This window comes from Mytilus edulis, chromosome 5 (assembly GCF_963676685.1).
Source record: "Mytilus edulis chromosome 5, xbMytEdul2.2, whole genome shotgun sequence".
Classification (NCBI taxonomy): Eukaryota; Metazoa; Mollusca; class Bivalvia; order Mytilida; family Mytilidae; genus Mytilus; species Mytilus edulis.
This window is the reverse complement of record NC_092348.1, coordinates 49,317,562-49,461,740: the sequence shown is the minus strand read 5'-3', so window position 1 is coordinate 49,461,740 and position 144,179 is coordinate 49,317,562. Positions and strand designations below refer to the sequence as shown.

The 144,179-nt window shown below is 32.6% G+C and overlaps 5 protein-coding genes, 1 long non-coding RNA gene and 1 pseudogene across 7 annotated transcripts; 4 read left to right on the top strand and 3 right to left on the bottom strand.

The window, feature by feature from the left end:
• Positions 1-2,526, top strand: part of LOC139523856 (multiple epidermal growth factor-like domains protein 10) — a 9,343-nt pseudogene extending 6,817 nt beyond the window's left edge.
• Positions 2,527-4,702: 2,176 nt separating this feature from the next.
• On the top strand, positions 4,703-16,222 carry LOC139523855 (uncharacterized). Its single transcript, XR_011664701.1, has 2 exons — positions 4,703-4,971; positions 10,277-16,222. It is a non-coding gene; the product is annotated as an uncharacterized lncRNA (long non-coding RNA).
• A 16,960-nt stretch (positions 16,223-33,182) lies between these two features.
• Positions 33,183-47,948, bottom strand: LOC139523852 (uncharacterized). The gene is made up of 3 exons (XM_071318194.1): positions 47,836-47,948; positions 37,642-39,314; positions 33,183-34,157 (listed from the first exon to the last, which is right to left on the bottom strand). The coding sequence occupies exons 2-3, from the start codon at positions 39,282-39,284 to the stop codon at positions 33,212-33,214; spliced, it is 2,589 nt and encodes an 862-aa protein (XP_071174295.1). The 5' UTR covers positions 39,285-39,314; positions 47,836-47,948; the 3' UTR covers positions 33,183-33,211.
• Positions 47,949-51,510: 3,562 nt separating this feature from the next.
• On the bottom strand, positions 51,511-64,182 carry LOC139523854 (uncharacterized). Of its 2 annotated transcripts, XM_071318195.1 has the most exons (8): positions 63,914-64,059; positions 60,501-60,582; positions 58,928-58,946; positions 57,780-57,891; positions 56,742-56,898; positions 54,500-54,699; positions 52,859-53,007; positions 51,511-51,779 (listed from the first exon to the last, which is right to left on the bottom strand). In XM_071318195.1, exons 5-8 carry the CDS (start codon positions 56,875-56,877, stop codon positions 51,635-51,637), a joined length of 630 nt encoding a protein of 209 aa, XP_071174296.1. In that variant the 5' UTR covers positions 56,878-56,898; positions 57,780-57,891; positions 58,928-58,946; positions 60,501-60,582; positions 63,914-64,059; the 3' UTR covers positions 51,511-51,634. The 2 variants fall into 2 exon arrangements, with proteins under 2 accessions (XP_071174296.1, XP_071174297.1); XM_071318196.1 differs by lacking the exon at positions 58,928-58,946 and having other exon boundaries at positions 60,488-60,582; positions 63,914-64,182.
• A 7,816-nt stretch (positions 64,183-71,998) lies between these two features.
• LOC139525441 (zinc finger protein 462-like) lies at positions 71,999-98,845 on the bottom strand. The gene is made up of 5 exons (XM_071320773.1): positions 98,621-98,845; positions 89,317-89,383; positions 76,072-82,768; positions 75,505-75,519; positions 71,999-74,868 (listed from the first exon to the last, which is right to left on the bottom strand). The coding sequence occupies exons 3-5, from the start codon at positions 82,759-82,761 to the stop codon at positions 74,707-74,709; spliced, it is 6,867 nt and encodes a 2,288-aa protein (XP_071176874.1). The 5' UTR covers positions 82,762-82,768; positions 89,317-89,383; positions 98,621-98,845; the 3' UTR covers positions 71,999-74,706.
• Positions 98,846-107,849: 9,004 nt separating this feature from the next.
• Positions 107,850-140,397, top strand: LOC139525440 (dnaJ homolog subfamily A member 2-like). Its single transcript, XM_071320772.1, has 10 exons — positions 107,850-107,997; positions 125,712-125,771; positions 126,411-126,516; positions 127,262-127,397; positions 129,014-129,094; positions 129,546-129,679; positions 129,956-130,098; positions 131,109-131,307; positions 136,528-136,655; positions 137,519-140,397. Exons 1-10 carry the CDS (start codon positions 107,929-107,931, stop codon positions 137,705-137,707), a joined length of 1,245 nt encoding a protein of 414 aa, XP_071176873.1. The 5' UTR covers positions 107,850-107,928; the 3' UTR covers positions 137,708-140,397.
• LOC139522593 (zinc finger protein 862-like) lies at positions 133,590-135,566 on the top strand. Its single transcript, XM_071316058.1, has one exon. It carries the CDS (start codon positions 133,590-133,592, stop codon positions 135,564-135,566), a length of 1,977 nt encoding a protein of 658 aa, XP_071172159.1.
• Positions 140,398-144,179: the final 3,782 nt, after the last annotated feature.

The following is a 144,179-nucleotide window of genomic DNA, read 5'->3' as shown; positions in this document are numbered from 1 at the left end:
ATGTTAGCAGGATTCCGACATTGGAAGTGATACAGTATTTCCATGATAAACCATACATTTGATAATGCATTTTAGTAAATAATTGATAATTTACTAGTTGTTCAGGGTAAATCGGTTTCATGCATATAAGTTTTCTTACTTACACTACATAACTTTGGGGGGGGGGGGGGGGCAGCAAAGTGGTACGTAGTTTATTTTGAATAAGACTATCAAATATATCGGTAGAAACATGCTTCAAAATGATTACTATAAGTATGATTCGATTTTTTTCAGTAAGCATTCCGACAACGAATGTTGCCATTTCATTGTCAGTAGGTATAATGGTGCTTATCGTTATACTTTCTGTCCTGGTTATAATCTTACTGGCCACGCTGGTTCGTGTTTGGTGTATTCGAAAAAGGTATGCAAATTTTAGAAAGACTTCACTTGCATTTAGCATTTTTTTCTGTCACAAATTGAAGCAAGATTTTTCATTTTCATTAAAAGCAAGAGACTGATTATTTATTTTCACAACTATATTTATAATATTTGAAAACATACAATTTTTAAATTATTTGTTTATTATAGATAATACATGTTAAATCAAGTCATTATATGTACCATTTAATCAGAATTAATCATCATCCTCTGCAGAAATGAATCTTATATATTACAAACTGCATATCCATGTATTGCATACATACACAGTATGAAAGTTTGGTTGTATCTAGCCTGTTTAAAAAGTATTGTCAAACATGTTTTCGCCGAGCGGAGCGATGCAAAAATATTTTTTGAAGGGTTTTGAAGCCACTGAAGGCCCGAGAAGCTATAGAACAAATGATGCAACATCATGCTTTCTTGGTGTTCCCCAAACCCTTTCTTAATCTGAAAATGCAAGTTCTGTTTTTAATAATTTTTTGATAATATTTTGGTCTCAAAGCAAAATGAATAGATTCAGTGTAAGACTCAAGTTTCTAGGGACAACAATAAAAGACCAATATGCATGATAAAGCAAAAATGTAATTCACATAGTTAAGTCTGTGGCTTGGTTTTTTTAAACTCTTGATCAAGTTAATAACAAAATAACTAAATTACTAAATTACAAAAGAAATGCAACACTAACAGAATTTACAGAAGGGCAATCAATGAACAAAAGACAAATAAATAAGAAACACTGATCCCGAAAAATCAGGGGCTACGTTTGAGGGAGAACAGAACTTGCTTCTTGTAAGACAATCGCCGTGAACAAAATTTGATATGGAGACAAGCGTTTGATTTTGAAATTTCCTACATGAGGCATTTGCACCAATGTACTTACGGCCCTGTAATAAAATTGAGGTAAGTGTTCGAAAATGTACCTCAAGTTAAATGAAACCAATTTGCAGACATTTCAAGTATATTTGAATAATATTTATACTTTTATTATTAAAATATTTAAGAAAGTGTTTCCCGATTTTGTTTTGAAAAAGACATCTGGTGCCATCTCATACTTTTGATTAGACCTGTTGAGTTATTTATTTTCAATACATTGCAAGTCAGGTAATTTATTTTCAGACACCCACAGAACAAACCAATTATTTTTGTGATTATCAAGGCTGAGTTATTTCTTTTCAAAATCCTCCTAGCCCCCCCCCCCCCCCCCCCCCAGAATATCAAATGGTCGTCCCCTAACTCTGCCTGCTCTGTATGCAGTGCATTTGACCACCCACGGACAAGGCATAATTGATTCCTCATTGGTTTCATCTTGAGCTATAAGATGATGTAATACTGTCTTGGAATATATGTTTCTGAGCAGGTCATCTTTCTTTCAACAAAACAGAAAGGATGGCAATGTTAGTTGTTTTACAGCAACACATTTTTAGTTACCGGTGCGGTTAAATAGAAACAGACAAATAATTTGAAATAAACAGCTGGTGAGTTACCTACGGAGCCCCGCTAGGGACATGCAAAGAAAAAAATATATATTGTGCGCACAACTTAATTATATTGTGTGCACAAATTAATATATTGTGCGCACAACTTAAATATATTGTGCGCACAAAATAATATATTGTGCGCACAATTTAAATATATTGTGCGCACAATTTATTTAAGTTGTGCGCACAATATAATTTTTTTTCTTTGCATGTCCCTAGCGGGGCTCCGTAGGTTACCCGCGCATTTAAATTGAAATGGACAAATAATTTGGAATAACAGTTTGTGAAAAAAAATTGAAAGTACGAAATAATAACTATCATTTTAAGTTGGCCTTTTTTCTTATTACAGGAGTGACAGTGCAAATGTCGTCACATGAACAAATGTTGACGTTTGAAAGGAGAACCAAAAGCTAGCCAACTGTGTCAATACAAGTGGATATCTTAGCATCAGATTAAAAAAACTGTCCATTTGAGATGTATGACATATATGTTCGTGTTTAGGTTTCTAATTTGTTGAACCATATCGACATACAGAGAAACTATTATAATCGAATTTTTATCAATTCTTTATTGTACTCATACCATAATTTATTTACTGTTTTATATGTATTAAATGTACTAGTAAATCATACAGTACGTTATTATGTTAGTTTGTAAATTGAAGTACACTTCAACATTTTACACGTAAGTAGATTAAGTGCATAGTTCAAAAAGATGTATCTGTTTTTTAAATCTTCTTTTATTAATCGAAAGTCTTGCTTTCTCATATGTAACAATTGCACGAACTAAATCGGGAAGTTGATGAAGCCTTGGTAAATTTGGTTATCCAAAATAATGTTATGCTGAAATGATATTTAAACAAGTTTACAGGCATTTTATTACGGTTGTATTTTTACATCGAAGACATTTGAGAACCAATGTAAGTTCGTTAATCGTTGGAATTCAATCCAAAGCTTTACCCCCAGTGGAGTTTGATTATTTGATTGTTTTCCTACATACCATTTTTCGTCTAGACGAGTGTTACGTGATGTCATCGACGTCGGTTTGCAATGCAATCAGTTTAAGGTGTCAGACCACCAATTAAAAATCCCTATCTGTTCAACCAAATTTTGCAATTTTCACAGCTTTCTAAATATTTTACCTTAAGTTTAACTTCACAGAAACCAGGTATATCCTTAATTGTACATGTATCAGCTTTCTACATGCCAATTTTCACCATACCTTTAAAGCCTTCTAACAAAATAACTGACCATCAAACAGAGGTACTCAAAAACAAAAACCTGGTTTTCTGGAAATCTAAAATTAGTATACTATGGAGCGCATTAATCCTCAATTTTTAATGCAAACTCATAGACAATTAAATTTGGCTCAAAATGATCTAGATATATTTCTCTTTCACCAAAAGTTTCATTTCTGCAAATTTGTTGGTTAGTTTAAGTAAACAAGGACATCAAAAGCACTATTTTGTGTCAGAGTAGGGCTACTTTTACGTTCTAAATTGGAGGGAGTAATTGGTGGTCTGACACCTAAAATTGGACTACTGTGAGTAATAATTATTATTGATGGGAATAAATATCCAGCTTTTTATCACGTGAGCGTGTTCATTGTCAGTTGTCTGGTGTAATATACCATATTGATGACAAAACATTAAACATAAGACGATAAACCGTTCTGAAATTTCAAATAAAAAAACAACATGTATACAAGGTCAGACTTTTCTTTTATAATTTTGCATGTGTTCTATGGCAAAATATACTGATAGAATTAATTGTATTGTTTAAAGAATGTAACATTGTAACAGTTAACACTAATCTTGTCTAGTCATAATAAAGATAAGATAAGATAAGATAAATTTATTTTATTAAAGTGTCACGTATTGATCTTACACAATAGTAAAATATTTACACAAGTACAATCACATAAAAAAAAGATCAACACCCAGCCTAAAAAGACTTATGAGACACTGTTATATACATATAAAACAGCTCAATCACACAATGTAAAAAATAGAAATAATATAAAAGAAAAAAAACACCTTGCAAACCTGATAAATTAAACGGACTAATAAAAATTAGATTTTAAAGAAATGTAAGAATGTTAAATACACCTAGTTTAAAAATTGCGTCTAAAGACTAAAACAAAATTATGTGTAAAACTGCGATAAGAATAAAATATTTCTATATATTATTATTTAAAATTAATAAAAGTGATAGAAAAAAGAGAAAGTAAGTTGAATCATCAGTACATTTAAACCACTTTCAACAATTTTCAAAAAATATATTTAAAATGTTCTATCGACATATTACATGAAACTATTACAATACATATACTTTCATTATTTATGTACCAAAAATAAAGATCCGCTAAAGCTAAAAAAAAACAGTAAATTGATTTACATTATCACAAAACTATAAGAAACTATTGTGTTATTTTATTTTCTTTGTGAAGTCATCTCAGGTTTAATTACTTTTGCCTGCAGACAAATATTCAATAAATCTTTAAATAAAGATACCATACATCTACATTTAATCTGATTTAAGGTAATAATTTTGAAGTACAATTATAGGCATGTTCTCGCACTGACCAGTTAATGGTTTTGATTTAAATGATTCTAAATCTGAGACAAAATTATTTTCTGTTATGCCTGTTTAATGAAGTAAAAACAAAAATATTTGTACTACAGTGATGAAATCAAAACTTAATGTTCGCTATATTTGTTTCGTATCATATTTAATTTTTAAATGGCATTAAATGACTGAAGGACCACAATAAGGCGTAAAAACAGTTATTAATAACATAATTGTATCGCTTACTATATGTAATCATTGACTACATAAATTCATTCAAATGCAGGGATGAAAAAGAAATGTTTGTTAAATTAGATAAAAATCGAACAAATAAATTAACACCGATTGGATACTTACTAAGTCGATGATCATATAAAACACAGGATGTATCCATCAAAATCTTTCCGGATTGATTCATATTTCGTGGATTTACCCATTTAAATGGTCGATAAAGTACTTCATTGTATATCATTATAAACTTTTGATTGATAAAGGAAAAGTCGGTTGAGGTAAGTGAATATTCTTATCTCATTTCTATATCTTTGATAGTTTTATGTTTTGCTTAATCAGTTTGAGATTTGAACTAAATATCAATCACAGTGGAAATTTTTACCAATTTTGTTTAATACTTAAATTTAATATTTACAAACACTAATTGACGTCGAAGTCACATCGGTGTCCTGTCTAGTCATTGTGACATATTCATTTTTTTTTACATTTCCATGGTACATACGATTTTCGTAAGTATACTATGGAAATCAGTCTTTTTAATTTTCAGTATTAAGTTATGTTTTCCGTTGTTTTGTCTTTTGGTCCTTTTACGTTGTCACTTTATTGTCGGTTTATAAGTTTTAATGTCACTTTGGTATCTGTTGCCTGTCTTTAAGGAAACAAAGGTAATTGTATATAAATTTATGACATATAATTGCTACAAGATCTTAAGAAAACTGAAGCAAAAGAACAACACTTTTTCGGCATGTTTTTTTTTCCATCTCAAGTATATGTGTTTGTCATTGTTTATTCGTGTAGAGGTTTGTGCTGTTTTTGAATCCGGATCATTTATTTCACATTCCAATTTCTGATTTCCTTGTTTGTTTGTATAAGACTGGTTGGATATATCTGATAATTGCGGTAGCTGAAAAGGTAGATGTGAGTAATATTATCAAATATGTTTCTATATTGTAAACGTGTATGATGGAAACAATAGTAAAATGACAGTAAAAATACCCAACTCCGAGGAAAATTCATATCGGAAAGTCATTTATCAAATGGCAAAATCAAAATCTAAAACACATCAAACGAAAGGAAAACTACTTTCATATGTCTGACTTTGTACAGACATTCCCCCGGAAACGATCCAGGTAAATGTGTCCGTCATTATCGAAAATGTTTCTGTACTGTAAATTGAAGATTTTAAATTAAAAATTTACAGCACCTTTACTCTACATAAATGTATGAGTCAATGAAATGAAAACAAAATAAAACCATAACAAGACATTTTAAAGGTCAACAAATTGTTTCTATCGTATACAGCTGTCTACCCCACAAAAAATTGGGTCACGACAAGCTGTGAGTACATTTAACAGACATTATCACGTATTTGCAATAAAAAATAGTAATTTTTTAAGCACTAAAACACTATAATGGAAACACTAATAACATAATTAGCACATACTTACAACTTCTCGTCCAATCAAATTGCTTGAATTTGCCATCTAATTTTCATAGTTCATACGTTTTCCGTGTACTAAATAACTACGCATGAATGACCACAAGGGTAAGATTTCATTGTATTGTAATCAAGATATTAGAACAAAAATTGCTACTGGCTATTTTGAAATAAATGATGTGTTCCAAATTTAACAAAATAGTTTGTAATTAGTTTTCAAACAGATTTTTAACATCCTACTAATCAATCTTTTGATCTTAATTTTGTTTTGACAATTAAAAAAGTTTCTTTCATTTAAATAAAGAGTAATAACAATGGTGCTTTATACCTTAATTAAAGTACTCAATCTAAAATGTGTAATCCTTTATCTTCCATGCAATTACTTTGTACACAAAAAGAGTCAACCATGAATCTTTTGAAGGGAAATTATTAATAAAGCAATTTGATATATTTAGTCATAAATTGGTCGATAATTGGTTGCCTAATGTCCAGTGACAAATATGTCATGCATATAAACTATCCACTAGATTACCTATGGGTACATACCAGGGGCAGATCCAGCCATTTTTAATAGGTGTTTCAACCAAAGATGTGGGAGGGGGATCCAACTGTTTGTGATAGTTTTAGGTTTTATGTGAAATAAAAACAATGTTTTCAAGAATGTAAAGCTTTAACTGCAATTTAAGAATTGTCTGCTCTTGGTCAATTCATTTTGTCATCTTACCATGTAAATAAGTACATGTATAGTAAAACAACGCTTCGTTCATATCAATAAACATACTTACACCAGCAGCTACCTTCTTTACATTCTAAAGTCAAAGGCCTTTTGAAATCCCATTTTTACAATTATATTATAGTGAGTAGATTTACAAAACTACGTAAATGAGCTACATCCAGTCAGCCAAAACATATCAATAGACTAATTACAGGATTACGCAAGTTGTAAATATGTGCTAAATTGGATATTGTATAGAAAGGCATATACTATGAAAATAAGAGCTTGGGGCAAAGCCCCTCGCTCTAATTTTCATAGTATATACCTTTCTATACAATAACCGAGACTTATGGATACAAAAGCAGTAAGTGTTAACGTATCTGACGTGTTGCGGGCTAATTAGTATTTCCTCCCTGTCAATTATTGGAATGAATGTGGACCCTTTGGCTAAAACAGCTTTATTTTCACCTCAAAACTTACTCAGACAAACCTGAAAAACTTTCATTCCTCCAGAAGGTGCCAAATAAACTAAGTTGGGAAAGAGGTTTGAGAACTTCCACACAGGTAATAATTGAAGAGAGCTGTATTAATTGACATGGACAATAGAGGGACAATAGACATGATTTAAGTTGACAGTAATTGGTGATTTAAACTTTGTAACTGAGTGGACCATATCAAGCGAAACTCAACTGTTTGATTATTTTATCATCTTCTGCAGGAACGAAAAAAAGCACTGCAAAATCCAGTTAAGTTTTCAATTTTCTAAAAAATACAATGCATTTGAATTTTATTTATCTAGAGCATGGTATGCTTTAAAAAATTTCCAGATGCGCAGGTTTGTCTGTACTCAGAGTAAATTTTCAGGTGACACTGCGCCCATTTTAGCCATATGGCCCACGTGAACCTCAAGTGAGTACATAGGAGAACGAGTAACTAAATAGGTTCACACACGTAACTTAAATCTATTTTTGAATTTATATGTCTTCCTACATGACGTTTACATTTTCTGACGTCAAACATGCGAAGCAATGACTGTGGTTTTTAAATTTGATAGATGCTTTTTTCTGCTTTTGTGTTAAATATTTGTTGTATTGAGATTGTGACACAGTGATGACTGCTATACCCCTATTTTGACTATTTCACCTATTATGTCTGTTTTGTACACGCATTGTTGTAAATGAAATATAATGGAATTTGATGCGAGTGTCATTCAAGTGAGAGGTTTAGCGCTATAAAACCAGATTCGATCCACCATTTTCTACAATTGAAAATGCCTGTATATGACAGTCGGTGTCTAGTCGTTTGATGTGTTTTATCAATTGATTTTGCCATTTGATTAGAGACTTTCCGTTTTTTAATTTTTCTGATTTTACTTTTTGCATTAGACACCAAACACCAATATTAAATTATAGAAGCAAGCTTAAGTCTGTCCAAACCAAATAACATGTTTTACGTTGTGTTTTTGCGATAATAGTTTTTCTTGTATTGTTGTGGTATAAATCAGGGCGTTGATTCCTGCAAGGAAGTGTTCACATGTTGACCTCCAAGGATCTTCATAGCTCACTATACGGTATTGGGTTACCTCATTATTGACTTTTAAAAAAAGTAAAATCACAAAAATACTGAACTCGGAGGAAAATTCAAAACGGAAAGTCCCTTATCAAATGGCAAAATCAAAAGTTCAAACACATCAAACGAATGGATAACCAATCAATCTTTAGTGATAGTTGTCTCATTGATAATTCTATCACATATCATTTTTCTCATTTCAAATGACTTTATCTGCTGTTGTAGATATTATATACTTTAACAATCCAAAATATCAGGTGCAATAATTAACAGATTTTATACACTATGTTTTGAATATTTCTCAAAATCACGATCTTGGTGAATGTCGCTATTAAGGAGCATTCATACTTTTATTATTATTGTAATTATTTCAATTATATAAATATCATTTTGAATTTGATCATTGGCCGTGTAAAACCAGACTTTAAAACTAGTAACATGTTCTTTATCCACTAATACCGGGTAAACTAACATCTTTACCATATTAAATAAGAAGGGATGTATTGACAATAGGACAACATTACTATCCTCCAGAGACCGAATCACGTAAATGTACGCACCAATATAGGTCAACGTACGGCATTCATAATTGAGTAAAGCCCATACCGCGAGGCAAGCTAAAAAGGCAAAATGTTAAATTGTTGAAAAATTCCACGGCCTGATTTATGGACAAAACGATAAAAGAAAAACAAATATGGCAGACAGCTATCAACGACAACGTCCTGACTCGGGACAGATCGATTATACAGATACAAACACTAATGATTTTAAGATTTTTTTTCCATATTGAAAGAGTTCTGATTACGTAACTTTTCAACATTGATACGTGTTTTCAAACATCTGTTGTTAAAGTTTTTTTGACGATATAACGATTTTTGTTTTGTTTTACTCGTTTGTCGGGTTGGTTCTTGTGATTCAGTGATTGTCGTTGACTATACTGTTTATCATAATTCTTTTTCGTTTTTTGTTTCTGGAATCAGGCCGTTGGTTTTCTCGTATGAATTGTTCTGCTAAATTCCACGCCATTTAAGAATCTGGTTAATATTAAAATCTCATTGGCAATATTACCACACCAGTCCTATTGTTTTTGTATTCTAATTTTCTTTCTTGGTCTCATGTTGAGATTAAAGAAGTTTCTTTGATCCCATCGGTAGATTGGAGATAATGATTTGAACTATATAGTTATGTGTTTTTGTGTGGTAATTTTTTAAATTTTGTTTTTGGTTTTGTTCTTCGTAACCATCCAAACCTTTTTTCAATTGTTTTTATCTTTTTGTTCTCATGTTGCACTGTTACACCACCCATTCAGTTTCGAGGGTTGACATTTTGTTAGTATTAATCACCTGAATGGTATATAAATTTATTGTGTGTTTGATTGCTGTATTGAGAATCATTTTGTACAGTTCACAGTGTTTTATTGTTATTTTATTTTTGTATAAAAAGGAAATGTAAATTCATGACATAGCCTAGCCCGAAGAAAGTTTATAAACATGATTACTCCCGATGTGGCCGTCACAAGTATTAGTCCGTTGTTGTCGTTGGTTGCTGTAAGCATGACTGTTTTCCATTTATTGTTTTAAGAATATCGTTCGTTGGTTCTTTCTTTCCAACTTTTTCAAATTTGTTCATGCCTTTTATAGAATAAGGTACTATACTTTACGAGTTTTGTTCATTGTTGAAGAAGGTCCTACGATGACCTATGTTTGTTTACAATCTCATTGTTTGGTGTAGGGTGGATAGTTTTCTCATTGGATATCACAGCAAATCTCTTTGCTTTTATATTTCAATTTTTGTTTGAACGCACTGTATTGAAAAATATCTGAGATTGAGTTTACTTATAATCCATTTTTTTATTTTCCAGATATTTTTTTTCCTGGTCGGAAAGTGAAAATAACATAAAGATGGACATAGAAACAACAAATTATACACAAAGAAGGAAGCAAAACAATGGAAAGTAAACGCCATGAATAATCAGAAAGTGCCACAGAGGAAATAAACTAATGTAAAATAAACTTTGTCATTGAGAGAAAATGACATCTTACAGATAATGAAGCTAGATGAGTTAAGTAAATTTTCTCAATCTAAAGGAAACTCTGACACAATTAAGCTATTCTGTAAACGACTAGACAGAGCAAATAATATGTATACATAATGGTTATGCATAGCATTATTTTCATGTTGACATCTACAAAGTTCTGTATGATCACAAAAAGTCCGAAAATGGTTGTTCGTTGTTGTAGAGTTTTATAAAGAAGAACTGCAGAAAAAATCAATTATTAATGTCTGTGCAAAACGTGATTAAGGAATAATCATAATTGATAAAAAGTACTATAAGTCAGATGGAGTTTTCTAGTCTGAATTGTACTGACTGGTTGGAAATAGAGAATTCGAATCGAAGCTATTCAGCTGCTGATTTTAGCCATCAGGTCAACAAAAGAAACGTAGCCGCTGTAGTGTTTGTTGGCCTAATGATAGCCGTTGGTTTAGTAGGCAATATATTGGTGATCATAGTTTTTACCCTGAAATACAAAAAATCAACTTATCGTGTATATGTTTTATGTTTGGCTTTTTTAGATACATTAAACTGTTGTTTTACGCTTCCATTTGCAGTTACATATATTTTGTTTTCTCAAAATTTTCCAAGCGGAGCGTTATGCAAAATTGGGCATTTTGTTGGATTTTACATCGGTCTTGCATCGCCGTTTACTTTGATTTTAATTGCATTTGATAGATACAGAAATATTTGTCAGCCATTATGCTTGCAAATATCTGAAAAGAAGGCAAAAGTTTACTGCGTTATTGTTAACATTGCATCGCTGGCAATGTCCTGGCATGTTCCTGTTATATACGGAAATACAGAATATCAAGTTCCATATACACATTTAATCGTTACGCGTTGTTACAAAGAGGATAATTACATTGCACAGAAGATAACTTGGTGGCAGTATATAATATTGACAGCTATTTTAGTAATTGTTGCAGTTCTTCTTGCTGTTATTTATTTCATCATAATGATTCGTGTCCAACATAAATCAAAATATTTTACACAATTACAGACCACCAAAGGACGTGCAAAGTCTTCAACCGGAAATGGGCGTGTTTCATCTAATACAAGCGGAAGCAGAAATTCAGATGTCAGCAGAACGTCTTCCAATTTTTCAAATGGAGATGGAACGGGGGCATACGTCAGTAAAAGTATTCAAACAAGGAAGACGACGTTAACGTTCTTTATAATCACTACCGTGTATGTGCTTAGTTCCGTTATCCACCATGCACTAGCCATTGTACTGCACGTGGTTCCAAATTTAGAATGTAGAATGACATTTATTCAAGGTGCAGTATTCTGGACTTTCTTTTGGACAATTTTCATTAATAATATTGCAAACCCATTTATTTATGGTTTGTCTGACAATAGATTTCGTCAACATTTGAAAGCCTTTTTTCATAAGAAGAAAACAATCCCATTAGCATGGACAACACACCAACCGTTTCTCAAAACCAGAAATAGAGAAAAGAAATGAAAATCCTTGGAGAGAATATGAAACACTTGTAATATAGTTTGAGGATTTTAAAAGTATGTGAATTCGGCTTCACGTACTTATTCCTAGATAAAATATAGGCCTAGGTTATTTTCAGGCTCCAAGTTCAGATGAGACGTAATCGCACAGCTAATTGGAATTGATAGTGATTTAAGAGACAATAACTTGCCTTTTTGACATGCTCGAAAATAAAACGTGACCAGGAAGAGGCTGTTTGAATTTCTGCTGGCTGCCATGGGTAACATTGTTGTTTTACAATTTTTATGCTGAGTGTTGTGTAACGACGGACTTATATAAAGATTACAGTGTTGTTTGTGTATATTAAGCAACAATGCAAATGTAAGGTTTAACACATATAGTATATGTTGATAAGGAACTAAAAAGTGAACACTTGTCTTCAAATATAGAATAACAGACATTGTAAGATCTTTGCAAGTTTTGCAATAATTAATTCTTTATTTGCGAAACAAACAAAAACCATTTTTTGTCATGGCAAATACATGGTCAAAACAAACATAATTAAAACTCGATAATAATAGAATACGTGTTAAAGTCATATGAAACGAGTTACTTGTGACAAATAATTTTTATCCAATTCTTCCAATGCATGTATATATCATGAACGTAGTCTTCTGTGCACGATTTTATCATTTTTGGCAAATATATCGTATAATCGTGATATTTTTTTCTCTCTGTCTGTTATGATTTAACAAATATGGCAGCTCATTAAATGCCGTGTTTTGACTCTGAAGTTTACTGATTGTCACCTTATAGTAAACAATCAACAAAAAAGCATGGGTATTGAGCACCTGTTTAACATGTAAAAGCAGATAATAGTCTATTTTAGTGACAAGACAAGACAAGACAAAATATTTTATTTCCTCAGACACAAATGTGTACAAGAGGTCAAAACATAATAAAGTATACATTTAAAACGACAGCAGAGTATTGTACAATAATAGCACGTGATTTTTGTGACAGATCCATGAGTATTGCGATCATCGGATTTTTACGAGAGGGTTCACGCTAAGGTCACATTTCATACGGAAAATATGTCAGCGAATTGCTTCTTGGAAGCAAGCAATTAAAAAAAAGTAAACTTCTTCTAAATGTGTACAAATTTAATAATTTACTTCAGAAAAAAGTATATGTATATAAGTTTAATGATGAAAACTATCCATTTTATAATATAAAAAAAAACATATGCATCATTTTTTTTTTAATTTAAGGTTTCATATGACTTTAAAAACAGTTATTGGTCTCCGTCAGTTCTAACGACTCTTTGATAAAAGAAACAACTGTTTTAATATCATTTGGTGTTGATGGATTTAGTATGATCACGAGTTTATCAGTTATTTAAGTGTATCAAATTTGATATATTTTTGTATATAATATTTAAGAAAGATTTCTCTTTTATTTCTAACAATTCTACAGTTAAAGAAAAAATGGAATTCATCAACTAAGATGTTACATATGTCGCATTTTCTTATATTAGAGAAGATGAAAAAACATCTCCTTAAATTGTCAAGAATTCACAGAAAATTTATACCTCTACTAACAGGGTATGAAAAATACTCATAATGGCTTCTTATTTAAACAAAATTAGTTAATATTCTATATCCTCTTCAAACAACAATGTCCTTAAAAAAACTGTCATTGGGGTCGAATGTCTGAATAATATGATTTAAATATCAACTATAGTCAGACGTTTAACTAGTTGTACACATGTAAAATGAAAGACACACACAAAAAGAAAAGGTAAAATTTGTAATATCATATATAATGAATACCATTTTTTCTTTAACTTTAAAATTAATAAAAACAATACAAAAACCTTTTTAGAATATCATATCGAAAAATATGTCAATTTTGATACACTAATAACTGATTAACTCGCGACTATACTGAATCCATCAACACCCATTGATATGAAACCAGTCTTTTCTTTTTATTTGTGAAGAGTCATTAGAACTGAGAAAATGGCTCCAATAAATATTTTTTTACACGGATCAGATTATTGATGCTGTATTGCAATGACCAAACAATGGTTTGCGTTTGTTTTTCAATAAAGAATTATTTATAAACAGAATAACAACTTGATAAATTTCATGCGTCCGAAGCGCTTATCTGGATTTAGTTTCACCAGGTATGCGCAATACCGAATATTTTAAAGCCAAAGATGTATAAGAACCGAAATAGTTTTAAAACTCTATAACCAAAAAGAATTAAAGTACAAGTTCAAAACATAGTTATTATTATTCTTGTTTTATTTTAATTTCTTTACATATTTATTGATATCCTTGTTTCTTGTCACGATCCTAGTATTTAATTGTAATACGATATTGAATATAATTCAAAACTTTTTCCATTTTTAGATCAAATTATTTCGTGGAGGTGGTATTCACACAAATAGACATTGTTGTAAATTGCGTACTTCGTAACATTTGCTCATTTCTAGCTTTATCGAAGGAAAAGTTACACCCTGATTGCTCAATAGAAAGTTCTTGTCATTTGTTTTTGGGGTCAAACCAGAGCTATTATTATGTTATTGATAGCATATACATTTTTGACAAAAATTATTGTGAAAGATAAATTAATCTAGAGTTTACTTGGTTACATAATCGTAGTAACATTGATTTCTCCAATCCAACAGTAAATCCCATACTAAAAAGAGGCGTATATTTGGCTGTGCGGGATGTATACATACTCAACCACACGTAAAGTTGGAAAGGGAACGTTAAAATTAATGCCTAGTTTTGAGAGTTTCACTTAAGAACCATTGGGTTCCAAAATTCTTGTCAGCTCGAACATAACAATCTTATTCTTAAATTCAAATTTCCTAAAATTAATAACCCCCATGAAGTATTTGTCTGTGGACGTTAAGCAAATTATGATCGCTTACAATTAAAATTCTGTATTAACGAAATATTCATAAAATACAACATTGTTCATTTCATATTCTTTGATATCAGAATACTGAATTTTGTTTCTGTTGTACAATTCTTTTTTAATCATAACATGTAGATAATTTTTAGTGTCTTGTCATTAGCACCAAAAAAACCTGACGAAATGGAGCGTAAAACTTAATTTACTACACTTAGTCTTTTTAGTAGAACTGTTTAACATTGTGTTATATGTGAATACGAACTACTAATTTGTCAACTATTTGTAATGATATGTGTGGTGATTATGTACTGTTTCGATACGTGACTGAACTATGCTTTGTGTGGTGTACTGCCGTATCGAATTGTACTTTGCGTGAATTACTTCTGTATTGAGGGGTGCTTTGCGTGAAGCACTGCTGTTTTGAACGGTGCTTTAAAATTGTTGTAAATTACTGCTGTATTGAACGGTGTGTTTTTTGTGTGTGTGATCTACTGCCGTATTTAATGACGCCGTGTGTGAAATTTTCTATATTGAGTGGTGCTTAGAGTTAAGTTTTGCTGTTTTGAAAAGTGATTTGCGTAAATTACTGTTGTATTAAGCTGTGCTTTATGTGATTTACTGCCTATTAACCGGTCCTACCAGAGGAGTATTGATGTTTTTGAGTGTGCTTTACATGAAGAACTGTTGTATTGAAAGGTGTTTTATGTGATGTGCTGCTGTGTTGAATGGTGATGTGAGTGATTTACTAATGTGTTGAATGTTTTTTTGTGCGAACAGTGTTTTCTGTAAAGTACTGCTGTATTGAACTGTACTTCGTGTAAATTACTGCTGTATTGAACGGGTTTTTTTAATGATCAACTGTCGTATTGAATGGTGCCGTGGGTGATGTTCTGCTATATTGAGCAGTTCATACAAACTTCGGTGCAGTAATGCTGTCATGATGGAATTTTGTTTGATATAATGATGTTCTGAAAGATGCATTGTGTGATGTTTGGTTAAATTGGACTGTGGTGTGTGTTAAGTGCAGTTAATTTTATTTGTATGAACTGATGGGTTTTTTTTTAGATTTTTTATGCTTCATGTGATTGAGGGCGTAAGCACGAATGAGTTTGTCTAATTTACACCAAGATTTTATTGTCAATGCAGAATGATGCTTTTCAATAATTTAGGGGGGTGGCTTTCAATAATTTAGGGGGTGATGGCGTTCAATAATTTAGGGGGGATGGGTTTCAGCGATTTTATCATATTTTTTTAAAAGCATGATTAATGCATTGTATCCAATTTCGTTTAACGACATATTGGTGTAAGTGCAAATGTAATCGTTCGTTGTTTTAGCTTGTAGCTTGATGTAATGTAATAAAATAAAATATGAAAATGTTTTAGTTTATCTTATCATCCACTTACTAGTATATCTGCTGTTTTATTTATCATGACTTGAACATTTTTGGCCAAATCCGTATGTAAGAAATTGTCTTTAAAGCATATAAAAGGGAATGGATGGAGGTTCCTTCGAAATGAATTTAGTATTATTTAACTTTTTTTAAGCCACTTTTCTCTATTCGTTATACATGTTGCTGTTCATGATTCTCTATATTTTATATTTCAGCACCCCATTATTCTCTATTCTTTATTTATTTGACCTATTTTTCTCTATTTTTATTTGTTTCGCCCTGTGTTCTGCACATTTCGACATTTTTTCTCTATTCGGTAAACTCAAACTAGACCCTCGTGAAATTGACAAACAAACTTGGACAGACTATTTAAGTAGTTTTGGCATTTTGAGAATAAATTTGTTGAGGACAAATCGTTGATATATATATAAAAAAAAAAGAAGATGTGGAATTATTGCCAATGAGACAGCTCTCCACAAGAGACCAGAATGTCACAGAAATTAGTCATTATTTAATCTATTGAAACTTTTGCAGATTTAGAACGATTTTCAAGTTGACACAATGTATTGGTATCTGTCTACTAATTTCATTTCAGCCGACTGTATTTAACATATTTAACCGCATAATTTAAGTTGCATATTTGTAAGTTGTTTAGAAGATATGTGAGCGTACCGTACAATGTAACCACATTGGATAAACAGAGACTTGTGAAAATATGAGATATATCGGCATCATTTTATTTCCTGTTATTGCGGTAATAAAATGTCATTGTGATCATTTTACAATTCACCATTAGAATTATTGGTTGATATTGAGCTCTTTGTTTATAATGGTTCTTGATTATTCATTTAAGGTTTTAATTCACTCTTGTTATGTAACGAGAATATTGATTGATGATAAATATGATTAAACTGATATTGATATGGAAAGATATAGTATTTATGTCATATATTACAAATTCTATATTTCAATGAAAGAGTTAAATTTTTAATATTTATTTCCTGGAATCTCTTTTATAAGGAATTTCATTATTGATATCAGCTAAATAGTTCTGTTAGGAAACGATAATTCGAACCGTCATTTAGTTTTTAGAACATATAAGTTATCCTGACATAACATTAAAAAAATCTGTATCGTGTTGAAATATGGTATCGTATGTGGCAATATGGATCATTTGATATATAGAACACATTGACTGTAAAAGTGAGGCGAGACATTCAAACTCATAAGTCGAAAATAAATTGACAACACCATGGTAATAAAAGAAAAAGACAAACAGCAGTTCACAAAACACAAAATAAACAAAAGACTGAGCAACGCGAACCACAGCAAAACTTGGGTGGTCTCAGGTGCTCCGATATAGTAAGCAGATTCTGCTCCACGTGAAACACCCGTAGTGTTCCTCGTGTAAGTAATAATCCGGTTTTCATAATTCGATTAGTCACATTCGGGGAAAGGTGACGGAATTATAGTAACGACAATTGGAACATACCGTCGTCATCTGTGAAACAGATATTTTATAACAGAAATAGAATATCGCATTTTCAAGGAGGTATATACATGTACTCCGTATGCTGGCGATGCTGGAATGTTGTAATTGTAGCTCGATCACATGATATAAAGATTGACGATGTCTTACTTACTGTGGCGATGAGAATATAAAAGAAAATAACTATTATATATTCCGTGCTTTTCTGAAGTATTTTAATTGACGGACAGAGTCGGAGATTTTGTACAATAAATTGTAATTCATTGCAGAAAACTTTCTATAACAAATAGTATTTAAATTTCTAAAGACAATATTCCTTTCTCCCCGCACTGCGCACAACCCATGTAGCAAACATAATAGTTATCAAAGGTACCAAGTTTATAATTTGATACGTACGTCAGGCGCGCGTTTCGTCTTCATAAGACTCATCAGTGACGCTCAGATCAAAATAGTTATTCAAACAAACAAGTACAAAGTTGAAGAGCATTGACGACATAAATCCCCAAAAGTTGTGCCAAATACGGCTAAGGTAATCTATGCCTGGGGTAAGAAAATCCTTATTACTTCGAATAAGTCATACTTTTGCAACGATTGTCACATAAATTACCTTTAGTAAGACAAAACACCACCCCTTTTTCTTGAGATGGAACACTGACAAAGACAAAACACATTAAAAAAAATGTATGTTCTTTGGTTCTTTGCTAAATGTATTAGCATGCTTACTTCTACACCATGAATATTAGTGCATTTCATTCTAACAGGATAACATCTAATAAAATCATAAGAAATAAAACACATTACTGTGAGATTTTTAACAAAATATCGTTTTCGATTTCTGTATTTCTACAAACCTCTGAAATACATATCACATCTATAATACTAAAATTACGAGGTCCAATTTGTCAGCCGTCATCACGTAAAAACGACGAATCAAAGAATTCAACTTTATATACAACTAATATAGTAAAAAGGTGTAGATTAAAAATTACACCACTCCAGGCCCTTTTGTTTTCCACGTAATTAATATCGCTAATAATTAGGAAGTTCCGGGGTCGAGTCCGATACCGATACCAATAGTATAATCACCTGTTACCTATTACTTTATCTGTACGTTCCGCATCTGACAGGCGCACCACCAAACGGTGTATTCAGGATTAATATGCTATATAAACGAGTCATAATCACAGGGTTGACACTACTAAATTGTCAAATTGTTACCTATTGTAGTATTTTAATCCGTAAGACTTTCTAAGATGACAATACGAATACTAAAAATCTGGACTAAAAATAAGTTTCAATTTGTTAGCGGGCATGAATCAAAGAATTCAACTTTATCTATAACTAATATAGGACAATGCTGTTGATTAAAAAATACTCCATTCACGGACCTTTTGTTTTCCAAATATTTAATATTTCCAGTTCGACGGGTTCAAACAGAAAGATTTGAAAGCTGAGAAAATTGTGTATCTTATAATCGGCTTTATCAGATGACAGTACTAATACTAAGATAAGGCTTGCGCATAGTTATATACTTTAATTCAGTCACGCACCCGCGATATCACGGGTGTGTTCTAGTATATATTACATAGATTGGTGTTCAAATAAATAGAAGCTCATTGTTGAAGGCCATATGTTGACTTTTAGTCATTTGGTCTCGCTGGAGAGATTTCTCATTGTCAATTATACCCCATATTCTTATTATTATATTTAGCATGTGCACTCACAGACATGTTAAATTCCGCCACATTCTAATACGTTGCTGTCAAAATCAGATCCCGTATTTCAGTAATTGTCGTTGGTTGATCTCTGGTGATGTTTTTGTATTGTATTGTTTCACATTTTGTCATTTCGAGTCAGTTTAAAGCTGATTAACAAAAAACGGTGATATAAGTATGATTCTTTCTTAAATGAGAAAGTAAAATTGTATGCATAACTTTTTGTCACAGAAGGGCAGGACAAAACAGAGATCGAAAAACTTTGTCAGTTCATAACAGATGAGGTAAGCACGCCTGGTAAACCATCTAATCTCAAATGGTTGAGACGGAAAAAAGTATTCTGGCACTTCCTGTTGAGCTTTTCTGGTTCAAATTATCCAAAATAAACACCGGGTAGGTCGACTTTTCGTCAATTTACTGAAAATCAATGCGGTTTTTTGTAAAAGAGGATTGGAGTTAGAGTTTGTCTCGTGTATAACACGGATCAATAAATCGTAAGCACGGGACAATTTGCATCCCCTGCGCTATACTTACATAATCAGTGCTTAATGTCTCGCTACATTGAAGACCTGTTAGTGACCCTCTGCTGTTGTTTTTTCTATGATCGGGTTGTTGTCTCTTTGACACATTCCCCATTTCCATTCTCAATTTTATTTTAACTTTAAATCTTCAACACTAGACCTTTATTCTGACAGCCTCATATCGTGGTAGGGGGTTCCTTCTTTATAAAGAATACATAGACGTGCCACAGGAATTGGCCTCTTTTTCCTTGTCAAATTATATATCAAAGGGTAGCAATTTCACCAAAGTAAATGTCAGTGGTTCAGTAATTTTTCTATAACGTTTTCCTATTGTTTATAATCAACATGAACAGGAGTAAAACTGCGCAGATTGTAGTATTGATGTTTGAATGAGTCATTAACGCCCATTGTCTAACTAAATGCATATTCAAGACGAGTACATGAAAATGTTGCATGAATATAGATTTGCTAAGTCATTAATATCATAGCAGTTCTATCGGATTCAAAGAAAGTAAACATGATAATCCGAAGGAGAAAAGTGATTGTGACTTCAATTTTTAGATATTTTGAACCAAGGAGAGACATATTAGTTACAATTATTATTTATCTATGGCATGACATTCTCCTATTTTACAACAAGAGTGCACACACTGAAATGTCTCGCCTTCTTTACTAATCATTGATATTATGTTGATAGTCCTAAATATAAAGCTTTATTACAACTGTCAGATAAACTTAACATTGACCAATGAACCGTGAAAATGAGGTCAAGGTCAAATAAAACCCGCGCGACTGACATATAGATCATACAATATTTCCATACACCAAATAATTAGTTGACCATATAGTATTAAAAAAACCCACCAAAACTCAAAAACTTAACTTTGACCACTGAACCATGAAAATGAGGTCAAGGTCAGGTGACACCTTCCAGCTAGACATGAATACCTTACAATCATTCCATACACCAAATATAGTAGACCTATTGCATACAGTATAAGAAAAACAAACCAAAACACAAAAACCTAACTATAACCACTGAACCATAAAAATGAGGTCAAGGTCAGATGACACCTGCCAGTTGGACATGTACACCTTACAATCATTCCATACACCAAATATAGTAGACCTATTGCATACAGTATAAGAAAACCAGACCAAAACACAAAAACTTAAGTATAACCACTGAACCATGAAAATGAGGTCAAGGTCAGATGACACCTGCCAGTTGGACATGTACACCTTACAGTTCATCCATACACTGAATATACAAGACCTATTGCTTATAGTATCTGAGATATGGACTTGACCACCAAAACTTAACATTGTTCACTGATCCATGAAATGAGGTCGAGGTCAAGTGAAAACTGTCTGGCGGGCATGAGGACCTTGCAAGGTACGCATATACCAAATATAGTTATCCTATTACTTATAATAAGAGAGAATTTAACATTACAAAAAATCTTAACTTTTTTTTCAAGTAGTCACTGAACCATGAAAATGAGGTCAAGGACATTGGACATGTGACTGACGGAAACTTCGTAACATGAGGCATCTATATACAAAGTATGAAGCATCCAAGTCTTCCACCCTCTAAAATATAAAGCTTTTAAGAAGTTAGCTAACGCCGCCGCCGCCGTAGCCGCCGTAGCCGCCGCCGCCGGATCACTATCCCTATGTCGAGCTTTCTGCTCGACAAAAAACGCATTGATTTTTAGTATATATAGAAAAGTCGACCTACCCTGGCGTGGTAAGTAAGAAAGACAAAGAAAGACAATGAAATGTTTGAGAGATATATAAATATCTGTGAAGTAGAAAAGGTACTTTAATTACATAAACAGAACAAATCACCTGGCGAAGATGGTATAATATCAGAATTTTGTATTTTATGCTGGGAAAAGATTTCTGTAGTTTACTACAAGACATTTTTAATGATACCATAGTGAGTAACTATGAACATAATAACCGTAAAAGAGGAGAAAGGGAAGATATATTAAAAATAATGGAGACCACTATTTCTACTATAAATGATGATTATAAAGTTATTGTCGATGCTCCAATTATGTTTCTCCCACATGCTTACTTCTACACCATTAATATTAGTGCATTTCATTCTAACAGGATAACAGTCTAATAAAATCATAAGAAATAAAACTTATAACTGTTTCTGTGAGATTTTCAACAAAATATCGACGTATAGTAAGCAATCTCAAGACGACTGACCCTTTTTTGTGTTACTAATAGTAATACATTGCATGTCAATTATCAATTTTAATATGAGGAAGTCGCTACCTTAAATTCCAGCTTTATACCAAGACTATGTCCAATATATTGACTGATTGTTGGTTGCTTAACGTCCAGTGGCAAATATTTCATGCATGTTCATGACGTATGCCCCACATATTATATAGTTTTTTGTCTAAAACAAAATAATAAATTCAGATGGAAAATGTTTATGGAACGATCATTGCACTTCAAAAGGCTGGAGGGAGAATGGTATTTTTCTAGTCCAAACTGGTCTTAAGGGTATTATATTATTTTTTCTTTCACGCGTCGCAGGAAGGCGGGTCGCCAAAGCAAAAATTAAATTTCCCCTTACTTATTGTCATAATTATTTGAACTACCAGGGGCGTAGCTAGGTATTCAGTCAACTGTAGATACAAGGGTGACTGGGGTACAGAAATATGGTCACTTGATCTTCTTCCGACCGGCAGTAAAACGCTTGCCGAAGTGGTGCGTCCGTTTGGCTGTGCGGGATGTATCAAGTTCGCAGTCACGTCCGGTCAGATTGGGGACGTTAAATCCGATGTCTCGTGTAAAGAGAGTGCCACGCTCTTTCCACGTTAAGAACCCTTGCAACAACTCTTTGAAGGGTCCGTAGGTGGCCTGTTGCCAGGCACAATTTCTGTCCCTATCCAATATACCCTCATTTTCCAGTGGCAGTCCAAATTTCCCCGACCATCATCCCAGATGGCCTGTTTTATTTCAAGACCTACCTATGTTATTGTGAACTTGTTTTCGTCCTGAATATGCATGAAATATTTGCCACTGGGCGTTAAGCAACCAACAATCAATCAATCAACTGTAGGCTCCAATCGGCAGGGGGTCTAGGAAAACGGTTTTCAGTGTTTTAGCTGCAAAATTTTATGTACAAAAATATTAAATTTAGTGGTTATTTAATCATGATTAGTATAATATACATGATGAAAAGTTCGAAGAATTATGAATAATGTACCACAACATCCGATAATATACATGATGAAAAGTTCGAAGAATATGAATAATGTACCATAACATCCGACTGGTGAATTAAATGACGCAGTGCAATCCGTAATAAAAACAAAAATATTTACAATATGCATTGCCCAGCGTAAATCAGCGTATCCCTTTAATTAGACATTTTCGGAAAGTGTTTTATGTTATTGTAAACTTAGTTTCCGAAAACGTCTATTAAGCAGTACACCCTGTTTGGTATTATCATATCTATTCCGTTCTGATTGATATATACGTTTAACTTTATTAATAGTACATATTGACGATCCTTCATAAAATAGGCACGTAAACATTGATACTACTATATAATAGAACTATCCTTTTGGCTAGACATATACCATCAATCTTTTGATCTTAAACCTTCACCCTAGCCACACAAATACATACAGACATAGTAGATGCCTAACAAAACTCAAGAAATTCTTATTTCTTTATATTCTCTACTGTAAAATACCTACCTGACTAGGAATTTTGAATAATTGTGGCCATTACACGCAGATTTGAGAGTACTCAAAATTACTGAAGCCAGTTGATTTATTGATTTTTTTTACATCCAGTGTCAAATACTTATGCAAGTTCAGGACCGTGGTATTTTTTAACAATAAATACAACTTGGAGCTAGGTCCTGTAATGGTTGTCGTCCAGGACGAAGGTCTGGAAATTTAAAAATGCCATGCATTGGAAAATGATGGATTACTGGATAGGAGCATAAATTTTGCCTCTCAGTAGACCAACTACGAACTCCTCAAGAGTTGCATTCTCTCTACAACTAGGCATCGGATTTAATGTCCCCATCCTGCACAGCCAAACGGACGACCAACATTGGCAAGTCGGATGAAGACAAAGTGGAAAGCTAGTTGAAAACTAACAACAACTATTTAACAAACTCATGTGTCTAAGTTGAGGTTCATTCAAGATTTTGTTGATAGAAGTGAAATGATCTGAACCAAAGTTCTAGTTTATAGTTTCTATATAAGGTAAAATCGTAAAAACATTCAATTCTATCCTAAATTCCATTCACTTAGGACGAGAGACTAGTGTAAACATGACATTCGCAGGGGCGGATCCATGATTTTGGAAAAGGGGGGGCGAAATTTTTTAAAATTCGCCGAGCGTAGCGAGGTGAAAAATATTTGGGACCTGTTTTTAGCCTTAAAAAAACATAAAATAAGTGTAACATACACTTTTTAAACGGTTTCTGACGTGGGGCATGTATATTTTATAGTTGCTGTAAAGTGTAAGGGTAGGACATTTTTGATGCTTTATTCTCCCTCAGACTATAGTAGTCTCAGATTTTCCCTATTAACTGTCTATCATAAAATGATAGACTGATAGTATGAATACAAAGCTATGTACTGATATATTTGATGTGAGACGTCTTGTCAGTAAGGCAGGTTGCAGTCTGGCCTTGAGAAAAAAGTCAATATATCAGTTCGGCGAAACAGGCATTCAGGTCAGATATGCAAACCTCCGCCCCCCCCCCTAAAAAAATACGCCCGCTTTTTATTCATTGCTAAATAATTCTGTTGGAAATTTTCGTTTCTAATAGCAAAAATCAGAGTCAGATTTTGTTCACTCATATATCTCATACTGCCCCCTCAAATCAATTGGTTCGTACCTTAGACTTAAAATATATCTAGAGCATATACTGACTGGGGATCATTATTCAGCTACACGTATGTTATTTTAGACCACGTGAAAACTTCGACTCATCCGAAATTTCGAGTCAACCGAGTTCGATACAGCGAGAGTTAACTGTATGTTATTTTAGAATAGGCTGGGTGTTTGGGGTTAAACACGCTTAATCCTGTGTCGCTTTGAAGGTGTCATGATTGTCAGTCTCAGCATAAGCAATGTGTTACTGTAATTTGAATTCCAAAATGACTGTAAGTGACGTTTTTTCGACCCACTCGTCAACTCCACCATAGCGAATCACATGACTTTGACATGATAAGTAAATACCAGCAAAAAATATCTTAACAAGTAAAGAATTGTCGCATGAAAATTAAAGACACGGGAAATGGTAAAATTCACGAACTCTAGTCTGATTATTATTTTACAAAAAAAAAAAAAAAAAAAAAATCCGAGCAAAAGGGAGGGGGGGCGTACGCCCTCTACGCCCCCTCTGGATCCGCCACTGATTCGATAATTAAAGAGTTTTGACAACTTTACCGGCCTTCATCTACAGATAACGTTGTTTCTTATTTTGTTTTAATAAAAAGAAATATTTGTGAAAAAAATATGTGTGGGCATGTGCCTAAAGTGCCTAACGGCAGCAACGCCCCTGAGTCTACTAGTAGTATTTGACTTAAAAACATATTCTGATTCCCAAATTGATGGAAAAATATTCTGTTCAAGCAGAGGACATTTTTATAATCATTCATCACCCATGATTTAGTACGGCTCTGATTTTCTGTCATTTTTTTTTTACAGCACAGAAAACCAACAATGAAGTTTTAAAACTAATACCGAAAATTTAGGTACATGAAGAAGGGAACTTCCTAACTGAACAATTTATTCAATTCATTTATGTTACTAGGTAAATAAGGGTATTCCGTTAATACCAACAATGATGCAACTTTAATAAAAGAACAAAGTTCCTATTACCTCCACGTAGCACTTATTTTATCTAACAAAAAGTAAAATAACAAAAAATACTGAACTCAGCGAAAAATTCAAAAGGCAATAGCTAACAATATTTTTATACGCCCGTAAACATTTTGACGGGACGTATTATGGTATACAAATGTCCGGCGTCAGTCTGTCCGTTGTAAACATGGTACAGCATTATTTTTTTTTATATATATTTTTCATAAGAAAATGGTATTATGCGCTCGTAGCGCAGCTGTTTTTTGGTGTTTTTTTTTTTCTTTTTGTTTTTTTTTAATGTTTTACAATTATATTAGAGAAATGACGGAATGACAGCAAATACAATCGTGCAATTTCCAATATAACTAATATTTCCAAATGGAATAACTCTTTTAAAGAATAGTTGATATGCACTGATTTTCGAACGTGTCCATACGATTTCAGTTTTAGAAATTTAAATGTGACGTTATTTTGGGCGTTGCATTGATATGGCTAACAGGGCTGTGATTTTGTAATGTATTCGTTTTTATTCTATAGCTAGTCACCACTTAAGTTTAATCATGTATATCTATTATATACTACTAGTAGTCATTTTATAAAATTAACTGTTTGCAAAACTCTGTATTATTCTTGATAATAATGATGTTTTGGCCCAGGCGGATAACCCTGGCCTCACAACTTTTTGGAACTTTTGGACCTCGGCGACCTTCATCTTTGTAGTTGTTATGGCTTTCAAACTTTTTACATCTGAGCATAAATTTGTGTGGACGAAGCGTGCGTCTGGCGTATAAAAATATTTTATAACCTGTTACATGTTGATGGCTATTATTCTTTTGTTTCTCTGTCCTATATTTTCTCCCATTTATCTGTTTATTTATTGTAACCCTGTCGTGTAATGTTGTCATTTTAATGTTATAATTAACACTGCCATTAAAGCGGGAGGTTTGGCATGCCACAAAACCAGGTTCAACCCACCATTTTTTCATTAAATGCCCTGTACCAAGTCAGGAAAATGACCATTGTTACATTATAGTTCGTTTCTGTGTGTGTTACATTTCGGTGGTGTGTCGTATTTCTCTTATAATTGATACGTTTCCCTCAGTTTTTTTAGTTTGTAAACCCCGGATTTGTTTTTTTCTCTATCGATTTATAAATTTTTAACAGCGGTATACTACTGTTGCCTTTATTTATAGAAATTAAGCAAGAATTGTACACTTGAAAAATCTAACTAAACATTAGGATGGAAAGGACAGACAGAGGAATTAACGTGCGATATTTTATGTACCCGTCAATGCGTCGCGCTTTGGTGAAAATATATATGTAGTTATTTACAAATGAAATTACACATAGGTAATATGTACAGTCCTCTCGCTATTAATTCAATCGTTTTTGCCAAATGAAAATTTTCAAAATTATGGTAGATCATGGTATTGTTTCTCTCTCTGGACAAAAGCATCCTTTAGCATATTGAAGATTCTCCTTTATAAGATTTTGTTTTTGTTTTCTGACAACATAAAAAAGATGTGGTTTAATAACCAATGAGACAACTCTCCACGAGATACAAACATGACACTGAAATTAACAACTATAGGCCACCGTACGGTTTTCAACAATGAGCAAAAGCCCATACCGCATTTTCATTTTAAAAGCCGTAAACATTATTATAATGACGTTACGCACGATATTGCGTCCCAATTGGTAACGTCGAAATTTGACATTTTACGTCGGTAATCGAGTATACATTGTTCGTTTTGTTTGTAATCATTTTTGATCGATATGGATATACTTCAAAGTCTTGAATATGCATGAAATATTTCCTACTGGTAGTTACTCAAGCAAAAATAAACAATACAAAATAGGTATTTGGTTGAGAAAATAGTGCCTATAGTATATTATATAATGCGTTGGTCGCCCGTTTAAATTTAAGAAGAGAGGGAAGGGAGCAAGGAATTGTATATTTAAATATACAATTCCTTGAAGGGAGGAAGCAATTCATGTTGCTTAAATAACATAGTTTTTGTGTGTTGCGCTTTTATCTTTTATCTTTTTTTTAAATGTTGTTGTTTTTTTGTGGGTTTTTTTTTTGGGGGGGAGGGGGGTGTGATGATAAGTGAAATGATTTTAATGAAAAAGACTTCTATTGTTTACAACGGAGTAATTAAATCAACTTCGGAAAGAGAATGATTGCGTGAAAAAATAATTATATTCATCTGATATGTTTACAAGTTTTCGATTGTATAATATCGAGGTGTAACTCCTCAGGTACAACAATTTTACTGCCTCCTTCAATTTCAGCACAAATGAACCGTATTGCAGATGAATAGCAGTCCGTAATCACTTTTCTTGAGATGTTTCTCACTTAGACCACAAACAAAGAGATGTATTTATGATTCACATGATTTTATATCCGAAAACAATATTACAATTTTTAGTTAGCTCTTTACAAGCAATTATACATCTGGCTATGGTTTTTTTTGGAAAAAAAAGTTTGCCTAACGTTGAGGTTACAAAGGGGGGACGCAATTTTTAGGATAAATCGTGTTTATCATAGAATACAGCACTGTGAAATATATTTTTTAATTGATATTTGGAGAAAGCATGACAAAATGCAGTTTATGCAGAAAATGATAAAAATGACGTTTTCAGAAACACTTTATTTCCATATTTTTTTGGATTAAAAAAATACCACTTTTAGCATCTGGTCCACAATATCAAGCAAAGCTAGAAAAATTGTATAGTCATTCGTGTAGGAATTTATATTTTTACTTATTGTCACTTATCACAGCTTCAAAATTGAACCCGATCTTAATAATTTACGACGTAGAATATTTGCTCCAAAAACTCTATAACATTGCCTAACTTTTTTGCAAAATTGCACAAACTCCCCTATTTTCAGTCTCAATTTTATGCAAAACGAGCACGGTGACCTATGTTTTATTTTGTGTTTTATTATATAACTCTCCAAGGCCTACAACATATTTCAAAACTATAACCAGGTGCTCCGCAGGGCGCAGCTTTATACGATCGCAGAGGTCGAACCCTGAACAGTTGGGGCAAGTATGGTCAAAACATTCAAGCGTGATTCAGCTCTGACTTTGGATTGTGATCAAATTTTTGACATTATATGGTGTTTTTTTACAAAAAACAAATGTCAAGATTTTACAAATCAATTAAAGATTTCTTCTTCAAACTTATTTCAATCTAAAATTAAATAGTTGACACAGCATAGGTTTCCGACACAGAATGAATGAGGTCTAATGAACTTAAACATTAAATTTTGCCTTTGAGCAATTCACTATGCAGTTGAATATTAATCCTCTCAAAAAAATGTTTGAAGACATTTTCTTTTTATTTATGAAATCTGAAATGAGAAAAATTTAACCCCCCCCCCCCCCCCCCCCCCATTTTTTTCTTCACATCCCCCTTTCCCTTTTTCCAAAACTGATATCAATTAAAATTTCTAATGGAGTTTGCAACAGTAACTACTCTTAAATACATCATAAAATATTAATATGTAAAATAAAGTGCTTGTTATCACTGAATGGTAAAGATTTGTTGGTAGTAAAAGTGAATATACATTGTATATTGTATAAAACAATGATTTAAGTTGAGTCAACTACTATTCTGAACAAAGAAAGATAACTTTAATTGAAAATTTCTTGCTATTGCACAATATTGTGCAATTAGATATTTCTTGCTATTGCGCAATACTGTGCAATTGAAAATATTTGCTATTGCACAGTACTGTGCAATTGAAGATTTCTTGCTATTGCGCAAAACTGTGCAATTGAACATTTCGTGCTATTGCACAATACTGTGCAATTGAAGATTTCTTGCTATTGCTGAATACTGTGCAATTCAAAATTTCTATATATAATAATTTTGGATCCTGATTTGAACCAACTTGAAAACTGGGTCCATAATCAAAAATCTAAGTACATGTTTAGATTCAGCATATCAAAAAAGCCCAATAATTCATTTTTTGTTATAATCAAACTTAGTTTAATTTTGGACCCTTTGGACTTTAATGTACAGACCAATTTGAAAACGGGACCAAAAATTAAGAATCTACATACACAGTTAGATTTGGCATATCAAAGAACCCCAATTATTCAATTTTTGATGAAATCAAACGAAGTTTAATTTTGGACCCCGATTTGGAACAACTTGAAAACTGGACCAATAATCAAAAATCTAAGTACATTTTTATATTCAGCATATCAAAGAACCCCAAGGATTCAATGTTTGTTAAAATCAAACTAAGTTTAATTTTGGACCCTTTGGACCTTAATGTAGACCAATTTGAAAACGGGACCAAAACTGAAAAATCTACATACACAGTTAGATTCGGCATATCAAAGAACCCCAATTATTCAATTTTCGATGAAATTGAACCCTTTGGGCCCCTTATTCCTAAACTGTTGGGACCAAAACTCCCAAAATCAAACCCAACCTTCCTTTTATGGTCATAAACCTTGTGTTTAAATTTCATAGATTCCTATTTACTTATACTAAAGTTATGGTGCAAAAACCAAGAATAATGCTTATTTGGGCCCCTTTTGGCCCCTAATTCCTAAACTGTTGGGACAACAACTCCCAAAATCAATCCCAACCTTCCTTTTGTAGTCATAAACTTTGTGTTTACATTTCATTGATTTCTATTCACTTATACTAAAGTTATTGTGCGAAAACCAAGAATAATGCTCATGTTGGCCCTTTTTTGGCTCCTAATTCCTAAACTGTTGGAATCAAACATCCCAAAATCAATCCCAACCTTCCTTTTGTGGTCATAAACCTTGTGTTAAAATTTCATAGATTTCTATTTACTTAAACTAAAGTTATAGTGCGAAAACCAAGAAAATGCTTATTTGGGCCCTTTTTGGCCCCTAATTCCTAAAATATTGGAAACAAAACTCCCAAAATCAATCCCAACCTTCTTTTATGGTCATAAACCTTGTGTTAAAATTTCATAGATTTCTATTCACTTTTACTAAAGTTAGAGTGCGAAAACTAAAAGTATTCGGACGACGACGACGACGACGACGCCAACATCATACCAATATACGACCAAAAAATTTTCAATTTTTGCGGTCGTATAAAAATGACAATATATCGAGAAAATGTATCGGATGCCCTTAATTAACCATTATATTAGCGCACAAAAATCATCATACGTTTGCGCACAGCTTTTGAAAACATTTGCGCGCATTTATTTGATATACATCTAGGTAAACTCGAGAAAATACCACACCAAATATGAAATGACAAATGTAACCACACAAGAGACATATTCTTCGGTCTACAATATGTTTTAACTCTTCGCGTTTTGTTTTTGTTTTTTTGTGTCTCATTGCGAGGATGAACAATAATTTAATTTATAATTAAAGTGTTTTAAATTGCATTTTCAAAGTACTAGTATGGTTATCCAGACCAAACATCCCACTGGAGTTTCTAGTATAAACAGTAGCAGCGTACATTTGTATATATAAATAGTGATAAATTAAGTATTTATAACATCTATATCATGTACAATAGCCATTTTTCAAAACATGATTTGCAATTAGCTATAGAAACCACATATGTAATTATATTTTTGACAATTAATCTCCTGACGATTTCTGTACAATTTAAATCAGACAAAATTTTTAATCGAATCTGAACATAAATCTGTCGAGAGTCATATCAAAATAGTTTCAAAATTGTTTACAAGTAAATAAATAAGATATGGCGACATAATTTCATTATCGACAGAGTTTTCAATTAATACAGAAAATAGGAATCATATTTCAATGTAAACAACACGTTTTTCTGCATTAACATTTGTGCATTACGGCAGTATATATAACTATAGATTATCGGTTGTCATTTCAACGAGATAAAATTTCTCGCTTGAGCCGGTATCCGAAAGTGAAAAAAAAGTAATTGAGTTAAGATGACCAATGATAACCTGTTTATCGCTATTTTACACATGACAATGTAACAAGTTAGGTAAAAACTTACTCCATTCAGAATTCCCATAATAAATAAGACATTAAACGTGAATTACTCTAAAATGATATTTCAACTTAAGGGTTTAAGAATATGTAACAAAAAATTTGTTCCGGCGTGACATTTGTTCCGCGGGAACAAATTTCATATGAAATATGTTCCACCGGAACTTATGTCACAGAAAATTTGTTCCTGCACTATAAAATTTGTTCCGGAACTAATTTTTTAAATAAGTGTGAAATAAGTTCCGGAACAAAAATTACAGCACCATGAGTTTTGTTCCAATACTAAAATTTAAAAGAAAAGGTGAAATTAGTTCCTGTGATATTAGTTTTGAACAAAGGTATTTTATAGAAATCAATTAAAAAGTTCTGCTCGAACCTATTTCACAGAAAATAAGTACTGTGCTTGCATGGGGTACATTTGCAATTGAATGCATGACTGTAGGATGAAGATAAGAAATAAAAGCGATGATAATGTATCATAATTTGTATCTATGTTTTATCCTTTATGTGGTATTCAACCTCCTTGTTTCCTGTTGGTCTGTCATGGGTATTCTTATCATACATGTACTTAGCTATGGTCATTGCACAGTTTTTAAAGAGTGTGTTTTTTGTTTCTTTGTCTTTTAAAATAATTGATCAGTCACTTTGTCCTTTTTTTAAAAGTACAAATGTTCATCTTTAACTATGATACCTTTTTTTTTTGGGGGGGGGGGGGGGGGGGGGGTGACTTTTATTATTATTTCTTATTCTACTCTTTCCTGGTTCATAATTGTCATTTTTAGTATTATTAATTGAGTATGTTATTTAACTTTTGTTGAACTCCACATGATCCAAATTGGATGTTTACAATTTTTATTTATAACATTATCAATATAATACAGACTAAATACATGTTTTTTATAATGACTTTAAACTGACTGATGACAAGTGCTCAGTATATAAGATAACTTGTTTAACCAGTGGAACATATTTCATAGACAAGGAACTTATTTCACCAGGTGAGGAACAAATCTCACAAATCCAGAACTTATTTCACCAGGTAAGGAACAAATCTCACAAACATGGAACTTATTTCACTAGGTAAGGAACAAATTTCACCAACCTAGAACTTATTTCACCAGGAAAAGTGTGGAACTTATTTCATATACATGGAACAAATTATATAGAAATTGTCTGTGTAAAAAGTTCTCCCAGAACATATTACCTGTGAAATTAGGTCCACTGGAACTTTTTTCACAGGAACAAATTTTGGCTCACAAATACACGTACTGTTTCAAAAAAATATATATATAAAAAAGAAGATGTGGTATGATAGCCCATGAAACATACATTCAAGAGAGACCAAATGACACAGAAATTAACAACTAATAGAACATTTCAATATTTATTTTCATTTTTGATTAGGAAGCTGCTTCAGACAAAGAACCATTAGTTTCAAACACAATACCATCTTTTACAATACAACTGATTTGAGCCAGGTCTTCGATAGTTGCAGTAGAAACTAAGTTGACAATTTCACCTTGTGATGTCATAATAACCTGTTGTTCATTAGCTTGATTGTTTCCTTCCTCGTCAACAGATTCAGTCACATCATCAAATGACAAAGCCTGAACTGGTATCTCTGATATTTGATTAACTTGTTCCAAAACCACTTCACTGCCATTGCTGTGAAAATGATTTTGAACAGGAACATGGAATGATATTGAATGATTTGTGACCCCATCTTTAGGAGGTGCTGTTGTGACAGAGATTTGAATGCCATTTATAATCTGAATAGAAGAGCATTCAGTATCAGACGTGGTATTTTGTGCTATGGCATTCAGAGCATATGTGATTAGCTGACTGGATGAAATATTAGAAGAACCTAAGTCTTCATAACTTGAAATTTTTGCAAAATCATCTGCACTTATTTGAGTTTCACCTGATTCCAAAGTTTGCACCTGCATTTGAAGATTAAGTGGTGTCCTATCTTGATCTAATTCGGCAGATTTTTGTTGTATTTCTATAATGTCCTGAAGTTGAATACCATTTTCATTCATAATCTGCATGGTGCTTTGATCATGAATAGTATTAGAGATATGTTCTTTTTCCTGAATTAACCCGTTTTCATGGTCTTTGATATGATTTAAAAAGAACTGTTCATTCACTGTTCTGTACGTGCATTCGTTACAACAGAAAACTCCTGCAGCATTTGGATGTTTGTTTTTCATGTGCATTTTGATTGAGATTGCTTGTATACACGTGTATGGGCAGTAATTACACCTGTAAGGTCTTTGTCCTGTGTGTCTCATAGAGTGTCGTCTGAGAGAATTATGGTCACCGGTGGCAAAAGAGCAGACTTCACACCTGAAAAAAAAATACATTACAGTTAGTATATATGAATATCAGTATATATTTCAATATCAATAAAATATTAAAAACCAGATGCTCCACAGGGCGCAGCTTTATACGACAGCAGAGGTTGAACCCTGAACAGTTGGGGCAAGTATGGACACAACATTCAAGCTGGATTCAGCTCTAAATTTGGATTGTGATTAAATAGTTGATATGGCATAGGTTTCTGACACAGAATGAATGTGGTCTAATGAACTTAAAATATTTTTTTTTGCCTTTGAGCAATTCACTATGCTGTTGAATATTAATCCTCTTAAAAAATGTTTGAAGAAATTTTCTTTTTATTTATGAAATCTGAAATGAGAAAAATTTACCCCCCCCATTTTTTTTCACACCCCCTTTCCTTTTTTCCCAAACTGATCTCAATTCAAATTTCTAATGGAGTTTGCAACAATAACTACTCATTTACATTTAAATACATCATAAAATATTAAAATGTAAAATAAAGTGTTTGTTATCACTGAATGGTAAAGATTGTTTTAATTTATCAGTTGGTAGTAAAAGTGAATATACATTGTATATTGTATAAAACAATGATTTAAATTGATTCAACTACTATTCTGGACAAAGAAAGATAACTCCAATTGAAAATTTCTTTCTATTGCACAATATTATGCAATTAGATATTTCTTGCTATTGTGCAATACTGTGCAATTGAAAATATTTGCTATTGCACAATGCTGTGCAATTGAAGATTTCTTGCTATTGCGCAATACTGTGCAATTGAAAATTTCTTGCTATTGCACAATACTGTGCAATTGAAGATTTCTTGCTATTGCTGAATACTGTGCAATTGAAAATTTCTTGCTATTGCACAATATTTAATATAATAATTTTGGATCCTGATTTGAACCAACTTGAAAACTGGGCCCATAATCAAAAATCTAAGTACAATGTACATTTTTAGATTCAGCATATCAAAGAACCCCAAGGATTAAATTTTTATTAAAATCAAACTTAGTTTAATTTTGGACCCTTTGGACCTTAATGTAGACCAATTTGAAAACAGGACCAAAAATTAAGAATCTACATACACAGTTAGATTCAGCATATCAAAGAACCCCGATTATTCAATTTTTGATGAAATCAAACAAAGTTCAATTTTGGACCCTTTGTGCCCCTTATTCCTAAACTGTTGGGACCAAAACTCCCAAAATCAAATCCAACCTTCCTTTTAAGGTCATAAACCTTGTGTTTAAATTTCATAGATTTCTATTTACTTATACTAAAGTAATGGTGCGAAAACCAAGAATAATGCTTATTTGGCCCCCTTTTTGGCTCCTTATTCCTAAACTGTTGGGACCTCAACTCCCAAAATCAATCCCAACCTTCCTTTTGTGGTCATAAACCTTGTGTTTAAATTTCATTGATTTCTATTTACTTATACTAAAGTTATTGTGCGAAAACCAAGAATAATGCTTATTTGGGCCCTTTTTTGGCCCCTAATTTCTAAACTGTTGGAACAAAAACTCCCCAAATCAATCCCAACCTTCCTTTTGTGGTCATAAACCTTGTGTCAAAATTTCATAGATTTCTATTTACTTAAACTAAAGTTATAGTGCGGAAACCAAGAAAATGCTTATTTGGGCCTTTTTTGGCCCCTAATTCCTAAAATGTTGGGACCAAAACTCCAAAAATCAATTCCAACCTTCCTTTTGTGGTCATTAACCTTGTGTTAAAATTTCATAGATTTCTATTCACTTTTACTAAAGTTAGAGTGCGAAAACTAAAAGTATTCGGACGACGACGCCAACATGATACCAATATACATGTACGACCAAAAAATTTTCAATTTTTGCGGTCGTATAATAACATGAATAATATCCGTACTTTCAGACAGTACAGTTGTCTATCGCTAGCATAATTTTTATTTGCAAAATATATATTTTCTTGCCTGGGTTTGGCAAAAGTTTTCAATTTTTCTACAGAACTCCTCTATGTTCAGAATTTTTTAAGGTCTTTACATAAGGGCCCTGGAGAATTGTTAATAAGCAATTATTGTACATCTAAAATGGTATTAAGTAACTTAATTTTTAGGATGATAAAAATATCAAAATTTCATCCTCAAATACATGTAAACATATAAATTTATATGAAACTAAAAGTTGTGATACATGTTTGTGACATGTATAGTTTGAAGCATAACAGCTGTCACAGTTCCAATCTTTATTGTCATATTTTTTTTGTATATACTAATGATATGCTGTAAAAGAAAAAGATGGAACATGATTTATTTTATTTAGCCCAATAGCTGCCCTAGTCCTATATCATGTAAATATATAACCAGCTACCCAAGATAAGTTGGTTTTCTCATCAAGGAAATAGAACAAAGCCCTCAAAATTCTAGTTTAAACCCTAAACAGAGTCAAACTATATACATGTATAGCTACATTTACTATGTGCAAAAATGACCAAGAACAGTTTACTTTTCTACATTGGCTAGAGGTATAGGGGGAGGGTTGAGATCTCACAAACATGTTTAACCCCGCCGCATTTTTGCGCCTGTCCCAAGTCAGGAGCCTCTGGCCTTTGTTAGTCTTGTATTATTTTAATTTTAGTTTCTTGTGTACAATTTGGAAATTAATATGGCGTTCATTATCACTGAACTAGTATATATTTGTTTAGGGGCCAGTTGAAGGCACCTCCGGGTGTGGGAATTTCTCGCTACATTGAAGACCTGTTAGTGACCTTCTGCTGTTGTTTTTTTCTATGGTCGGGTTGTTGTCTCTTTGGCACATTCCCTATTTCCATTCTCAATTTTAAAATCATTTTGCAAGGCAGGTAATGTATTCCTGCAAGTACAGTGTGCTACCAATTTTTGATGATACTGCATGTACATGTATGAGTATTAAAGACAGATTTTATACATGTATCTATATATATATAAATGATGCTAGCATTGTTGGGTTGATGTTTAGACGAGTTGTATATACATGATGTATATATATATAATAGCAATGTTCTTTTATATTCAAAAGGTAATAAATAAAAATATATGACTTATATACAATTTATATACATAACATTAAATAGATATTGGAAGATGTGGTATGAGTCCCAATGAGACAACTCTCCATCCAAGTAACAATTTATAAAGTAAACCATTATATGTCAAGGTACAAATGTACTGCCTTCAACACCGAGCCTTGGCTCACAACGCAACCTATAAAGGGCCCAAAAAATTACTAGTGTACAAGTATATCTACACTAAGAGAGATAACTCAAACACACAAATTAGTAACCTGCACAAATAATGGTAACATCTTTAAAGAAATAAAATATTGACCCTTGCATTTTGTATGACCAGTGAAGAAGAAAAAGTCAATTCTAATTATAAACTGTTGGTAGACTATATAAATTATACAATCAGGGTTTCAGACAAAATATCACCATTGAAGGCTTCAAGCATTCTCATGATTCTGTAAATGTTACTTACTTAAAAGGTTTTTCTTTGGTGTGTGTTCTTTCATGTAATAGTAACATAGCTTTCCTTGATGATGCATATCCACAATACATGCATTTGTATGGTTTAATTTGGCTGTGGACACCCTCAATATGTTTTAACAAACATTTCTGGTTGGCAAAGATCCTCTTACATGTATCACATTGCCTTTTGCCTTTAGACTTTTCATTATTTTGGTCATCTGTTGAGTGGATAAGTTGGTGGTTTTTCATCTGACTATACTGACGGAAACCTTTACCACATACATCACATGTGTAAGGTTTTTCTTCGCTATGGATTTCTTGATGGATCATTAATTTACTAAAGGCATCAGTTCTAAAGTCATGACAAATATCACATTCTAAAAGGTCTGTGTCAACTTTATGTGCTTTCCATAAATGAAAGCGAATCAATCTCCAATTTTGAAATTGATGTGAACAGTGTGGACAAAGGAAGGAAGTTCCACTGTCAGCATGGCATTTTTGATGAATATCTAAACTTTCTTTTGTTTTAAACTTAGCGTAACAACCAACCACAGAACATTTTTCATCATACTTGTCTGTAACTGGCTGCATTTTCATTGTTTTTGGCAGGTGTGTATAACTTCTTTTTTCCTTATCAATGTCTATGTGTTTACGTTTTGGCAGGTAATAATCGTCTTTTAATGCTTTTGGCCTTCTTATCTTCCTACGTGAACGACTACCTATATAATAATCATCTTTGTCTTCTTCCCAATCAGAATCAGATAGTGGTTGGATTGTTATTGTTTCATTTTCAGCGGCAGGGACAGTTTCCGATTTTTTCTTCCTGCCTGGTTTTTTACCTGTATTTTCCACCTGAGTTCCTACACTTATTTTGATGTTACCAACAGTTGGATCTTCAATCTGAATATTATGGTCCTCCACCATATGAGATTTACAGTCTTCAATACTATTATAACCAATGCTGCATTGACCACATAGGAACAACTCTTTTGTTATAGGTGGAGTTGATTTTGGCGAGTTTGCTGATTCATATGATTGTACTTCTAAGGTGAAATCTGTCTGATTGTTATCATTTGTTTGTGTACTTCCATCACAGTTGACATCACCATTTGTTTCAGACAAGTTTTCCACCAAGCATGTGTCAACTTTCTCCTCATTTTCAATTGTCTGGTTTCCAATGGAAATAATGTTGAAAGTAGAACTCTCTGTATTATCATCACCAGTAAAATTTGCCACTTGTTCATCTAATTGATCTACTGTTACTAATGTCACACTGTCATGTGACTGATGTGAAGCAGAGGCTGATGTCTGATCAACAATAGTATCTAGCACACCAAAGTTTGTAGCAGCAGACTGTTCAGATATGACCTTGACCTTACTATCTGATTGTGGAATTTGCTGAATTTGTACACAACCGGTTTCCATGTCAACCGTAAGAGTAGAATTGATTGGTATTTTTCTGTTGTTGATTTGTATAGTTTCTGTTTTTGGTTTAATGGGCTGTTGAATATGAATCTGTTTAACGTGTTCACTTATTCCTTCAGGCGCTGAGCTTGTAAAACTGCAAAACCTACATTTGTAAGTAGTGACAACATCCATGTAATCCTCTATATCCAAATTGTTGGTGTCCTTCATAATGTTGATGGCCTCCATTTTCTTTTTGATTGTTGATCAGTTAAAATCCTAAAACAGAAATATTTTAAAATGTACTACTTCTACAAAATTCAAATCTAAAATAAATTGCCTAGCTGTACCTATTCAATATTTATCAGAGGGATGGGACGATGCATTCTTAATATTGTTTCATTTAAAAAGTTGATAGCAAACTTTTAAATTCTGCAAAAAAAATACAAAATATGCTTGATAATTCCATATATTATTTTCTAAATCCAATATGAATATACATGTATACAGTACTACCTGTGACTTTATCTTATTAATGGTGGCCATAAAAAATATGTACACCATGGTGGCCCTATATGTCCATCATCATACCCCCTGTTGCTTTTTTAATACACAAGGTATTACTCAAAAACTAGTCAAGGCTAAAGGGAAATCTTGAATGCATTGAAGTGTTAAAATTATATTACTTACAGGTCAGGTGTCTCAGTTAAAATATACATGTATGTGTTTGTCAAATTTAATAACTGTGATTATGACAAGAAATTCAAAAATAAAATGAAATAATGAAACTAATTGAACAAACAGCTTAATTAAAAAATAATTGTCTCCTGACTATTAATTTTGTTATTATACCTTTTAAATAATTTTTGATCAATTTAAGTTATTTTTTATATTAAGTCTATTTTTTGGTAGTGAAGAATAAATGAATATCATTTTTAAATATACTGCAAACATTTACAATGCCTGCCTTTTTCTTTTGACAAAGGTGTTTCTCAAATTAATTTTCTAAAATCAAAATGGTTCATTATTGTAGATAGACTGATCTTAACATATGATTAAGATTGTCTTTAGGACTTACGCTAAATAAAATTTAGGCAATTCATTATTTCTTTATTGAATAGAATTATTAGAAATATTCATTACAGCAAAATTTGATAATATTTTTATTGTCATATGATATTTTAAACATGATCCATGTTTTAGAGGTTAAGCATTTCTTTTACTTTTTGTTCTTGGGTTAGAGACATTATAATGAGATTTGATTTTATCTGAAGTGCAGCCTGATACAAATTGTAACACTATACACATAACCATCACAATTACTTAAGTAATAGTATTCTATATCAGCCAACCATTATTAAAGGCTAATGAAGAGCTAACAATATGCATAAAAGTCATAAACATATGAGGAAATATTAACCATACCATTAAATGTAATAAATCTATATTTATTCTGAAATCTGAGGTCTTTTTTTCAATTTGAAACTGTTTAATGTATCTCTTTTTAAGTCTCTGTTCTATTAACCAATTGCATACGTGATAGTTTTCAATGTTCAAAGCAGAATTATCAATCAAAAGTAGCAATGTCTGTAATTTATCATAACTTGTCTAGTCATGTACATATATATATACCGGTATTTGGAAACATTGAAAAGCAGGAGTTGTTTCCCCTTTTCAAGAGCAAAATATTGATTCACATCTACATAAACATCAAAATCTGTGTATTTGTCATTTATTGCGCTGGATTTAGTCTGCATAGATTGTTTCATCTATCAATGTCAAATTGAATTCAGAACATAGTATAGATTAGTCTAGATTACTCTGACGTCCAACGACTGTTTTGCCAGACAAGCTGGGGGTCCCACGGCCCCAGATTGTCTGGCAAAACAGCCGTTGGAGGTCAGAGTAATCTGGGACTAAGTATAGATACATTTATAAGACTAAAACATGTGAAACTCATCAATAATCTTTTCTTAAAATGACTGTTTATTATATTGCTAATCAATGGATTAAAAAATGTATCTCCCCTATCTAATTTTCAGATTTTCTTTAATACAGCCTAACAGGTACCATAATTATATCCTGCTTGCATTGGTTCTTGAAATATAATAGAAATACTTGTACACTGTAAGACTGGTATTTGATTTTTTTTTTTGGAACAAAACATAGCTAAATAAATTGATCCCATATCTGTTTTTAATATTAATAAAGAATATCATCCATACTATAAAATTATCTATTATTGAATCATGTAATAAAGGACAGCCTAGCAATGGTATCTATACTATTAAACGAGAAGACCTCATTTTGTGTGTCGCTTCTCCTCCTTCCACAATAAATTAATCATCATGCCTCTGTGTCCTATAGATAACATGTACATGTATAGTCGCATTTGTCATCCATTCTTATGATCATTCAGTTTGGGTTATTTTGGGATAAAAACAAAAAAGAATGCGTCCGGATATTTTCCCATCATTGGACAAAACTTTAAGTCAGATTAGACTTCCAGTTTGTGTTTTTCTGTACTTTGAATATACGAAGACTATGAATAAAGTATATAAATTTGCTTTCTGCTATCATTTTGAGTTCTAGCATGTATCATCTTTACTTAACGTGTTTCAGTCTGGGTTATTTTGGGGGAAAACGAAAATGAATAATATTTGCTATTTACTATCAATTAGTTTACAGTGGCAGATCCAGAACTTTTCATAAGGGAGGGGGCGCTGAGACTGACCTAACTAGATGCTCTAAAGAGCCTGTGTCGCTCACCTTGGTCTTGTGCATATTAAACAATGGACACGGATAAATTCATGACATAATTGTGTTTTGGTGATAGTGATGTGTTTGTAGATCTTACTTTACTGAACATTCTTGTTGCTACAATTATCTCTATCTATAATGAACTTGGCCCAATAATTACAGTGGAAAATATTTTCTAAAAATTAACAAAAATTTATGAAAAATGTTAAAAATTAACTATAAAGGGCAATAACTCCTTAAGGGGTCAATTGACTATTTTGGTCATGTAAACTTATTTGTAGATCTTATTTTGCTGAACATTATTGCTGTATACAGTTAATCTCTATCTATAATAATATTCAAGATAATAACAAAAAACGGCAAAATTTCCTTAAAATTACAAATTCAGGACAGTAACCTAACAACGGGTTGTCTGATCCATGTGAAAACATCAGGGCAGATAGATCTTGACCTGATTAACAATTAAACTTTGTCAGATTTTCTCTTAATGCTTTGGTTTTTGAGTTATAAGCCAAAAACTGCATTTTACCCCTATGTTCTATTATTAGCCGTGGCAGCCATTTTGGTTGATTGGCCAGGTCACGCCACACATTTTTTAAACAAGTTACCCCAATGATGACTGTGGCCAAGTTTAGTTTAATTTGGCCCAGTAGTTTCAGAGAAGAAGATTTTTGTAAAAGATAACTAAGATTTACGAAAAAATGGTTAAGAATTGACTATAAAGGGCAAGAACTCCTTCAGGGGTCAACTGACCATTTTGGTCATGCTGACTTATTTGTAAATCTTACTTTGCTGAACATTATTGCTGTTTACAGTTTATCTCTATCTATAATAATATTCAAGATAATAACCAAAAACGGCAAAATTTCCTTAAAATTACCAATTCAGGGGCAGCAACCCAACAACAGGTAGTCCGATTCATCTGAAAATTTCAGGACAGATAGATCTTGACCTGATAAACACTTTTATCGCTGTCAGATTTGCTCTGAATGGTTTGGTTTTTGAATTATAAGCCAAAAACTGCATTTTACCCCTATGTTCTATTTTTAGCCATGGCGGCCATCTTGGTTGGTTGGCCGGGTCACGCCACACATTTTTTAAACTAGATATCCCAAAGATGATTGTGGCCAAGTTTGGATTCATTTGGCCCAGTAGTTTCAGAGGAGAAGATTTTTCTAAAAGATTACTAAGATTTACGAAAAATGGTTAAAAATTGACTATAAAGGTCAATAACTTCTTAAGGGGTCAACTGACCATTTTGGTCATGTTGACTTATTTGTAAATCTTACTTTGCTGAACATTATTGCTGTTTACAGTTTATCTCTATCTATAATAATATTCAAGATAATAGCCAACTAGCGGCTCTAAAAAGCCTGTGTCGCTCACCTTGGTCTATGTGAATATTAAAGGAAGCAGATGGATTCATGACAAAATTGTGTTTTGGTGATGGTGATGTGTTTGTACATCTTACTTTACTGAACATTCTTGCTGCTTAAAATTATCTCTATCTATAATGAACTTGGCCCATTAGTTTCAGTGGAAAATGTTAGTAAAAATTTACAAATTTTATGAAAATTGTTAAAAATTGATTATAAAGAACAATAACTCCTAAGGGGGTCAATTGACCATTTCAGTCATGTTGACTTATTTGTAAATCTTACTTTGCTGAACATTATTGTTGTTTACAGTTCATCTCTATCAATAATAATATTCAAGATAATGACCAAAAACAGCAAAATTTCCTTAAAATTACTAATTCAGGGGCAGCAACCCAACAACGGGTTATCCGATTCATCTAAAAATTTCAGAGCAGATAAATGTTGACCTGATAATCAATTTTACCCCATGTCAGATTTGCTCTAAATGCTTTGGGTTTTGAGTTATAAGCCAAAAACTGCATTTTACCCCATGTTCTATTTTTACCTATGGCGACCATCTTGGTTTGATGGCCGGGTCACCGGACACATTTTTCAAACTACTAACCCAAAAGATGATTGTGGCCAAGTTTGGATTAATTTGGCCCAGTAGTTTCAGAGAAGAAGATTTTTGTAAAATATTACTAAGATTTACGAAAAATGGTTAAAAATTGACTATAAAGGGCAATAACTCCTAAAGGGGTCAACTGACCATTTCAGTCATGTTGACTTATTTGTAAATCTTACTTTGGTGAACATTATTGCTGTTTACTGTTTATCTCTATCTATAATAATATTCAAGATAATAACCAAAAACAGCAAAATTTCCTTAAAATTACTAATTCAGGGGCAGCAACCCAACAACGGGTTATCCGATTCATCTGAAAATTTCAGGGCAGATAGATCTTCACCTGTTTAACAATTTTACTGCATGTTAGATTTGCTCTAAATGCTTTGCTTTTTGAGTTATAAGCCAAAAACTGCATTTTACCCCTATGTTCTATTTTTAGCCATGGCGGCCATCTTGGATGGTTGGCCGGGTCACCTGACACATTTTTTAAACTGATAATTGTGGCCAAGTTTGGTTTAATTTGGCCCAGTAGTTTCAGAGGAGAAGATTTTTGTAAAAGTTAACGACAACGGACAACGGACGCCAAGTGATGAGAAAAGCTCACTTGGCCTTTTAGGCCAGGTGAGCTAAAAAAGGGGGGGGGGTGCTGACTGGCCTAAAAGGGGGGAGCGTTCCTCTCATGCTTCAGTGATTCCCCATATAATCAACAATTTTTTTCAACCTGCCCCCCAGGCCACCCCCCCTCTTGGGATCCGCCTATGGTTTACTATCAACGGCGGTCACTATGGATATATTTCTGTATACTTACATACATTTACTATGAATAACTGTATTTGTTATAATTTACTATAAATTCCAATGGTTATCTTGGGGGTGGGGGGTAACCTTTGACTTTTGATACCTCTCCTGAAATTCTCTGTATAGTAAGTAAGTAGTAAGTATATATGCATATTTATAGAGTACAGAAAAACAGAAGGTATAAAAATCAGTATTTGGAAAATAGGGGGAGGGCAAAAAAATGTGCCCAGTCCCTAAGTACCTTTGACTTTTGATACCTCTCCTGAAATTCTCCAGTCAGTATTTTTTTTTACAGTTTACCTACGCTCTATTTCCCCGCGATGTCGCGGGTGTGTTCTAGTATTATTTAAAGTAGAACATTTAATTTACTTTTTTTCAGAACATGTGCTCTTGGAATTATTCTGTCATTTTGAAAGTAGTAAAAATATATGTCAGTATGCAAATCTATTTCCATAGTTATTTTATATGTTTAAGCATTTATCAGAAGCTATATACTGAATATAGCAAACAAGAATAATTTTACAATCTTTAATACATGGGAGATAACTCCATTCATGAGAAAATTGTTGGTTGATTAAAGTTTTCAAATGTTGTGTTTTCAGGTTACATTGTAAATGTACATGGATTAAATTAGGTGCCATCAAATTATTTAAAAAATGTTGTGTTTTCATGTTATATGATTTGATATTTTAAAAATTAAAATCATTACTTTTGTTTTTATTATATATAAGTTCTGGCCCATCCACTATACATATAAAAAAAGATTTCACCCATCCAAACATTTACACAAAAAAGTGCTTTCCCTGCCCCATTTTGCACCGGCCCATCCAATAAAATTACTGTTAAATTCTCATGATATATTTGTAAAGAAGATCTTCAACCGTCCACTTTAAATGAGTTGAAAAGACTTGTAACACATTGAATACATATACATGGTACATGATATATAGATTGCAACTGAACTAGTTTTTTTTTTGTAGTTATTCCATTTAGATTTTTTTTTGATTTTTTTGTTGTTGTTGTTACACATTCTAACCATGGATAAAAGTCAAAATTTGTATCTTTGATGTACTGATACAGATGAACTGAATACTGAATTTAATGGGAATATTGCAACTCCTTGAGTGTCGCAATAATAGAACTCACATTCAAATATATGATAAAAATATATCATGTACATCGTAACATGTAAAAAGAAGTTTTTCCTTTGATTGCAATAATTAAACTTGCATTTTTGTTAATTCTTAAAAAATCACAATATTAAATGATATGCAATAGTTTCTGAATTCACAGTAGATTCTATTGAAGCATGTACATCCTTGGTTTAACCCTCTAATTCATGTTAAGATGTCGAGTCTTCTCCCCTTTTCAAAAGACATATTGTTTTTAGAAATGAAGAGACTTTATTCAATGGCATGTCATTTTGATTGTACATAAAGAACAATAAAATTAAGTTTGTTTGATAGCTCTAGTGGACAATGAAATCAGTTTTATATATTTATGTAAAAAATGCTACATACTTAGCCTTACCTGTTCAAAAAAGTAACACTAGTTATAATTGGTCAATCAATGAATCAAATCATGTGATGGCTATCAAAAAGATGACTTAAAAGCAGACTTGACTTGTTGTTTAAAAGTTAAGAAAATGCTTTAGCTGTATTTACAATGGTAAAAAAGAAGTCCTTACCATAATAAAGGCATTAACAAATGTAAAATTATGCATGAAGTCATTTTTTATTTACATGATTTGCTGATTATTTTTTTATGTTTATAGTCTTTATCAATTAGGCATATGCAGTTTTCTGAAAAAAATACATAAAAGGGTAAAAAAAAATATCATCATTTAAGGGCAGTCACTCCAATAAACACAAGAGTCATTTAATGATTTGAGGGAAAATTGGCTTGTAGGTACATTTGTACTAATCTTCATATATTGAAATTGAACAATTTTGCCCAATCAGATTTTCTTTCTAAAATTGTTACAAATTTCATGTTCCCCTCAAAAATGTTGTCATTACCTCAACATTATGCACATTTAACTGTACATAATGTCTAATAGTCATAATTGTGTTCAAAACTATTATAAGGGGTAAAAAAAAATTGTAAAAAATTTAACTTGTCATAGAATAAATAATTAATTTTGGCTGATACATGTATTGCTTATTGACGTTTAATTCATACAATGTAGGTGCACAAATATAATATTAATTCCTTTTCTTGTTCAGGTATTTCAAGATATGATTTGGTTTAACTGCACAAGAAATTAACAAAAAAACTAAATAGGGAAGATACCACTGTAATTTACTATCATTTAACCAAGTTATCTATCATGTGGAATTTAACACCATAAATTAATTTTTATATCAAAATGTCTGGTCCAAATAAAAATGTAATATGAATGTTAATTGTCAGGCTGAATTTTTAGTATAATTTTTATTACCAATTTTTTTTCTCACTTTAAACACTTTATCCTTCAAATTTAACCAAGGATTTGTATAGTAATACAAATCCTTGATTCAACATATGTTCTATGAGGGTCTGGTGGTAAAAGGGGGAGGTCTTTTATTTCTGTTTTTATTTTTCCCTATTTTTTATTTTTTTTTATCTTTATCCTCTAGTCTTTATATTTTAGCACATTATTCTCTAGTCCTATATTATTTCTAGGCCTATGTTTTCTGAATTCCTTTAATCTTTCAATTGCCTTTTATTCGGCAGATTTTGTTTATTATTCTCTCTTCTGTAAACCTCTTTTAGAATGTTATTGTTTGCAATGATTGTAAAACCTGCGGAAGCGGAACACACTCTTAGGGCCTTTTGAATATTAATTTTGCGGACCACATCTAGACTTTTATGACAATAAAAATCTTGTCAACCTTCAAGCTCAGTGCTAGTCCAAATAATTATGACGTCTGGCAAGGTTATTTTATTTTTTTCTGGGACGCTTTCCAACTCCTTTTTTCTTTCTCCTCTCCACTGAAATTGAATCTTTTTAAAAAAAAAGTTCGACAATAATGAAAACGTGTAATTTTGTCGTAGTTACGACATAATTAACGATACAACACGCCATTATTGATATTTTATAAAAATAGAGAAATAATGTAGAGAAACCGAGAAGGTATTGGAACGCAAACAGAGGATAAATTTGACCCAACACCGGTTGTCTATTCTCTACACCATTCAACCAACTTTTATGTTTAAGTGTGAATTTTGAAAATAGTATGTATGCAGTGTATATTCTCAATACACAATAATTTACCTTAGATGTTTTCATATCAATTTAAATTATTAATTCATTCGGTCAAGTCAATACTTTTTAAAAGGTTTAACTTCATGGCTACATCCATCAATGACGTATTTGTTACATGTAATATGATTGGTTCTTATATTGCATTTGTATTTGACTCCTTTAATGGGAGCACTACCTGTGCGGGAACCACTTGGTTATAAAAACACCCCTAGTAATATGTTGACTGGTTTAAAATTGCCATCCCCCTTTTCTTGTCTTATAAACGAGTCTAAATTGAAAACTACGTTCAAACCTATGATTGTGTTGGATAAAAACCGCAATTTTTATACGTGTGCATGTAAAACAAATTTCGTTGTACATAGAAGGGTCTAAATACAGCACAAACAACACAAAAAAAAAAGACCAAAAAAGTGAAGAAGTATATTTAAACAAAACTCATTTGACTAACAGGTCGAACAACTGATGTTCTTTAACCCTGCTGACTGCCATTGGCGATTGCCAAATAAAATTGATCACAAGATGTATTACTTGAAATGGATTTTAATATAAATTTAACTAGAACACACCGGTCCGCGTAATCGCGGGCATATATACAGCTTGTGAACGGTTGTAGGATGATTTTTTGTAAAAGATATTATGTACGGAGAATTTCATGAAAGGTATCAAAAGCCCTCTTCCTTTTTCCAACGTCCGATATTTGTTTTCTTTCTGTTAAATTCAATTATTTTCGTGTGTCTGGCCTCATACCACAATTATTCTTCCCCTTTGCTACAATGCTTCTTTTGATAAAAGTCAAATCAAATTAAAAATTTGCACCGTTTCAAACATGAAATAAATGTAACTGCTTATATATAGACCATTACTGGTCTAATAAAATATCATCATCTAGGACAATCCATCAGTGCTTTTTCTTTTGAGAGCTTTATCAACATGCCAATGGTAGGTTATGAATCATGTATAAATGACTATAAGACCGACTAAGGCTAATTTGAGGGATGGTCGGAGGGTCCTGATCCCAAAATCCCGGGCTTAAAACCATGAAATCCCGAGATGCAGAATTTAAAAAAAATCATATCCCGAAATCTCGAAATCGAAAATATATTCCCGGATCCACGGTAAGGATCAATCCCCAAATCCAGAGCTTAAAAACACCCGCTCCCGACACCCCGAAAAAGGTCCTGCCTCCCTCTAAATGCTATCTTACTTTCATTTTTGCCAACTCATTATTTTCCCTTTCAATAATAATTTTTTATGCCCCATTTATTGGCATTATGTTTTCTAGTCTGTGCATCCGTGCGTTCGTTCGTTCATTCGTCCGTCCGTCTGTCTGTCTCGCTTCGGGTTAAATTTTTTGGTCGAGGTAGTTTTAGATGAAGTTGAGTATGTTTTATTTGTTTTAATATACATGTAAGTGGTATGATCCCTTTAATAGTAAACATTTCAAAGAAAACAGTAGACAGAATCAGGGACTTTCAATGCTAACACAGTAAGTCCCTTACAGAATACAGAGAATCTCTATATATTAAAGTAGTATAATCGTAGTTTACATGTAGATAAACGCGAAAAATAATTGTCCTCGCTAAGAAGATATAATAGTTGTGGTTCTTGCAATCTAAACACCATAATATGAAACGCGAAAAACAATTGTCCTCTCTAAGGAGGTATAATAGTTGTGATTCTTGCGATCTAAACACCATGAGATGGAGAACGCTCTGAATGGCTTATCTATTTTTCATTTTTGTTATCCATCATACGATTGATTGGTTGTACTTGTGTCACATATTTATTTCAATTATATGCAACTTGTATGACCCCTTAAATAGTAAACATTTCAAAGAAAACAGTAGGCAGAATACAGAGAGTCTCTATATATTAAAGAAGTATAATCGTAGTTTACATGTAGGTAAACGCGAAAAATTATTGTCCTCTATAAGGAGGTATAATAGTTGTGATTCTTGCTAACTAAATACCATGATACGGAGAACGCTCTGGTTGGCTTATTTATTTTTCATTTTTGTTATCTATCATACGATTGGTTGTATTTGTACATGTTTCAAACCGGAAGTCTTATCTATGACTAAAAGTCAGTCCAAAGTCGGAATCATATCCGGACTCCTTTTTTGTCGTTTTTCTCCCAAAATATATCAATCTGAATAATCATAAGAATGGATAAGAAATGCGACTATGCATGTTACATATAGGACAGACAGGCATAATGATTGATTTATTGTGGAAGGAAGAGAAGCGACACACAAAATGAGGTCTTCTCGTTTAATAGTATAGATGGAACACCGTACGACCTTCAACAATTAGCGACAACCATAACTGCATACCTAGGATATCACAAAACCTGCTGTTATTAACTGGACCAACGGAGGAATATCACAGGATCGAGGTATTCGGCATCAATTCATGTCAGTACAAGAATACATACGTATGATTTTTATATTTGTGCCTCTGAAAGATTACATATTAAAACAGATTCAACAGAGTTTCATCGACAAATAAATGGAAAAAATCATTGTTATAATTGCGGATATCGCTGAACTACGAATAAAATCCCTTAGTTTTGACCACACAGTGACACCCAGGTTAATATAGGAAATGTTGGCCGTGTTTTTCGAGGATTTCAGAAAAGTAGTATATTTATGATAAATCTTTGGGTTTTCCGGCAAAAAATATAGATACATTCAGTGACCGCTTACAACTTTCTCCTAAATGAATGTAAACTTTTTTGGTCTCTGGTGGAAAGTTGTCTCCAGCTGAAGGACGCCTCCGGTGCGGAAGTTTCTCGCTACATTGAAGACCCATTGGTGGCCTTCGGCTGTTGTCTTCTCTGTGGTCGGGTTGTTGTCGCTTTGACACATTCCACATTTCCACTCTCAATTTTATCATTGGCAATCATTAGCTAGCGTAATTAACGGATAGGCTGGTGCCTTATTATTTTGGATATCATAATATAATTGTAACTCCCTCCTTTATCTTCTTTCAGCTAATGTCAGTTGGGTTTGATATATGTTGATAATTACATCAGATGTATGTTTCATTATGATACTTTATTCTGATTGGCTAACTGCACATCACGTGTTATTCCGTAAGCAATGCATTGCTCAATAAAACTTTTCATTCATGATAACACGTGGTCCCACAATAAAAAGCACAGGTGAATTAAATAAAACAATAATAAAATTCGTTTTTTCATAATCATTGCTAAAAAAATGTAATTTTCATTGAATGCTTCTTTTTGTAACTTCATAGGGTTGTAAAAGCGTTGACCGTGCGCACATTTTTAGTATGAAGCGCTTCCGCGCTTCATACAAAATGAACTTCGGTCAACGCTTTTACACCCCAATGAAGTTACAAAAAGAAGCATTCAATTCTTAAATATATTATATGCTTTTCAGATCTTTTCAGTATATTGTAGATGACTTTGTGTGCCTTTAAAATTTATGTTCAATGCAACAAGATTATAGACAATACGAAATAATGGTCAAATTAATCTATTTTGCTGCATTAGGCTATAATATTGAGTCATAATCCGATAATCTATTATCTTGTAATATTCATCATTTGCATTATGTATGATTTGACTAGATAAGGAAAGAAAAAAGATCTAAATCTGCTTAAACTGTTTTAGATATTTAGATATATGAAAAAATGAAAAAAAAACTTAACACCACCTTGATTTGAATCCTTTAATTACTATTTTAAAGTATATTATAATATCATAAATAAAAATACGATCTAATATTGAGTAACAGCTGCTTGACCCTTAGCTACGCAGAGTTTTTATGCTAATAATTCACATTCAGCATGTAGTAAGTCCGCTTGAAATGTTAGGTTGATTATTTGTGTAGATCTTTGATAGAAAATCAAATAACAAAGGGTCACGGGACTGTATGTGTTTTCTTCCTTCCGACTCAGTTCTGCATACATACTGGCCAAAGTTGCACCTGAAAGAAAAAAAAAAGAAAAGCAGGAAATGCATTCATGCCTCTACACATATAATTATGTTCGTAAAATGTAAAGCATTACTACTTCAAATCATGCACATATATTAATATAGATACTCGTTAAGACTACATTTAAACGGTTCTAAGAAAAGAAAGTACATGACTATACAAGAAAATGCAAACTAAATAAGTGGATGAAGGAGAGAGAAAAAAACAAGAATAAAGGGAAAGAGACAAAAAGACAAATGAACAAAAAAAATATCACGCAGAAAACTTATGATCTCACTTCAACTTGCGGCAAACTGGTAAATCAAGTAGTATAGATCAAAACGTAGTTCATGTTCTGCTAGTTTGGTTGTTCATGAGCGACGAAAGAAGAGCGGAGTTGAGATAACAAAAATGAAAGATAATTCATGATAATCTTAGCCTCTGAATTTTGTTCATCAGTAAGGGACGACAACAAAAGTTCAATGAAGGATAAAAAACTTAATTCACATAGTTTTTTCACTGACCCCAACACCCTCCTCTTAACTTAATTTGGGAAAAATTGTTTGACCAATAGGTATATATGTAAAATCGATTTTAGATTAACAAAACTTGCAGCAATGTTGACCCCCCACCCCCAAACTATTTGATTTAAGATTTTTATCCTACATCGATCTTTTGATGTCGTCCCTAACATAGCGGTATTGTATATGTTTGTCAGCTGGAATGTTGCTGCATATAATTTGAAAAGTTCCCCACTAAAAAAAAAAAAATATTTCTCCTTTGTCATAATTTTTTTTTCATAAACGGTTTTACTGTCGAGTGTTTTTTTTTATATAAGTTAAAGCCAGAAGCAAGTGGCGTCTAATTTTTCAACATATGTAATGTCATATATATAGCTTGCAGTAACTGTGTAAAAGGGTAAAATTTTATCGTGTTTTATTGTCGCTTATTCTTAAATCTGTCTTATTGTCTTATAGAATTATTATTTCATCAGGACCTTTTTACTGTTTGAATTTTTATTTTATATTAAACCAAGGTTACAATTGTAGAATGCATAGCATATATTGTCACAATTAAAGCAAAGGACATACATGTTTAGACCGCCCGTGACATCTGTTCTATTAGTCACGTGAAAAAATGCTTGAGTTGCTTCTGCCCAATATTCTGTTGGATTAGACATAGCATAGCTGTCAGCATACCATATCCAATGCTGCTTTGCATGATTATAAATCTCTTTTATCTACAAAGTTAACAATATAACAACACGTGTATTTCTGTGCCACCATATATAGGAAGCAGTTTCAATTGAAACGGTTTTGTTTGCCTAGCTGAAAGGAAGTTCAAACTGAATGCTATATTATCGTATGACTCAGCAAGATTTATGACAGTCGTCAATTGTGAGTTTGTTGCATATTATCATTTGTATAAATGACGAGTTATTATGGTCTAAAAACAATTTTTACATTAAACCAATAAAAATATCTCTACTTGTTTTGATTGTGTTTTAGTATTTGTCTCGCCTTGACAGAGTCAAAAAGCGAGTCATAAATATGCTGTTTCTGGCGTCAAATTTTGTATTTTTGAAAAGTTTAAGAAGAAATTTTCAACTGCACAGTATTGCGCAATACATTTATAAGATCTTTGACCACATTTTTTTTGTGTCAGAAACATATATTATGTAAAAAAATTGATCAAAATCTTGATTCAGACAGTATCAAGCTTGAATATTGTGTCCAAATTTGCCCCAGCTGTTCAGGGTTCAACCTCTGCGGTCGTATCAGGCTGCGCCAAGCGAAGCATTTTAATAGTCCGAAGTCGTGAATGATTAGAGACTACTTACAGATGTCACTGAGGGGGGTAAGACAAAACAACTCAAACTGTTCTTTAGTAGAACAATTCTTTCCTAGTGGTGTTGCATGATGGTATCAGGAAAAAGTTTTGTGTCATATTACTGGTCGCAGTTTCCTTCTGGTGGTACGAGTTTATGATAAATGTTTACTTCTTAGTTGTTGAGGTTATATAGCACGGTGAGACGTGCATTATAATGCCCCTGCCGAAGCTGAGGAGACATTTTTATCTCCCCGCCATAGAGGAGGTCGCATTTTTGCACAACTAATCTGCATGATTTCAAATAATACTTTGCTGCTGTGATTTAAGCTTCTCTTCATACACAAAAAAAGTCAAATAGTATATAAATGTACATATAAAAAAGAAGATGTGGTGTGATTGCCACAAGAGACCAAATGACACATAAATTAACAGATAAAGGTCATTGTACGGCCTCTAACAATGAGCAAAGCCCATACCGCATAGTCAGCTACAAAAAACATGCTACTTCTACACAAAAAGTCTACTTGTGCATACACTAGAGATTAGTGCCTAAACTATAACAAAAACGAATAAATAACTAAAAGAAATGATAAACAACGAACATTCAAATTATGAATTTAGAAATTATCGTGTGCCAGACTCGTGGTAATTTTTTACTAATAGATGCTTTTTTAATGGTAAATTTGCGCCCAACAATATGATATACAAGTGTTAGTTTTGGAAGATTATAATTCTGAATCAAATTATACAGAATATCATTTAATACTTGAAAAAAAAACCAACAATACAAGCAATTTTTATCTTTAAGTTAAATTTTATAATCATTTGAACACAAGGAAAGTTTATAGAAGAAAGAATTCTTAATAATTTCTGTTAACTTATAATCATTATGTTAAAGTTACGCTTTCGTGATCTCCATCTGGCATATAATTGTAGACTTGGTGAGCAAATTCATGAACCAAGACGTTTTCAGCATCGGGACCATTAGTGCACAGAATTCTATCTTCCCTGACAGCTGATAAAGTATTGGTCACTCCATCAAGGTCTTCAAGTTTTCTCCCATCAGTAGTACATGTTGACATGCATGACCCCGAGCATGAACCTACATATATATAATGAAGTGAACATTGGTTTACGTACAGCTGAACGGGGCAAAGTGGATATCAATTACACTATGGTTTCAGTTTTCCAATTGTAACGAAGCCTTTAATTTCTATATATATGTAAGCAGCACTTTCATTGGAGCATATACTAAGTATTGGGTTTCTCATAATGATTCCAATGATAGAGCTTTTGTTATTACAAGGAATATATCAGTGAATCAAGGATAATCAATGAAAATGTTGAAGTCATCGCGTTAAATACTACAAAATGTAAAAAATATATCACCATCACATACAACTAAAACCTTATCGCAGCCACATTAATATCCTCTTTTTGTGAATTAAACACAAACGACTGCGACTTACCACAGAATTTCTACTTGCCATGCAAACCTAACAGATGCCAAATAATGGACAAGGAACTTGGTTCGCCTCTGGGACACCATGGTCCAAGAGTTTATGTGAGATAATAATTGTTTGCATGAAAATTGCTCCAAGGATCCAGCAAAACTGATATTTTTTTAAGTAAGGAAATCGAAGGAAAACTGGTAATTTTAGCCATATCATTTGAGAAAAAAATCCACGGTCACAATGTATTTAATGTTAATAATTATAGGTCAAAGTACAGCCTTCAAGACGGAGCTAGCCTTGGCTCGCCCCCAAACGGCAATCTCAGCTTGTTTTTGCATAAAAGTTGCTTCCAGGTTCAAGCAATACTGATGTTTCTTAAAGTAAGGAAATCGAAGGAAAACGGGTAATTTTTAGCCAATGACTGAGAGAAAAAAAAATCGGCGGGGGGCTCAATCGGCGGCCCCAAACCCCTGCCTCCCCTGAATTCGAACCCTAGCTACGGCCCTAATGTTGCTTTTACTTAGGTTTTCAGTCTTAATTTTTTTTATGTGCAATTTCATATTCAATGCATGTGATGTTTCTATTAACATTCCCATTTATCCTTTTCTGAAACTCGGATTTACCGTTCTGACCTTTCACTTTTGGTATAGTTTTAGGGTGATTTTAATTGTACCAATGTTTTATACATTTGGGGGTTTCTCATGATCAGACAAGTGACATTCAGCAATTCTCTTATTATAAGATGCGTTATTTACATGAAATGACGCATCAACATATTTTAATAGGAGTACAAGCGTGGACACAGATGAGTGTGGATAGTATGTTTGGATGTTTGACAGTGTCTTATGACAAAAGGGAGTTCTATTTTTTCCTATATGGTGTAATTATACTGTGTTGCACGATGACAACCAACCTGAGCATTAGGAGTATTGTTTATTTAATATTTATTTTTTATGTTCAAGACAGGCATGGAAGAGACCGTAATTACATTAGTTGCCTAATAATTATGATAAAATATGCTCCACATCTTTGATTTTGGATACATTTTGTAGATAGGAGAGCAACACATTATAACTTAATTTTTTCATGTTTTTTTTCTAAATGGGAGATGATATATATATTTGATAACATGATATAAGAAGCTTGTAATTCAATGGTTGTCGTTTGTTTGTGTGTTACATATCCACTTTTCGTTTATTTTTTGTACATAAATAAGGCCGTTAGTTTTCTCGTTTGAATTGTTTTACATTGTCATTTCGGGGCCTTTTAAAGCTGATAATGGGGTATTGGCTTTGCTCATTGTTGATGGCCATATGGTGACCTGTAGTTTTTAATTTCTGTCTCATTTTGGTCTCTTGTGGAGAATTGTCTCTTTGGCAATCATACCACATCTTTTTTATATGTATTTGCTTACTATTTGTAGGAGTACAACAATTATTCTCAGAAGTAAATAAAAGACCGCCCGACCCTCCCGGAGAGCACGAGTTCAATCCATCGATTTTGTTCGTAAAGCCCCATTTTTAGGTTTTTGTGTAACATGTAATGCACTCTTATTGTAACTTTGTCGTTATTCTTTTAAGTCAGAGCGTTATCTGTGTTCGTTACATACTGTCTTTGATCCCATCATCTATCTTTTTTTCTCAAATTTAATTTTTCTAAAAGTCTCTTAAATATTTGAACGGAAACTTACGCCCACAGTTTGCTTTATTTTTCAACAGATAATTTTCGGGAAAAACTGTTATTTTTTCGTTTCTTGAAAATATCCCAACACCGCTACCATTATCGGCTATAGCTCGGAAGATGTAGGCCGGCATATGTTTCACCATTCTTTCTATGTGTTTTACTGCCTGTAATTACAACCTCAAAATTTTTGAATTGAGCGTCGAAAAAATAAATTCTACGGTAAAAAAACTAATTAATACTTAATAGTACAGTAGGTATTAGATTTACAAACTTATTACAAGGGGGTGAAAATTAGAGAATCTGATTGGTACAAATATTCATAAAACCATTAATGATCATTAATGAAACTTGCAATTCACTGTCGAAAAATATACAATAACATTAGGTCTTTGAAGCATGTTACAATGCTGCATTGCATGCTCCTCAATGCTGCAAACAAAACGATTTTTTTCTGAAATGGACAGGTGTTCGCAATTTTTGTATACAAATCATGAAATTTTGTCACAATAATAAGATTGTATTTCGGAGCACTCGACGGAACCGTGAAAGATATTCACTGTATATATAGCAAATGTTAGTCTCTACCAATATACCACACAGGCACTTGTCTCAGAACCCCCCCCCCCCCCATATTTACCTTAATATTAAGGTATATAGTATAATTTTTTTCTGAGACAAGTACCTGTGCAAAGTGCTCCATATTTTTACTTTCCCTGTTTGTTCTTTGTTTGTGGGAGTCGCATACGTTTAAAACACATGATGATATATGATAGTGCAATAGCTTGTTTGGCAAGGTTTTATCCATGGTCTAGAATATGATAAAACACATATGTATTCTATTTTTCTCTCATATATTTATTTATCCCCATTTATCCTAACTCTTGATACATTTGGGATATTTGCAGTGTATGATTATTGTATAGTAAACCTATTTGCAGTAAAGCGAAGTTCCATTTGATTATCGAAGAGAAATTTAAACGCAGCCAAACATTATTTTCAAGAATGAATGATTGTTTTCTTCCTTTTTTTCATCTAATACCTTTACCTTGTCATGTGCAGCCTGGCTTACACTTAAAGTAGCTGTTACTTTTATGGTTGATGGAGATATCCTATTGTAGATTTTCCCTTTATATCCTACTTATTTTGTTCTGACACGACTGCAACATAAGATATAGAATGAAATTCAAAACAGTGTGGCTGTGGCCATTGATTGGCACATTAAATTCATCCATTGACTGGGACAATTTACGTGAACGTTTGTCTGTAACGACCACTGTTCACGACGTACCTACGATAGACATTTAAACTGTGGGGTTACCAAAGGTTTCTTAACGCCTTTAATTATAAAATAATTCGAAAAAATAATCAGGAATAACCTTTATGTTTTGATTTATATAACTGATATAAATCAAAACATCGTGTTATTTCTGATTAATTTTTCGAATTACTTTATTAAGGTGTTGAGAACCTTTGGTGACCCCATAGTTTAAGTGTCTTTAAAAGGTACATAGTGAGCAGTGGTCGTTACATACAAACGTTCACCTAAATTGTCCCAGTTAATGGATGAATTTAATGTGTCAATCAATGGCCACAGCCACACTGTTTTGAATTTCATTCTATGTCATTAGGTCATTTTTTGTTAAGATGTGACCCGCAATCAAATCCTTTCATAAATGTAATTTTGAAAACGTGTGACGAGAGGTGCCTTCAATGCAGGGGTATGTCAGCCATGGCGTGCATTCTCTTTTTTTGTAACCAACCGATCAGATATCATCCCTTTTCGGATTCTATTCTGAGTCCGGATCAGTTTCCTAATTACTGCATTTAAGGCGGCAAAATAAGAAAAGCGCTCCATACCCAGAATCCCAAAAAGAATTACCGAAATTGGTGTTAATAAAACTGATTGCCTCTGAAATGTATTTTTGAGTATTTGTATGTTTGTTTAACTAGTGCAAATAATACTTCACAAACTTAAAAGGCTAAAATGGATTAAAACTCTTTCGCAAAAATGGTATTGTTAATATGATTTTTCGCGAAAAAAAACAGGCTATAAAACTTGCGCTAAAATAATTCATACTTGCGTCCTAGGCTAACAGTGCGATAAAATGTCCTCCGCCAAAGGAGAATATATAATAGAATGAATACTTTGAAAAACATTTTCAGAAGACTCTTTTGTTTGATATGCATACTAACCTTAATTCTGTAGAAAAACCTACAAAATGTAAAATAAAATATGAAAAATTACTTTTTTGAAATAATTACATTAGATGTATGTTTCATTACAATACGTTATTCTGACTGGCTAACTGCACATCACGTGTTATTCCTAAAGCAATTGCATTACTCAATAAAACTTATAATTCATGTTAACACGTCGTTGTCCCACAATAAAGTGCACAGGTGAATTAAATCAAAAGGTGATGAAATTCGTGTTTTCATGATCCTGGCTAAAAAAATGTAATTATAAGAATTGATTTTCTTTTTTTTTTGTAACTTCATAAATTTGTAAAAGCGTTGACCGTGCGCACCTTTTTAAAATGAAGCTCTTCCGCGCTTCATACAAAAAGTACTTTTGTCAACGCTTTTACACCCCAATGAAGTGACAAAAAGAAGCATTCAATTCTTAAATAACATACGTAAAAAATGCATCAACATTCACTATCATATTTTTTAAACCTGATTTCCTGTACAAGAGTTCAAGGTAGATGAATATCATTGTTGATACAGAAAAAAATACAACGAAAAACGAGAACTGTTCAGTGAGGTGTTATACAGTAAATTGTTGGTGTTTGTTTACGTCCAGTAGCAATGTTTCCTAACACGGCGAGGAAGAGTACAAATTTACAACTTAAAAGGATATCCCCAGTGTATGTTTCTTCTTCATTTTTTTCGTGTTGTTTGTTAAAGGGCATGTATAAGATTTGTGTTTTGTAAACGAAACGCGCGTCTGGCGTACTAAATTATAATCCTGGTACTTTTGATTTAGACAACATACGTATAGTGTCTTGAAATATGAAATTTATTTGTATGAGGCTTAGAAACGGGAAAATGCGAGGTTCTACCGAGTTACAGGTATCGACAGATTGTAGATCCATGAATATGATATACATATAACATACTAGTAATATTTAGTTAGATTTTAATTTACTGATAACAAAATCAATATTTATACCAATAAAAACAATATTCAATGATCTAATCACAGTGTTGAATAGGTAACCTTTTAGAATAAGTTTATTTAAAGGAGCGACAAGTTTACATGGATCATTTCTAAATTTCCGGGCACGGTTAACAACATTTCCGTAAAAATGAGGATGTGCTATCCCGTTTGAAATAAGTTTTCTACAGGTACAACCAAACTTCAAAACAAAATCTTTATATCTATGGAAAAATTTAGTAAAGGTTTTAAGTAATTTATGGTAACGATATCCCTGGTTTAATAATTTACCAGTAATACATAGGTTGCGTTCGTTAAAATCAAAAACGTCACAACAGACACGGGCATAGCGAACAAGTTGTGAAATATAAACACCGTAAGATGGTGCCAAAGGAACATCACCATCTAAAAATGGAAAATTAACAATAGGGAACGAAAAATCGTCTCTTTTGTTTTAAATTTTATTGTGGAGTTTCCCGTTTAAAACCGAAATATCTAAATCCAGGAAAGGACAGTTATTACCGAATAAATTTGATTTATTTAAAGTAAGTTCCTTGGGGTAAATTTCCGCACTTTACATGTTTCAGCATTTCTACCAACAGTACTTACTTTGACAGATGGTGCCTAGGAACAGTAGAAGAATCATACCCTTCATGTTTTGGAAAAGCAGCCTGAGAGCAATTTATTAAAACTGTAAAATGATAATAATTACAATATGACTGGTATTCAAAGTGTTGAACAATCTCTGAGCAAACCATTAATAGTAAATGAAAATTACTTCCTTTCACATTTCGTGGTTTTGTCAAATATAACACAGGCTTTTCATACGGGGCGCCGAATGGGACTCTTGTGGTTTTGTACTCAAAATTCAATTTTGTACGGACAAAAGTGACTTTTGTTCAACAAAAATAAGTTCAGTTTAACAAAATTTGTATCATACTACAAATTTAAAATTTTGTATGCTATCAGCGGACAAAAGTCACTTTTGTCATGACAAAATTCATTTTTGTTACACAGACTTGAATTTTGTTACCTAATTTGAAAATTGGGCGACAAAAGTCAATTTTGTATTCAAATTAGTTTAGTTTGGTTTCTGTGAACTAATTTGCATACAAAATTGACTTTTGTTACACAAAATTGACAAAAATGAATTTTGTCTCAACAAAATTGACTTTTGTCTCAACAAAATTGACAAAATTGACTTTTGTCTCAACAAAATTGACAAAATTGACTTTTGTGAGACAAAATTGACTTTTGTCTCAACAAAATTGACAAAATTGACTTTTGTCTCAACAAAATTGACAAAATTGACTTTTGTCTCAACAAAATTGACAAAATTGAATTTTGTCTCAACAAAATTGAATTTTGTCTCAACAAAATTGATTTTTGTCTCACGAAAGTCAATTTTGTCACATAAAAGTCAATTTTGTTGTTACAAAATTGAATTTTGTTGTTACAAAATTGAATTTTGTCGTCACAAAAATGAATTTTGTCGTCACAAAATTGACTTTTGTCTCAACAAAATTAACAAAATTGACTTTTGTCTCAACAAAATTAACAAAATTGACTTTTGTCTCAACAAAATTAACAAAATTGACTTTTGTCTCAACAAAATTAACAAAATTGACTTTTGTCTCAACAAAATTGACTTTTGTCTCAACAAAATTGACTTTTGTCTCAACAAAATTGACTTTTGTCTCAACAAAATTGACAGAATTGACTTTTGTCTCAACAAAATTAACAAAATTGACTTTTGTCTCAACAAAATTGACAAAATTGAATTTTGTCTCACAAAATTGAATTTTGTCTCACAAAAGTCAATTTTGTCTCACAAAAGTTAATTTTGTCTCACAAAAGTCAATTTTGTCTCACAAAATTGAATCTTACCTCACACAATTGACTTTTGTGATTTAATTTCCATATCAGGTAACAAAAGTCAATTTTGTATGCAAATATGTTTATATTTGCATACCTTTTAGACAAAATTGACTTTTGTCATGACAAATATGAATTTTGTCTACAAAAATGAATTTTGTCATGACAAAAATGAATTTTGTCTACACAAATGAATTTTGTCATCACAAAATTGAAGTTCTCACAAAACAAGTCTGTAGCACATAGTTTTGTAAGACAAAAATGATTTTGTTATGACAGAATTGAATTTTGTACAAAACCACAAGAGTCCCATTCGGCGCCCCGTATTTCAACCCAATCGGACACTTTCACCAATTACTTGGATTTTTTTTTCTTGATAATGAAAAACAATATTTACACACAACATTGATTTTTAAACTGAAATATTAACAAGTATTATTTTGAAAACTCAACACTTACGTGCAGCATTTTTTAAATATCCGTCGAAAATTATATTCAGTAGTCCTTTGAATGTACTATATATATTGAAAAATTAAGACTGGAAACGGGGAATGTCAATGAATGTTTCAGCATTAAATATTTAAATGCATAATACGTTTTTTGTAGATTTAAAAGAAATTAAGATCATTTGATAAATAAGGTTCAATACACTTTACACATCATTTAATACTTTTGTACTTTTTCTCTTAACTATTTCGATATTTCATTCAAATGGTATTTTCCTATTCCGGAAGTAAAGAGAGAATAATGACCACTAGTCTGTTTTAAAATGCAGAAGAGTATTCTGTGTTGAAAACTTTAAGTCATTTTATGTCGTTTTCTAGTTTGAAAAAGTTAAATGTATTGGTATTTTCGGAAGCCAAATTGGAACTTTCCACTTTTTTGGTATAGAACATATCTCTTATTATAACAGTATTCTAAAACCTATAAACGCAACAATAGGATTCATAATTGAAGAAACCCGTCTTTAAAAACGGCTGTATTCATACAATAAGGTTCGGGAATTTCACATGGACAGTCTTGTCTATCATGAGGTCTTAAAAAAGACCTTTAATAACATTAACATTTAATTTGTAGAAAGAGTTTGAAATATAGTTATCAGTGTTTAATTCTTGTACAGGCAAATATTGTATCTACCATGAAATTCAAACGAGCGTGTACGTGAAACTCACGTCAAAATTTTTTCATGAATTCACGAGAAATTCAACTTGACTGGCAAAGATATTTATATTGAATTGAAACAAACTAAAAGAACAGGTTTATAGTTGCTAGGAACTTACGGACTTGTACAAATTGAACCCTTACAAATTGCACCATATTCATTGAACAATTAAGTTTGTAGGTTACATAAATGTACCAAAAGAACAAGTTAGTTTTGTACCTACAAAGGGCAAGGTACGATAAGGCCCGTTTTTGGCCCCCTATTTTCTTATTTTCTAAATTTTGGTTTGGAAAGCTACTTATCACGTTAAGATATTCACTTCGGTTTAAATTTTGTTTGGATGAACTTCAAAACCATTAATCTTAAAAAATGGGTGATGTTAGGGGGTAAAAGGGCATAAAAAAACGTTAAAAGATTTTTTGGCCATTGCTTCTTAAACTTTAATACCATACGGCTACGTGACCCAGAAAAATTATGGCGATTTAAACAGCAAAAACAGTTCTCATGACATTGGAATAAAAAAATCGGCCTGGGTCACATTGGCGCAGGCCCTAAAAAAATAAATAATTTGTTGTAAAATAACCTGTAAAATGAATAATAATTACAATACATGTATTTGAATAATAACAGAAAGTTGATCCCCTCACCTCACCTAGTTGCGAAAATTAGTGGTTTTGAAGTTCATCTAAACAAACTTCAAACCTCAGGGAATGCTTTAACATAATACGTAGCTTTCCAGAACAGAATTCGAAAAATGAGAAAATAGGGGGGCCAAAAACAGGCCTTATCGTACCTTGTCCTTTGCACCAATTGTATATAATTGTAAATTTGAGGTAGAATAGTTATAGACAGTTCATTATAGAACGCAAAGATCAACTGTACATATACGAGCTCACTGATGGATACAGTTTACTTCGGATTTAAATATCGGATCCAGTATCAAACTGGAAACGAACATTGTACATAATAGAACTAAACTGCTTACCAAGTAAAATTGAGAATGAAGACGGGGAACTTAGCGTGTCAAAGAGACAAAAATCCGATCAAAGAACAGAAAACAGCACAAGTGTACACATTCCACAAGAAAGTCGATACGATATGCTGTCTTAGCATCCATGAGGCATCAGAATAAATGTCCAGAATAAAACTCTTTTATATTAAAGTAGTTGTTATACAATCCTTGTTTTTTCACTATTTGCTGTTAATACGTAACTTACAGTATATATATATAATGCTCATAGGTCATTATGGAGTAAACGTCATTGCGCTTCGACTTCGTACATGATTGACCATTTTTAAGCAACGAGCGTCAGTGATTTTTCTTTTGTGAACGAAATGCACGTCTGGCCTACAAAATTATAAGCCTGGAATCGTTAATGAGTTTATTATACATATAAATTTAATCAGGTGTGATATGTTATTTAATTGTAATGTCGTAATATATTTGAATAATATATCTAATGTAAAATTAACCAGAGAATAGTATAGATGCAGTCAATTGAGAAATATAGCCAGAAGAACATGTGCACGCCTTGTTTGTATTTTATTAAATATCTCATTAACTTCTTGCTATCCGTTCAACATATTGACTACTGATTTTTATAGTTGGTTCTTATGTTGTGTTGTTACATCACTGTCCGTGTTTATGGGGAGGGTTGAGAGCGCACAAACTCAAGTCAGCGGAAGCTGCAATTTAGTTGTTGCAGTTGGTTCATGTCTGTTATATTTGTTATTCGTAAATTGTATTGTTATAAATTATACTCAGTTTTCTCGATTGAACTGGTTTACATTTTGAATGATGGGGCAGTACCGGCTTTTCTCATTGGTTAATGCCGTACGGTAACCTATAATTGTTATATCTTCGTCATTTTAACTCTCACATTGGTAGACAGTTGTCTCAATGCTAGTCATACCACGTCTCCTTATTTAAATTTTTACATCAAATTACAACTTCAGTATATATTTTCAAAATGAATCAACGACAGCTATCCGCTAGAATGATTTTGTCCAGTGAATAATTTTTCAACATGGTATGGAATCCATAAGGACTAAAACTAAAATAACCGTTCAGCTTTTTTCTCTTGACCCGTTGTTACAAAAGGACGTAAAACATGTCACCTCAACATGCATGACACATGGTTTTTGGCTCAAACAATTCATTGGCAATTACTCGGAGTTTCTGTCAGGAGTAGCTAAAACCAGCTTAATGTCTTCATTGTTTTGTATACACGTCGAATGGACAAAAACAAATAAACAAGGATTTCCAGTGTTTAATACGACAATAATTTGTCAAAACTTTCTGTAAAAAGCATGAGTATATTTGTAGCAATGACACAGAAATTTCTTTAAACAACATGCATTGCTAAACATAACTTTTACACACACGATTTTTTTCTGTAGATTTTATAGCTATCATCTGAATACTAAAGATAAAGGACACTTAGAAATGCCATTGAAGTTTTATGCTGTTTAAATCAAATTATATTTGCATTTTGTCTATTTTAAATCTATATTTTATTTGTATTTGTTTGTTAATTCATATTCATCATTTAGTTATTTTGTTTTGTCATTGTTCTGTTTATATAATAATTATATTTGTAGGTTTCATATCGAGTGAGATTCACGGTGATATCGCTTCAATTTTCACAAATATTACGCTTATGATGGTAGAAATGCCATTTACCGTCAGGCGTCACACGGCCATTTACATTATAATACATGTACGAAGCTTTAATGTCTATGTGCATACGAGTACATGCACAAGAATGATGTTTTCATTCAATCTAACAATGCATCAGGATAAATAATAACTAAGAATTGACTGATGATCGTATATATATATATATAGTGTGGCCCATATCTAAAACGTTTTAAGGTATCTGCCACTATCTGCGTTTAAAGTCTCCTGGTATCCTGCTTCTGTTGCAAGCGAACGGTTATTTTCAAATACCTGTCAGTTTACGTATCAGTTCAATTTGGGGTACTAATTGCGATCCGCATTTAAGTCATGTCGATTTCACTTTACAACAGTTGGGATTAAAAAACAACAACAACATGTAAGTGTAGGAAAATATAAAATATATGTGAACTCGCTAAAAACAGGAGAATAGCTTAGCGAGCCTCTGTTTTCTCTGTGTTATTTGTCGTTTGTTGGTCCTATTTCGTGACTATTTGTATGATATTCGCCATTTGTGCATCTTCTTCCTTTATTGATCCTACTCCTTGACTAATAGCACCTTCGTCGTTTGCTGATCTTATTCCGTGACAAGCTGCATCTTCGCCGTATATTGGTATTTTCCCGTCACTATTTGCATTTTCGTCGTGTTCGTCGTTTATTGATTCTTTGATTTGTCTTCTATTTTCGTCGTTTGTTGGTCCTTTTATATAACGCGATGTTTCTCCGTCATTTGTTGATCCTTTCATATAACGTAATGTTTCTCCGTCATTTGTTGCTCCTTTTGCGTCAGGTGTTGTATTTTTGTTGTTTAATTGACCGTCAACATCACTTTTTATATAAATGTCTTCAACGTCTGATGGTCGTTTTACCCAATGAATAGCTGCTTCGTTGTGAATTGACCCGTCAATGTCAATAACTGCAATTTCGATGTGGATTGGTCCATCGGCATGATTTATTGTATATTCGCCGTTTGCAGTTGATTTTGTTCTGCTTCCATCATCATTTATTTGCTTTTTGATGGGTCCTACTCTCTCTTTTAACTTACACATTGCACATCGGATATTCTTTATGCTGGTAAAAAATAAATCCCAAATAGCCCTTCGAAGTTTCCTACTCATTATAATGTAGATCACAAAGTTTGACATACAACCTATCAAAGTGAATAACTTCATACTTTCTACCAATAAAAATGAAAATGTAATCTTATCTCCAATTTGGAAAGAGATCGCTACATATACTTTGTACAACACTAGAAGCGCAAATTCAAAACGAGTCGTTTGTATTTGAGCGTACATCCGAGGGTAAATTGCTATAAATAGGGCTATTTTTGGTATTTCTGTCAAAAGAAATACAGCCAGAACTATGCTAAGCATGATAGAAGACCTTCGTTCTTGTCGTCTCTGTTCGGTTTGTGGATTGTGGAATCGATTTGTGGACAGTTTGTACACGATGTACAATGTCGAAACCAGCATGAGAATTGAAGAAGTGATAGTAATTGCAATATGTAAAAAAGTGTAGACAACAGATGTGTAATGCAGCAAGTCAGTTTGGTTGTTCCAAATAACTAAATCTCCAGAAAACGTTAACGTTAAATGTCTGGGTATGTCCAAAGCTATCGTAAAAACCAAACACAAAAAGCAATAAACGACACATTTGAAGTTATTTACATTTCTTTTCGTCCAAAACGGGAACATTATAGCAAGAACTTTTTGAATTCCAAGACTGGTTGTTAACATTACCGACAACAAATGAAAGCTCTTTTCGCATAGAGACATATGGACGTTTATTGCAGAGTATGGAAACTCCATGGGTACGAAAAGTACATCGACGTTCCTTTCTATGATAGGTTGAAATATTGGTTGAAGTCCATAGGAACAGAATGCTGTTAGTCCATCTGCTATCGCTAATCCTTGCATTAAAACCGACGAAGGTGAATTCAGTCCTTTACGAAACAATAAAATCACCACTAGGACATTGAAAATGATAGCGATATACGACAGAACGCACCCAGCAATAAAGACATCTAACGAAATCAGACCAGGATCAACGTATATTAAATATTGCATAATAAATATTTCACTCATTTTCATAAAGTTCCTTTTACAAGGATTCCAAAGTTTTGCGTTTATATCGAAGTCTATTATCGTCTAACGTCGACCACATCAGTGATACACCAAGTGACTCCACTGAAACATTACACCTTTATATATGTGACTCTGAGCATTTCACATGTAATGAGAAGAGTTGTAATGTATATCAAAATCCATTATTTTCATAATCTAAGTCCAATTGAGACTCAAAAGGCCTCCTAGCATACAAACAAGATGTAAATGAGGCCCTTATTATTAAGAAGTATGGATTTTAAGGTTTCATGATATTTGATAATCAGTTTTTCTGCACCTGTTTTTTGTTTAAAAGTCAATTTAATTGTTATTATTAGTGTCATGAGAGACTTTTATTTTTGCTAATAACAATAAATTAAAGAAAATTTGACTCTTTTTCATTAAATTCGTGTATGAAGAAATGTACAAAAGGCGTTGATGGCATTATGCAACAAAGGAATACCATACCAAAAAGGGGAGAGGGCTTAAAACCAATAGAGGTAAATAGATTGACAGCACCATGACCAAAAGAAAAGGACGAACAGACAACAATCCATAAAACACTACATACAAGACTAGAGATTGATCAACACGAATCACATAGTTTTACAGGGCCGTAACTACATTGAGGCAAATGAGGCAAATGCCTCATGTTGGAAATTTCAAAAAAAAAAAAAAAAAAAAAAAAAATGAAACAAAAGATTGTCTTCATATCAAATTGTTTCCACGGAAAGTGTCTTGCAAGAAGCAAGTTCTCTTCACTCTCTGGTGTAACCCCTGCATGTTTTTCGTGATCCATGTTTCTATTTTACTTTTGGTTTTCAGAGTTGATGGTCTATTGTTTGTACTTCTGTGTCCCGGGTTTAAACGACTCAGAGAAAATACCCATTTTTTCTTAGTATGGATGGTTAAATTGGGTATTTTCTCCGAGTCGTTTAAATCACTCGAAACTAGGCGAGACATGCACAGAAGTGATAGATATGTATTATAAATATCGAAAATTGAATATTTTTATTAGCAAAATAAAAACTAAAAAAAAATATCTGTATCATATACCCATGCGCCTAAGGATAAAACTAGATAGCTGCCATGGTTTAAATTAAAGTAAGACCACCAATTTCCCGCTATCAAATCATTTGAAAAAACAATGTATTGGCATATGACCTTTTACATTGGAGGGTTAAACTTGCATTAAGTCGTGTCCAACCCTTTAACAGAAAATAAAGGAATATGGAGTAAACGTGAACGGAACCTAATCACACAGCGTCAATGCATAGAAAAAATATAAATGATCAATGCTCAAAGTTTTTATCACTGTTCTCCATCTTGATAGTTGTTGGAGGGTCTTCAATAATAAAAGAATCATTTATACCGTAAAACAAGATCAAGATGGTCCCTAGTGTCAACCTAAGCAGTACTAGAACTTAAAGTATAATACTGCCCTCTCAATATATTTAAGTCTAGTTTTAAAAAATCACCAAAGTCATCATAATACAAGACAAGAACTGACAGACCGGTATTTTTGATTATGAGAATTACGTTTTTTGCTTTATCCTACATATTGGTTTTTTAATCTTGTCCCTAAAACCGAAAAATCTTAAATTACAATAAATCAATATTGTCGAAAAAATAGCTAAAAAAATTTGCATTTCAATGTAAGAAAGAGTCCGGGAAACGCTTAGAATGCACAATTTTGCGTTATTTTCCCCAGAGCTTCTGGGGGCCTTCAGTGGCCCCCAGACCTTCGCCGAAAATTTTTCGCCTCGCTACGCTCGGCTAACATATATTTTGCCTCACTATTGAAAGAGGCTAGTTATGGCCCTGTTTTAACAGCAAAACTCACACTAGCTAGCATGATTGAAATGATCGAAGTTGTAGAATTTTACTGTTATTCATAGTAAACAATTTCATCTACCCTAACAAAGACATCTAAACTTTGATTTTCAGATGTCAGTACAGAAAATAAAATATTGCAATTGGAGTTCTATCTTGTCATCATATTACTCATTGTAGCCTGTAATTCAGTGGTTGTAATTGGTCGCTGTCTTTCATATTTGTTTTTTCGTTTGCAGATTTGTATATTTAATATTTACTATATAGAAAAAGTCTGATTGGACACAAGGTTGAAAACAGCCCCAAAAAACTCATTCAAGAGAATCCACTTCTTTGAGTGATCAGGTAATGTTTGTGAAAACATGATGTGGGTAGATCATAAACATCCTAAGTATCCCCTACCCAATTAGATTGTTTCTATATATTTTTAGTTTTCGAGATGTATAACAATTAATTCATTTTACCCCAGTGTTCTATGTTTGTTGACAGACTGGGAGGAGAAAGGCCAAATAATTTATACAACATATACTATAGACTGTTCACCCTAGTTTGGTTGGAAATGGATTAGCACTTTCAGAAGAAAAGATCTTAAAAAAATTATATGAAAGACAGTGAAAAAACTTGTTGATAGAGGCTATAACTCCTTAAGGCATCATCCATTTGTTTCCTTGTATTGACATTTTTGTATAAAAATAGCATTTGTTTATTTTTTGGAGTTTTCAGTTTACTGGCAATAACTCCTAGAGGTCATCTAATAATTTTGGTGCAAACAGAAAGTGGGTAGATCTTATCACTATGAACATTTTTACGAACTTTAAATTTAATCCTCTTGATCTATGATAGTTTTTAAGATATAACAATTTTAATGCATTTTACTCTTCTGTTCAATTTTCAGCCATTGCACAGATTGGCTAAAAATACAGACATCTTCAAAATTTACCTTTTAGAAATCAAACTCTTCGAAAAATATCATACTAAGTACTGCTATCTACTGCCCTAGTATCTTCTATCAAAAGGCTTCCTACTTTTAGGAAATTTCAATCACTTGTACAAGTTTGATTACAATCCATCAAGTTCACCTCGAATCATCACTCAGAAACAATTATTTTTTCTAAATTTTTAGTCTATTTTTAGCAGTTGTGACATTGCCCATTGACATTTTGGTCAGAAAAACAACCAGTTTCTTCCATCTATACAAGTTTCATTAAACCAAAGACGGAAACTAAAATTCTGAAACGATTTTTTTTTTTTTTTAGTCAGACTTTGATCTTAGACAAATACACCCCAACAGTAACATGTTTCTTATCCTTGCATATATTTTCCAAAGGTACAAATTTTAATACTATCAAGCAAAGGGGTACCCAAGTTATCATCCAGAAACCATCTGGACAAACATACAGACAAAGAGATGGCTATATACTCCCCAATTTTTGTATCCAGAGTATAAATATAGAAGTTTTCTCTAGCATTTCATGAAATTTTGAGCTAATTTACAGATGGTATAAATTAGTCACTAATAGTGTATTAATTAATAAAAACTGAAATCTGTTATAAAATGTGAAATATTAATGATATCACAGAGATATGTCATGCCTATTTGTAATTTTGATTGTTTCAGAAGTTGTGCAAATATTCAAAGTCAATGAACCATTACTGATGTATATGGCTAAACAATCTCCATTTAAATGAGATGTGCCAAAGCTAATTCAACTGCATACCAAATACAATGACTTATTATCAGTCGTCTCCTTTAAACAAACCTTAACACAAATATTAACTTGTAAACTATGTTTAAGTTTTCAAGTCAATGAACCTTGAAGAGGGGATGGGGCTATATAATCTCTATGGAAACGGTATTTGCAAACGCAAATGCCAATAGATTTGCATACCAAATACCAGACTTACTACATTGTATTACATGTTCATCTTAAACTAATCTAATCACAAACTAATACATGTAAACTAAGCAAAATTTTCCAGGTCAATAGACCATGACTGATTACCTACCCTAAATGCTTCCCCTTGAACTGACCTTATCACAGACTAATACATTTTAACTTAGCAAAGTTTTCAGTCAATAGACCATGACTAAGGGGACGGAACCAAAATATCTCCATGGTAAAAGATATATGCCAATGTTCATTCAACTGCGTACCAATTTTCATTGTCCTATAACTTATGGTTCCCCATAAACTGACCGAATCACAAACTTATATATGTAAAATAAGCAAAATTTTTAAGTCAAGAGACCATGACTGAAGTGGCAGGGCCAAATAATCTCCATGGAAATGAGATGTGCCAATGCTAATACAACTGCATACCAAATATGATTGACCTAACACTTGTCATTCACCATAAAACTAGACCTTATCACAAACTAATACATTGTTGATGTCGCCGCCACTGAATCAAGAATAAGCATACCTATGACTGTGTCAAGGCAAGACAAAAACTGAAAACTGTTATAAAATGTGATTTATTAATGATATGACTATAAGCAATATGTATAGATATAAAATTCTGCATTCTGTACAAATTTTTGCATATAGTTTTCAACTCATTGGTATCAATAACATACAAATCAACAATATAAATATTTAAATGTGTGCAGCAATAGAGAAAAGTATATAATTAGTTATCAAAAGTACCAGGATTATAATTTAGTACGCCAGACGCACGTTTTGTCTACATAAGACTCATCAATGACGCTCAAATCAAAATAGTTATACAGCCAAACAATAAAAAGTTGAAGAGCATATATAAAATGTGAAGGAGAAAAAAAATATCAAATCAAATCAGTAGCAAAACCATGATTTTTCATTATTATAACTTTTTGTTTTGGGGAAGGCGGAGAAGGTTTAAACCCTGATTAAATCCTACCACCTCAACCTTTGGATTCCCCTTGTCCAATCCCTTATTTAAGCAAAAGCAAAGCAGTAAATCTTCTAACAAATTATTCTATGTCAAGACTTTTAATTACTTTACCATGATCATAAAAAGTAGTAAGAACCTCCACTTCAAGTGCTTTTCAAAATTAATTGATTACTTTCTTTGTATCTTCCTTTCAAAAGTATAACAAAAACAAGCACACTTTATAATATCTCAAGAAGTGCATAAAACATCCTATAGACATGATAGAAATAAATATTTTGTAAAAATTCTACATATAGAATATTTCTTTTCATACAAAAGATTGTCAATAAAAGACACAGAAAATAAACCTTATGGGTAGATACTACCATCACTCACAGTAAAATGGTATACAAAAAGATCTGATTAAAACATACAAACAAATTATCAATATTTTTCTAAAAACATACAGTTGATGCTTTAATTTCAACATTTATCGTTCAATTGAAAAATAATGAATCCTCATCATATACTTGAAAAAATAAAGAAATACAGTTTCTCTGGTTAAGTGATAGAAGAAATTTGAAGTTCTAAACATTTATAACCAATCTGAGTTTCAAAAGTCTACCAGAAAGGAAATACATGTACAAGGTTTTGCTAATCTCTTGATATCCTGTTCAGTTGAATAATTTATTTCTAAGGATATTTTAGAGACAACAAATAAATAATGATAAAATTGTGTTTACACACCTGCAAACATGTATATATTTTAGTTTAAATATCAAAAATATTTAAATAAATAACAGAACCCTTCATGTTTCTGATATGACCCTTTTAATAACCTCCTTTGGTACACAAATAAATATCTAGTGTAGATAACCATCATCTTCCATATACAAATCTATTTGACAGTGTTCTCTTCATAAAATAACATCATATTAATTTTGAATTGTATTATAGATTATCTCCCATGTGCTGAAAATATTAACCAAAATCAAGATTTCAAATATGTAATATCTAGCTATTATTAATCTAAGATATAATGAATGCATTAATAGCAAAAGCAATATCAGTAAAAATAAATTAAAAAAATAATTGGCCAAAATAAACATGTGTAATGAACAAACATTGTCAACAAGCAAGAAATTATTTTTACAGGACTGATATCTAAGAAAAGAAGCATGCATTGTAGCAAAAAATAATTAAATACTATCCAACATTGTATATGTGTAGGTATGCATATATATTGATTCATTACCTGAATATTCATTAACCAGTTTTAAATATTTCCATTCAACAATATTAATTGGATGAAAGTTGACAAATCTGGTCAAATGGTTTTATATAACTTTGAAATTAACAACTAAATTTATTTGTATATCAAAACAAAATCTATCACAAAACTACACATATGACATGTGAAAGTTTTTGGAAGTTATGAATCTACCAGAATATATTTTTCATTCAAAACACATATTAATTTTTAAGTCCAAAATTTAAAGCATACTTTTAACTTAACTGTCACAGAGCTTTTTCAATATCATAATAATTTTAATGCATTTTAAGATTGTAAAACAAATTCTATAAATTCACACTATAAGTCATACAAAATCTACCACCGTTAACAATTATGTGAAATCAATTGGTGCAACAAGTAAATGTCAAAATAGAATATATTAATTCTGTTGTATTTGGAAACACAGAAGTATCACTTTTTTGTGATTTACTTCCAAAATTTATGAGCATTACAAGTTACAAAATAGCATTTAGTTATGTATTTTTGCAAGATTTTTTTTCTTTCTCACAATCCTTCTATTAAAATATCTACTTAAACACAAATTGACGTCTTCAAAGAATTGAACACAGTACAAAAACTATTCTGTAATTTTGCCTTTTCCCTAGTTGAAGAAACAAACATTGTTAGTAGAAGAAAAATCAACATATAATTATATTACCCACAAAGAATTGAATGCTTTACACAGTTTTAATTGAAGGTTTAAAAATTTACAATAGCACATTTTAAATTTTGTTAATTATCATTCAAGGTTCAAGTATTTTTTGCAGCTCTGTTACAATTAAAAAAACAGAAATTCATCTAGTGCTGAAAGAAACATCAACCTTTGAAGATAAAAGACTTGTTTTAGCAAGGTTATGAAAATTAATATATAGGCTTATAGTATTTCTTCCTTTGAAATAGGGGGTTAAAGCTATGCATTTATTTATTCTGACCTATCAAAACTATACTAGATGCATGTTATTTGTTCTCTGTATAACTGTGTAAATATGTATACATGTGTAAACAATCTAAAATAAATGTTAGGAATTCACAATAGAGGTATTTTCTTCCTTTGCTGGTTCAACTTCCATATTTTCAGTTATATTTTCTATTTGTTCTTTTGGATTTTCTACATCTTCATCCCCATTTTCTACCAAAACAGGTGGTTTTTCAATATCTTCCTCTTTTTCACTTGTTATAAACTGCAAAAAAAATACAATACATATAATACACAACAGTTAATTCGGGACTCCTATTCTTCTTCCAACATACACTTCTAAGGTTTTCCCTAGGAAAAATAATTTCAGATAGTATCAGGAATCAAGATGAAAAAACAAATGACTTCTTTCCACTATTTAAAACTTGAACTAGCCTTCCTGTTCAAAAATTCATGATGGTATTCTTTTTGCAATCAGTCATCTTTGAAAGACATATCCATTTATTCTGAATTGTAAAAGGGAATTAACTTAAATGTATATCAAACTCACACATTAGAAATTCAAGGACTGTTCTGTTTTATCATATGCAGAAAAAGTTAATGAACTTCTAACTGCAATTTTACTTGACTGTATTTGAATATTCAAAATCATAATTACAATTCAACTTTAAAATCAAGGAAAATGTTGATAAAAAACATGTACATGTGTACAGTATTTAATATCAGAGTAATTGGGTGAATACTTGAACAAATACAAAATTTTAAGTATATCAAATACACATGCACAGCTGATTTGAGTGAAGTTATAACATTTGCCTACAAAAAGTCTGAATTCATTTCACAATAAACCTCTGATATAATTTTTTTTTTTTTTTTAGTATAACATACTTAAGAAACTTACCTGATTGAGGTAGACCTGAAAAATACAAACAAAAAATCTAAAGTTAAATTAAAAAAGTTGACCTAATAGTACAGGAAACATTCAAAATTAATTTAAAATTGCACCTAAACAATGAACACCATCAGGGTCTCTTATTTTTGTAGTTATGTTGTACATTTGTACTATTGTTTTTTAATGATGAAAAAATTCAATGATCAAGTTGATGTTTTTTTTTCAGATATCAGATAAATCTTAAGTTTCTTTAACAAGTTAAAGATTTAAAGCAGAGAGATGTCAATTTTAAGTTTTTAGCTATAATCTGATACATAATTGAAAATTATTTACAGATTTTTAAGTAAATCAATAAGTAAATTTATAAGTAAAATGAAAACATCATGTCATATTCCATTAATACAAGTGAACAAGTGAATCTTGACAGAGGCTGACACAACTTCAGCAGGAGTTATTTTTAGAAGACTTGCATAGTGTTTGCATCAGACGTTTTGTTGTCCCCCAAAGTTCCATTTACATTATTTATCATACATGAACTACTAGGAATCAAAATAACCATCTGACAATAAAACTTACCTCATAATTATTGCCAATAAGATGTTGCATTTCATGCTGAACAAGTAGATCTGATTGGTCCAACTCTCTATCACAATACTGGCAGATGTATACATCACTCTTCTCTCCATTCTCTGAATCTGTCTTTTCCTCCTCCATTTTGACATCTTTTTCTGATGCTGGTTCTTCGGAATTATCTTTAGCTATAGTTGGTGATATAATAATTGAACTGTCTTTAAATGAGATTTCATTGTCTGTATCACTTTCAGAAGACTTAGATGCTTCATTTATTTGTTTATTTTCTTTGACTGGTGTCATGTCCTCATCACCATTTTCCACTCCATTCATCTCTTTGTGTGCTGGGGAATCACAGGATTCTTCCTCCATTTTTACTTCTCCCTTTTCTTCTTCATTCTCTCCATTACATTGTTCCTCCTCATTTTCTTCAGATTGTTTTTGCCCATCACGTTTGTACAGCTGTGCTACATACAATGCCTCACTAATGTCTGGGTCTTTATTCTGTTTGACTCGGTCAAGCTGACCGTTCTCGGCTAACCAGTTAGACAATTCCGGCAGTGGACAGAAATGGACCCTGATGTGTTGTGACAGGTGGTGTGTCTTGGAAACACTGTAGTCACAGTATGGACATGCAAGAGTACTTTTAAGCATGTGAAATTTCAAATGTGTCAATAAATGGTCTCTTCGCACATTTGCATATGGACATCTATCACAGCGGTAAAGTTTCTTTGGCTCAATATCAAACTGGTTGGAATTCTCATACAATTCAATATGGTCATGTGTGACACTAACTTTGAAAGACTCTTTTGTGTCAATTGGTGGCAAAGCACTAGCCAAAGCAACATCTGCTGGTACCTCTGGTAACTGCATCAAGTTTGATAATGACTGTATTGCTAAAAGGTTCTGATTTGGAGTGCAATGTAGCCGTTCATGTTGCACCAGTAGGTTTCTGGATGGAACACTGTAATCACAGTACTTACACATATGTCGTTGTTTACTTCCATGTATTTCCACATGTCTCTCATAATGAGAACGTTTAGCACTGGCATAAGGACATTTTTCGCAGCTGTATTTTTTAAACCTTGCAATCTCATACAAAGTATCCACTTTAGTCTCAAACTGAATGTCAGAAATATCAGAATCTTTCTCATCTCCAGTATAATCATCAATTTCTGTCTCTGTACTTGATTTATCTGGATTATCTGCCATGTATGAGGGAAGGTGTACCTTCATGTGATGTGAGAGCAGTCCTTTGGATCCAACATAGTAATCACAGTCAGGACATTTCATCAGCTGGTTTTTACTTTTACGGAATCCATGCATCAATTCATGGAGACGCAAGTTTCTAAGCCGAACATTCTGATAGGGGCATTTTGAACATTTGTGAATTTTTCTGTAGCCTCCATTTTTCATGATGTATCCAGGGCGATTTCCAACTGTGCATGCAATTTTCATTGGTGACATGACTGGGGAGTGAGAAATACTTGGCTGAATCTTTGAAGAAATGATCTTTTGCTTGTACATGGCTAATTGCACTGAATCGAAAACATGACTGGACTCTGAGAAGTCAGATTTACATGGTGATGACTGTATGGATGATGTGGATGACCTTCTATCTTTGTAATCAGCTTCATGAACTTTCTTGTGTTGTTTTAAAAGTCGCCTTAGTCCTACCCAGTAATCACACTCATCACATTTAAACTCGGATGTTGGCTTTGGTCTGTGAAACTGTTTGTGATAATAGAAATCGTTCTTGCTATTGGTTCTGTAAGGACATTTCTGACATTGGTGACGCTTTGTTGGTGTTGGTGTCTGTGGCTGAATAAATACAGAATCCTCTTTGGTTGATGTAGATGGTAGTGGCTCTTCTAAAGTTTGTTCAACACTCTCAGTCTTTCTTTGTTCTTCAAGATGGAGTTTTTCATGCTGTTGTATAAGTCGTGGTGCCCTGACATAGTATGGACAATACCTGCATTTCTCTTGATGTACTCCAATTTGAGGCTTGTGGCAATTCATGTGTAGTGTCAACAAATTATTTTTAGCAGTCCTATATGGACAAACGGTACACATATATTGTTTTAGGTCCTTTTCCTCATCTTCTAATCCATTATTTTTCACAATCTTCTTTATACATTTGATGTGTCGTTGGTAGTTGGTGGATTTATGTTTTTGCCTAATGTGACGGCAGACACATGATCTCCATGTTGACTGGAATGTACAGAGTTTACATTTAAATGTTTCTTTGAATGTGTAAGTATCCTTGATTTCGTCTTTATCTTCTTCTTTATCAGTTTCGTCAAGAGTGGTTTCAAAGTCATCTTCCACATCTTCTTCCATTTTTAAATTCAAATTTTCATCTTCTGTAATATCTTCTGCGTTTTCAAAACCAGGGAAAAGTTGTCCATTTTCTCCTACAGCTGCAGCACTGCCAGTATCTAAATTAATTCCTTGAGCTTTAGCCTTTTCAATAGCTGACTTCACATATGTGTGTCTAGATGGATCGAATCGAATGTATTTGATTCCAATTTTACAGATGCTTATGTTTTCAGTTTCATGTCTTTGTTTAATATGACGGTAGGCTGAACTTCTGTGATTGGTTGCATAAAGACATTTCATGCAAGTGAATGCCCTTACTCTGTGACGACTGTACAAATGTCTTGCTACTACCATCTTATCTTTGTTGACAAAAGAGCATCTTGCACATTTCCAAATTTTCCCCATTTTATCAGCCTCACTGTGCTTTGGTCCCTTAGGTCTTGGTTCCCTAATTTCGCTTTTTTCCTCTCCTGTTTCACCTTCTCTGACACCACTTCTCCTTCTTTTTCTTGGATTGTAATCATATGTAGTCAAACTTTCCTTCGCTGCATCAATTGTCATAATTATCAGATGGCCTTTTGTGACACCATGCTTTCTTTTAATGTGCCTAAGCAAATCACTCCTCCAATTTGATCGGTATGGACATGCAGAACATTTAAACTGTCTGTAAGCACTCCTATTGAAGTTTATCAACCCATATTCCTTCTCGTTAACTTTTGTACTTGGATGTTTCTTTACTGGTGAAGTATGGACAGATTGACTGAATTCTTGCATATAAGACTCATAGGTTGCTCTGGCTTCTGCCTCAGATAGTGTGATTATATGTGATGGAGTAGTAGGATGCCTTATTCTCATGTGTTTGCTCAAGTCCCATTTCCAGTTTGACCGTCTACCACATTCTGAGCACATGAAAGGTTTGATGTAACCAAATGTTTTTGGATTAGCTGAGATAAGACCTGCTTTCTTGTTGGCTGTCTTTGGTGAAACAGTTGCCATATTATCCATCTTCTCCATATCCATTTTCTCACTTGGTGGCCCAATAATGTAGGGATTCTCAACCATACCAGAATCAAGCATTCCATCTCCAACATATATGATGCGAACTTCACTTCCAGGATGCATGTAATTATAATGTTTCTTCACGTCACCTTTCAGAGCTGCACGCTTTCCACATTCTGCACACATAAAAGGTTTAATATCAAGAGGTAAGAATTTTTCAGGTGATATTTCATTGCCTTTTTGCTGTTTCATTTGCATGTTTGATTTTGGTCCTTGGTCATCTTTTTCTATTGGTACAATCCCATTATCTGTAATGTAACCTACTTTCACTGGCATATTACGATGCATGTAGTAATAATGTCTAGCAATGTCTGCCTTACTGGCACACTGTTTCCCACAGTCCATGCAGATGAATGGTTTGTCAGACATGCTTTCCTTCTTTGGTGGTGTGACTCTTGCCTCATTGTTCACATTTGGTACATTTAAGATGGTCGTCGGTATTGGACTACTGTTATGGTCCATTCTTTCATTGCTCATTACAAAAGGTTCCATTTGAGATTCATTGCTTGGCATTAGAGTCATCATGTTACGATTGATGTTATTTCCCTTGTAGATGATACTAACTTCTATGTTTGGATGTACTGTACGAATATGTTTGCTGACAATCCACCTTTGGTTAGATTCATATCCACAGGCACTGCATTTGAAACATTTTCCATTTTTTATTTCAGAAGTCTCGTCCAGTACTGTCTGTGGTTGGCTGAGGGCAACATTCAAATGATGCTCACGTCTGACAACTGGATTAGAGTTCAGATACTTTTCAATGGTAGCTTCTGCCTCCTGTCGACTAAGTTTGACAACATCCAGTGCCGTCTCAGGGTGGGCCTTTTTTATGTGTTTACGTATATCCCATTTCCAATTGGCTCTCCTTCCACATATTGGGCACATATACTGTTTCAGATTCATATGAGTTGAAACATGTGCTTTCAACTTTGATGGTGCATTGGTTACAAATGTGCAGTATTCACATTTAAATGTTGTAACTTCCCCTGTATTTCCATTTATGCTATCATTTTCAGGTGAAAGTTCCTTGACTGGAGAAGGTTCATGGCTAGATGGTTCAGAATCGTAATATGACATATCTGTGTGTTCATAGCTGTGTGCCATTGGTTCATAACTTTGATCCATGCTGTTTTCTGGTGTATCATTCATCATATCCATGCTGTAATTATTTTCATATGATTCATTCATCTGACTTTCCATTTCAAATGGAAGATCTTTGCTTGCTGTCAACTTTTCATAATCAATGGTAATAACATTGTCAAGGATAGTGTCATCACCCATAATCTCTGGATGGTGTTTATACATGTGGCGTCTTATATCTCCTTTCCAGTGTGTCTGGTAGTCACAGTAATTGCATCTGTAAGGCTTATCATCAATGTGATACTTTGAATGTCGATCCACTTCAGTTTTCCATTGTGAGGTAAATGGACAAGCAGGGCATTTGAACAGTGATGGTGATGATTTCTTATTAGGTATAGTCGGTACTCTTATTAAGTCTCCTGCCTCTGGTTCTTTCTTATGATCTCTACGAATGTGAACATTTAGATCCCCAACATATTTGTACTGCTTATCACAGTGTGGACAACGGTAACGTCTCTCAATCTGATGAATTGCTAGATGTTTCCTGAATTCATCTTGCCATTTGGCCTCATATGGACAGTATGGACATTTCAAACCTGTGTCAGGAAAACTGCCATCTACCTCTGGCAACTGATTGTCTACTATATTACCATCATCATCCACAACCTGGTTTTGTGCAATATTTGTCAGGGAATTGTCTTGCTGATTTGGTGCTGGTATAAGAGGTGGTGGCGGAGGTAGAGAATCGGTTGGTGCTGGTGGTAAATCAAGGGCTTGGGATTGTACCATTGTTGGTTGTTGGTCCAAATAATCTTTCATCCTAATGTTATGTTTTTGTTTCATATGTCTATTCAAATCAGAAGAGCGTTTGTATTTGAGACCACACAATGGGCAGACAAATGATCCATCAGCTCCTTGCAAAATGGCTGCTTGTTTGGATGCTAATTTTTCTCCTCTTTTTGCTGCTTGTTTTGATGTTGATGGATAGTTGAAACTGTCATTGTCGGTCGACCAGTTCAAACTTGAATTGTTGTAGTTGGACATTAAACTGTTATCGTTGTCACCATAGTAATCCAAAGATGTATCAGCATTGTATGTGTTTGCATGTGCATAATACTGCTCTGTTCCAGTATTCTGGACACCCATAACAAAGTTCCTTCCAGCTGAAGGACCTTCTGTCATCATGTCATCATTTTGAGGTTCTTCGATATAAGCTGAATCATTACTGAAACTTCCCCGAGATGACATCTGAAAATTGTCAACAGTGTTTTCATGGAACATATTATCTGCATTATGATTTTCACGATGACGGTCAAAATCCTGCTTATTATCAGTTGAATCACCACATTGTGGAGCTGGCAACTTCCTGTGCTTGGCCTTATGAGCTACAAATTCTATTTTCCTTCCAGTTGTAAATGAGCACATGGTACACTGGAACAGTTTTGCATTCAAATGGTTAGTAACAACATGTTTTGCTACTTTGCTCTTATCGTTGCTATTAAAAATACAGTATTCACACTTGTATACTTTTCCTTCAATTCCAGGTTCTTCTGTGATGTGTTCCTTGTTCTCGTTGGGATTCTCTGGTGCTTCTGGCAGTACAACTACGACATCGTCAGGGATTTCCTCCTCAATAGTACTTCTAATACCAACCATGTCATTCAAATCAATAGAGTTGTTTATATCAATATTGTATTTAAACCTTGGATCATTCTGCTCTTCCTCTGTTTCTATTCTTTCTTCAACACGACTCATTTCTTCATTATATGCCACCTTTACATCGGAGAATGCCACCTCCTTTTTGTGTATAAGTTTAAGATGTCTCTGTACTTTCTGTTTGTGTTTGGACGAGTATTCACATTCTGTGCAAGTAAATATTGAATACGCCTTTCTGTGAACTTGAATCTCATGATAGAGGAATGCTTTTGATTTAGTTGTGGTGAAGCTGCAATTTTCACAACTATAATTACGTCCTCTTTTGCATGGGCTCATTGAAGGGGAAGTCTTTTTCCTTGTACCCCTCTCCTTTACAACCTTTATTGGAGATGACAGATTATTAGGAACTGAACCAAATACTGATGGTTTGATTATAATTTTGGTGCCTCCTCCTTTGATCTTTTTCTTATCCCTTCTACATCTTAGCCTATGTCTTTTGAAAATGTAGGCATTTTTGTTTGTGAATCCACACAAATCACATTTCCTTGCTGGCTGCTCTGATGCTTTAGTCTTTCCCATGGTTCATCTGGAAATAGAAAATAGAAATGTTACATTATTATCCTTCAAAGTGATATAATTTGTAACTGGCTTCTCTGAACATGTCATTTATAGATTTCCCCTTTTTGGGAAAACATTTGGTTGCTTATATAGGGAATCACTGAAGCGTGACTGGAGCGGGCCCCCTCTTAGGTCAGTCAGTGGGCCCCCACTTATGAAAATTTCTAGATCCGCCTCTGATACCGGTAATCCAACATCTCTGTATGCTTAAAATCATTTCAAATGTCAATGAAAAGATTGATTTTAGAAATTTGAAATGTTTAATATAACATAAGAAAACATTCAAGGGAGTACACTTGTAACTTTATTTCTTTAATATCGTTTTTGGCAAATATTTGAAAACAATTTTGTACTGTCAATTCCTAGTTCTGAAACTTTTCATGAATAATTGAATTATTCAGCATTAGAGTTATTCCCCTTAGAACAGTGAAGCTAATTTGCAAGAAAGTCTATTTATTGTAACAAAGAAACATTTATTGGTATCTTCTTTTTCCTAATCTAAATTTTTTCTAGGTTGGAAAATATCTTACAAATTGGACAGTTCAGCAGTTTTGGGGTATTTTATATAGCCAGGATCTAAATTTAAATTTCTGATGAAAAGGAAATTAAAAACAAGATGTTGAATTGTTAACTCGGTTATGAGAAGTAAAGTGGTTGTCAAAAATTTGTGATTGGTTATTGTTGGCTTATTGTCTATAAACAGTCCATTCATGTCACTATTAATCCCTATACATTTAATTGGCACTATTCAAATAATTCTCAGCAAATATAAAATAACAAACAAGAATTTTCTTTAATTGTAAATTAATGTTGGGATATATACAGCAAATTCCAGCTACATGTATGTCATGATATTGGTGGGGGTAAATGAGCCAGTCTAACAGCTTATATCTAGTGCAAATTGCAGTGTTCTCCAAGGACCCTTTGTTTTAGCATCATTGTGATAAGATGCTATCTAAAATGATTTTCTTATAAATTGTATTATGGTTGTAGGTAGCCTATATATTCTAGAGACAAGACGATATCTCAAAATGTTCTTTTACTAGAATGCACAATGTAATTCTTGGGGAGAGCATCCGTTACATCGTGTATGGTTAGAGTGATAGCAGAACATATCTGAAGGCATGCATGTTAAACTGAACTTATTGAAGCTTTGAACCATGTCCTACTATTTGTAAACCATTTTAATAGAACAGAAACCAGTCACAACAAATAGACTGTTCACATGTACATGTATACTAGACTGAGCAAGGACATATTTAGTATTTAACTGTACATGGTATTGAAATATGCTAAAGACCCATTTGTGGTTGATTTAATGTTTGTTGATCTGAATTTAATAGCCAATTCCCTTCAAGGAAGTAGAGATTTATGTCTACAAAAATCTTTATCCTGAATTCATGTTTATTTAAGTTATTATCAGATAAATCATTCTACAAATTAGATATGGATTACACGACTGAACATGTATACAATGTATTGGATTAAACATGATGTTGATGTGTAAACAAAATGAAAACTAAATACTTGTCTACAATTGTCCTTTTGTTCTCTTAGTCATTTTTGGGATTGGGATTATTTCAAAATCTAATAACCAATCTAGTTAAAGTTGATTGGTTAGGTTTTTTTTCTTAAGATTTTTATAGTTCGTTCTAATGTTGTACTGTTACATCACTGTCCAAGGTTATGGGGAGGGTTGGGATCCTGCTAACATGTACCACATTCTGTATGTATGTGCCTGTCCCAAGTCAGGGGCTGTAATTAAGTCTTTGTTGTTTGTTGATGTGTGACATATTTATTTTTCATTCATTTTTTGTAAATAATTTAGGCCATTAGTTTTCTTGTTTGAATTGTTTTACATTTGTCATTTTGGCATTGCTCATTGTTGACATCAGTACAGTGACCTATAGTTGTTAATTTCTGTGTCATTTGGTCCCTTGTGGAGAGTTGTCTCATTGGCAATCATACCACATCTTCTTTTTTATGTTCAACAAAAAAACATGTCTATACAAAATGACAAGCTTGAAAACTGCACCATGTCCAGAAAGTTAAAAATAAGTTTAAAGTTTGGAATCCCCCCCTTTATTTTTGACGATCAATGCATTTGAATGGGGACATATGGTTGAAACCCCACTTAATCCTTGGTTAGGAACCCCCCTTTGGAATATGGCTGGATCTGCCCCTAAAAATAAATATGATTTAGTATAAGGTAAACAGGAAGTTCATGAGTGATTAATTGGAAAATTTATCACATAAATTGGGAAAACAAAATTAAGGAAGCTTTTATTTGTAATCCCTAGAAAAATATGACAAAAGCTTTCCTATATATGCTTTTAATGGCCACTTTGTGTAAGAATAAGTTATATTTGAAGAATACAGGAAGCAATTGTGTGATGAGTCTGAAAAATATGTGCCAATGTGTATGAAGTTTAAAAAACAGAGGAATTTTTTGTACACTCCTAAGTTCACCTAGATGACCAATAAAATATCCCTTCTTTGGGGAGGGTGTATAATCAAACAATAACTTGAAAAAAACTCACATATTATATATTCAAAATAAAAATAACTAGAGGCTCTAAAGAGCCTGTGTCGCTCACCTTGGTCTATGTGACTATTAAACAAAGGAAGGAGATGGATTCATGACAAAATTGTATTTTGGTGATGGTGATGTGTTTGTACATCTTACTTTACTGAACATCCTTGCTGCTTACAATTATCTCTATCTATAATGAACTTGGCCCAGTAGTTTCAGTGGAAAATGTAAGGAAAAATTTACAAATTTTATAAAAATTGTTGAAAATTGACTATAAAGGACAATAACTCCTTAGGGGGTCAATTAACCATTTCGTTCATGTTGACTTATTTGTAAATCTTACTTTGCTGAACATTATTGCTGTTTACAGTTTATCTCTATCTATAATAATATTCAAGACAATAACCAACAAGAATGTGTCCTCAGTACACGAATGCCCCACTCGCACTATCATTTTCCATGTTCAGTGGACCGTGAAATTGGGGTAAAAACTCTAATTTGGCATTAAAATTAGAAAGATCATATCATAGGGGACATGTGTACTAAGTTTGAAGTCGATTGGACTTAAACTTCATCAAAAACTACCTTGACCAAAAACTTTAACCTGAAGCGGGACAGACGGACGGACGATCGAGCGGACAGACGGACGGACGGACGGACGCACAGACCAGAAAACATAATGCCCCTCTACTATCGTAGGTGGGGCATATAAACAGCAAAATTTCCTTAAAAATTACCAATTCAGGGGCAGCAACCCAACAACGGGTTGTCCGATTCATCTGAAAATTTCGGGGCAGATAGATCTTGACCTGATAAATAGTTTAACCCCTGTCAGATTTGCTCTAAACGCTTTGGTTTTTGAGTTATAAGCCAAATCTGCATTTTACCCCTATGTTCTATTTTTAGCCATGGCGGCCATCTTGGTTGAATGGCCAGGTCATCGGACACATTTTTTAAACTATATACCCCAAAGATGATTGTGGATAAGTTTGGATTAATTTGGCCCAGTAGTTTCAGAGGAGAAGATTTTTGTAAAAGATTACTAAGATTTACGAAAAATGGTTAAAAATAGACTATAAAGGGCAATAACTCCTAAAGAGATCAACTGACCATTTCGGTCATGTTGACTTATTTGTAAATCTTACTTTGCTGAACATAATGGCTGTTTACAGTTTATCTCTTTTTATAATAATATACAAGATAATAACCAAAAACAGCAAAATTTCCTTAAAATTACCAATTCAGGGGCAGCAACCCAACAACGGGTTGTCAGATTTGTCTGAAAATTTCAGGGCAGATAGATCTTGACCTGATAAACAGTTTTACCCCATGTCAGATTTGCTCTAAATGCTTTGGTTTTTCAGTTATAAGCCAAAAACTGCATTTTACCCCTATGTTCTATTTTTAGCCATGGCGGCCATCTTGGTTGGTTGGCCGGGTCACCGGACACAATTTTTAAACTAGATACCCCAATGATGATTGTAACCAAGTTTGGTTGAAATTAGCCCAGTAGTTTCAGAGGAGAAGATTTTTGTAAAAGTTAACGACGGACGACGACGACGACGGACGACGGACGCCCGACGCCAAGTGATGAGAAAAGCTCACTTGGCCCTTAGGGCCAGGTGAGCTAAAAATCTATCTGCATATTTCAACTTTAATTTTTTTTTCTTTTGCCAATATGCATAAAAAATTGAATAAATCAATGATGAGACAGCAATTCTAATACATAATATATTAACAGAAAAATAAATATCTATAGAAAGAACATACATATGTCATATGATCTACATATAAAATTACTATGTATCACAGGTCTATTTACATATACATATAATCTGGGAGTGCAATTATGAACGCACAGAAGACTACAAAATTTTAATGTGTTTTTAAAACTGTCTACAAATATTCAAATCATTAAAATTTTGTATATTTAATATCATCAACTTAGATTCTTATGGTACATGTACATGATCAGGTGGAAACCCAGTTGAAATAGAACAAAAGAATCAAAGCTCTTTTTTAGAGAAGGCCATAATTGCTTACTGTAATGTTTACTATAGTAACAAAATTTTTAAAAGTTAATAGAAACAAATACAAGAGTGCACACCCTGAAATGTCTGGCCTTCTTTACTAATCATTGATATTATGTTGATAGTCCTAAATATAAAGCTTTATTACAACTGTCACATAAACTCAACAATAAACAAGAAAACTAAACATTGATCAATGAACCATGAAAATCAGGTCAAGGTCAAATAAAACCTGCACCACTGACATATAGATCATAAAATATTTCCATACACCAAATATAGTAGACCTATTGCATAAAGTATAAGAAAAACAGACCAAAACACAAAAACTTAACTATAACCACTGAACCATGAAAATGAGGTCAAGGTCAGATGACACCTGCCAGTTGGACATGTACACCTTACAATCCTTCCATACACTGAATATACAAGACCTATTGCTTATAGTATCTGAGATATGGACTTGACCACCAAAACTTAACCTTGTTCACTGATCCATAAAATGAGGTCGAGGTCAAGTGAAAACTGTCTGACTGGCATGAGGACCTTGCAAGGTACACACATACCAAATATAGGTATCCTATTACTTATAATAAGAGAGAATTTAACATTTCAAAAAATGTTAACTTTGTTTTCAAGTAGTCACTGAACCATCAAAATGAGGTCAAGGACATTGGACATGTGACTGACGGAAAGTTTGTAACATGGGGCATCTATATACAAAGTATGAAGCATCCAGGTCTTCCACCTTCTAAAATATAAAGCTTTTAAGAAGTGAGCTGACACTGCCGCTGCCGCCGGATCCTTATCCCTGTCAAGCTTTCTGCAACAAAAGTTGCAGGCTCGACAAAAGCGATAATTTTTTCTCAATTACAAAGTGTTCTATTTTAAAAACACCATTTGCATAAATTTTCAATTTATCTATTACATAGTTATCCAAACAATAAAATATCAAGTCGACAACATGGGTATCTTCTGCTGTTGTCTACAGTGATCTGGAAGGATTTTTACTCTATGGGCCCAGGGCCCCTCAAAAATAAATTCAATGGGCCATTTATAAAAAATATGGGCCATGTTGTCAAATGAGTCGGCCATTTGCATGATTTGAATTGACTACAGTGAAAAAAATTAATGGTGCATATTTCGCCAAAGAGGTGGTGGTACATTTTTTGTACTTACCTTACTGATTCTAAATAATATCATGGATATTGTTGCTGTGATTTTGTAATTTCAATTTCAAAGAATATAAAATAAGTTTTTCCAAACCAGACAATATTTAAGATAACCTTTATTTACAATGTTTAAACTGGTACTGTTGTCTTGTTCATGTTCATGTTTTTATGCCCCACCTACAATTCTTGAAAACAGGACCAAAAATTAAGAATCTGAATACACGGTTAGATTTGGCATATCAAAGAACCCCAATAATTAATTTTTTGATGAAATCAAACAAAGTTTAATTTTGGACCCTTTTGGCCCCTAATTCGTTGGGACCAAAACTTCTAAAATCAATCCAATCCTTCCTTTTGTGGTCATAAACCTTGTATTAAAATTTCATAGATTTCTGTTTACTTATACAAAAGTTATTGTGCGAAAACCAAGAAAAATGCTTTTTTGGGCCCTTTTTGGCCCCTAATTCTTAAACTGTTGGAACCAAAACACCCAAAATCAATCCCAACCTTCCTTTTATGGTCATAAACCTTGTGTTTAAATTTCATAGATTTCAATTTACTTTTAGTTAAGTTAAGAGTGCGAAAACCAAATGTCTTCAAACGACACTGACGCCGACGCCAACATGATACTAATATACAACCAAAAAAATTTTCAATTATTTCGGTCGTATAAAAAGTCACAGTACGAAAAGATGAAATATATGGGTCAAGAGAAATACCTATCTAATGAATCACAAATACAGAGCAGGTGTGTTCTAAATTCTAATAGCTTTTTTTTTACCTCTTTACTGCTTCCATGATAATTTAGATTTAATCTGTTGAAATATTGTCTTTGCTTTATAAAAGGCCTGAAAAATATAAATTAAAAATAAATTAAATATGGGAAGAAAGAAAATGAGACAGCAATCCTATGAAATTCAAGGAAATAACCGCTATGTTACAGTACCAACACATTCATTTATGTTCCTCATCATCATAAAAGCTATTGGAAGGTCTTGGGGGTCTACATTCTACAAGATGACTCTCAGCAGCTTACTTTCATGAACTTCCTCAAAACATGACTTTCATATGCTTTACTATTATAGCTATAAACAATGTGTAAATTGTACATGTTGTATCAGTGACTTCATGATAAAAAAAAAAAACATAAAATAAAATTTTATCCGTTAATGCACTTTTAAAACAAGAAAATGTTCTTGTCAATAGTTTTTTCTTTCACCACCCCTAAAATTATGTACTGTTTGCCAATCCATTTAATGCCATCTCTGCTTTATTGCTGAAACATATATCACAACATGATGCTCAAATGATAAACAAGCCTGTATTCATGTTACCTGATGTATATCCTTCTAAAGGATATCAAACAGAGTCTAGTAAAGAATTTATATAAGTCTGCAATGATTCTGTTATCTACTGATCAATGAATTAGAGCTGGCATTTAATTTAAAGGAAGATTGTTCAATTAATTACCATTAACAATAAAACAGCATTGCTTCAAAACCGTACAAACAAGAATGTGTCCCCAGTACACAAATGCCCCACTTGCACTATCATTTTCCATGTTCAGTAGACCGTGAAATTAGGAGAAAAAAAACTCTAATTTGGCATTAAAATAAGAAAGATCATATAATAAGAAACATGTGTACTAAGTTTCAAGTTGATTGGACTTCAACTTCATCAAAAACTTCCTTGACCAAAAACTTTAACCTTAAGCGGGACAAACAAAGACGGACGAACAAACGGACGGATGGACGAACAGACAGATGGACGAACGAACGAACGGACGCACAGACCAAAAAACATAAAGCCCCTCTACTATCCTAGGTGGGGCATAAAAACAAAATTTCTAAAATATTTTGTATTTATTTTTTGTCTGTACCTCTGTCATGTCTGTATCAGATTGATAAATATGATTTATATATGATAAATGATAAATATAATTTTAAATGCAATATGTGAGGAAACGATTCTCAGTAGAGCATTTTTCTCAGTAGCATTTTTCTCTGTAACAGCAGAATGTGAAGAATGAGGATGTAATATTCATTAAATAATTTACAACATGTTGTTGGAAAAAAAAAATGTTATAATTCCTTTTTAACATGCATGCTAACACCTGGTACTACACATTTCTTGGAGCAGAAGAAGTAAAGCATAATGCCATTATATTTCTAATAAAGAAAATTTTGAACACAGAAACACTTAAAATATTTATCATTTTAAAATGGTAAAACAATTCATACAGAGTGTAAGTATACAATTTCTGTACACTAGCTAAAATAATGCATCACTACCAGGTCATTTCAAGCCTCAATGACAAGTAAAATCGTGAATTATTTATATCAAGGCTACTGTCTCAAGCTTCAATACCATCAATGGATTTTGTGCCATGTGTGCCTTGACAACAAGCCAGTTGTTTACTCCTCTGACAATATCAGAAATAAGATGACACCAAAATCAATACTGCAGCCTGAAGATGGAAAACGCTTCTAGAAATACAATGTATGTATTGATATCTAATACAAGTAGCTACAGCAACTGTTAATGAGACACAGAACTTGGAAATGCAGGAACCAAGGCAATCAACAACACAGATCTCATTATTCTTATCTAAACATTGTGCTGGCCATGATATAGGAAATTCTTTCTTATGCTTAGAACTGAAACTTGAGGAACATCAAATACAATGCCAACAGTAAATAGAAGACAGAACGAAACCCTATAAAAATTTACTTCACATTCATAACTGCCAAATTATTTGTTTTTAATAATTAATAATATCTTTAGTGCAAAACTACACCCACAAACTTTAGGGTCAAACAATAACAGATAAATGCATACATGTATTAAGAATACAACAAACCAACATTATTAACTATATTAATAAACAAAATGTAAGAGTAAGAAGATATTTACTACATCATGTACATGAGTATCTGACATAAAGGAGGTCATCTACTTGGTATCACGAACCTGTAAAAGACATGTCTGGTAAAATAACTTTTGTAGGAAATGCAGTTAAAAATATGCCAGATTTTATGTCCTGGCAAGAAAATGAGAAAATTAAATATCTTCTTTGCCCATAAACCCAGTGGCAGATCCAGTGGAGGGGGGAGTTCCGGGAGTTGGAACCCCCCCCTTTTTTTTTGGCTGATCAATGCATTTGAATGGGGATATATAGTTGGAAACCCCCCCCCCCCCCCTTTTTGTCCTGGGTTGGGAACCCCCTTTTTAAAATGGCTGGATCCACCACTGAAACCGCAAAAGAAGTAGTAAGCTTAGGGTTCTTTTTTCAAACAGGTATTAGAACTGAGGACAGGGAACTCTTGATTTATTTATATAAACATATATAAATAGATGTCAGGTTTTGCTTTTTTACTTGTGTATTTTAAGGGATATGTTTTCCTACGGTTTGGTTTTTGAAATGTCTTTTGTGTATGTTTGCATTCATAAATACTTTCTTGAAAAGGTAATACATGTAAGTTGTTAATTATACAGAAGTTCTCCTGAAAACTTTGTTATAAACAATCCTATAATATCTGCTCCTATTGAAACGAATATTCAGGTAAGGAACAAATTCTGTAATATTTGTTCCATTGAAAATATTTCTCCTGTTCGAAACTTACATGTATAAGATACAAATAAAATTCAGAATGTTCCACTTTTTTGGACACTACTAAGCCTAAAGAAACATTAGAGTATATATAGTAGGATATGTATATGACGTACATGTATCTTTCTAAAATATGATTGATTTACTACATTATTTCACAATATACATGGCATGCATGGAGATATAAACTGAAGAACTGTGAATTCAGTACAAAAATTTGTGTGCTTTTGATTTTTGAAGTATAAACACAAATTTGAGATTTATATTTATTGCCTTCAACATAGAATGAAATTCATTGTCCTTAAATATAGAGATAAACAGAGACTGTTATTCAATGAAATTCTGACAATTTGTAAAATGATCTATGTATTACATGTGCATTTCATATGGAATTTTTTGACTTCTTCTCAATAATTGGTATGAGCAGCCTTATAGTCATGACATAGTATGCATTAAATAAACAGGGCAGAACAATCTTTGGAAAACTATGTCAAACCACAACCCATTCTTCTTTGCCAATTTTTTTTCTTTTGCAAATAAAAGCTTTTGATGAAAATCAATGACAGTGTCAATAAGTCTTTATAAGTAAACCTTGGTTCAGTTATATCTAACATAGACATTTAAATAACCTATTTAGCTATATTGGATCCCTGTGTGCATGGTGTGTCAGTTCATATACCTTAACAATATACTGTATACTTCTTTCTACAGTACTGTGTCTATCCAAATAAACATGTGTTAACTGTGTACATGTGTATATTTGTCCGACTATTTGAACAACCTACATGTAATGTTGTTGAGTACTGTGGTTCAGGACTTTGTACATCTAGATACTACGAGGCCAAATAATCTCAATGGAAATGAGAAGTGACAGAATGAAATACAGCTGCACCACTAAATAACATTGACTTAACAAAAGTCGTTCCTCTTAAACTGAGCTTAAATTACAACTAATTGTTGACCCTGCAACTCTGTGTGATGAAACCACATACCAAAGTCTTGCATCTATATCTACAACAATTACCTTGTTAACTTTGTTGATGGGAAGACAAAAACAGAATGAAACACTTTCAATGCATGAATGTCACCTTATTTCACCCTTTTTAATTTTTCATAATTGTTCGATCTACAATGTATATAAAAGAACACATTTGAATACTCACTTACCCTAAATGCAACTATTGACAAATTAATAACTTGTTCTTCAATGACCCCCATAACAAGTACATGTAGTCTATATTTGCTAAAAAATGTTTATGTCCTTTTACATGTACACATAAATCATCTGGAGCAGAACATACATTAAGAAAACAAACAAGAAGAAAAACCATCTGAGGACATCCACAATGCAATGAACCTAATACATGTAATAAGAGGTGCTTTCTCTTTTTCTTTTAAATTTACAATTTCATGTCTAAATAATTTAAAAGGGGGGATAGTGTATCCTTAGTATACAATGAAAACAATGTTTTATGTTCATAAGTTTTTTGTACAAATGAATGAGAAAACTTGAATTTTCTCATCATTGCACATTGTTGCTGAAAAGAATATAATTCAGCAACTCAGTCTTGGTTATTTCTGTTGATATTTTGCCAAATATTGGACTGAAGGAAAAAAAATAAAGGAGTTCAAGTATGATATTTTCTACTACATTGCAAAATTTTCAATTGACAAAGGATGGATTTCCTGATAAAATGTCAGAATTTGAGATCAGAGAATATATGTCAAGCTTTAGGCACTATCTGTAAACTGTTCCTTATACACATGACTGCAAAATAATTGAAATGGTTCAACTTAAGTCTTTAACATTGTTCACATTGATAAAATTCTTTAAAAAAAGATATAAAAGATATGTCTTGTTACTAAATGTAGATCTAAACCTCTTAACAAAACTTGTGATTGACAAAGCTATAACTGACTAAACTAACAATAATTACACATACTTGTTGGTTAGTTTTCAAAATGTATATTAAGATAATAAAATTTGATGAATGTTTTTGACATGTACTAAATTTACAAATAATCAACCTTCCCTAGCTATTCCTGTACAAAACAATGTATTAATCTGCTAGTCTTCAAAAAGTGTACAATATAATGATTAATTATACATGCCTAAAGAGCTAATTAATTATTGAAGAACTCAATGCTTTTATATGAGAAACTATAAATTAAAGATACTTGATGTTTTATGACAACATACTGATATTGGCACCTATCATTGATCTTTTCACCTGTGTAATTATATTTGTATTAACAATGGATATAATTATATGTAAAAAAACAAATTCCCATCAAACAACATGTAATAAATCTGTAAATCCCCAAATAATTAACTGCTTTTTCTATTTCATACATGCAACCATATGGCATACATTTAACATATAAATGATTTTACATTATACATACATGTACATAATGTTAAAAGAACAAAATTTTGCAATACATTGCATTTACATGTTGTACATTTAGAGAAAGATGTCTTCCAAAATGTAGTCTTATCACAATTTTGTTTGTTTTTATATACATATATCTGTACACAGTAGAATTAACCACATGAAGGAATTAAATCTGATATAGGAAACATTTATGACACATTTTATATACATAATTTCAAGTGACCACTTGAAATTGACAATTTGAGAGGAATTGTAATGTCCAATAAAGAATACAAACCAGAAATTTTGTTTCACAGTAAAATGGTTAATAATTAAAACAAAGTGTTCAATGATATCTATTGTCACCCTGCTGATGAAATGTTTTCTCTTGTATCAAAATATATTTAAATTTTCTAACCTTTTTTTGCAAGATACATGTTCAGTTTTTAGCCATGCAATAAGGATTTATTACTTCTCATCCTCAGAATGTCAAAAAAAAAAAGCCACCAAAATAAAGACATTAACCTTCAAATAACATATTGTAAATGGGGTTGCATTGTAAGTAAAGCACATAAAAGAATTTGGGTATGATTTTAAAATAATCATTACTGTAAAAAATAATATTTCATGTGAAAATAACTGGGTTTTTTTTTCAACAGCAGTCACTTCAGGGATTCTACATGTATCTAATATCCTTAAAGAGAGTAATGATATTTAAAAGAACATTTTTTTCTACCCATATCAAAACACTTAAAAATCAAATATGGAATAAGAGGTGAATTCCAATATCACATGAATATATCAAACTTTAAAATAAAGTAACAGATCCTCACTCACTTACAAGACAATTGGTACTAATCAATATGAAATATCCATGTTCAAAATAAGAATCAATTTAAAACAAATCTCATTTAAGGGGTATTATATTTTGAACAAATCTGTCACACTAATCTGGAAAGTTGTGTTTTCGCCCTTTAACTTGGCAAATAGAACAACATATGTCACTTAGATTAAACAACAGATGTCATAAATGCCAGCCTAACATTCATCAATATAGAATACCCTTGTGAAAAACATGTGCTATCAACCATTTATATGCAATCTAATTTCATGGCCAAAATAAAACAGAAAATCTGATATAAACTAATAAACAAATTTAACTTTGAAATTGTACACTACATGTAATAAGTCTATAAATACATACATGTTTGTATATATACAGTGAAATCTCTTCAACAAATCCATCACTATTAATAGGGAATACTTTTTTGTAGTTTCCCAAATAAGTAATAACAATTTATTCCTCAAATATGAATACTAAAAAATTTAGAACATATATATATATATATGTTATTCATTAATGGCATGTATAGTCTCATCACAATCAAAGTTTTCTTGGTCAAACTTTTATATTTGGATTTTTTTAAAAGGGAAAACAGTCAAAGAAAACTTTCATCCTAATTCAATTGGACAGAACTTTCCATCACAGTGCAGTCTTTTCTTTAAAGTTGTAATAAGAAACTTTGATAGTGACACTCAAGGCTCCAGCTCATACCATTTCAGAGTCAATGAACCTTTATTTTGATTTCCATCCAACATTTTTTTTTCAATAGCTTTCACCAAAACATGACAAACAAGAGGCTGTCACAACGACAGCAAACCGGATTTATTAATATTTATTTGTGTCCTGGCAATATCACAAGAACCATTACTGATGAATGGTGAAAGTTAAAATCGTCAATATCAAATTTGACCTCCATTTTGTCATCAGTATCAACATCTTAAAATTTGAAAAGCTTAGATTGAATGGTTCATTAGTAAATGCAACAACGTGAATGGAAACGCCATTTCACAATCTTTCAAGAACCATAACTCCTGAACAGTAAAAGTCAAAATCGTCATAATTGAACTTGACTTTTAATTTGCCATCAGTAACAACATATAAAAATTTCAAAAGCTTTGGTTGAATGGTTCATGAGAAAATGCACGGACACGACTGGAAACACCATTTTTCAATCTTTCAAGAACCATAACTCCTGAACGGTAAAAGTCAAAATCGTCATTATTGAACTTGACCTCCATTTTGTCATCAGTAACAACATATTAAAATTTGGGAAGCTTAGGTAGAACAGTTCATGCGTAAATGCACGGACACGACTGGAAACTCCATTTTTCAATCTTTCAAGAACCATAACTCCTGAACTGTAAAAGTCAAAATCGCCATTATTGAATTTGACCTCCATTTTGTCATCAGTAACAACATATTAAAATTTGGGAAGCTTAGGTAGAACAGTTCATGCGTAAATGCACGGACACGACTGTAAACTCCATTTTTCAATCTTTCAAGAACCATAACTCCTGAACGGTAAAAGTCAAAATCGCCATTATTGACCTTGACCTTCATTTAGTTGTCAGTAACAACATATTAAAATTTTAAAAGCTTTGGTTGAACGGTTCATGAGTTAATGCACGGCCACCATTGAATCCCGCCCGCCCGACCGACCGCCGTACATCCCCAAATCAATAACCGACATTTTTGTCACAAAAATCCGGTTAAAAATTAGTTTTGCCCTTATTTTTTTTAATGAAAAGTGGAAATGTCTGCAAAATTTCTATTTCAAAAAGTGGCACTTTATGTAGTAAAAGGTTATTGCATTTGGTTCTTACTAAAGGATTTAAACGTAGCAAGAATAAATTGGCAAATGATAAATACATATATATATGGACATACTTTTTTGTATTGCCTTGAAACGACAAAAAAACATCAAGCTCCAACCCAGATGTCTACCATAACGTATGCAGTGAAACCAGTTGCTTCCAATTCATTTTAACTTTCATTTATACTTCATTTATATTACTTGCTATTTAAGTGTTAAGGGACTAAAACCTTTATTTAAAATGAAAACGTGATCCTTGTAGCAATTTGGAATAAACAATTGTTTAAATATGCAGCAGTGTTAAAAATGTCAAATCGGACACCTTGTATAGAAAAAAGCCAAGCTCTCTGTAAATATTAAAATAGAACCCTGCTACAACCACAAAAGATGTTCATATACATAGATGCATTTTTTTCACATGAATTTTAACATACCCAAATTTTCCAGATAAACCTTTGACAAAGTTAAACTAGATTATATAAAAGTAAATCATCCACCTTTTTAAACTTGAGCTAAGAAATCAAATACTACATTAGCACAAGAAGTCCATAGATTCAGGGTTTTTTTGGATTTTTTTTTTTATCTTTTGTTGGATTGTTGTAGGAGGACAGAAAAGATCATATTGATTAACTTATTTGGTCACAATTCTTACTTTTTAATCTATTACAAATGATCAATTCTTTAACTGTGAAAGTTAAAATCGTTTCAACAATTGTTCAATTCAAAAATATTTGCACATCCTTCAATCCCTACAAAAATATAATTTCAAAATAATTTTATTTAAAATACTCCTTTTACTGATTTTGTTTCAAAGTTTCACAACTAAGCAAATATTAATAAAGACCTCTTTAAAACTTTCCTTGAGTTTTAATACTGTTTTAGAGCTTTGCACCTTTTCCTGAAAAACAATAGCTATTAACAGGAAGTATTTAATCCTTAATACACAAATACCAAAGGCTGTTTATTTACAACAAACAGGAAAACAGATACTCATGTTCTTCGTCAGAACATGTTTCTAAAGTAAAGGGTCGATAGTCTGATATGGCTGTCTAAAAATAGCACGTCTTTGTCATGGACACTAGTTCGATAGTCGATAACATTAACAGCTTAGACAGCTTTTGTTCATTTCGTTGTAAATATACTTTGTTATTATAATTATAAACAACAGATCTTTAAATACATATTAAAAATAAAAATATAACTTTAATAAACTAGACACTTTCCACCTAAAATTATACGAGCAAACAAACGCAGCCATCTTACTTGGCAGTGTGACCATGCAGTTGCCCACGAAGTGGAAAACATGTTTTCGTCGTTTCGTTTCACATTTCCTTGTAAAAATAATTAGCAAAACTGTATTTTATACCTATACTCAATCTCATAAAATCTTCCTTTTGACCAAATAACCTTCTTTTAACTAAAAATAAGTGTTTATTTACTCACCAGATAGTCACTGACTTGCTGTTATGACACGCTACCTTGGCTGAAGGTCGCTTAGATCATGGACTATTGATTTGTTCCGTGTTGTTAAACTGCCACGTCCTGTATTCGCTGAGTGTTTGTAACAACTCTTTGTTCTGTTTAGGAGTGTTCTGTAACTTTGTGTTTTCGTCTGCTATGGAAAAAAAGTTTTCTAGATCGATTTAGGTTTTATGATTAGATTTCGGTTAAATGCTGTACAGGTGGTTGTGTGGTGTTTTAATTGTTTCCTTTATCTGTTGATGACCATCTAATTGACCAACAGTAACATTTTTTTTACCTTTGTGACGACATACATTGTAGGTACAAGTAGTCGAAGAATGTTATTAAAACCTTTGTTTATTTGTTATCTACAAATATAGTTCTAGTTTAACCTTTAGTGAATGAATATTGCTTTTTGCATATATATCTGCGTCAACGTACAATAACAGATGTGGTTAATTTTCTATGATTTGGTATCCCAGCTGACACCAATACAAAATTACATTTTTAGGTATCAAATTCTATTAAATGCTTAAATATTATTAAAATATATTGCTGCCATTCAAACTATCATTAATTAACTGATTATGATAGTGCTTACAGGTAGATTTATAGTTTTTCACTTCTTCGACGCGGACGTCTCTGAAGACCCTTACGTTATAAGTGCGCTCAGGGACTGCAATTTAGCGAATGCAACAGTTTTAATCATTACTTTTTTTTTCGTATAAAATTACTGTCTATTTATGTTATTAACCTTGGCATTACAGATTTTGTAAGCTTACCAGCAAATGGCCAGTCATAACTTGATATCCATGACCTAGATTTTTACATCATACTGATATGGATAGCAGTATTGCACATTATATGTTTGAAGCTAAAATGAAGAAGTGCAATGCAAAGCATTTATGATAATTCAAAATTTCCATATGCAATTTAGGTTTGCACTTCCGTAAACTATTTGGAACTCAATTTATTTTCAGATGTAGATCCAGGATTTTGAAAAGTATGTGTATTGAGGGAGGCCGGGTCAGACAAAGCAACGATATGAGTGAAACATGCATAAACCATATATGTGTTGCTCCTAGGGTCCGTTCCTCGTGCCCTCTAAATCCGCCTCTGATATGCTCCCAGCGTAAAAAGTGTATGTATTAGCCATACTTATGTTGTTACAAACTTGAAATAGACTACCCTGCGTCACGCTTAGTCAACAACAAGACCCACTCTTACTATCAGTTAGAATTGGACCTAAATGTAAGAATTGAAATTGTTAAGTGGGTGCGTAATTTAACATGAGTGAGAGTGTGTTTTATACTAAAACTAAGTGTTTGGGAATATGTCTTTTTATTGATGCTCCCATTTATTTCTTTTATTTCAATGACTTTTGAAATACAAACATTTTGACTTGGGTATTTCAATTAAAAATTAATCCGATAGTCCAATCTCAGCAAAGTCAGAATGCTTGCTTTTATGAGCACGCATGCATATCTCAACTGCATGGACTTGTAAACATGAAATCACATTCAAAGGACGCAGTTTAATTTTCATCCTTGCTATGGGTGGGACCAGAGAACAATGCACCATCACATATATTATATGTTTTTTTTCTCTTTAATCCATAAAATTAATTCGACTATATATATAGTATTTCTTCTCACAGACTAATAATTGAACAAGGTCGCTATCAGGGTACTCTCCGATAAGACAGGATATGTCTCAGGCGCACCTCAAATGAAGTTGATGATGAAAAACATTTTTTTATTCTCGTGCACATCATCTCAAGATAAGAAAAATTGTTTAAATTCCGCTATTAATTCACTATGCCCTAACTTTATGCATTTCATTCCTAGCCAAAAACTGATATGGCTTCTTAATGTAGAGAATCTTGATATCTTAATATCTGTCTGTGAGTTAGTTGATGAAGAAAAAATATAACTTGAAAGATAAATATTTAAGGTAGCACAATACAAAGATTTTATTACTCCAACTCCCAAGTTTTAAAATGCTGTAACTTTCTTAATAGTGCTTGAAAATTTATAAAAGCGGTAGTTTTGGATAGCTAACAGATTACTCTTTCAAATTAATGCAATGTTAGTATTATGCAAACAATTATGTAACCAATTATAATGTTAACTGTGTCTAAAATATTTTTCACCAAATTTCCACTTTCAAATGAAATTAGCTTCTGCATAGGTATCCCTAGAGGGTTGATTTTATTATAGGTTGTTCCTATGGCCATTATCTACAAAAGGGTGTCTCAGATTTCAGATAGTATGTATAGAACAAATTTTACACCTAATTAAACATTATCTTCTTTATGTGGTTAGGATATTTACACTAATTAGAGATTTTTGAGAGAATGGAATACCATAGAGACAATCTGAGACACCCTTTTGAAGCCCATGATGTGTTGATTAAGATTTCGTTGAAATTTTCTGTATAGTTAAAGAGATGATAGAGCTAAATTCATTCAAGTGAACTTACTCAGATTTTGTCACTTATTACATAATAATTGATTACATAATGATTGCATAATAAAAATATTTCATTCATTTAAAAGATTAATCTTTTATTTATCTATATATACCTCTTTTATTATTTTCTATGCATTCATAAGAAAGTTACAGCATTTCAAAGGTTAGTGATTGGAAGTAAAAAAATCTTTGTATTGTGCTACCTTAAATCAGGCTTTCTGCACTAGGCACGAGGTTGTCATGGTGGGGTATAGGTAACATCGTATAAGTTCTATTACCTTTCTGTTAGTGATATTTTTTATCAAACTGGTAATATTTTATCCTCTTCGTAATATGTGCAATTTGGCATGTCAATTAGCACTGTCCCTTGGTGCCTCTTGCAGTTCTTCTTCTTCTTCTTCTTCTTCTTCTTCTTCTAAATATATACCGTTTAAGGAGTTACTGCCGTAGAATTGATCACTCTGCAGGTGAATATATAGATGGACTATAAGAATCCGAGGGTATTATGACCGGACGAAAAGCATGCTAATTATTTGGACTATCATCTTTCTGACTTTAATTACTATATCTTTCAATTGTCATTTTTAGCTCAAATATTCCCACACAATCATCTTTGGTTTAAACTGTATGTTTCTACTAATCCGATAATGGACTTCGTATCTACGTGTCAAAGACAGTTTTTAGCAGATTATCTGAACAATGGACAATAATTGCCTAATCCGTTGTTACATGTATTTCTAAATTATTCTGTTTTATATACTTCTTAAAAATAATTTATATTCAGTTTTGGATAGGTTCTTAAACCGTCAACACCGGACTCAATATTGTAACATCGTTTATATTCTTGTTGGATCGTTTATTAAATTTGTTATATTAAAATTTTGTCTTTGGCAATTCACAATTTTAATTCACAATTTTACTATAACAACTTGTTAAACTTTATACCGACTTGAATCTTCATTTTAATACCCAGCAAATAGTCTGGCTATAGTATCACATGCTTGGCACTGGCATTGAAATATGTATACTAAACTTATATGATAAAACGGACATGTTTAATTGAAATTTACAATTTGGATTTTAAGAATAAATAAAAATTAAGGAATGCATTTCCCTCATTTGATCCCTACCGGCTTGATCTGTAATCTGCGACGTGTGTATAAGGTTTGGATTTTTAGATATTTAAGCCCTAGGCATCACTAAGTAAACCATTATTGCCAAAAGGCGTAATCAGTTTAAATACGAAATACGAAATATTTTATTAAAGAAAGCTCAATTATGAACATAATCATTGACAGCATATATAGATACAACAAAGAATAATATTTAAACAAAGTGCAGTAAAGTGCAGTAAAATTAGTACCGTTAAAGGTGTGTTACTACCATCTGATCGATACCTCTGATGGTGGACTGTTAGTCCCCGACAGTATCACCAGTAGCTTGGTACTTTGGTACTGGCATGAAAATACGGAAATGTTTGAAAATTTGCTATGATATATTAAACTTAGTTCATTCGAAATTTATCTGCTTCAGTTTGTTCTTTTCGGATAGTTTCTGTTCGTCGTTTTTCTTTTGATGCCTTGTCGTTATCAGTTTGTCATTGACTTGTAGTTTTGAATATACTTGTTTATCTTTCTCCTCTCTTATATAAGTTTTAACAAAAAGTAAATGACACTGAAGATAAATGAATGTAGTGGCAAAGCCATAGGTAGTTTTCATTTTTATAATATTGACATACGTTTTTGTTAAAGAATTTTCAGATTTGAAATTTTCTTTAATAAAAAAGACAAAACTCTTTTCATAGTTAACCTATAGAAAGTGAACTCTTTCTATGGTCTTCTGCATTCCAAAATAAAATATTTTGATAGGGATAAAACTAAGAGGAATTGTGTGCATTTATTTCATTGAATTGTGTGCATTTATTTCATTGAATTGTGATTTAATATTTGACATGGCAAAAATTATTTTCCTCTATGTTGAAATATACGAATACCTTACACTAAAATAATTATTTTAATTTAGATTGGTTTGCTTTTTTGACAGTGGCGAATATTTCATTGACTGTAAATTAAATATTTAAATTCCAAAAGAATTGTATTGATTAAGGTAAGATTAAATTAAGGAACAAACTTTTCACACTGTTCGATTCGAAATCATGGTCGTACTAGACGAGGTCAGCAGATATCTTGAAGATCAACAAGTTACTTCGGGCATCTACAGCAGGCACAATGCGCATGCAGAAGGTGTGGCATCCTATCAACACTTGGTTTTACTATCTCCAAACCAGACGTCTTTTCTCAAAAACAAACTTAAAACCTTCCAATAAATGATTTCTCCGTTTTATTTCCTCCGATGTAAATCGTGCAGTTAAGTGAAGTTTTTCCACTATAAATAAATATGTTTAAACTAACTAAGTGAAGTTTTGGAATTATGAAATAACACTTGCTCTTCTCTTGCACACTTGATTGTGACTTTTTTTTCAAATCGATTTGTTGATGATATAAATGATGAAGGAGATTTTGGTTTGGTTGCCAATCTGATTTAAACATTCCGATGAGACAAGCAGTCACCTACAATATGCCCCGAAATATTGTTTATTTGATTTGAAAGCTGAATGATTAAAATTTCATAGTTGGTAACTGAAATTGTATAACATAATTTTCAGATACTCATACAAAGCCGATAATATTCGCCCGAAGCTTTTGTCAAACAATACATGTCCAATAGGTTTCTATAGTAAATTAGTATTTTTTTAATAAGGCCATCAAAAATTTAATATTAGATATCTGGCAAGTCTTTAAATGCATATATATGAGAAAACCTTGTTATATTTTGAGAACAACATTGAAAAAATTATGCTGTAAACTAAATACAGGAAATAAAATGTGTAATAATTTATATAGATCTCTAGACTCTACGGCTAAAGGGAGATAAATCTAAAGCAGAAGATATACATTTTATGAAGCATAGAATTATTAATCAATCGTGGCGATTTTCGGGATCTGAATATAAATCGTAATTCGTTATCTCAAATGGAATTTTTTTTTTCAAACGTGTCTTTTCCGTCCAAAAGCCGGTGAACCCATAGTTGGTTAATCTGGAATGCCATGTTTGGGAATATTATACTACTATAGTAACTTAATTATAGTCCTAGGCCATGTGCAGGGGATTCTCCAGAAATTTTTGAACAAAACCATTTGTTTAATCCATCAATAGGCCTGAAGGAATTACAAAGAAAGATCACAGGCACTTACTTGTCTCTAATTCTTTTTTCTCAACTATATTACTGTATATAATATAACATATACAGATGCAATAGAAAAGTAAAATAAAAAAATACCGAAATCCATTGAGAATTCAAAATGAGAAGGCCAAGATATCAATTGACAAAATGAAAGGCTCAATAATTGATAAACATGTCAAAAATAAGGGTACACTATAAAATTGAGAACGGAAATGAGGAATATGTCAAACAGACAACAACCCTACCAAAGAGTAGATAACAGGGGGAGGCAACCAATGGGTCTTCAACACAGCGAGAAAATCCTGTACACTTAGGTGAGCTGCAGCTGACTCCTAACTATAAATGTGTACAATATATATAAAAAAAAAGAAGATGTGGTATGATTGCTAATGAGACAATTCTCCACAAGAGATAAAAATGACACCGTACGGCCTTCAACAATGAGCAAAGCCAATACCGCATATATAAAAGGCCCCGAAATGACAATGTAAAACAATTCAAACGAGAAAACTAACGGCCTTATTTATATAAAAACATTAACGAAACACAAATATGTAACACATGAACACACGACAACCACTGAAATACAGGCTCCTGACTTGGGACAGGCACATACATACATAATGTGGCTGAAAATGGACGTCACACTCAACTCCAAAACATATAAATTGACTAAAATTTAAAAAAAAACATACAAGACTAACAATGGCCAGGCTCCTGACTTGGGACGGGCTAAAAAATGTGGCGGGGTTAAACATGTTTTATGAGATATTAACTCTCTCAAATGTAGAATAAAGAAACACACAGCAATACGTACAGTAAAGCTCAGTTTAAAATAAGTCCTAGTCCGATGTAAGAATAGGTAACTTGGCAAAAAAAAATAAGCAATATGTCAGTAACTGCTATAGTAGCATACTTAATTTATGTATCCATTGTTATCTTGGGTATTTTTCTTCAGTACAATGAAAAATTAAGTAAATGTTTTGACTAGTTTGTGATATTGAAAACCACAAATTTAATAATTTTTCCGTAATTCAAGGATTTCTTTCGTTAAAATCTAATACGTTGTTACATACACGAGCAAACCGAACAATTAAAGTCATGTGAAACCGCAAATTAAAGAAAAAAATATGCATATTTTTTTTATAACTAAATGGATAGTTTTCATTATAAAACTTATGTACATATACTTTTTTTGAAGAAAATTCTTTAATTTGTCCACATTTAGAAGAAGTTTTCTTTTTTTACAATTGCTTGCTTTTAGGAAGCAATTCGCCGAAATATTTTTCGCATATGCAAGTGACCTTAGCGTGACCCTCCTAGTAAAAACCCGGTGATCGCAATACGCATGGATCTGTCATTGAAATAATCTATGATCTGATTGTAAATGTTATACACGTTCTCAATATCCATACTTCTTTGTTCCCATGATTGTTTACTATAAGGTGACAATCGGTAAACTACGTCTTCAAAACACGGCGATTAATAAGCTGACATATTTGTTAAATCATAACAAACAGAGAGAAAAAAAGTTGACGATTATACGATATTTTGGCGTAAGAAATGTTAAAATCGTGCACAGAAGACTAAGTTTATGATTTACTACATGCATTGGTAATTTTTCACAAGTCATTCGTTTCATGTTGAGAAATATAAACACCATAAGATGGTGACATAGGTTAGCGTCACCATCTAAAAATGGATATTAAAAATTGTGTTATAATCTTAATTATTTTAAAAAATGTCAACAAAGAAAAACAAAATGACATACATATATATACAAGGCATATTAGCAAATATAAAAGACGAGAATACAAAAAAATGACCAGCGCACAATAACATGCAAACTCTAGAATACCGAATGAGTTTGGGAATGTATATCCTATATGCAGGTGAAGTTGGTATTTTGCCACTAAGGTTGGGAAAATTGATAATTTCAAGATTAAAATCGTCTCGCTTGTCATAGATTCTGATACTGAGATGACTTCTTATGTCAAATTCGAGGTATAAGTCTAAAAACCAGCCGAATGAAGCTTTTAAAAAGAATGCATGAAATTTGACAAAAAAAAAGATAACTTTTTTTTAGAGACAAGTACATGTAATGGTAACTCTTGATTTATAAAATTGATTCCAACTTCATCTTCGTTGAGATCTGCTTGCAAAATTTTAAACGAACTTATTATCAATGTCACGCTTGGTGTAAACAGAGACATATATATCTCTAGTGTAAATAATGATACTGGTGCATCAGTGCTCATTCATTTTGACAAGTCGGACCCATTTTTGAAGTAAAAAATTTTAGTAACCTGAGCTCGCTATCTGAATGCTTACAGCGGTAACTGATAACACATATCGATCGTGCATACGCTATTACTGAGAATGACAAAGATGTTCGGAAAACCAAACTTCATTGTTGCGTTTCTTGATGCTTTCGGTTCGGCTGATTTATGATCATTTATGACAATGTGTGGGGTTTTTTGGTTTGCCAAGTTTAACATATATCTACGTTAACGATAGTACACTTGAGTTAACCAAGTCAGGATTATAATGTACAATCGATATTCAATTGACTAATTCGTGATGCTGGCCAAGTTTCTGGATAACAAACCTTAGCCATCACATACTATGTTCATAAACAAAAATCGTTCGTAATACTCATTGTACGTCAGTGCTTTTGCTGATATGTTCATGTTTTTTCCTGGAACTTTGAATAGAAGTTTAATTGTTAAAATAAAAAAAAATCGTTAAAACTAAAAATAAAATATAGAAATCAGAATCAGAGACATATAATACAATTAGTATATAGTATGTGTCTCTGTCAGAATAAATGACAAATCATTGTGATTTTGTCTTCTCAGTCAGGGACTTTCTATACTAACATATAGTATTAAAAGTCCCTGTCTCAGTAGCACTGAAAAAAAATTCAAATTCATCATGAATATTAGCTAAATTGAAGAAAAAAAGAAAAACACATTTAAATTTGAGAATCGTCTTTTTGTGTCACCACTGAAAAAGAGTATATCCGAATTATAGTTATTAACTTCTTTGTCCATTAATGTATCCTGTTGTATCTCGGTCGTACGGATGTATTGCCGCGAGCACAGTCTTGATTACACCATTTAATTCGTCCAGCCTTTATAATAGACTTTTTAAAATTCATATAGAGTAAGGGCATTATTTCTTAAAATTATATTCAAGTCAGAGTGTTCAATGCAAAAGATATTATAAGTTTGATTAAGAGAGTTTTTCATACCAATTTTTTCACACAAAAGGGGGGGGGGGGCCTTTTTGTGTGAAAAAATTGATCGGTTATATAGGAAATTATATAGGGAATCACCGAAGCATGACTGGAGCGGGCCCAATCTTAGGCAGTCAGTGGGTACCACCTTATGAACATTTCTGGATCCGCCACTGTTGACATTGTCTATTACAAAATTTCCAGTACATGTATTTTAAAAAACTTCAAAAGATTGGAGGAAAGAGACTTCAAACGCGGGAAATATTATTTCCCCTTAATGTAGCAACCGCTAGTTCCTGTCATAGGTGGCAGTGCTTGATCATCGAACCTCGTGAAAATGGCAGACTCAAAATTATACGACATTTTAGGCGTCAGTAGATCTGCCCAAGACAATGAAATCAAAAAGGTATCAATGAAAAAGCAATAGTATATGTCAATCCTTACGCCTTATCTGTACCTGACTAATTTCAAATATGAATTTTGTCACTTTCAAAGGCGGATGGTGACTCAGGATTTCAGTAAGAAAATTAGAACGTTCCATGGTTTGAACTTGCACAATGATAAATTAAACTATATGTATTACCCACAGGTATTTGGGGCATGGACCCCCCTTTTTTGGACCTCTCTAAAAAAAAATTGGTGTTTTTTTATTTATTTTCAATTTTCTAAAAATGTATCAAGTCTCAACAATCCATTGCTAGTCGATTGCAATAACTTTTTTACTATCCATACGAGCCCCAAGTGAAAAAAGAAGAAGGTAATTACCTTCGATGACTGACCTACTTTCACTTTGGAGGATCAGGTCAGGAAATCGATAAAAATTTCATATAAAAACTCACTTACTTTTCATAAAAAGTACATCCTTAGATTCATGAGATATTTTTCTCAACGTTTAAATAGGTCTGCGGAGGTTTTGTGTCTTGTTTTACTGATTTTGTTCTACAATTGTCGTCCATTTGAACCTCCATTCACGGAAGTGAAAATACAGCGCCATCTGCGTTGTCTTTCGCTATGTTTCTATAACTCCGTTTGACTAAACTGCTTTCCTGTTTTTATGCCCCACCTACGATAGTAGAGGGGCATTATGTTTTCTGGTCTGTGCGTCCGTTTGTACGTCTGTCTGTCCGTTCGTTCGTCTGTCTGTCCCGCTTCAGGTTAAAGTTTTTGGTCAAGGTAGTTTTTAATGAAGTTGAAGTCCAATCAACTTGAAACTTAGTACACATGTTCCCTATGATATTATCTTTCTAATTTTAATGCCTAATTATATTTTTTATCCAATTTCACGGTCCATTGAACATGGAAAATGATAGTGCCGAGTGGGGCATTCGTGTACCTTGGACACATTCTTGTTGGTTACCAGTTTTACATATGGGTTCCGAATGCAATGTAGCTATAAGAAAAGGTAAGAGATATGGACCATAATTTGCTATTGGGCTCCGTTTCCTATAACTATAGAAAAGTGATAAAATGTGAATTACTGTAAGAAAAGTTGTAACTACATCTAAAGATGCCATTATTTTTATCAACATACAAGTGTATGCTACTCTTCCCTAGAAAAAAAATTGAAATTAACAAATTTCAAAGATTATACGACCGTATTTGTGTGTCGTTTCTCGCGTTACTTTTCGCGTCCGAAGTGCATAACGCTGACTAATTTATAGATAATCGTCACCGGCAAATTCGTAATTTTTGCTTTAAAATAACAAAGAACATCGACCAATAAGAATAGTGAGAAGAAAATGCCGAGAACTATAAGTATTTCTGTAGCAGGTGTAAGAACACTGTCGTTATTTTGGTTTCCCATTTCGTAACGCACATTTTAGATGGTTTAATCTGCTTTGTTGTAAAAGAATTCTTTGCAACAATATGCTAATACGAACTCTCGCGAGATGTTCAAACAGGTAAATCAGAGATGATTTACATTCTTGTTTTGTTCTTCGTAATAATTAAGTTAGAAAATGACGTTATCGTTATGCGTTACATTTCACACGAAACAGAAGTCCATTTATTTATTAAAATTGTTTTTGTCGTTAAGTTCTAATCATTTCCGGTCATACGTGAAACATGTGACTAACATGTGATCACGCCCTTACAGCCGGATATACGAAATACTAGGTCTAAACATTGTATTTGTTTCCAACGGGATGTAAGCAAACATAATCTGTAGGCTTGTTTCGTCTTGTTTAAAAAAGGAAAATACAATTTTCAAAGAGATTGCGCCGGGGGTCTATTATTTTTCCCATGTGCATAATGTTACATACGATCTTGTGTGAAAATAAATGCCCAATGACTTGACAAAATCGATTTCAGATTTGACCGACGTTTTAACACACTTCGTTTCCCAATAACGATGTGAAGGGTCCTTGGAAAATTCAATCGAAATTACGTCTCCTATCATGGTGCCAATGTTCGTTGGATTGATTTAGCTTCAACAGTAAATATTACTGGATATTTTAGGTGAATAAAGATAATTTAATAAAAAATACATGTTAATGTACCGTTACACTTGGAATGTACAAAGTTGGTATCTTTGTCACAATTTTTAATTAATTTTTTTTATTCATGTTCTGCAAACACTTATCAGAAACGCAATAAACTTGTCAAAGGAAAAGTAAACTTTTACCATGCATTACTTGAAAGGAAGTACTTTATTGATTTTAGCCCACTAAAGTAGGTTAAAATGTGGAAACCATGTAGATGGTGTACAGGTCACAAATATCACATGGTGCCTATTTTAAAGATGCTAATTCCAAGTTAAAAGTTGTTTTCTTTACTGGATTTAAAGAATTTTACATTACCAATGATTTGGAATAAATTGTATATAACTGGAATTTCAAAACCAAATATAAATACATTTTTTTGGCTAAAACATCAAGATACAACGATTATGGTATCCTGTATCAATGAAGAAAATACGGAAATTCCTGAATAAATTGTACTAATTGTTTTCAAAACAAGCACATATTTAGGAGTTTTATAATACTGTTACATTTAAGATGGATTTTAAGAAAAAGTATACTGTTCAGATCATTTTAAGCAGATTTTGCAATAAAATAAAACTAAAAAAATGCTTTCGGTTTCTTATGGTTTCCTGTCGCGTTTAAAAAAAACTTTAATTTAACATTGAAAATAGATTTTAAATATTAACATGAAGCAAGTAACACTAGTAATGGTGTTCATTTATGTCTTTTGAAATATATTGTGCAAAATAAAGAAAATAAAGATTGGTTTCCTGTTTTGTTTCCTGTCACGTAAACGGTGAATCAAAATGTATTAATTTTTTCTCGAAAAACTCAATTGTTCCATTAATACTATTCTAACATCAACACAACCCACAGAATAAAAGTTAAAGTTTTAGAACTTATAAAAAAGGATACAAAAAGAAACCAAAGGCCGAATACCAAATTATGGTCCATATTCGAAAAAAGTATTTTTTCCGGTTTTTAAAAATTAAAAAAATTCAAAACAAACAGTTAACAGGAAAGCAGTTTAGTCAAACGGAGTTATAGAAACATAGCGAAAGACCTGTTTGATGATGGCGCTCCTCAATCTTTCAATTATCCTCTGCCATTGTCAAATGACCTGTGCCATCTTAAATTGTCTTGCGCCATCGTTCAAATTTATTTCCCCCGACGCCATTTTCTTGGGCAATTATAATCAAATGCATGTATTTGCATAACCCTAAGGCTTTGTATTATACTAGTACTGACGCCTGAGGGATATCCGGATTAAGATTGCTAATCACTTGAACCTGAGCTTATACAGGTAGATCGACAAGCTTGACAGGAGAATACTTTCTGAAGATGGAGTCTAAGACTATTGATTATCGAATTATTCAACTAAGTTTTAGCAATGCTAATGAAAATTTAAATTTAATAAATAAATTTATAATCCAGTTACAAAGAAAACAATTAAACAAGTCAAGCTTTTATATTGACTTGCACAATCAGCATCCCCCTTTTTTAAGAAGTACAAAATAAGACATAAAATATCAACATTATTTCATCGCAAATAATGTGAGTACTATTGTAAGGATAATATAGAACTACTTTAAAAGTTAGAAGTAAAAATCTTTAAAATACTTACTGTTCACCCAAAGAAATAACTTATTGTAATTCTGAATTCATTTCGTAGTTTACAATCAAATTGATGCATCTATGTTTCCAGTTTACATTCAGACTCAAAAGATGCATGTTGCATAGCATCAACTTATTAAATACAGTCATAAAAACCTTTTCATTCGTCAACGTCGCCCTAAAAATCTCTTCAATCTTTTACCATGTTTACATAACCCGTACGAATTGTTTTGTTGTTGCTGCAAATCAGCAATGCAAGTCATGGGTCCATGACTTCTTAATTTGACAGTGTCTGAAAAATCACCTCGATATGAATTCTAACCCCCATAACAATTACCAAAAATAGAAAGAAACTACATGGGAACCTTCATGACAGCTATTGGTCATTCTCAACTAAGGAGGGACCATGAAGGCATGGCATACAATATATGAATGGTTACAAATGGCAATTAATTAAAATATTGATACTTCTGTAATGAAATAATTTAGATAAGCAATTTATAAATCTGTTCACCATTCCTTACATGAAGGGATGAAATACTTTTGATTACGCTACACTGTCTGCAGTTTTTCCTTAATAATTCATGAAATTTGAAGACAGTATGTTTCTTTAGAAACAACGTGAAAGCATTGACCAAGACTACATTTTTAGCTCACCTGGCCCGAAGGGCCAAGTGAGCTTTTCTCATCACTTGGCGTCCGTCGTCGTCCGGCGTCGTCCGTCGTCCGTCGTCGTTAACTTTTACAAAAATCTTCTCCTCTGAAACTACTGGGCCAAATTTAACCAAACTTAACCACAATCATCATTTGGGTATCTAGTTTAAAAAATGTGTTCGGTTACCCGGCCAACCAACCAAGATGGCCGCCATGGCTAAAAATAGAACATAGGGGTAAAATGCAGTTTTTGGCTTATAACTCTGAAACCTAACCATTTAGAGCAAATCTGACATGGGGTTAAATTGTTTATTAAGTCAAGATCTATCTGCCCTGAAATTTTCAGACGAATAGGACAACCGGTTGTTGGGTTGCTGCCCCTGAATTGGCAATTTTAAGGAAATTTTGCCGTTATATGGTTATTATTAGCTCACCTGGCCCAAAGGGCCAAGTGAGCTTTTCCCATCACTTGGCGTCCGTCGTCCGTCGTCTGTCGTCCGTCGTCTGGCGTCGTTAACTTTTACAAAAATCTTCTCCTGAAACTACTGGGCCAAATTACACCAAACTTGGCCAAAATCATCATTGGGGTATCTAGTTTAAAAAATGTGTCCGGTGACCCGGCCAACCATCCAAGATGGCCGCCATGGCTAAAAATAGAACATAGGGGTAAAATGCAGTTTTTGGCTTATAACTCAAAAACCAAAGCATTTAGAGCAAATCTGACATGGGGTAAACTTGTGTAACAGGTCAAGATCTATCTGCCCTGAAATTTTCAGATGAATCGGATAACCCGTTGTTGGGTTGCTGCCCCTGAATTAGTAATTTTAAGGAAATTTTGCTGTTTTTGGTTATTATCTTGAATATTATTATAGATAGAGATAAACAGTAAACAGCAATAATGTTCAGCAAAGTAAGATTTACAAATAAGTCAACATGACCGAAATGATCAGTTGACCCCTTTAGGAGTTATTGCCCTTTATAGTCAATTTTTAACCATTTTTCGTAAATCTTAATAATCTTTTACAAAAATCTTCTCCTCTGAAACTACTGGGCCAAATTTATCCAAACTTGGCCACAATTATCTTTGGGGTATCTAGTTTAAAAAATGTGTCCGGTGACCCGGCCAACCAACCAAGATGGCCGCCACGGCTAAAAATAGAACATAGGGGTAAAATGCAGTTTTTGGCTTATAACTTAAAAACCAAAGCATTTAGAGCAAATCTGACATTTGGTAAAATTGTTTATCAGGTCAAGATCTATCTACCCTGAAATTTTCAGATGAATCTGACAACCTGTTGTTGGGTTGCTGCCCCTGAATTGGTAATTTTAAGGAAATTTTGCTGTTTTTGGTTATTATCTTGTATATTATTATAGATAGAGATAAACTGTAAACAGCCATTATGTTCAGCAAAGTAAGATTTACAAATAAGTCAACATGACCGAAATGGTCAGTTGACCCCTTTAGGAGTTATTGCCCTTTATAGTCAATTTTTAACCATTTTTAGCTCACCTGGCCCGAAGGGCCAAGTGAGCTTTTCCCATCACTTGGCGTCCGTCGTCCGTCGTCCGTCGTCCGTCGTCGTCGTCGTCGTCGTCGTCGTCCGTCGTCGTTAACTTTTACAAAAATCTTCTCCTCTGAAACTACTGGGCCAAATCAAACCAAACTTGGCCACAATCATCATTGAGGTATCTAGTTTAAAAAATGTGTGGCGTGACCCGGCCAACCAACCAAGATGGCCGCCATGGCTAAAAATAGAACATAGGGGTAAAATGCAGTTTTTGGCTTATAACTCAAAAACCAAAGCATTTAGAGGAAATCTGACATGGGGTAAAATTGTTTATCAGGTCAAGATCTTTCTCCCCTCAAATTTTCAGATGAATCCGACAACCCGTTGTTGGGTTGCTGCCCCTGAATTGGTAATTTTAGGGATTTTTTGCAGTTTTTGGTTATTATCTTGAATATTATTATAGATAGAGATAAACTGTAAACAGCAATAATGTTCAGCAAAGTTAGATTTACAAATAACCAACATGACTAAAATGGTCAGTTGACCCCTTTAGGAGTTATTGACCTTTATAGTCAATTTTTAACCGTTTTTCGTAAATCTTAGAAATCTTTTACAAAAATCTTCTCCTCTGAAACTACTGGGCCAAATTAATCCAAGCTTGGCCACAATCATCTTTGGGGTATCTAGTTTAAAAAATGTGTGGCGTGACCCGGCCAACCAACCAAGATGGCTGCCATGGCTAAAAATAGAACATAGGGGTAAAATGCAGTTTTTGGCTTATAACTCAAAAACCAAAGCATTTAGAGCAAATCTGACAGGGTTAAAAGTGTTAATCAGGTCAAGATCTATCTGTCCTGAAATTTTCAGATGAATCAGACAACCCGTTGTTGGGTTGCTGCCCCTGAATTGGTATTTTTAAGGAAATTTTGCTGTTTTTTGTTATTATCTTGAATATTATTATAGATAGAGATAAACTGTATACAGCAATAATGTTCAGCAAAGTAAGATTTACAAATATGTCAACACGAACGAAATGGTCAGTTGACCCCTTTAGGAGTTATTGCCCTTTATAGTCAAATTTTAACCATTTTTTCGTAAATCTTAGTAATCTTTTACAAAAATCTTCTCCTCTGAAACTATTGGGCCAAATTAAACCAAACTTGGCCACAATCATCATTGGGGTATCTAGTTTAAAAAATGTGTGGTGTGACCAGCCCAACCAACCAAGATGGCTGCCATGGCTAAAAATAGAACATAGGGGTAAAATGCAGTTTTTGGCTTATAACTCAAAAACCAAAGCATTTAGAGCAAATCTGACAGGGTTAAAAGTGTTAATCAGGTCAAGATCTATCTGTCCTGAAATTTTCAGATGAATCAGACAACCTGTTGTTGGGTTGCTGCCCCTGAATTGGTATTTTTAAGGAAATTTTGCTGTTTTTTGTTATTATCTTGAATATTATTAGCTCACCTGGCCCGAAGGGCCAAGTGAGCTTTTCTCATCACTTGGCGTCCGTCGTCCGTCGTCCGTCGTCCGTCGTCCGTCGTCCGTCGTCGTCGTCGTCGTCGTCCGTCGTCGTTAACTTTTACAAAAATCTTCTCCTCTGAAACTACTGGGCCAAATTAAACCAAACTTGGCCACAATCATCATTGGGGTATCTAGTTTAAAAAATGTGTGGCGTGACCCGGTCAACCAACCAAGATGGCCGCCACGGCTAAAAATAGAACATAGGGGTAAAATGCAGTTTTTGGCTTATAACTCAAAAACCAAAGCATTTAGAGGAAATCTGACATGGGGTAAATATGTTTATCAGGTCAAGATCTATCTGCCCTGAAATTTTCAGATGAATCGGTCAACCCGTTGTTGGGTTGCTGCCCCTGAATTGGTCATTTTGAGGAAATTTTGCTGTTTTTGGTTATTATCTTGAATATTATTATAGATAGAGATAAACTGTAAACAGCAATAATGTTCGGCAAAGTTAGATTTAAAAATAAGTCAACATTACCGAAATGGTCAGTTGACCCCTTTAGGAGTTATTGCCCTTTATAGTCAATTTTTAACCATTTTTCATAAATCTAAGTAATCTTTTACAAAAATCTTCTCCTCTGAAACTACTGGGCCAAATTAATCCAAACTTGGCCACAATCATCTTTGGGGTATCTAGTTTAAAAAATGTGTGGCGTGACCCGGTCAACCAACCAAGATGGCCGCCACGGCTAAAAATAGAACATAGGGGTGAAATGCAGTTTTTGGCTTATAACTCAAAAACCAAAGCATTTAGAGGAAATCTGATGGGGTAAAAATGTTTATCAGGTCAAGATCTATCTGCCCTGAAATTTTCAGATGAATTGGTCAACCTGTTGTTGGGTTGCTGCCCCTGAATTGGTAATTTTGAGGAAATTTTGCCGTTTTTGGTTATTATCTTGAATATTATTATAGATAGAGATAAACTGTAAACAGCAATAATGTTCAGCAAAGTTAGATTTACAAATAAGTCAACATGACCGAAATGGTCAGTTGACCCCTTAAGGAGTTATTGCCCTTTATAGTCAATTTTTAACCATTTTTCATAAATCTAAGTAATCTTTTACAAAAATCTTCTCCTCTGAAACTAATGGGCCAAATTAATCCAAAGTTGGCCACAATCATCTTTGGGGTATCTAGTTTAAAAAATGTGTGGCGTGACCCGGTCAACCAACCAAGATGGCCGCCACGGCTAAAAATAAAACATAGGGGTAAAATGCAGTTTTTGGCTTATAACTCAAAAACCAAATCATTTAGAGGAAATCTGACAAGGAGTTAAATTGTTAATCAAGTCAATATATATCTGCCCTGAAATATTCAAATGAATTGGACAACCGGTTGTTGGGTTGCTGCCCTCCAATTTGTAATTTTTAAAGAAATTTTGCTGTTTTTGGTTATTATCTTGAATACTATTATAGATAGCGATAAACTGTAAACAGCGATAATGTTCATCAAAGTAAGATCTACAAATAAGTCCCCATAACCTAAATGGTCAATTGACCCCTTAAGGAGTTATTGCCCTTTATAGTCAATTTTTAACAATTTTCATTAATTTGGTAAATTTATGTAAATTTTTACCAAATATTTTTCTCTGTTACTAATGGGCAAAGTTCATTATAGATATAATTGTAAGAAGCAAGAATGTTCAGTAAAGTAAGAACTTCAAACACATCACCATCACCAAAATACAATTTTGTCATGAATCCATTTGTGTCCTTTGTTTAATATGCACATAGACCAAGGTGAGCGACACAGGCTCTTTAGAGCCTCTAGTTCGTAAATCTTAGTAATCTTTTACAAAAATCTTCTCCTCTGAAACTACTGGGCCAAATTAATCCAAACTTATTCACAATCATCTTTGGGGTATCTAGTTTAAAAAATGTGTCTGATGACCCAGCCATCCAACCAAGATGGCCGCCATGGCTAAAAATAGAACATAGGGGTAAAATGCAGTTTTTGGCTTATAACTCAAAAACCAAAGCGTTTAGAGCAAATCTGACAGGTGCTAAATTGTTTATCAGGTCAAGATCTATCTGCCCTGAAATTTTCAGATAAATCGGACAACCAGTTGTTGGGTTCCTGCCCCTGAATTGGTCATTTTAAGGAAATTTTACTGTTTTTGGTTATTATCTTGAAAATTATTATAGATAAAAATAAACTGTAAACAGCAATAATGTTCAGCAAAGTAAGATTTACAAATAAGTCAACATGACCGAAATGGTCAGTTGACCCATATAGGAGTTATTGCCCTTTATAGTCAATTTTTAACCATTTTTCGTAAATCTTAGTAATCTTTTACAAAAATCTTCTCCTCTGAAACTACTGGGCCAAATTAATCCAAACTTATCCACAATCATCTTTGGGGTATCTAGTTTAAAAAATGTGTCCGATGACCCGGCCATCCAACCAAGATGGCCGCCATGGCTAAAAATAGAACATAGAGGTAAAATGCAGTTTTTGGCTTATAACTCAAAAACCAAAGCGTTTAGAGCAAATCTGACATGGGGGTTAATTTGTTTATCAGGTCAAGATCTATCTGCCCCGAAATTTTCAGATGAATCTGACAACCCGTTGTTGGGTTGCTGCCCCTAAATTGGTAATTTTAAGGAAATTTTGCTGTTTTTGGTTTTTGTCTTGAATATTATTATAGATAGAGATAAACTGTAAACAGCAATAATGTTCAGCAAAGTAAGATTTACAAATAAGTCAACATGACTGAAATGGTCAATTGACCCCCTAAGGAGTTATTGTCCTTTATAGTCAATTTTCAACAATTTTTATAAAATTTGTAAATTTTTACTAACATTTTCCACTGAAACTACTGGGTCAAGTTCATTATAGATAGAGATAATTGTAAGCAGCAAGGATGTTCAGTAAAGTAAGATGTACAAACACATCACCATCACCAAAATACAATTTTGTCATGAATCCATCTGCTTCCTTTGTTTAATAGTCACATAGACCAAGGTGAGCGACACAGGCTCTTTAGAGCCTCTAGTCTTGAATATTATTATAGATAGAGATAAACTGTATACAGCAATAATGTTCAGCAAAGTAAAATCTACAAATAAGTCAACATGACCGAAATGGTCAGTTGACCCATATAGGAGTTATTGCCCTTTATAGTCAATTTTTAACCATTTTTCGTAAATCTTAGTAATCTTTTACAAAAATCTTCTCCTCTGAAACTTCTAGGCCAAATTTATCCAAACTTGGCCACAATTATCTTTGGGGTATCTAGTTTAAAAAATGTGTCCGGTGACCCGGCCAACCAACCAAGATGGCCGCCACGGCTAAAAATAGAACATAGGGGTAAAATGCAGTTTTTGGCTTATAACTTAAAAACCAAAGCATTTAGAGCAAATCTGACCATGGTAAAATTGTTTATCAGGTCAAGATCTATTTACCCTGAAATTTTCAGATGAATCTGACAACCTGTTGTTGGGTTGCTGCCCCTGAATTGGTAATTTTAAGGAAATTTTACTGTTTTTGGTTATTATCTTGAAAATTATTATAGATAGAAATAAACTGTAAACAGCAATAATGTTCAGCAAAGTAAGATTTACAAATAAGTCAACATGACCGAAATGGTCAGTTGACCAATATAGGAGTTATTGCCCTTTATAGTCAATTTTTAACCATTTTTCGTAAATCTTAGTAATCTTTTACAAAAATCTTCTCCTCTGAAACTACTGGGCCAAATTAATCCAAACTTATCCACAATCATCTTTTGGTTATCTAGTTTAAAAAATGTGTCTGATGACCCGGCCATCCAACCAAGATGGCCGCCATGGCTAAAAATAGAACATAGGGGAAAAATGCAGTTTTTGGCTTATAACTCAAAAACCAAAGCCTTTAGAGCAAGTCTGACACGGGGGTCAAATTGTTTATCAGGTCAAGATCTATCTGCCCTGAAATTTTCAGATAAATCGGACAACCCGTTGTTGGGTTGCTGCCCCTGAATTGGTAATTTTAAGGAAATTTTACTGTTTTTGGTTATTATCTTGAAAATTATTATAGATAGAAATAAACTGTAAACAGCAATAATGTTCAGCAAAGTAAGATTTACAAATAAGTCAACATGACCGAAATGGTCAGTTGACCCATATAGGAGTTATTGCCCTTTATAGTCAATTTTTAACCATTTTTCGTAAATCTTAGTAATCTTTTACAAAAATCTTCTCCTCTGAAACTGATGGGCCAAATAAATCCAAACTTATCCACAATCATCTTTGGGGTATCTAGTTTAAAAAATGTGTCCGATGACCTGGCCATCCAACCAAGATGGCCGCCATGGCTAAAAATAGAACATAGGGGTAAAATGCAGTTTTTGGCTTATAACTCAAAAACCAAAGCGTTTAGAGCAAATCTGACATAGGTTAAATTGTTTATCAGGTCAAGATCTATCTGCCCCGAAATTTTCAAATGAATCGGACAACCCGTTGTTGGGTTGCTGCCCCTGAATTGGTAATTTTAAGGAAATTTTGCTGTTTTTGGTTATTGTCTTGAATATTATTATAGATAGAGATAAACTGTAAACAGCAATAATGTTCAGCAAAGTAAGATTTACAAATAAGTCAACATGACCGAAATGGTCAATTGACCCCCTAAGGAGTTATTGTCCTTTATAGTCAATTTTCAACAATTTTTATAAAATTGTAAATTTTTACTAAAATTTTCCACTGAAACTACTGGGCCAAGTTCATTATAGATAGAGATAATGTTCCTTCATCCAAGCATATCTTGGATGTGCAGGATGAAGGTCATTCTTAGAATATGAGCCTGAGGCTCGAAAGTAATGAATTAGCTTAACTTCTCTATGAGGGGTGAAGCTTACATATAATATCTCTGTTTAAAGAAACAAACTATACCCACCTATAGGCTGGCCAGTGACCTTGACCCTAGTATATAAGCACCTGTTCCATAATAACTTGTCATAATTTAAAGCAAGTTTGTGTCGACCAAATATAAAACCCAGTGGAAAAGGGTGGGTCTGACTGATAATCCCTAGGGTGGGAATTAATTACTTTCGAGCCTCAGGCTCATATTCTAAGAATGACCTTCATCCTGCACATCCAAGATATGCTTGGATGAAGGAACATTCTTATTCATATTTCGCCTTCGGTCTCAAGTAATGAATTAGCTTGTTTAAAGTGTAGACACAAACTAAAAACAATTTTTATATAAATGCCAACATTTAATAAAGGATAAAAATCACAAGATCATCCAGTAACTACAACTGAAGAAAAGTGTTTTAGTACTGATATTATTTACTTTCCTGTTATAGAACTTGTAAAAAGTTTTACCATATGTCCAGACAAAACTGTTGCCATAATGTCCTTAATAGAACATCCTGAAGCTAAATGCACTTATGAAGAGGTTCCTCTAAATGAGTTAACCTTAAAACCTCGGATAAAATTAGAACTCTCTCTAACTATCTAAACTTTACGAAAAGACTTAGATGAATTCTCTCACCTATTTTGTACACAAAACATGATAAATCATTGTCTTAATCAACACAAAGTTTTGGTTTATCAAAACCTTTGATCACCTCATTAGGTAAACTAACTAACAGATCTAGTATTTTTCAAAAACTCATGTATATGAAAAATAAAGTGCCATGTCTCTGAATGAAAGACATAGAATGTAAATCTACAGCTGATAAAGATAGTACTTCAAGGCAGATGTAGTCAAGGCAAATAAAGACACAAGTATAAAAGACAGTCTTCAATGTTAAATACTCCAATGAATATTAAGAACTTAAAAAAGATAGCACTAAATTCATCTCCCAAGTGAAAGTCTCAGTATCTAAATCTTCAATTGCAGATTCAGGTTTAAGCAACCTTCCACAAATACATGTAGTAAACAAACAAATGCAGTAAAATCTATTTCTTAAAGGATAAAGTCTGTTTCAACATAGAACAAGGAAAATACACATTAAACATGCTGAATATGAAAAGCTTGTGTTTTACAAAAATTTCAATAATCAATAACATCCTTTTTAGATGGTGATAAGGAATTGGTTCTCTAATTGAACACACCAAATAATGAAATTTCTCAAAAAAATATTGATAATGCTTGATTATAGATGCATGGTCTCCAAGATGAAATGTAAATATATTTTACAAATGATTCTGAAATCTCCTGTTTATATTAAAGTGATTTCTAAGTATAATACACACGTTTTTACCCTACTGCACAATCAACCCTTTAGGTGTTGGTTCACTTAAATTTTTTACAATATACAGTTAAATTAAGTCTCTTCCTGATGGAAAGACATTATCTTCAGTATGTAACATTGTTACTAATTTTTATGCTTAACAGTTTAACTGGCAAATAAATTAAAATTGGTCTGAGCAAAGAAAACCAACTCTGAGCAAGCCAAAAAGGATAATCAAAAGAGCCTTCTGAACTTTATCACTAATAATTTTCTTTATAAATATCCCCAACAATGAAAAAGATGGGAAAATATAAGGTCTTAATTCTGATCATGAAAATAAAAACATCTCTGAAAGGAGCTTGTTGGTCAAAAGACAACGAAGTAATTATCTACAGATTGAAAATGAAAACGTAATAACAACAAAACAAATATATCTTCTTTCAATTGCCATCCTTTTGAATCTGTAAATTTTTTAGACATATGCATGATAAGCATCAAAAATTTTCTTACCAGGAATATAAAGAGCTGTGATAAAAATGTTCTTTCTTGAACACCAAGCCCAAATAATGAAATATTTGTAGTAAGCATGTTAAGTGACAAAGAGGTTACACCTCCTATTGCATAATAAAAGCTACTGAAATTGTATTTTCTGATTGTATAACTCTCTGTGACTAAAACTTTTTCTCCAGAAGAATATTATAGCCAACAATACTATGAAATCTATATGAAATGAGTGCATACTCTTAAAGAAGCTCCGTCTACCAACAGAAACATTTTCTTCAAATTTGGATCCCAAATCCTTATGTCAGAGGAATCTGGTACAACCCAAAAACTTATTTGGATGGGTCTATAAATCAAATTTTTAATTTCTGATTTTAAATTGTTAAAAAATTTCACCTATTGATGATAATAAACACTGTAACAACTATACAGTGTTTCAACATTATTTCTCGCCATGTTTCTGCAATGTAACATTCCCACAGATACTGCATTAAAAGCATTCATCACAAGACCAATATATGATGTAAATCATCTATAATACAGTTACACAATTCTATTTAAAAAGAATTTCCCAAGGGAGATAATTTTACCATTTCTCATCTGTCAGAAAAAACTTAAATAGCTCAGTATCAATAATGAGACAAAGGAAAACAATGTGCTTCCAAGGAATGAGTACCAACTTCTCAAAATTTTTCTGAAGCACAGCTTATCAAGCATTTGCACCACTTCTTCTGTATTCACAATACAATCATCTAAACTCTGATCCATAATAAAAGAATCATCAATGTATAAACTAGAGCATGTATATACTTCAAGTGACATTATTTCATAAATACATAAGACAGGTTTTAAAACCTTAGTAAAAACTCTTGATGCAGAAGCCAATCCAAAACAAAAAACATAAATATCATTTCAATGTCTTTTCCACATGAATCAGGAAATTGTGATATAAACATAAATAATACTTAAATATGCATCTGTGAGATCTATAGATGTTAGCTCTATCTAGATAATTATCCTAAAGAATTACATCTAAACAAAAGATAAATGGTCCTGCTCCAAATGCTGATAAGCCACAAACTAAGTTTGTTTGAATTTTTCAAATAGATACAGGCCTTAAAGACCATCTTTCTTAGGAACCAAGAAAATATAGGAAATAAACTGATTTTCCATTGATCGATCAACCTTTTAAATAGCTCTCTTAGCTATCAATTTTTGGACTTCTGAAATTAATTCATCCTTATGAAAGGTGAAATGTATTTAATTCAAAAAGGATAAACCTTGTGGTACATCATTAAAAATAATTTTATAACCATTTCTTAATAAATCTAATATCAATAGATCATTAGTAACATTTTCCAAATCATAATATTTAAGTTATCTACTGTATATATAGCAACTGGTTGAGAAATGTGACCTCTTCGAGATTCTCTGTTCCCTATTTGGAAACCTCTCCCTTTCAATGAAGGGAATTGCCTACTAGTATAGTCGCCCTGTTGACCAACAGAGCCTCTGCAGTTAAAAAACTGATATTGCCTTTCCCATAACAGCTGGGAGTAAATTAATTGCTAGACCTGGAACCTCTTCCAAGGAATCTATAATTTGCTTTAGAATCTTTGTATAAACACTAAGTTTGCTTTTTGCAATCATAACTAGAAATGTGATAAAGCAACTATCACAACAGAATTACAAAAAGTTTTATCATCTAAATATTTCTGAGCATCTCCTATGGGTTTAACCAGAAAACCATGGTAAAACAAACAAATATAATTTTACAATAAAATCCTTGTATTATCAAGATCCAATGGCTCATTCTTACAACAAGAAATAGCCAACTCAACAAAAGGGGTGATGATCAACCCCTTAATAAAGTATCTCTGGGTTTCCTGCATCTTTGAAACCACAGAGTGGGCCTGTCTAGGCATTGCCATTTCGATATTTTAATTATCCTAGACACACTAGGATTGTCACAGTTCTCAGTGTGATAGTATTTCCTCTATGAACTTTATATATTCCTGATTTGATCAAAATCATGATTAAACTGTTCAACAAACAGGATGAGATAATGGATCATTAATCTCACTAAAAGAAGCCTTAAAGGCTTCTGAAAACCTTAATGCAGGATCAAAAGACCTTAATGCAGGATCAAAAGACGTATCAAATTCAACTCCGGCTGGACTATCATCAGCCATGGCACATACTCCAAAAGGAGGTACATACACCGTATCATTTCAGTAGATAAGATCAAAATTTAGAACTAAATCTTCATTAAAGTAAGCCTCTAATGGCAAAATTCAAATATAGCAGCAGGTTTCTCTACAAACTCTGCTAGAGTTGATGGCAGTGAAACTGTCTCAAACCTCATGATTCATACAGGTTCTTTACTACATTAATAATAAATAGTAAATGTATCAATATACATGCCTATCTAAATCTCAACAGCACTTTCGTTAGAAACAATCACAAATCAAGTAGATTTTAAAGTTATACAAGTAACACTAGATTTTAAAACTTACTTTTTACAGGTTCTGTTGCTTTGTCAATTATTTCCAATTGCCATGCCATTATGATCTATTATAAAACTACTAGGTTTTATAACTGTTTAAGAAGAGGATTTATTCAAAATACCTCTTGTATTCCTATTAAATTTATCATCTTTAATTTCTAAAACATTCCAGAGGTGATGAAAATCATAACCATCACCCTTGTAAGTGTAAACATCATTCTAAACATCTTGCAAAAACAATACATTTGCATAAACAAATTCAGCCATTGTAATACAAAAATGTGTACCTGTGCAGGTAAAACACGTGTAAATTGTGAAAAGTACTCACGACCTTCAGGTGAATAGAAATACTTTTAAATATCTACCTGTTTAACAAACAGGAGTATGAATTTTAAAAGTAACAAATGTGCTATAAGGCAAAAACTTAATGAATATATAAAATTGTCATACATCGTAGACAATAAAATATTTAATTAATTTCCATGAACACTTGTCATACATCGTAGACAAGAAATTTTTAAATTCAATTCCATCAACAATTGTCATACATCGTAGACAATTTCAACAATTGTCATACATCGTAGACAATTGAGGAATTATTATTTGTAAATAACAAAATAACATTAGAACTTGTCGTACATCGTAGACAAGTTAATGTAACTTTAATAACTTTCTGCCAAATTTAAGATAAAAATAAAATAACGAAAAAGAACTTATGTGAAGTGTTCACTTCAAACCCTCTAGAAAAATAATGACAAGTTATTATGGAACAGGTGCTTATATACTAGGGTCAAGGTCACTGGCCAGCCTATAGGTGGGTATAGTTTGTTTCTTTAAACAGAGATATTATATGTAAGCTTCACCCCTCATAGAGAAGTTAAGCTAATTCATTACTTGAGACCGAAGGCGAAATATGAATAAGAATTGTAAGCTGCAAGGATGTTCAGTAAAGTAAGATGTACAAACACATCACCATCACCAAAATACAATTTTGTCATGAATCCATCTGCTTCCTTTGTTTAATAGTCACATAGACCAAGGTGAGCGACACAGGCTCTTTAGAGCCTCTAGTTTTTACTGCCTAACAGTATGTGTAAATATAAGGATGGGATTGCAACTTCATGTATCTCTTCTTGTTTAATAAATAATGTTGTGTCTTGGTTCTCATTAGTTCAACTTTTCTTTCTTTTTAGGCATATTATAAGCTTGCAAAAGAATATCATCCAGACAAAAACCCAGAAGCAGGTGAAAAGGTAAGGAAACATAATCATAGATGAATGAAATGACGATTAGCATTAGTTTTAAAGGAAAATTATTTTACATAAATATAATCCTAAGTTGAAATAGTATATTTAATCATTGATTATTTTAGAAATTGATTTTTTAAATATAAAGCATTATCATGTTTATCTCTATTAGGAGGGATATTGTTAGCTCAGAACTGAAGATTGGTTTTATACTTTTTCATTAATAAGAAGATGTGGTGTGATTGCCAATGAGACAGCTCATCAAAAGGGACCAAATTACATAGAAATAAACTGATAGAGGTCACCATACAACCTTCAACAATGAGCAAACTCTATACTGCATAGTTGGCTATAAAAGGCCCCTAGATGACAAATGTAAAACAATTCAAATGAGAGAACTCACAGCCCAATTAATGTACAAGATAATGAATGTAAATCAAATATGCAGCACAGCATTAACAGCAACACCTAACAATCACCGATTTACAGGCTTGTCTATATACATTACAAGCCTGACAAGGAACACTAATACATGTAGTTAAATTAGCTAAAATACCGTAATTTTGAATTTGTAATGTGTCTATAGTTGTGTTTGCCATAGTTTATATTTAACAGTTTATTTGCAACCTTCTTGTTACATTTTAGTTTAAAGAAATAAGTTTTGCCTATGAGGTTCTATCAAACGCAGATAAAAGAGAGACCTATGACAGATATGGTTTACAAGGACTCAAAGAAGGTGCTGGATCCTCAGGTATAATTAGCTAAAGAAAAAAACATAGGAAATTTGATTTTCCCAAAATGAAATATATGTACACCACAGTTACATCTGAATAAGATTATTCCGTATTAGATAGGGTCTTTTCTTTTCTATTGATTTTAAGAAGGAGTAATTGACATCTGCTCAATATTTATACAGAAATTGGCCTTTGAATTAAATAACAATTCTCTGCAATACACCTTGTTGAGCACAGTGGATCTTCATGTCATAAGAAAACAATAAATTGTTGAAATGTCCTTTGCAGTATCAATTAAGAAAGAATGTGTAATATAATGTTGAAATAAGAAAAATGAAGAATGTTTACATATGTGACAGTTCTGTTTTGGAAAGAAATCATAAATGAATTTTTAAAAATAAGGAAAAATGCGTATTCATCAACCATATTCAGGTCAAGAAACTTGTTATTGTGATATAGATCCTAACTACTACAGATTTTCCATAAATAGTGTGCACAAATTTAGCCCTGAAATATGTGCTTATTTCCAATAATTATGACATGAACTATTTCTGATCCTAGCAGGTTTTGGAACATTTTCTATTCAGAAAATTGTACAGATTTTTTTTTTATCTTTCCAAACAATTATTAAAGAGTGTTTAATGAAATGGTGACACTCTTTAATTTTCAAGCATTAAGTTCAGTCTGATTTATACATTTGTCTATTTACATGTATACAACCAAAAGATATTTGAATCAATATCAAGATTTCTATAACTACAGGTGGATTCCCAGATATATTTGGAGATCTTTTTGGTGGAATATTTGGTGGTGGCAGTCCATTTGGTGGTGGATTTGGAGGAATGGGTGGACCAAGGAGAGGAAGAAGAAAAGGAGAAGACACTTATCACCCTTTAAAGTAAGTTTTATATTCAAAGTATTTTAAACAATTTATTTTGTATATCCCATATAAAAGTGTTTGTTTACAAATATGTGTTAAGATATCTATACATTAATCAATTTGAAATGTCTTATTTAAAGTAATTTATAAGAGATGTTGTTAACAACAAGCAGTCTTTTCTAGCACCTTTTTCTACTCAGGAAGTCAGGAAGCGCAATTTCCTTGCATTGAAAATAATATTAATATGTGTTTTTTCTGAAGATATAGGTCATGGCAACTTTTTATGTTAAAATTCTTTAAAAGACTAGTTTTTATGCCCCACCTACGATAGTAGAGGGGCATTATGTTTTCTGGTCTGCCTCCTTCCGTGCGTCCGTTTGCTTCAGGTTAAAGTTTTTGGTCAAGGCAGTTTTTATACGCCCGTAAAAATTTTGACGGGACGTATTATGGTATACAAATGTCCGGTGTCCGTCTGTCCGGCGTAAACATGTCGCACCGTAACTTGAGAACGACTTATCCAAATTTCATGAAACTTAATATAGTTGTTTCTTATGATCTGTATACTTTTTGGTGAAAATAAGATTTAAACTTTTTGAGTTACGGCACTTTGTAACTAAAACAGGGGTGTGTTTTTTTTCACATGTCGCACCGTATCTCAAAAACTTTTCTTGATTATTGCGTAAAACTTTACACACTTCTTAGTTAAATTAATCTTAATATCTGTATACTTTTTGGTGATGATTCAAAATTTCATTTTTGAGTTTTTGAGTATTTTGTAAAAAAGGGGGAGGGTTTTTTTACATGTCGCGCCGTATCTCAAAAACAATTTATGATTATTGCTTAAAACTTTACACACTTCTTTGTTATATTAATCTAAAGATCTGTATACTTTTTGGTGATGACTCAAAATTTAATTTTTGAGTTATTGAGTATTTTGTAAAAAAGGGGAGGTTTTTTTTTACATGTCGCGCCGTATCTCAAAAACAATTTATGATTATTGCTTGAAACTGTACCCACTTCTTTGTTATACTAATTTAAAGATCTGTATACTTTTTGGTTTGATTCAAAATTTTATTTGAGTGATATTTGTAAAAAAAAAAAACAGGGTTGGGGGTTGCACATGTCCCGCCGTTTCTCAAAAACAATATATGGTTATTGCTTAAAACTTCATCAGAAACTATTTATGATTATTGCATAAAACTTCCACACAAGACGTCGGGCGTATCATGCGCTCATGGCGCAGCTGTTTATTGATGAAGTTGAAGTCCAATCAACTTGAAACTTAGTACACATGTTCCCCATGATATGATCTTTCTAATTTTAATGCTGAATTATGGTTTTGACCCCAATTTTATGGTCCACTGAACATAGAAAATGATAGTGCAAAGTTTAGGTTAAAGTTTTTGGTCAAGGTAGTTTTTGATGAAGTTAAAGTTACATCAACTTGAAACTTAGTACACATGTTCCCTATGATATGATCATTCTAATTTTAATTCAAAATTAAAGTTTTGACCCCAATTTCACGGTCCACTGAACATAGAAAATGATAGTGTGAGTGGGGCATCTGTGTACTATGGACACATTCTTGTTCATTCTGCAGTATCTAAATAATAAACATGTATTATTGTTTTCAGGGTTACATTAGAAGACTTGTATAATGGAAAGACTTCTAAATTACAACTAAGCAAAACTACAATATGTACAAAATGTAGTGGGTAAGTAGACGTCTTATCTGATGATATTTTAGTATACAAGATGCACATTAAAAAAAAAGAAAATCAATTTATATACTAAAGACAGCACACATAGAACATGGAACTAAACATTTTTATTTGACAATGGTGTTATTTATATTTTTGTTTTACCTTAACAGAAAAGAAAAACTAGTGCATTTGCGAGCTTTATGTCCACATTTCCTGCTAAAATGTCCTATGCCATTTTAAGCCAGACATTAATCATTTAATAAATCATGCCTTAGTGATAATCTGAATTAAAAGGGAGAAGATACCAAGTACCAAATAAAACACACAACACCATGTCCAAAAAAGAAAAACAACAAAAGGATAAATTGTGATGACCCAACAGGATATATAACTATCAAAAAAACTTATTGGATAGAATAAATTCATGTTTTGATTGTTATATATTTTTTTTTAATGATATCAGGGTTGGTGGTAAACAGGGAGCTATGCACAGATGCAAGACCTGTAATGGCAGAGGTGTGAAAGTAACATTGAGACAGCTTGGTCCCGGTATGGTACAACAGATGCAGTCTATATGTCCCGACTGTCGAGGAGAAGGTGATTTTTTAGAATTTTAGTTTCTTGAAAAAATGAAGAAATTGCACAAATAACAAAATTCAAACATTAGTCATTTCATATAAAATGTTTTAACAATCTGAATCTGAAGGTAGTTCTCCTTGGTGTAATCTAAACAAGTCACTTGAGAAGCAGGAAATGCTTACATTTTTGAAACACTTGAGTTCACCAAAACTTTTGGTGAGGATTGTTGAATTATCAGTTATCTTGTATCTTTTTGTGAAATTTATAACAACATTGTGTTTTACATTTATATAGGAGAGACCATTAGTGAAAAAGATAAATGTAAAGAATGTAAAGGAAAGAAAGTTACACAACAGACCAAGGTGTTAGAAGTTCATGTAGATAAAGGCATGAAAGATAACCAGAAAATACCATTCCGAGGAGAAGGAGATCAGCTGGTTAGTAACATGATAATGATTTTATTTATACTCATTGTTACAGAATTGGACTCAAATTCAAATGATTACAACAGGAAAAATTAAGTTAACATATGGATTCAATTGAGAAACTTCAGGTTCACTCACTTTATAATATTAACATTAATATTAAGAGACATTCATGTGAATCTCAAGTTACTACTGCCGTAATATCCTGGACAAATGATCCTTCAATAAAATATTGCAAAATTACGACAAGTTGAGGTAACTTAATTACACAATAGACAAAAAGTAACAGATCAGCTGGAAATTTAAATTGTCGTTTGAGGTCACCAAATTAAAAATATATTAGATCTTTATAAATAAGTCACTATACTGCTGGTTTTATAGTGTTGAAAATTTGATTTTTTTTGTAACTGGTTGAGGCTTCAGACCATCTAAAACAATCAACCCAGTCTCAGTTATCTTAGTTTATCATTTTCATTGTAGAAACATGTGTACAATTAAAGTGTTGACCTAATTTTATATTTCAACGGTTATATTTTATCAGAGATATTTAAGTCTTCAAATGTGTTAGATTTTTAAGGTTAGATGACAAATGTGGATTGTATTTTCTCTAATTTTTGTGCTATTTTAACCTTTCTTGAGCAGTGTGAGAAAAACATTTCTCGTCACTAGTGAAATGTCTGTTCTCAGCAACGTTAAATTATCTATATATCTTTTGAATTTCCTATTGTGACGTTCTAAAAAAAAAGGTTACCATGCCTGGTGATGTCACATATAAAGAACACAACTTTCTGCAAATCTTTGAAAAGGAAGGATAAAAATCATTAGAGAAACAGATTCTATCAACTCGTGTATTACATTATTTCTCCGCTATCAACAATTAAATTTTAATTATTGAATATGCTCGGCAAGCCTCACGCTTTAAGTTTTAAAACTTAACTGTCTTGAGTAATACTCTTGTTGCAATGATGGAATCTATATTTCCTTTTTCTTGTATTGACATTTATTGTTGTTTACTATTTCAGCCTGATATTGAACCTGGAGATGTGATAATTGTTTTACAAACCCAAGATCATGAAGTTTTTACAAGAGAGGGTGAAGATCTGCTTTGTTCTTACACATTGAGTTTAACAGAAGCTTTATGTGGGTTCCAGTTTACATTGAAACAGTTAGATGGTAGAGATTTACTTATAAAAAATCCTCCTGGACAAGTAATACACCCAGGTAAGATTCATAGGTCAAGTGATAGTATAAGACTATATATAATGACCTTGCTGTTTTTCTCTTAATTCAAATATTATTCTTTCATACATTTCTGGTGTTTTCTATGGTGGTGTTGGATTGCCGTGTCTTTAATATATACCCCTCATTAATGTTAAACCTTTCCTCTAGTGGAATAGTATTCTGGTATACTGGTTTAACTTATATCCGTCTGTCTGTCTTTAACACATTTCTGAGGCATTTTTCATGGAATCTACAGTTCTTAGCTTCTTGATATCTACAACATACAATACAATGTGAAATTACTGTTCCTTTGCATGTTTTTATTTCCTCTTTTTTAGCTCACCTGGCCCAAAGGGCCAAGTGAGCTTTTCCCATCACTTTGCGTCCGTCGTCGTTGTTAACTTTTACAAAAATCTTCTCCTCTGAAACTTCTGGGCCAAATTTAACCAAACTTGGCCACAATCATCATTGGGGTATCTAGTTTAAAAAATGTGTCCGATGACCCGGCCAACCAACCAAGATGGCCGCCATGGCTAAAAATAGAACATAGGGGTAAAATGCAGTTTTTGGCTTATAACTCAAAAACCAAAGCATTTAGAGCAAATCTGACATAGGTAGAATTGTTTATCAGGTCAAGATCTATCTGTCCTGAAATTTTCAGATGAATTGGGCAACCTGTCGTTGGGTTGCTGCCCCTGAATTGGTAATTTTAAGGAAATTTTGCTGTTTTTGGTTATTATCTTGATTATTATTATAGATAGAGATAAACTGTAAACAGCAATAATGTTCAGCAAAGTAAGATTTACAAATAAGTCAACACGACCAAAATGGTCAATTGACCCCCTAAGGAGTTATTGCCCTTCATAGTCAATTTTTAACAATTTTCATAAAATTTGTAGATTTTCACAAACATTTTCCACTGAAACTAATTACTGAGCCAAGTTCATTATAGATAGAGATAATTGTAAGCAGCAAGAATGTTAAGTAAAGTAAAATCTAAAAACACATCACCATTACCAAAACACAATTTTGTCATGAATCCATCTGTGTCCTTTGTTGACCTAGGTGAGCGACACAGGCTCTTTAGAGCCTCTAGTTGATAATTTGCATATTTTTAAAATCAGAAGACAAACGACAATATGCAAAACACAACTTGGACTTATCAACACAAACCCTACAAAAAACCTAGAATGATTTTAGGTGCTGATGAAGGTTAAGCAGTTCTGTTCCTCAACTTTTTCAGTAGAAAACATTTTTGGTACAACTGCAATGTTCAATATGAAAAAAGGAAATGTGGCGTAAACCAAGGCTTCCAAAACGGTCATATATTCCGGTCATGACCGAAACTTTCATGAAAAGTCCGGCTGCTCTCAGCCTCAAACGGTCATATAGAATTGGTTTGCAACTTTTTGTTATTCAAGGCATTTTTCATAAAACGGTCATTTCAATTTTGACCAACTATCGATCATTAAAAATGTCCGTTTGGGGCTTTGGACATGTCCGCTTGGGCATACTATTTCACAAAGATATTTCGGTCATAATTGGGTTTATTACAACAGATGCAGCAAATTTAAGATTATTTGAAGTGTCTCAGTTAGTCTAATTCTCTGGATACATAAATGTACGGCTTGGTCTTTAGCTTGTGTACATCAATAAAAAGTAGAAAAAAACACGTTTTCTTTTATTTAAATAACAACAAGCTGTCAAACAATTATCCCTTCAATAAGTTATATTGAAGCCATAAATCATTCACTGATTACAGGTTTGTTACCTTTGATGAGGTGTCCTTAGCTTGTCTTTATCAATAGAACTAATGATGCATAACAATGTACATACAGGTGATCAGGTAACGAGGTCAAATATGTAAGCGTGTACGGAACAACATCCTATTTAATTACGCTTTATAGATGTTATTTTAAATGAGCATTTAGTTTAACAAAGTTTCCTGATATTTAAAAGTTATTCTTCAAATAAGTATATTTATAAATGAATAATTATGATATCAGATATATATTATTTATTTGACACTGTACATCGTGTTAAATATTGGGGTACTATGAAGGGGAAAATTAATTGAAATATATCGTAAAAACACAAAGAAAAGCTTCGCTTATGTATACCAAGCTGACTTGTCCAATGAATAAGAGGGGCGTCCTCTATTCTTGTTTTCATATTAAAAAAATGTTTTTACAATTAAAATCATAAAGAATAATATCCAATCATGACAATCTCTGACTCTTATAAAGACTTCGTCTGAAATAGAACTTTATAAATCTGCCATCATGGGCAAACGTAAACGTGACGATTCCGATCAAAATTCGAAATCTGCTAAAAATGCTAGAAGCTTTAGTCAAAAATGGTTACAACTGTTTTTATGGTTAAGATTTGACAGTATGCTAAATGCCATGTTTTGTGACATTTGTCAAAAACATAAACTGAAAAATAACTTTGTAAAGCCTGGTTCGACAAATTTTCGAAAGTCAGCCGTTGTAGAACATGCTAATAGCAATGACCACGTTCAAGCTCTTAAATTAGAGACAGCTTCAAAAAGTAATCCAATCGTATCAGTATTTGAGAAAGTTCATGAAAAGACTGACAACGCTATGTGCACCTTGTTCCGTAATGCTTACTTTATTGCTAAAGAAAACTTACCAATGGACAAATTTCAGTCATTAAATGATTTAAATAAATCTAATGGTGCCGTGATCACTTCTAAATTATACCAAGAGAACAATGCCTGTTCCGAATTTATTCAGATAATATCCGATAGTATAGAGCAAGAGGTGATGTCCGATGTAAAGTTAAGTCCCGCCGTGGGAATTATGATCGACGAGTCAACTGATCTGGCTACTCAAAAACATTTAATCTTGTACTTATCATACCTCAAAGCTGGTGAACTGAAAATTAGTTATACAAAACTTTTGAACTTGTCTTCTGGTACCGCCGTGTCAATTACTGCACATATAATTGCCTATTTGAAGTCATTTGGTGTAGACTTGTCTAAAATATTCGGCATGGGGTCTGACGGTGCTTCGGTTATGATAGGAAAGCACGGAGGTGTATCTCAGCTTTTAAAAGACACTTCTCCACACTTAGTAGAGGTTCATTGCGTAGCTCACCGCCTAGCATTAGCCTGTGTCGACACGGCAAAAGAAATTCCGGACATTAAATTTTTAGAAAGCATTGTAAGCACTGTATATTCGTACTACAAACGTTCACCCACAAACCTTGCTGAACTACGATCATGGCAACTCATAATAGATGATCCGTTGTTAAATCCGCTTGACATTCACAAAGTCCGCTGGCTTTCTATGGGAAATGCTTTAGACAATCTCCGCCGTTCTGTTGTTTCCATAGTAAACATGTTAGGCGACCAGACTGACACCGACATCGTGGCTAATTCTCTACACAACAGTATGACAACATACAAGTTCTTTTTCATGCTCTACTTTTTATCCGACCTGTTTGGTAAAATAAATCAGCTCAGCAAATCACTCCAGAAACGAGACTTGTCTTATGCCACCGTGAAACAACTAGTTGACTCTTTTCTTATGGCAATAGAGGCCGAGTACTTAACCGAACTTCCTTCATTTGGGCCATTATTTACCGAATTTCTAAAATCAACAGAACAATCTGACACCTTCAAAACTATCACCTTTCAACGTAACCACCGTGACATTCATCTTAAGAAAAGAGCCGTGCAATGTGCCCAATTGATTCATGATAACATTCGCGACCGATTTCCAGACAACAAAATTTTTGAAGCATTCTCTGTGTTTGAACCGTCGAACTTTCCGAGTAGTGTTGCCGACCTTCCTCGCTACGGTGAACAACAGTTAGAGTGTCTCCGGGAACATTATAATTTAATCAACCAAGAAGAACTACAAGTAGAATGGGGCATACTTAAGTATTTGATCTTCAATAACTACAAGGGACTTTTGTTTGCCGATCTGTTAACCGCCATTATTTCAAGAAAAGACCAGTTCCCTAATGCAATTTCTCTAATGGAAATTTCACGTATTTTGCCGGTTTCAAGTGTCGAATGCGAAAGGGGTTTTTCAAGGCAGAACATTATTAAGACAAAGCTAAGGTGTAGTCTGGGTATTGATTCTTTAGATCAACTTATGAGAATAAGCTTAGTAGGTGTAGATGTTAATGACTTCGACCCTGTTCCTGCGATCCGCAAATGGCAATCCGTTCGTAACCGCCATGTGTATCAGAACAATGCATTCAGCAAGCTGATGAATGTTAGATCTTAAATTAGACTAAATGAACTGTAATCTTGTGCTATGATCTGTGCTTCTTTTCAATGAACTCATTGTAATATTTATTGCTTGTGTTTGTCAACATTGTGCTATTATTGTTGTTATATGCTTACATAACATATCATGTTGTTATTCATTAAATTATCTACCAACTGAGTATGTTTTTATTTATTCCTTATTTTCTAAATCGGGTTTGAAAATTGTACAACGAAAAATGTTATCACTGTTCAGTACAAGGTTTAAAACAATATCCTTCATTGGGCCTCCTCAATGTTATCTATAAATACCGCATCAGTTGTAAATGTCACGTGGTCAGGTAATCAATACACAAAAAGAAAAGTATCACGTGTATCAAGCTGTACTACAATTAAAGCCAGTTGTCATCAACAGTTTAAAATACTATGGCCTTAATTAACAAGTTAACAAGTGTAGAGTACTCACAGAGAGAAGATAGATTATTTAAACACAAACAAAAACGAAAACATGAGAAAAGTCAGGTACTGAAGCTGACTGATTGAGTGATTCAATGATGGCTCCCGATACACAGAAAAATGACACAATACCGAGGATAATATTTTATTTATTTTTAAAATGAAGACAACAAAACAGTTATAAATAATTTTATTGCATATAACACTTCTAATTACTTAGACACATATATCTTATGCATCCTCTCAGTTACATTTTTAAAAGTATCCAGCTGATCATTGACCGTCAAAAATATTTCTTTGTAAAATGTCCGGCTGTCGTCAGGAAATTTTGGAAGCCTTGGCGTAAACATAAAAAATTATTTCCGCTTGCTTGACTACATTGTCTTTCGACAAAGCTGAAGACCAGTTAAATAAAATTAGATCTAAACATGTGTACTTTTTTAACAATCCTTTATGGAGAGAATAGTAAAGATAAATTACTTTGTACATATAACCTTATTTTCAAACATTTTGTGATATTTCAGGATCTGTTAAAGTTGTGAAAGGTGAAGGCATGTCTGTGTATAGAAATCCATTTGAGAAGGGAGATTTAATTGTGAAATTTGATATCACTTTCCCACCCAAAAACTTTGCTGACCCAGAACAGTTAAAAGTAAGTAATTTTAACATTTAGATTTAAAAATCAAAATATATAAAATTGATATTCAGCCATTGATATTAGTATCCAGAAAAAAATGAAAGTTGACTCTGTACATATATTGTTGAATAGACCACTTTCGAGTTCATCCGTCACCGGCAACAACTCGTCAATTATGTGGCCTTTATGACATCATTTACCAGATAGAGGGGGTCGCCTGTATCCCTGCACTATTTACGTTCATCAAGCGTTTTAGTGATCGTCATTGTGCAGGATAAACTAGAAATAATGGTTGTTCTGTAGGTACTTAATGACAATTCCCTAATGACAGCAGTGCTGATTGTCAATTTTGAGAATTAAATTTGCCGAATAATTCGTACAATATAGAATTAAAGTTTTCCAACCACTCGCTCAACATTGGAATGGAAGTGACGACGCCCTAAACGCACAAATGACGTTCACTAATTCCAGAGTTTTTGACGGAAATGCATCGAACTCAAAAAGTTGTCTATTGTTTGGCTAAATGAGTCATTGATATTTGGTATAAAAGTAAAACAGGTAATTTGGATCATTATGATAAAATTTTGTTGATATTTAACAGTTCTGGTGGACTTCTAAACATGTTCATTCAAAACATTTTGATATCGTCATCAAGTTGTAAGCAGTTTGAATAAAAAATGTCTTAAGAATTCTCTTGACATTACAATATTTTTATGAAAAAAAAATTGATTTGAAAGCAATAAAATTTAGTCAACAAATTCATATACATGCTATGAGTTTAGCAGAATTTCTGCAAAGTTGTATCAAGTTAATACTGGTAAATTTTCTTGAAGTCATTTTGAAGAAGCTATTTAAACCCTTTGTTCCTGTTTTTACAGAAACTAGAAAGCCTGTTACCTAGCAGACCAGAACGAGAGATTCCGACAGGTGAAGATGTAGAAGAAGTGGACTTAGTAGAATTTGATGAAAGTCGTGGAGGTCGTAGGAGAAATAGAGACGCTTACAATGAGGATGATGAGGATGAAGAAGGAGGACATGGACCTAGGGTGCAATGTGCACATCAATAACGATATTTAGTGTTAGGTTCAAATTAGGATGGAGTGTGAAAGAGAAGGAACGTATGTGGGTGTGCTTTTAGATTCTGACGAACAACTTTTTTTTTACAAGTGAAATTACAGCAAAAAAAATTCTGTATCACAGACATTTTATGTGATGTCTAGGTTATATTATGATTTTATATTTTGTTTAGTTAGGATCTGCACTATCTACATTATGTAAGAACAGATATTTTAGCCAACACATTCTCTTAATGACTTGCACATTTTATATTTTTTATGAAAAAGTGTATAAGTGTTCTAAAATCAAGTCAACAGAATATTTTTATAGCTGTTATATGTTGTTTGTAGAAAATTTTCTACACATTTATACTTTTTATCGGGTGATAAATTTCTGAATGCTGGATTTTATGTATTCTACCAGAATGAAAAATCAAACTTCTGAATTTTGTTATACATGTATAAAGTTTAAATGAAGAATGACTAATATCAAATATAAATGTTTAAATTGACATATAGATAATAGCGTTTATTGAAACCCCAAACTTATATTAAAAGAGACTCTTAATATTCTTTTTATTGTTATATTACCTTTGCAGATATAAACACAAGCCAATATACAGCTGGTATCTATAAGGTGTATAATATGACAGATACTTGTATATTAATTTTATTTATTATGTAGTTAGCTCATGGTTATGTTAACAGCTTTCCTCATTTTATTTGTGATGTAGCTCATTTATTAAAGTACAGAGCATTGTTTTCATAAGCATTTGTCTAGCTTAAACTAAAAAAATGTTGAAATAAATGATCATATTTATAAACTGAACAATAAAAAGTTTTCTGTGTTTTCTTATGTACTGTCCAATGTTTTCCTTGTCAGAAAGGCAGACTGTTCAATGAAAACTTGTTAAGTACCTGTGGTAGGCACTTGAAAAATGTAAAAATTGTAAACTTATTGAAGTTTTCATTGAACAAGTATAATTAATCATCAGAAGTAGAACAATTGTCAAATTCAAGAGTTTCATTTCTGGAACAATGTATGTAACAGATATCTTTTTTTTTAATCCTTGTAAATAAAAAGGAGTCTTTATGTTTTGTGTTGTATGTGACATTGAGTTAGGTTAAGATTTAAAAGAAATGCCTTCTGGAAAATCATACACGATGCCTTATTTAGACAGATTTTCCAGGCATTTAATGACATTTTTTTTAATACTGAATTTAGTGTTTGTATTTTGATTCAGATGCATCTGAAATTTAGCTGTCTCATTGACATTAACTATATGTCACAGTATGCGTTTCGTCACAGAATGACCCAATAATAAAAACACTAATATTTTTTGGAATGAGGAGGAAAAAGTTTGAAATTTCAATTTCTGTTCAAAAAAGTTTGATAGCATTTCTCTTTTCATCTGTTGTAAATATTAAGTCTTTAGATATTTAAAGGAATTTTGATACATTTTCACCACATGTCATTTTGAAAAAGCATACAGTTTATCATTGCTTGTTTAGAGATCAGTATGGGTAAACATTACTGTTAAATTTTGCCAACTTTTTGTTCTCATACACTACCAAAAGTTTTTTTAAAATTGATATTTTTTTGGGGTAAAAGCAGACAAGCAGCATGCCTTCTTTTTCCACCTGTCTAAAATATTTCTACAAAAATCTATTGGAGGCCCTATCATTTACATATATTGACATATCATTCAGTGGGATATTCCTATTTAAATGAATGAGACTGTTACAATTTCTGGATAAATGTGAAGCATTTCAAATTCCCTTAGATTGGTAATTTTTCATATGGAATTATAGTGATCCTTGATAATTCACCCAGTTTTATCTCGTGCAAATTAAATGTTCCTCTAAGAATAACATTTTGTTGGTATATTCATACTGCTTCTGGTTGGAAGTTTCATGACTGGGTTTAATTATTTATTCTACAATAATGTCAACATACAATCTGATGAATGACCTTAAGGATCATTATTATATGGATTTAACCACCAGTTCCCATTTCCTGGTCTACTTTATATTTCTATTGCTTTACATTTCCTAAAACAAAAGAGTTTGATAGTCACACTTGTCCAGTTGTTTTATTCCAGTGGAGTGAACAAAATGTCTTGAGGAATTTTTCAGTAAAAGATCAGAATTAAAATTTTATAACATTGTTCCTTATTATTGTGTAGGGTGTTCGTCAACAAAATATTTTTTGGAAGCCATGTTCAAATTTTATAAGGACATTTGGATTGATTAGAAATTTTCAACATTATACGTTTTACTTCTCAATATATTGGTTCTTATTTTATTGTGTCCAATGTGCAACTTGTATGCTGTAGGTTCATTGGCACTGATTTTGTTTTGCCAAATTGTTACACGTTATCATTAAAACTTGTAGTTGAAATATTCTTTTTATTTTATGAAGCATTTAGATTCAATACATTATTCAGCTACTTTTCTTTCATGTCATATATTTGTGTTTATGTTTTATCTATAGAAAAAGGCTCTACATTTTAAACAATTTTCTGGAGATACTTATTAAGGGGGAAATTTAAACATTTAATAAATAAGTTTCTTCAGTATTTTACATTCATATACTATGCATATGACTACTGTAAACCTAAAACCTTCTATGATTTTCAACATTGGAAATAATATTGTGTATGTTTATTTTACATATTTAATGTATTAAAATTTTGAGTGATCCAATGGTTTATAATTTTGACAGATTGAAAAAAAAAAAATGGTGCTGAAAGATAAAAATATTGGAGAAGCTGTCACTTCTTAGAACAAACATTTTATGGATGGAAAGTATACTCCATAGACATAATTTCCCAAATTGATTCAACTTAGAGATTTGATATACCGGTACATGGAATAATGTCTATTTGTGTATTATTATTTCTGTCAGTCATAAATTAACAAAATGGAACCCATAAAGTTGCAACAAGAAGTAAATTTTCAAAATGTGCATCTTATGCATTTACTAGATACAGTAAAATTTATTTTGTATTAATAATACTAACAACTTTTTTTCAAAATGTGAATCTGGTAAATTTCCTAAAAACAGATTGCCATTAACAATACATTATGATGAAAAGGTGTTGTATCAAAAATACCTTGTAATTGAATGTTTTATATTATAAAGGTAAAAATCATCTTTTTATTCAAAGTTTAAAATGAGCTTGTATAGATCTAGAGTATAGCCATATTACTTTAATTTGTTATCCTGTTTGGTTGTCAACCTATAATAATAATAACCATAAAACACCATTTGAAAAACACAAAACTTACAGATAGATTCACCAACTTCATTGTAAATTTAGCATGTTATTTTTAAGTGAAATACTTGATGTGATAATTTTACAAATAAAGTAAGATAACTTGCTATTTGTCATCTAAAGTTATTTATTTTTTTTTGCTTACAGTTTCCTTGAATCCGAGTTCTTTTAAACTAGTGTTTGACATTTTAGGGCCTTTTTTAGTAAGTCTATCTCCCATGTATGTACTGGTCAACAAAAAAGGCTTTCCAAACTTTTTGTTTGAGCATTCCTTGTGGGAGGTTTATGCAACCAAATGCTTGGGGTGGCAGCAGGTTCATATGTTACTTTGTTTTTTGTCTCGCCTTGATGGAGACAAAAAGCCAAAGAAATGTCTGCTGTTTCCATCGGCAGGGCTGTCAATAATGTATTAATTTGTGATAAGGTCAATGATATTTGGTATGCAGTTGTATTAGCATTGTCACATCTCATTTCCATGGAGATAATTTTCCCCTACCCCTTAGTCATAGTCTATTAAAAGACTGAAACTATTTATTTTACATGTATTATTTTGTGCTTAGGTTAGTATATGGGCAATCACAAGTGGTAGGTCCATGGTATTTGGACAGCTTATTTTCTTTGAACATTCTTTGACCTCGCCCCTTCAGTCAAACTTGAGCTTTAAATCTTTACATCACCTCCAACAGGGGCTGGAACATTTTCTCATATCTAGGACAACACACCGCCTAGCATTGAGCAGACATCTTATCTTCTCCTTTAACTATAGCCTTGCTTTACTCTGGCGCCTATTTCCTCCCCTTACTATAGCTATTAATAGACACAGATGCTAATCTGGTGGTGGAGCTAAATTGGTGTTTATTTAGAATATCAAAAGATAGATGTAACTGTTGCATGCCTCATCTTGTGAAGTGTGTGTCTTTCATAATGTCTTGTCTTTGTCAATTACTTGATTTTTCACTAATGAGTATTAGGGTAATGATGTTTGGGCTATGTTCATCAGACCAGTTTATCTGACCTAAACCTCAGTTTATGGATCAGTGATTAAGTTTAAAGTTATGTGATTAGTAAGAAATATAAAGATGTGATATGATTGCTAATGAGACAAATTACCACAAGAGGCAGTTTAAGTTTAATTGTCTTTGTTTTCACCTTTTCCATTTAAGATTTATGGTTCTTGATTGCTGGACACAATAATTATTGCTGAATTCCAGATAATAAATTGGGAACCTTTGTTTTGAAATAGATTGAAGTTATGGACCACTAAAGTGACTTAACAAATTAATGGTCTTTCATTTGCTTTAGGTCCGGTATCTGTGCCCACTAAATCATCTCTCTAGTTGATTTATTTTTGGAATGATTATAGAGTGTATATGTCTTTCTGGCAGGGTTCAGTTGATCCTGGTCCGTACCTCAGATACTTGCACAGTAGGTCAACTATATTAATAGATGTAAGATGTGGAATTAGTGCCAATGAGACAACTCTCCATCCAAGTCACAATTTATATAAGTAAAGCATTATAGGTCATAACACCGTTTTCAATACGGAGTCGACTTACACCGAACAGTAAGCTTTAAATGGCACCAACAATGAGTAGGGTAAAACCATGCATAAAAACAAAAGCACACACTGAAATGTCTCACCTTCTTCAATAACCATTGATATTATGTTGAAACTAAACATTGACCAATTAACCATAAAAATGAGGTCAAGGTCAGATATACCAAGCCAGGCAGACATGTACAGTTTACGATCCTTCCATACAACAAATATCGTTGACCTATTGCATATAGTTTAAGAAAAACAGACCAAAATACGAAAACTTTACACAGAGCAATGAACTTTGAAAATGAGGTCAATGAGACTGACATGTAAATCATAAAATATTTCTGTACACCAAATATAATTGACCTATTACATTTAGTGTTAGAAAAAAAAGACAAAACTCAAAAACTTAACTTTGACCACTGAACCATGAAAATGAGGTCAAGGTCAGATGACACCTGTCAGATAGACATGTACACCTTACAATCATTATATACACCAAATATAGTAGACCTATTGCATACAGTATAAGAAAAAAATCAGACAAAAAAAATCGCTGAACCATGAAAATGAGGTTAAGGTAAAACGACACCGGCCAGTTGGACATGTGCACCTCACAATCCTTCCATACAACAAATTTACTAGACCTGTAGTATCTGAGATTTGGACTTAACCACCAAAATTTTACCTTGTTCACTTATCCATACAATAAGGTCAAGGTCAAGTGAAACTGTCTGACGGCATGAAGACCTTGCAAGGTACGCACGTATACCAAATATAGTTGTCCTATTACTCATAATAAGAAAGAAATTAAGATAACGAAAACTCTTAAATTTTTACAAGTAGTCACTGAACCATGAAATTGACTGGGTGTCAAGGACAATGGTCATATGACAGACAGTAACTTCGTAACATTGGGCATCTATATGCAAAGTATGAAACATCCAGGTCTTCCACCTTCTAAAATATAAAGTAAGTTAACGACGCCGCCGCCGGATAACTATTCCTATGTCGAGCTTTCTGCAACTGAAGTCGCAAGCTCGACAAAAACGAGAAACCCTTACAAACGATGCATTCAACATCAGGTTCCTGACTTGGGTACATCAGCCTTTCACCTCATCTGAATTGATCATTGATAATGTTGATTTAATAAGATATTTGCAGTAAATTAGTAATCTTAAGGAATTTCAACATAAATAAAATTGAGAATGGAAATGGGTAATTGTCAAAGAGACAACAACCCGACCATAGAACAAACAACAGCAGAAGGTCACCAACAGGTCTTCGATGCGGCGAGAAATTCCCGCACCCGGAGCCGTCCTTCAGCTGGCCCCCAAACAAATATATATATACTAGTTCAGTGATAATGAACGCCATACTAAACTCCAAACTGTACACAAGAAACTAAAATTAAAAATAATACACAAATAAAATCTATTATGATCAGTAATATTACAGACCTTAAAGGTGGTCATACAATCATCGTCATATTTGTCTTGTTTATTTAAAATAATTATGCATTTGTTTGAGATCTTTCTGTCAGTATGATTTTTGTTGAGCCTGCGAAAAAAGTCGCAAAAGCACCGGAGACAGCGATCCTACATTCCGTCGTCGTCCACAATTATTCACTCTGTGGTAAAAGTTTTTGAAATTTTAATAACTA

Coding starts and splice junctions, on each gene's coding strand:
- LOC139523854 (XM_071318196.1), bottom strand. CDS start 56,877: ATGGTGAAACATATGCCGGCCTACATCTTCCGAGCTATAGCCGATAAT. Junction 53,008..54,499: donor CAGATGGAGATCACGAAAGC/GTAACTTTAACA, acceptor TTAACTTTGTAG/ATAAAAGAGATTTATAATCA. Junction 51,780..52,858: donor GTCACGGGCGGTCTAAACAT/GTATGTCCTTTG, acceptor TTTTTCTTTCAG/GTGCAACTTTGGCCAGTATG.
- LOC139525440 (XM_071320772.1), top strand. CDS start 107,929: ATGGCAGACTCAAAATTATACGACATTTTAGGCGTCAGTAGATCTGCC. Junction 130,099..131,108: donor GAGGAGAAGGAGATCAGCTG/GTTAGTAACATG, acceptor TTACTATTTCAG/CCTGATATTGAACCTGGAGA. Junction 131,308..136,527: donor TGGACAAGTAATACACCCAG/GTAAGATTCATA, acceptor GTGATATTTCAG/GATCTGTTAAAGTTGTGAAA.
- LOC139522593 (XM_071316058.1), top strand. CDS start 133,590: ATGGGCAAACGTAAACGTGACGATTCCGATCAAAATTCGAAATCTGCT.
- LOC139525441 (XM_071320773.1), bottom strand. CDS start 82,761: ATGGGAAAGACTAAAGCATCAGAGCAGCCAGCAAGGAAATGTGATTTG.
- LOC139523852 (XM_071318194.1), bottom strand. CDS start 39,284: ATGGAGGCCATCAACATTATGAAGGACACCAACAATTTGGATATAGAG. Junction 34,158..37,641: donor ACCAAAGAAAAACCTTTTAA/GTAAGTAACATT, acceptor TTTTTTTTTCAG/GTGTGAAGTCTGCTCTTTTG.